The sequence below is a fragment of the Amblyraja radiata genome, chromosome 13 (genome assembly GCF_010909765.2).
Source record: "Amblyraja radiata isolate CabotCenter1 chromosome 13, sAmbRad1.1.pri, whole genome shotgun sequence".
In the NCBI taxonomy this organism is placed as follows: domain Eukaryota; kingdom Metazoa; phylum Chordata; class Chondrichthyes; order Rajiformes; family Rajidae; genus Amblyraja; species Amblyraja radiata.
This window is the reverse complement of record NC_045968.1, coordinates 24,330,803-24,474,981: the sequence shown is the minus strand read 5'-3', so window position 1 is coordinate 24,474,981 and position 144,179 is coordinate 24,330,803. Positions and strand designations below refer to the sequence as shown.

General features: G+C 42.6%; 3 protein-coding genes across 3 annotated transcripts; 2 read left to right on the top strand and 1 right to left on the bottom strand.

Annotated features, from left to right (window-relative positions):
* Positions 1 to 34,889: 34,889 nt before the first annotated feature.
* Positions 34,890 to 64,665, top strand: LOC116979716 (complement C1q and tumor necrosis factor-related protein 9-like). Its single transcript, XM_033031439.1, has 5 exons — positions 34,890 to 34,994; positions 36,977 to 37,243; positions 44,638 to 44,718; positions 49,160 to 49,240; positions 63,217 to 64,665. The coding sequence occupies exons 2-5, from the start codon at positions 36,997 to 36,999 to the stop codon at positions 64,245 to 64,247; spliced, it is 1,440 nt and encodes a 479-aa protein (XP_032887330.1). The 5' UTR covers positions 34,890 to 34,994; positions 36,977 to 36,996; the 3' UTR covers positions 64,248 to 64,665.
* A 10,638-nt stretch (positions 64,666 to 75,303) lies between these two features.
* On the top strand, positions 75,304 to 109,608 carry LOC116980144 (S-arrestin-like). Its single transcript, XM_033032255.1, has 16 exons — positions 75,304 to 75,406; positions 79,104 to 79,249; positions 80,386 to 80,446; positions 82,459 to 82,503; positions 83,448 to 83,647; positions 84,687 to 84,746; positions 85,320 to 85,393; positions 90,891 to 91,026; positions 92,970 to 93,054; positions 98,804 to 98,876; positions 99,483 to 99,620; positions 102,200 to 102,274; positions 103,062 to 103,085; positions 104,473 to 104,531; positions 107,029 to 107,035; positions 109,458 to 109,608. The coding sequence occupies exons 1-16, from the start codon at positions 75,304 to 75,306 to the stop codon at positions 109,552 to 109,554; spliced, it is 1,383 nt and encodes a 460-aa protein (XP_032888146.1). The 3' UTR covers positions 109,555 to 109,608.
* An 11,913-nt stretch (positions 109,609 to 121,521) lies between these two features.
* On the bottom strand, positions 121,522 to 144,152 carry LOC116980143 (S-arrestin-like). Its single transcript, XM_033032254.1, has 14 exons — positions 144,038 to 144,152; positions 141,096 to 141,169; positions 140,395 to 140,455; positions 138,309 to 138,353; positions 134,617 to 134,813; positions 134,459 to 134,518; positions 132,083 to 132,150; positions 129,887 to 130,022; positions 129,242 to 129,326; positions 128,157 to 128,229; positions 127,349 to 127,486; positions 123,727 to 123,804; positions 122,505 to 122,528; positions 121,522 to 121,618 (listed from the first exon to the last, which is right to left on the bottom strand). Exons 1-14 carry the CDS (start codon positions 144,150 to 144,152, stop codon positions 121,555 to 121,557), a joined length of 1,218 nt encoding a protein of 405 aa, XP_032888145.1. The 3' UTR covers positions 121,522 to 121,554.
* Positions 144,153 to 144,179: the final 27 nt, after the last annotated feature.

Here is a 144,179-nt window from a genome sequence, read left to right as displayed (position 1 = left end):
CTTGAAGTTGACGCAAGAAAAAATACAATGTCTAGCGCTGATTTTTTAGCAGTTTCTGAAGAAGGGTCTCGAAACGTCACCTATCCCTTTTCTCCAGACATGCTGCCTGGCATCGGAAATGTCCTCGTTCTTCAGGGAACGGGGATTCCCCTCCGCCACCATAGATGAGGCTCACACCAGGGTCTCATCCATACCCCGTAACACTGCTCTCTCTCCCCATCCCCGCACTCGCAACAAGGGCAGAGTCCCTCTGGTCCTCACCTTTCACCCCACCAGCCGGCAAATACAACACATAATCCTCCGCCATTTCCGCCACCTCCAACGTGACCCCACCACTCGCCACATCTTCCCATCTCCCCCCATGTCTGCCTTCCGCAAAGACCGCTCCCTCCGCAACTCCCTCGTCAATTCTTCCCTTCCCTCCCGCACCACCCCCTCCCCGGGCACTTTCCGTTGCAACTGCAAGAAATGCAACACCTGTCCCTTCGCCTCCCCCCTCGACTCCATTCAAGGACCCAAGCAGTCGTTCCAGGTGCGACAAAGGTTCACCTGTATCTCCTCCAACCTCATCTACTGCATCTGCTGCTCTAGATGTCAGCTGATTTACATCGGGGAGACTAAGCGTAGGTTGGGCGATCGATTCGCCGAACACCTCTGCTCAGTCCGCAATAACCTACCTGAACTCCCGGTGGCTCAGCACTTCAACTCCCCCTCCCATTCCCAATCCGACCTCTCTGTCCTGGGTCTCTTCCATTGCCAGAGTGAGCAACAGCGGAAATTGGAGGAACAGCACCTCATATTCCGTCTGGGGACCTTGCGTCCGGATGGCATTAACATTGAATTCTCCCAATTTTGCTAGCCCTTGCTGTCTCCCCTTCCTTAACCCTCTAGCTGTCTCCTCCCACCCTCCCATCCGCCCGCCCTCGGGTTCCTCCTCCTCCTCCCCTTTTCCTTCCTTCCCCCCCACCCCCCATCAGTCTGAAGAAGGGTTTTGGCCCGAAACGTCGCCTATTTCCTTCGCTCCATCGATGCTGCTGCACCCGCTGAGTTTCCCCAGCAATTTTGTGTACCTCGATATTCCAGCATCTGCAGTTCCTTTTTGAACAACATGCTGCCTGACTTACTGAGTTACTCCGGCATTTTGTGTCTTTCTTCAGAATGGACATGATTTGCCAGCTGCTGTGGGCATGCCATGCTGTTGAAAACATTTGCCTGTTCTACTAAATAGCCAAACGCCTTTACTATTGCAGCCACTCTAATACTTATTTTCGTGAAGTGAGGGATATATTTTTATCACGAGTGTCTTGAGATACCTCACGCCCTTTCAGTATTCAAACAGAAGCCTTCTTACATTGTGCAATAAAATACACATCATCTATAATGGAATAGAATACGCACAGCTGAGGACGATTGCACAGCGTAGGTGAATATTGTGCGATCTTCAGAGCGCCAGACTTTCCAGGAGAGCTGCATTCCCCCCCTTTAAACTGCTTATATGCGGAAGTTACGGTTGGCGAGGCAGCATCAGGCCGCAGTGTACGCAGTATCTTAGTCGCTCTGGCTCTCAGTGGACTGGGTGTGCGGGGGAATTCCCCGCCCACCCGCTCGCGGTCAAGCAGCGGACCGACTGGAAACCCCCCGCGCTTGCCCGCTGATAAACAGAGAGGCGCGGCAGCGGCGGCGCGCGCCCGTCCGTTTAAACTAACGGTCGGCGAGAGTTACGCGCGCCGGCTGAAGGGGAGGGTCGCGGGCTAGCGCTCGCGCCGGATGATGCGCGCACCGGCGGGAGTGCGAGCGCGAGACCGGACCTGCCCCCCCTCCCCCCCCCCCCCCGGGAGGGGCGCGGAGGTGCAGAATGCGAAGGGCATTGGGTGCCAACCGCCAGCGTTTCCCATCACTGGCCGACAGCAGCGGTCTCTCCGACACCCTCCCCAAGTCGTAGATCTCACACGCAATGTTTGCACTGGTGTGCGCCGTTAGTTCCGTGCGCCCGGTGAGGGGTTTGCCGACAGCGGTCTGGTAAAGGACACTGAGGGCACCGTGCCCGCGGGCGGACCCTGACCTCGCGCACCGTGCGACCTTTGACCCCGGCGAAGGAGGCGAGCCGCATCTCACTGCAATCGACAGAGACCTGTGGCAACCACTCGCCCCTGTAGGGTGAGGTTGCCCACCTCAGCAATGAGGACATGAAGCCTGAACCACCGTCACCTTCAAACTCACCTGTACAGAGTGGCAGCTGGCGGGACCTGTAGCCTCATTCAGTAGTGTAAGTCTCTATATTGCCCTTAGTGACTGTGCCAGCCGAATAAGAGTTATCCATCCTAATTCTATTCTCTATCTTTGCCCCCAGTGAGTGACAGTATATTTCACACACAATCACGTAGTTTTTATATATGAAGATAGACACAAAATGCTGGAGTAACTCAGGGAGACAGGCAGCATCTCTGGAGAGAAGGAATGGGTGATGTTTTAGGTCGAGACCCTTCTTCAGATTGTCAGGGGAGCGGGAGGTACCTGGATAAGGAAGTGTAAGGTGTGAAAACAGGACAAAGGGAATAAAGTTCAAGGAACATGTAGAATAGATCATTGGTACACAAAAATGCTGGAGAAACTCAGCGGGTGCAGCAGCATCTATGGAGCGAAGGAGATAGGCAACGTTTTGGGCCGAAACCCTCATTGTTAGTTGGGAGAAGATAACAGCAAAGCAAACAGATAAAATGTAATCGGAGACAGTAAGACTGGTCGGTGGACTGGGAAGGGGAAGGGATGAAGAGAGAGGGTAAGCAAGGGTTACTTGAAGTTAGAGATGTCAATGTTCATACCACTGGGGGTGTAAGCTGCCCAAGCGAAATAGTCCCTTTGTCCTGTTTTCACACATTTCCTTATCTATACACTCCATCCCTTCCTATATGTTCCTCCCTCTCCCCTGACATCAGTCTGAGGTAAGGTCTTGACCTGAAACATCACCCATTCCGTCCTTCCAGAGATGCTGCCTGCCTCTCTAAGTTACTCCAGCATTTTGTGTCTATCTTTGGTTTAAACCAACTTTTGCTGTTCCTTCCTACACTTTTTGTATACTGTATAATGTGAGTTTCTCCTCTACAGTACAGGGAATTCCAGGCCAGCTCCCCTCTAATTCTACGAATTCCTTTAAAATGGAAGATCCTTTAGTAATGATTCTTCTGTCATTGTCATACAGCATAGAAACAAGTCTTCTGACCCACAGTGGCCATGCTGACCACCTATCCATATAAATCGTATTCTCAGCATTTTGGTTTAAAGCTTACTATTTCATGGCTATTCAACTACTTGTCTAGATGTATCTTAAATGGTATGAGAAAATCTACCACTCCCTCAGGTAATGCATTTGGGATTGCAACCACCATCAAGGTGAAAATACTTTTCCTCATATCCCCTCAGTTGATTTTCCCTATCTGTTTCTCTCGGCATTCTTTACTTTTAACCTAAAAATCTTCCCCTTTGATGGAACTATTTGATGCCCACTACAAAGATGGTTTGACAGAAAAAATACTTATTGAGTTTATCAACGGTCGATAACTTGCTAATATTTCCACCAATATTCACACCACTGAATGTATTTTGAGATATTGGCACATTGTAGTCATCTCGTTATCTGTGTGATGACATTTATGCCATGGTCCAGATGAAAAGCTTGTTCTTTAAATAAACCAATACTTCAGGATTTCCTTTCCAGTTTGGGATAGGATAATCAATCAACTTTTCTGTTTGTTTTTGGATCACTGTAAGTTAAGCATTCTTGCTGCATGTATCTGATTACATGAGTAAATGCCATGTAATATCATTGTCAATAACATCTCCCGTCACTGTGCCGAAGATTGAGAGTAAATTGATGTTCTTTGCTTTGCCACATTGAATATGTCCTACCTATTTTTAAACTAATAATTCCAGTTTTTACCCTTACTCCTCATCTTAGACCCTTGCTTTCTGCTCTTTCATCTATGCTGTAATCAACTAATGTGTGCCATAGGAAAAGCTTCTTCCTGGGTCTCCTATCTACACCTCTCAAAAATGTGTGTACCTCTATCCTCTCATCCTCCACTCCTCCAAGGAAAACAAACCTGGTCCCTCTTCATAACTGAAACATTCCATCCCAGGCAACATCCTGATGCATATCCTCTACACCATCTTCAGTCCATGTAGTATGGTGACCAGCAATGCACATATTATTGTAGTATGGTGACCTGCAATGCACATATTATTGTAGTTGTAGCTTAACTGATACTTTAAAAAAATTGTACTAAGACTTACCTGCTCTGATACTCTTATGTACTGGCAAATAAAGGTGAGCATACCTGGCTAATACAGCATACATTCTTCACCAGTTTATCTATCTGTGGTACCAGTTTTAGGGATTTTGGTCTTGAACATAAGGTTTATGGATTTTGCATTTGGTCTTACCAGTTGAGGTAAAGATCATACTCTTAATAGATTTCCCATAATATATCATCTCACACTCATTAGGATTAAATTGCGTCTGGCATTACTGTGCTTAGCTTACCAAATGATCAATCTCATTCAGTAACCTAATAATGCCATTCCAACTATCAGCAATACCAATCATTGTTTTTGTCATCAGCAAACTTACTAATTAAATCTCTTAAATTCACATCCAAATTATTAGTATAAATAACAAACAGCAAAGGCCCCTGCACTGAACTCTGCAGCACATTACTGGTCACTGGCTTCCAAACAGAAATGCAAGCCACCATATCGGCTTTTGTCTTCCATTAGCGTGCCAATTTCAGATCTAATTTGCCAACTTGCCTCAGACCGCAAAGGTTCTAACATTTTGGACCAGTTATCTATGTGTGACCTTGTCAAAGGTTTTATTGAAGATCATGTGAATCACATTAACTGCACTTGCCATGTAGAATCATGCAGCATGGAAACAGTCCCTTCAGCCCAACTTATCCATGCTGACCAAGATGGCCCATTTATGTAAGTCCCACTTATCTCTCTTTGACATATATCCTTCCAAACCTTTCCTATCCATGTACTTGTCTAAATGTATTTTAAATGTTATTGTTCTGGAACCTATGTCCTGGGAAAAGAACCCTGTGCATTCACCCAATATATTCCCTTCATAATCTTATGCACCCTTCAGCCTCCAACATTCCAACAAATGAAGTCCTAGCCTGCACCACCTCTCCCTAAAGGCCTGGCAACATCCTCATAAATCTTTTCTGCATCTTTTTCCCCTTAATGGCATCTTTCCTATAGAAGGGTGACCAAAATTGAATACAATACTCCAAGTGTAGCCTCACCAACATTACATTTTCTATAAGCATTCCCTTACTGATGAAATCCAATGTGCCAAAAGCTTTCTTCACCACTTTCAGGAAACTATATACTTGCATTCCTAGATCCATCAGCTCTACAACACTACCCCAAGCCCAACTGCATACTGTGAAGGTCCTACCCCAATTTGACTTCACAAAATGCACCACCTTAAACTTATTTGAATTAAACCCTATTTGCCATTACTCAGCTCACTTGCCCATCTGATCAAGATTCTACTATAATTCTTGATATCCATCTCTACTGTCGATGATACCACCTATTTTAGTGTCATCTGCCAATTTACTAATCATGCTTTGTATATTCTAATCCAGATCGTTGATATAGATGACAAACAGCAATTGCCCCAGGACTGATTGCTGAGTCCTGGGGAAATTTACCCACACCACTTTAATGCCCCTGTCCCACTTAGGAAACCTGAAAGGAAACCTCTGTAGACTTTGCGCCCCACCCAAGGTTTCCTTGCGGTTCCTGGAGGTTTTGAAACCGGCCGCGACTAAAAATAGATTGCCGTTTTAAAAATCGGTAATTTCTTTAGTCGAAGCCGGTTGCGATGCTAGTTGAAGGTGGTTGCCGGAGATTGCAGGTGGTGGAAGGTCTTACCTTCCACTACCTGCAACTACCTGCAACCTCCGGCAACTACCTGCAACCTTCGACTAAAAAATTACCGATTTTTAAAATGGCAACCTATTTTTAGTCACGGACGGTTTTGAATTTTTTGAAATAATCGCCGGAATATAGAAGGGAGACTGACAAAAACCTCCGGGAACCGCACGGAAACCTTGGGTAGGGCGCAAAGTCTCCATAGATTTCCGTTCAGGTTTCCTAAGTGGGACAGGGGCATAACTCTCCTTCCCATTTCATTCTGATCTTTCTGCCTTGCCCTCCTCTATTGTGAGTGTTAAACCACATGCAAACTGGAGGAACAACACCTCATATTAACGCCCATGCAGAACCCATAGACTTTATTGACTTCAACACTTCACCCTGTCCTCAAATTCAAATGGACTATCTTGGACACCTCTCTCCCCTTTCTCGATCTCTCTGTCTCCATCACAGGAGACAGATTATCGACGGACATCGATTACAAAACTACCGACTCCTAAAGCTATCTGGGCTACTCTTCATTCCAATCCTGCCTCTTGCAAAGATGCTGTTCCCTACTCTCAATTCCTCGGTCTCTGCCGCATCTGCTTCCCAGATGAGGTGCTCCATACTAGGACATACAAGATTTCCTCATTCATCAGGGAACGTGGGTTCCCCCCTTCTATCAGAAATAAGGCCCTCATACATGTCCCCTCTGCGTCCCCTAGTTTTACTCTCATTCTTCCTCCCCCTTCCCCCAGACGCAACAAGGACAGAGTTCCCCTGGTCCTCACCTTTCACTCCACCAGCCTCTGCATCCAACTCATTATCTTCCAACATTTACGTCACCTCCTAAGGGATCACACCACTAATCACATCTTCTTATCTCCACCCCTTTCCGCCTTCCACAGGAACTACTCCTTCTGCAACTCCTTGTTCATTCATCCCTTCCCACCCAAACCACGGCATCCCAGGCACTTTCCCCTGCAACCACAGGAGATGCAACACCAGTCCTTATACGTCTACCTACGACTCCATTCAGGGACCCTGATTGTCCTTTCAGGTTAGACAGAGGTTCACATATACCTTCTCTAACTTCATCTACTACATCTGGTGTTCCGGTGTGGGCTCTTGTACATTGGCAAGACCAAATGTAGACCTGATGGTCATTATGCTGGACACTTACTCTTGGCCCACCTAGACCTACAGGTTCCTCCTGGTTGCCAACCATTTCACGTCCCCTTCTCATTCCCATACTGACCTTTCTGACCTTGGCCTCCTCCATTTCCAAAGGGAGGTCACATGGAAATTGGAAGAAAAGCACCTCATATTTCACTTGAGTAGCTGTCTAAACATTGAATTCGTCAATTTTAAGCAACTTCAAATTTTACTACCCCCTTGCCCTTTTCTTCCACCTTTGTCATTTTACCAGTTCTGCAATTCTCCACATTGTTTCCCTCTTGAGATCACATCTTCCCTAGCCAACAATGGGCCTACCAGGCATCACTCTGGCTGAGGTAATTTGTGGCCTGCCCTGATTGGTCCTGGTCTTTTCTCACCTCCAACTTTTCCCACCCCTCCCCATTCCATACTTTCAGTCTGAAGAAGGGTCCCGACCCAAAACATCCCTATGGTTTTGATTTTTTTTCTTCAACTGTCTACAGTATTAGCATTTGCCATCTAAAAATAAGTTTATTTTGCTTTGCTTTATTTCATCCTCTAGGAATCTTGTCATGCTAGGTGCTTTGGATTTGATAATTTGTGGGGATCCGAACCTTTTAAATTTCCTTCTTAAATATGTCCCATTGCTTTGACATTGATTTTTTTCTAATCAATTTTTGCTAATTAACTTCTCAGTCCACCAAAATATATCACCCCGTTTAGAATTTAAAAAAATTCTCCTTTGCCCTTTTCCATGACAATGCTAAATCTAACTTGGTTTCGGGTCAGGTAGTGCCATGGCTGACAACTTAAAAGACAAAATCTCAGTCGCCACAGTAATTGCTCCACTTCATACTGATAAACTGGTTTCAGGTAAATAATATTTTAGAGAAGATGGCTTCGAATTTAGCATCTTGCGATTCTGAGAGTATCGCAGATACCCTTCAAGGTTTTCAGAGGAAATGCGGAGCTTGCTGATTATCTGGGCTATGTGCTGATTTACAAACTACACCCAAAAAATACTCGAGATAGCTGTATAAATTACGTTTGCAGGTTTGAAAACATGTTGAAGTCTACAGTGTTAATTTTCAATCCTAATATTTGCTGGATTACCTATTTTTGTGGGTATTGCATAAATATTTCCTGATATTAGCAGCATAATTAATACATGTTTAGATAACATCTATAACAGATAAAAAATTCTATTGATTATTTTTTTGTTTTACATACCCAGAAATGCACCACATAGAGTACATATCCAACTTCTGGAAGAATGTGGTGTTATGGCTTCTTCATATTAATTTGTTTTATAATTGAAAGCTTTCAAAATATTGCTGAGAATCAATTAGTTTGCTAATGTGAGGTTTGTTTCACATGTAGATCAATCATGTGGGGATAATGGGTTCATGATAAAGAACTTTGGTGAAATACAGTACTTATATATATGAGAGCAGGCAGGTATTTTTCAGGCTCATTTTGTTCTGATGCCAGCAAAATTACCTCCCTACATCACTGCACCTTTGTAACTGCCTTATAAGATTAATGTATCATTTTGACTGAAATGCACATTCTTTTAATATTCCAGAGCATTTATAGCTTCTATTCCGATGAACTGAAATTAAGAATTTAAGAGGACTTACTGACATCAGTGCCTGATTTCTTAATTGGAGGCCAAAAATATATCAGATTTTGATAATTGAGCCAAACAAAATTAGTCTTGGAAACCCAGTAATTGAAAGCCGAATCTGGTAGGAAATAGAATTGTGACCGTGGTGCAGAAACTGAAGATGTGCAGCAGATGGCAGTAAAGAGTGTGTAAAGGTTATATAGGTTATATATTTGTTTTGTTTTTAAAGTGATTTTTCCTATAGTTCATGACATTTGGAGTAGGAACCTATGGGAACTTCATACTTTTCCACAGATTAACTCAACTATGATTTGAGACAACACAAACATGGGAGGTTATTTCCTGCTGGTGTGTATCTGGATTTTGTTTGGCCCATATCCCTCTAAACCTGTCCTATCCATGTACTAGTCCAAATTTTTCTTAAACGTTGCGATTGTACCTGCCTCAACTACCTTCGGGTTTTGGTCCGAAACGTTGCCTATTTCCTTCGCTCCATAGATACTGCTGCACCCGCTGAGTTTCTCCAGCTTTGTTGTGTACCTTTTCTGGCAGTTTGTTCCATACACCCATCACCCTTTGTGTGAAAAAGTTACCCCTCAGGTTCCTATTAAATCTCCCCTCCCCCTCCCTCACCTCTAATCCTGGTTCTCAATTCCCCACTCAGGGCGAGAGACTCTAAAACTCAGAAATTTTGTGAGTCTACTTATTTAGACATTTCCCTGGAAAAATCATACCAAATTGCTCTGAATTGAATCAGTTGACAATCACAACAAAAGCAAATTATTTGGAACCATTAATACTGGGAATAGTGAATAATGGGTGTCTAACAACATAACATCTATTTATCTATTACATGAATTTCTACCCCATCATTTTTTTTCACTTTAGGGGAGGATAGCAGTATGTTGTGATATTGAATGCCTGGTTTTGTTCCCCCTTTGGTTCTAGCCGTGGCTATAGTATGGTTTATTTGGGCAGAGGATGATAACTGAGAATTAACCATATACCATATAACCATATAACCATATAACAATTACAGCACGGAAATAGGCCATCTCGGCCCTTCTAGTCCGTGCCGAACACGTATCACGTATTCTCCCCTAGTCCCATCTACTTGCACTCAGACCATAACCCTCCATTCCTTTCCCGTCCATATAACTATCCAATTTATTTTTAAATGATAAAATCGAACCTGCCTCCACCACCTCCACTGGAAGCTCATTCCACACAGCTACCACTCTCTGAGTAAAGAAGTTCCCCCTCATGTTACCCCTAAACTTCTGTCCCTTAATTCTCAAGTCATGTCCTCTTGTTTGAATCTTCCCTACTCTCAGTGGGAAAAGCTTATCCACGTCAACTCTGTCTATCCCTCTCATCATTTTAAGGACCTCTATCAAGTCCCCCCCTTAACCTTCTGCGCTCCAAAGAATAAAGACCTAACTTGTTCAACCTTTCTCTGTAACTTAGTTGCTGAAACCCAGGCAACATTCTAGTAAATCTCCTCTGTACTCTCTCTATTTTGTTGACATCCTTCCTATAATTAGGCGACCAAAATTGTACACCATACTCCAGAATTGGCCTCACCAATGCCTTGTACAATTTTAACATTACATCCCAACTTCTATACTCAATGCTCTGATTTATAAAGGCCAGCACACCAAAAGCTGTCTTTACCACCCTATCTACATGAGATTCCACCTTCAGGGAACTGTGCACAGTTATTCCTAGATCCCTCTGTTCAACTGCATTCCTCAATTCACTACCATTTACCATGTACATCCTATTTTGATTTGTCCTGCCAAGATGTAGCACCTCACACTTATCAGCATTAAACTCCATCTGCCATCTTTCAGCCCATTCTTCCAACTGGCCTAAATCTCTCTGTAGATTTAGTGGTGCTGTCATTATCCACAACCCCACCTATCTTAGTATCATCTGCATACTTACTAATCCAATTTACCACACCATCATCCAGATCATTGATGTACATGACAAACAACAGTGAACCCAACACAGATCCCTGTGGCACCCCACTAGTCACTGGCCTCCAACCTGACAAACAGCCATCCATCATTACTCTCTGGAATCTCCCATTCAGCCACTGTTGAATACATCTTGCTACTCCACCATTAATACCCAACAATTGAACCTTCTTAACCAACCTTCCATGAGGAACCTTGTCAAAGGCCTTACTGAAGTCCATATATACAACATCCACTGCTTTACCCTCATCAATTTCCCGAGTAACCTGTTCAAAAAATTCAAGAAGATTAGTCAAACATGACCTTCCAGGCACAAATCCATGTTGACTGTTCCTAATCAGACCCTGTTTATCCAGATGTTTATATATATTATCTCTAAGTATCCTTTCCATTAATTTGCCCACCACTGACATCAAACTAACAGGTCTATAATTGCTAGGTTTACTCTTAGAACCCTTTTTAAACAATGGAACAACATGCGCAGTACGCCGATCCTCCGGCACTATTCCCGTTTCTAATGACATTTGAAATATTTCTGTCATAGCCCCTGCTATTTCTACACTAACTTCCCTCAATGTCCTAGGGAATATCCTGTCCGGACCTGGAGACTTATCCACTTTTATATTTTTCAAAAGTGTCAGTACTTCCTCTTCTTTGAATCTCATAGTTTCCATAGCTACTCTACTTGTTTCCCTTACCTCACATAATTCAATATCCTTCTCCTTGGTGAATACCGATGAAAAGAAATTGTTCAATATCTCTCCCATCTCTTTTGGCTCTGCAGATAGTTGTCCACTCTGACTCTCTAATGGAGCAATTTTATCCCTCTTTATCCTTTTGCTATTAATATAGCTGTAGAAACCCTTTGGATTTACTTTCACCTTACTTGCCAAAGCAACCTCATATCTTCTTTTAGCTTTTCTAATTTCTTTCTTAAGATTCTTTTTACATTCTTTATACTCCTCAAGCACCTCATTTACTCCATGCTGCCTATAATTATTGTAGATCTCTCTCCTTTTCCGAACCAAGTGTCCAATTTCCCTTGAAAACCATGGCTCTTTCCAATTTTTACTATTTCCTTTCAACCAGTCTCATTCATTGACATACAGTGGCTTGCAAAAGTTTTCATACCCCTTGAACTTTTCCACATTATGTCACGTTACAACCACAAACGTAAATGTATTTTATTGGGATTTTATGTGATAGACCAACACAAAGTGGTGCATAATTGTGAAGTGGAAGGAAAATGATACATGGTTTTCAAATTTTTTTACAAATAAAAAACTGAAAAGTGTGGCATGCAAAAGTATTCAGCCCCCCTGAGTCAATACTTTGTAGAACCACCTTTCGCTGCAATTACAGCTGCAAGTCTTTTGGGGTATGTCTCTACCAGCTTTGCACATCTGGAGACTGAAATGTTTGCCCATTCTTCTTTGCAAAATAGCTCAAGCTCAGTCAGATTGGATGGAGAGCGTCTGTGAACAGCAATTTTCAAGTCTTGCCAGAGATTCTCAATTGGATTTAGGTCTGGACTTTGACTGGGCCATTCTAACACATGAATATGCTTTGATCTAAACCATTCCATTGTAGCTCTGGCTGTATGTTTAGGGTCGTTGTCCTGCTGGAAGGTGAACCTCCACCCCAGTCTCAAGTCTTTTGCAGACTCTAACAGGTTTTCTTCCAAGATTGCCCTGTATTTGGCTCCATCCAACCTCCCATCAACTCTGACCAGCTTCCCTGTCCCTGCTGAAGAAAAGCATCCCCACAGCATGCTGCTGCCACCACCATGTTTCACAGTGGGGATGGTGTGTTCAGGGTGATGTGCAGTGTTAGTTTTCGGCCACACAGCGTTTTGCATTTAGGCCAAAAACTTCAATTTTGGTCTCATCTGACCAGAGCAGCTTCCTCCACATGTTTGCTGTGTCCCCCACATGGCTTGTGGCAAACTGCAAACGGGACTTCTTATGGCTTTTTTTCAACAATGGCTTTCTTCTTGCCACTCTTCCATAAAGGCCCGATTTGTGGAGTGCACGACTAATAGTTGTCCTGTGGACAGATTCTCCCATCTGAGCTGTGGATCGCTGCAGCTCCTCCAGAGTTACCATGGGCCTCTTGGCTGCTTCTCTGATCAATGCTCTCCTTGCCCGGCCTGTCAGTTTAGGTGGACGGCCATTTCTTGGTAGGTTTGCAGTTGTACCATACTCTTTCCATTTTCAGATGATGGATTGAACAGTGCCCCGTGAGATGTTCAAAGCTTGGGATATTTTTTTATAACCTAACCCTGCTTTAAACTTCTCCACAACTTTATCCCTGACCTGTCTGGTGTGTTCCTTGGGCTTCATGATGCTGTTTGTTCACTAATGTTCTCGAACAAACCTCTGAGGCCTTCACAGAACAGCTGTATTTATACTGAGATTAGATTACACACAAGTGGACTCTATTTACTAATTAGGTGACTTCTGAAGGCAATTGGTTGCACTGGATTTTATTTAGGGGTATCAGAGTAAAGGGGGCTGAATACTTTTGCACCCCACACTTTTCAGTTTATTATTTGTAAAAAAAATTGAAAACCATGTATCATTTTCCATCCACTTCACAATTATGCGCCACTTTGTGTTGGTCTATCACATAAAATCCCAATAAAATACATTTACGTTTGTGGTTGTAACGTGACAAAATGTGGAAAAGTGCAAGGGGTATGAATACTTTTGCAAGCCACTGTATCAAATGATTTTCATTATCATATTTTCAAAGCATATCTGATACATAGACATTAATAATGCGATGTACATATTATTTGTTCTTGGAAAGAAAAATACTAGGCAAAAGCGATTCTGTGCAGATGGTCCAAAAGAGTAAGTTTTTCCATTGAAAGGTCAGCCTATTAACAGATGGAACAGAGCCATAGAAATGTACATGATCAAAGAGGTGAACTTCTTATCCACTTTTGCAATTTGTAAACTCAGTAAGAAATGTTTAAAAGGACTATGAAATGGATAATCCATGGCATGTTTTCTGAAAGACTGCTGACAACCTTTAAGTGGCACCCATTAACAGTTGAACCTGAGCCCATGGATCTGGGTGGGGTTGCAATAGACACTTCAGTGCAGCTAGAAACCTTGCTTCAAGTGATATTTGGTGGATATCAAGTTGAAATAAAACAAAACACTTCAATCACAAGAAGAGATTTAGGATGCAAAATTTCATCAGGTGTAAACAGGATTAGTCATCCATCTAACATTGCATAACCCAACATTGGAGCTTCAAAATAAGAAGGATATCATTTTCACACCTTTATTCAATTTATGCAGAAAGGATGAATGATAACGGACACAAAGACTTAGCAGGAGGGGGGAATCATTAACAAAGAACAGAACAATGTAAATGGAATGGCATTATGGAGATGAACAATACATTATCTAAAAATGTAATATCAAATTAGTTTAACCTGCAAAATTGTATTGTGATCCATTTTATTGAGCAAGAAGTGAAGGGAGAGGCTGTAGCTAAATCTTTAGTACAAGTAGATAGAATTAAATGAAAGTAGGACACACTTTAGATGGCTTCAATGCACATGTTGAAAGTAGGTCTATTTACTAGTGTGAGTCTATGGCACTTTCGTCGGATCAATGATGCTGATTGGATCTAAGTGAATAACAGGCTTTAAAAAAAAATAAAGAACAAAGGCAACATTTCTGCCTTCTCTGAATTCCAAATTAAACGTATAAATGTAGCGAAGTCTGTAGAAGAAGAAATGGGGAAATGTGTCCTCAGATGCTAATTATTTCAGGTTCATATTTTTATAAATGGATTCATAAATCTTGAAAATAAACAAAATCAACTTTCATTCGCTTTTTAAAGAGCTTTCATGAACCACTTACTTGGAGGAATGAAAAATGGAGGGAATATAGATGTGAATTAACTAAAGGATGCTAACCAAAGGCAATAGGTAGTTTGATTCTGAAGACTACAGAATATAACTTAAGGACCTAGAAATTCAATCATATAACACTTGCTTCAACACAAATAATTGAAAATACACTTTGGATGAAGTGAGATAATCTGGGTTGTTTTGTGATAGTCCAGAAATTTGAATAGGCACTTCCTGATAAACATAGAAACATAGAAAATAGGTGCAGGAGTAGGCCATTCGGCCCTTCGAGCCTGCACCGCCATTCGATATGATCATGGCTGATCATCCAACTCAGTATCCCATCCCTGCCTTCTCTCCATACCCCTGATCCCTTTAGCCACAAGGGCCACATCTAACTCCCTCTTAAATATAGCCAATAAACTGGCCTCAACTACCTTCTGTGGCAGAGAATTCCACAGATTCACCACTCTCTGTGGAAAAATTGATTTAAAATGATGTTCTCATCTCGTGATGTGAGATATGCTTGCTTATCTGATACAATTTCAGCACCAATTATGTATCAAGTTACATAATTCCCTGTGGAACACTTCTCTTTTAGTGTTGCCAGAGGCTTAAGTATATGTTGTTACTGGAGTGACCTGTGACAGTCATCCTCGGGACAACTGTGTTTCTATAATACATTGTCAGACTGAGATATTTCCAAGATGAATCCAATTTTTACCTGCTAATAATTTACAACATAGTAGCATGATTAGGTCATATGGTCCTTCTTATCCTTTGCAGTTTATCACATGTACATGGACATGACAGAGTATATGAAATCTTATGGTTTAATGGCCGTAGTTACTGAAACAGTTACTGGTGGTTTCAAATAATAGCTTCAGTGGTTTGAAATGCCCCTTGTTATGAGAAGTAAAGGCAGGTCCAGCCAATTATCTGCTATGCTCCTAGAAAGTTGAGCAGATTTCACCTATATTTTTCAATATGTGCAGGCACCTAAACATACTGGTGAAAAGAGATTGTGCACGCAATACTCCAAATGTGGCTTAACCAATATCCTATGAAGCTGTACCATGATTTCCTGACTTTTATACTCAATACCCTGACCAATGGAGGCAAGCACACCATAATCAATCATTACCACTCTATCTACTTGTGTTGCCACTTTTATGGAGTTATAAACTTTGACCCCCAATATCCCAATGTTTATCAATGTTGTTAATGATCTTGCCATTAATTGTATATTTTCCTCAAACATTTTGTTAAATGCATTACTAAGATCAATGTAGACAACATCCACCACCCTACCCTCATCAACCCTCAAAAACGTAATCATTTTAAATTTCCGGCACTGTCCTTGCATTTTATTTTTTGATCCCATTCACTTCATAAAACTGATGTAAAAATATACCCTGTGTTCAAAAGGGAACTGCAGATGCTGGAATATCGAAGGTACACAAAATTGCTGGAGGAACTCAGCGGGTGCAGCAGCATCTATGGAGCGAAGGAAATAGGCGACGTTTCGGGCCGAAACCCTTCTTCAGACTGATGGGGGGTGGGGAAAGAAAGAAGGAAAAAGGGAGGAGGAGGAGCCCGAGGGCGGGCGGATGGGAGGGTGGGAGGAGACAGCTAGAGGGTGAAGGAAGGGGAGGGGACAGCACAGGCTAGCCAAATTGGGGGAATTCAATGTTGATGCCATAAGGGCGCAAGGACCCCAGACGGAATATGAGGTGCTGTTCCTCCAATTTCCGCTGTTGCTCACTCTGGCAATGACCTGGACGATTTCCGACACTTCCCTACCATTCCTTGACCTCACCATCTCCATCGCAGGGGACAGACTCCTGACCGACATACATTATAAACCCACTGACTCACATGGCTATCTGGACTACACGTCTTCCCACCCTGCCCCCTGTAAAGACTCCATCCCTTACTCCCAATTCCTCCGCCTACGCCGCATCTGTTCCCAGGATGAGACATTTCATACCAGGGCATCGGAAATGTCCTCGTTCTTCAGGGAACGGGGATTCCCCTCCGCCACCATAGATGAGGCTCACACCAGGGTCTCATCCATACCCCGCAACACTGCTCTCTCTCCCCATCCCCGCACACGCAACAAGGGCAGAGTCCCTCTGGTCCTCACCTTTCACCCCACCAGCCGGCAAATACAACACATAATCCTCTGCCACTTCCGCCACCTCCAACGTGACCCCACCACTCGCCACATCTTCCCATCTCCCCCCATGTCTGCCTTCCGCAAAGACCGCTCCCTCCGCAACTCCCTCGTCAATTCTTCCCTTCCCTCCCGCACCACCCCCTCCCCGGGCACTTTCCGTTGCAACCGCAAGAAATGCAACACCTGTCCCTTCACCTCCCCCCTCGACTCCATTCAAGGTCCCAAGCAGTCTTTCCAGGTGCGACAAAGGTTCACCTGTATCTCCTCCAACCTCATCTACTGCATCCGCTGCTCTAGATGTCAGCTAATTTACATCGGTGAGACCAAGCGTAGGTTGGGCGACCGTTTCGCCGAACACCTCCGCTCAGTCCGCCTTAACCTACATGACCTCCCGGTGGCTCAGCACTTCAACTCCCCCTCCCATTCCCAATCCGACCTCTCTGTCCTGGGTCTCCTCCATTGCCAGAGTGAGCAACAGCGGAAATTGGAGGAACAGCACCTCATATTCCGTCTGGGTCCTTGCGCCCTTATGGCATCAACATTGAATTCCCCCAATTTGGCTAGCCTGTGCTGTCCCCTCCCCTTCCTTCACCCTCTAGCTGTCTCCTCCCACCCTCCCATCCGCCCGCCCTCGGGCTCCTCCTCCTCCCTTTTTCCTTCTTTCTTTCCCCACCCCCCATCAGTCTGAAGAAGGGTTTCGGCCCGAAACGTCGCCTATTTCCTTCGCTCCATAGATGCTGCTGCGCCCGCTGAGTTCCTCCAGCAATTTTGTGTACCTTAAAAATATACCCTGTTAATCAAGTCTCAAACGTAAGGTCCATGGGTTTTACCTCAACCTCACATTTGGAGCACTGTCACTGTACACGTCAAAGTTTGTACACTCTGAGAGATGCAGCAGTCATGAATAAATATCAACTACACCAACAGAAGCACTGCCTATTTCTTACTGCAGAAGGTAACACAAAAGTAGGAGACAGCAGCCTTTATTGGAGGTGGGGAGTGATGCATCTACATGCTTTTTCTCCGAAGGATAAATAAGCTAAAATTAAAATGAGATTGAATAAAAATTGGTGAGAGTTAAAAGGAAAGAAGAATATGCAAAATTCTTGCCTGCACCATCAGCAAATAGTAAACCAGAAGAGGCGAACTTATTGAAAATGAAGATATAGTTATACTTAATATTCTATCTATTATTCCACTTTACATCCATTTCCAAACTTCTTCTGGTTTACGAGTACTAATGGCGGAGGCATGTGCTATGTATATCCTCCATTTAGAACAATGCAACTCATATTTTTTAAATTCAATCGAGAACATATCAGCTAAAGAAATTTCACACGAAGGTGGATGAAGGAAAACCAGCATTCGATTTCAATATCATAGGCATTACCATTGGCATTGATGTTGACACTGCGTAAAATGTATAGGATTGAGATGGGGTGGGTTGGTGGGTACCAATATGCTCTGGAAAGTGCAAGACAAGGCCAATTCTCAGTAAGGCAAAGTTTTAGTGATAATGCATGGAAACAGACTCTTCAGCCCAATAGTCCGTGTCAACCATCATGCATTCATTTTTATACTAATCCTGCCCTAACCTATTTTATTCTCCTCACATTCCCATCAATTCCCCCTCTGCCACCACACATAGATTCTACCACTCATCTACATACCAGAAACACATTTCAGTGACCACAAACCTACTAACCTGAACATTTTTGGGATGTGGCAGGAAACCAGAGACCCATTAGACACCCATGTGGGAGAACCATGCAAAGGCCACACAGGCCAGTGGTCAAGACCAGGTGCAGAATAATAATGCTGCCATCAAATTAGTATTACAAGCTGGATGTTGTCATGATTTCCCTATGAACGATTGTTCCATGTATGCACTCTAACCTAATTACAATGATGCCACTTTCCATCAAATGTGTGCATGAACATTGTAGGTCTCATTGTAATGTTTGGACACCCTGTGAAACGGAGACAGTGTGTAAAACTGAGGTTAGAATCATACAAGATGGAAGCAGGCCATTTGGCCCACCATCTCCATGCTGTCTTCTTCCCATCTACACTCATCCCATTTACTCACAATAAGTCCAGAATCTTCTCTGCCTTGGCGTTTCAAATACTTGTCTAGATACTTCTTAAATGGGGTGAGAGTTTGCCCCATCACATCTTCAAGACAGTAGATTCCATACTCCAACCACCCTCTGTGTTCACAAACTCCATCTGTAAACTTCCTACCTCTCAACTTAAACCAATGTACTTTTTGTCTTATCTACTCCTACCGTGGGAGAAATACATTTACTATCTACCCAACTCGACCCGTTCATAATTTTAGATATGTCTCTCAGATTACGTCTCTGCCTCCTCCACTCCAGTCTCTCTTTATAATTGTAATGCTCCAAATCAGCAATCTTAGTGAATCTCCTCTATATCCTGTGCAGTGCAATCAGATTATTTCTGAGGCAACCAGAACTGCACACAATATTCCATGTTTGGCCTGACCAATGTTTAAAAAAAAGCTGTAACATGGCCTCCTAGCCTTTTATTTTTATTTTATTAAAGCTTTATTTCAGACACAGGTCCATATAACACATCAAACAGTATAAGGAGATACAAAAATATATTAAAAATTGCATATTAGCCTATAAGATATACAAGCTATTGCACCAATGCCGTATTAGCCTAGAAGTGAATCTATAGCAGCTTTTCAGAGGGCTGACTAGGGCTTCAATTATGTGGTTCTCTGACTTGTCCAGGCGACACATATAACTAAACATCAGCTGTCTTAAGAGTGCCTCACAGGTTGGCACTCTAGTGGACACAAACAATTGACTGGCACTATGCCACCTAGGGACACGAAGTAGCAACCTCATTGCATCATTGTATGCTACCTTGAGCCTCTGCATACTCTTTTTCTTATAAGTAGACCACAATTGAGCAGTATATAACGGTGTGATGTAGGTTCTGAACAGGGAACACTTCACAGAGTCAGAGCACATAAGCATGTTAGCTTGAAGATAGATTTTACAGCGCAGTCGGTAGAGGTCTTTGTCATCCGTCCAGTCATCGGATATGACATGACCTAGGTATTTAATTTCCTCACACACAGCAAGAGGACTGTCTGACAAATAAAAGGTCGGAAAAGTTGATTTCCTGTCCTCAGCGCTTCTAACTATCATTATGCGGCTTTTCTTAGCGTTATACTTTATGTCATAATCAAGGCCATACTGAGAGCACACCTTCAGCATCTGCTGCAGCCCAGCACTATATGGACAGAGCAGGACCAGGTCGTCTGCATACATAAGATGATTAACAATAGTGTTGCCCACAAGACAGACAGTTTTTAACCTATTTAACTGATTTGACAATTCATCCATATAAACATTAAATAAAATAGGAGACAAAATTCCTCCTTGCCGCACTCCGTTACTAACATAGAATGGAGCAGATACAAAATTGTCCCATTTAACCTGAAACGTTTGATGGGCATACCAAAACACTAAAATTCTCACTAAGAATTTAGGGGCACCTCTATTTAGCAATTTTACAAACAATTGTTCATAATTAATTCTATCAAATGCCTTGGACGCATCAATAAAACATAGAAATACAGATTAATTCAGGCTTGTGTACCTGAACACAATCTCTTTAAGAGCATAGATACACAGGTCAGTTCCATGTTTTCTTTTGAACCCAAACTGATTGTCAGTAGTAAGGACATACATTTCTAGCTTTGTCAACAGTATTCTCTCCAGTACTTTAGATAAGATACTGGCTAATGCAATAGGTCGGTAATTATCAATACTGTTGAGCTTACCAGCCTTATCTTTAAGCACAGGCACTAACATTACAGACATAATAGCATTTGGCAGGACACCATGAACCAGACAACCATTAAAGCACATGGAAAACAAAGGGCAGAGCTTATAGCTGGCATATTTTAGATGTTCTGCAGTAATGCAGTCCATACCGCAGGCTTTGTTGTTATCCAACATGTTAATGGCATCATAGACATCTGCTGCCCTAACTACCATATCTACAGAGAGATCAATATGTTCATGATTGATTCTAACTGGGTTACTTTTAACACAGTTAAAAAGGTTATGGTAGTGCTCACGCCAACTCTCAGCTATTTTTTCTGGGCTACTAACACCTTCAATGTCAGACGGTAGGGGTGTTTTACTGTTATTCATTACTTTGACCTCTTTCCAGAAGTTAGTAAGGTTGTTATTCTGTAGCTTCCTGGCAAGCGAGTCTGCTCTCATTGTGTTTTCATTTTTCTTAATAAAACGAAGTGCATACTTAACTCTAGCATTTGTGCGTTTTTTCATATCTAGCAATACCCCCTGTCTAGGCCTACCTGCCTCTGACCAGAGTCTAAAGGCCTCTCTTGCCTCAGCGTACTGCTCAGCCACAAACTCATTCCACCCAGGTCTGATGTTGGGTACCTTACATTTACTTTTACAAAAGGGATCACTGGAAGCATTGAGACATTTCACAATAACATCATACATGGCACAGAGTTTTTCAGCATGTTGCACGTCCTTACAATTCATATCTGAGCACATTAGGGCCTCTTGAGGCAATGCAATATTATTTTAAAAACTGTCCGTTCGCAGTGAGTATCCAGCCACAACCTCTCTGCTCAGTTTTGACCAGTCCAGTTTACTTGAGGAAGCAGCATTATTATTACTGGACAGCAGGGGGACATTCTCAACATTTAACCGTGCAGCAATAGGTATGTGATCAGAGGTGGCAAGTTCATAACAAATCTCCACCTTTTCCAGTGAGGCATGAGCATCAGCTGTGGTCACAATATGGTCTAACCAAGATGTTGTGTGCCACGCTTCACTAACATAGGTAAAACTTGTGTCAGGCAACAGAGCTTTACTCGATAGAATTAATTTAGACTCATTACAAAACTGCTGCAGGTGTGCTGCAAATAAAGATTTGCTATCTGACATGTCAGCATTAAAATCACCCATGACGTAGACACAAGATGAGCTGTTGTCCTCTATAAAGGACTGAATAAAAGCTAACCTGTTCAGAAACTCGTCCTCATGCTCATATGATTCATACGGTGTATAAACATTTAAGACAGTAAATTTCTTTTCATTATAATTACACTCCAGCCCTATGGCCCAGTCAACATTTAGACGCACCACCTTCACCAGTGAGTCATATTTGATGTACCACAGTATAGCTACACCACCAGCTATCCTACCTCGAACCAGCCTCGTACTGAGGTCGGTAGTGGACTCTCCAGCCCCATGGAAGTTCATGTGTAGAGTGTTCAATTTATCCAGATCTTGTTTCGCCATCCAAGTTTCTTGCAGGCACAGAATGTCACATTGGTCTAGCAGTGTGTCCACCACCAAACGTCTTGATCTATCAGTAGCAGAATGTCCTACTCGCAAACCGTGAGTGTTGTATGAAACAACATGCATTTAATGTGTTTTATATTCTATACCACAGTTAATGAGGCAATATATCAGCGAGACCAAGCATAGACTTCGAAATTGTTTTGCTGAACATTACGCTCAGACTGCCTTGCCCCATGCAATATCCCGGTTGCCTTTCCCATTCCTGTACTGACATTTCTGTCCTGGGCCTCCTCCATCGTCAAAGTAAGGCCACATGCAAATTGGAGGAATAGCACCTTATATTTCGCTTGGGCAGCTTACAACCCAGCGTTATGAACGTTGATTTCTCTAACTTCAAGTAACACCTGTGTTCCCTCCCCCTCTCCCTCCATCCCCCCCCCATCTCCACCCTAATGCAACCTTTTATCCCTCTTGTCATCACATCCTCCCCAGCCAACAATGGGCCATTTATGAGCCCAACCCTTCCTGAGGCAATTTGTGGCGGCGCTGTTGCGGCTCGCCTGCAATCCATCTGTTTTTACTTTTTTGTTGTTTCTTTTGTCCTGTTTTAGTTAAATTTTAGTTTATTAGGTTGTGTATGTGTGTGGGGGGGGGGGTGTTAAACATGTTTTTTGACTCTTCCTTCGGGTATTTTGACTCTTCTTGTCGTATCCCCCGTCTCTGCCTCCGTCTGCGCTGAGGCCTAATGGCGGAGCTGGCGGCCTCCAACTGCGACCGACCTCGAGGCTCCGGAGGCAGAGCCAGCCAGGACTTATCAACGCGAGGCTGGCCGACTTCGGGGCTGAGGCGGCGGCGGCCCGACTCGAGGCTGAGGCGGCGTTCCGACGTTTGGCGGCAGCCCGACTCGGAACTGAGGCTGCGTTACGGCGGTGGCCCGACTCAGGGCTGAGGCGGCGGCGGCCCGACTCGGAGCTGAGGCGACGTTCCGGCTTTCGGCGGCGGCCCGACTCGGAGCTGAGGCGGCGGCGGCCCGACTCGGGGCTGAGGCGGCGGCGGCCCGACTCGGGGCTGAGGCGGCGGCGGCCTGACTCGGAGCTGAGGCGGCGGCGACCCGACCGGAGGTTCGACCACGGGCCCAGTGGACGACATCGTCGGGAGCTCGCAGGTCACAGGTTGGTGACCTGTTTTTCCGGAGCTCCCGCAACTACAACTGCGTCCGCTGGACTGGAGGGCGGTATCTTCGGCAGCTTCGACCACCCCGGGCCACGGAGCTTGAACCGGCCCGTTCCCGGAACACGGTTGAGCCGCGGGACTTACTTACCATCATCCGGCGGGGTCACAACAACGGAAGCCTGGATCGCCTCAGCGCAGAGGGAGAACAAGGAGGGAAGAGCCAGAGACTTTAAGACTTTTGCCTCCATCACAGTGAGGAGGTGCCTGGTGAACTCACTGTGGTGGATGTTAATTTGTGTTTATTGTGTGTTTTGTTATTTATTATTATATGTATGACTGCAGGCACGTAATTTTGTTCAGACCGAAAGGTCTGAATGACAATAAAGGAATCTAATCTAATCTAATCTAATCTAATTTGTTCTGGTCTTTTCTTACTCCCATTTTATTTCATCCCTCCACCCTCCCTTTCAGTCTGAAGAAAGTTTCCAACCCGAAACGTCAGTGATACTGCCGAACCCGCTGAGTTACTCCAGCATTTTGCGTCTACCATACCAATAACTCCGTTGTTCTTATGTCTTTTTGTGATTCAAATACATTTTTGTGCTCCCGCTAATGCTTGAAATTTAACATATGAGCACCATGTAAAACTAATTTGTGTTGACATCCAAATTTGGGACTATTCAATACTGGATATTTCCATTAGACAATAATTACTTTGATTGTTCTAGCTGCATGAAAAATCAGAAAAATTGTTTATGATTCCTTTCAGAACTCCAAAGTCCTAGAAGCAATCTTTTAAGTATGCTATCGCCCTGCTTCTATCATTCATATTATAGAACATAATTCTATTAAAAAAAAACAAAATCCAGTGACAAAGAAGCAAACATAAGTAGTAAGGTCTAACTTTTTTCTAACAAATCTAGGGCGAATCAAGTGTCATTCTTCGGAAAACCAACAATAAGTGTTCACATAAATCTGGGTGATTGGTGGGTGAGGTTTGAGGCAGCAAAACAAGGTCTGATTAGCTTAATACGGCGACTAAAGATCAGCAAAGTAAGATTAGATAGATTATAAATTCTTGACATGAGAATAACTGTCATGCAGCATGTGGAAATAGTAAAAAAAACAATTAACTAATTGCTTTGATCAGCATTTGTAAATTAGCATGGTCTTAATATGAAGACCATCAGAACATATATGAATCGCTGTCAAAAACATGTTATAAAATTAGTAACGGTAGATTGTAGAACAACATTGATGATACTTTTATAGGAATCTAAAGTTTGAATTTGCATTATGACATGTTTTAGCACATCGTAGAGCAAATATAAAAGAATGCAGCACAGGAACAGGCCATTGGGCCTACAATGTCTGTGCCGAACGTGATGCCAAGTTAAACTAATATCTCCTCTCTCTTCATTAATGAATGAAGAACAACTACAAAAAGAAAACATTTTGGAATTAGTTAGGTTTCTGTTATCTGCTATGGCATTGGTGAACTGCTGTAAAGTAAGGGAAATGTAAAAAATTCACCTGAATATTTTCATGTTCAGATGTCCATGAATCTGGTATTCGCCACTCGAGGAGGAAGCTGATGGACCAGGCTGAGAAGTGTGAACTGCTACATTTTAGTAGGAAAAATTAGACGAGTCAATATGAACGAGAGAGCACATTCTAAAAGGATACAAGAACAGAGCAATTTGGGATGTGTGTGAATTATTTGCCAAGAGTGGCAGAGCAGACCAAGAGATAACAAAAATAATTCCACATTTCCTACTCTAGTATTTTAAGAACAAAAAATTATGTTGAACCTTCAAATGATTTGGGCAGAAAGATCAATTTGTTATGGGGAATAGGGATATGGTTGAAGAATTAATCAAGTAGTGTGCAACTTGCTTCACAGAACTTAAAACATGCCAAACATATTACTGAAGCAACAGTCCAGTGGGAATGGTGGATCAAAAGATAGCACTAAAAAGGTGATAGGTTTGAAAACTGATAAATCATCACAATCAACACAGTGCTCTACATCAAACGTTTTGACAGAGGTGCTTTTTGAAATTACAAATGTTTTGGTTGCCATCTTTCAAAGTTCTATAAACACTGGAATTGTTCCTGTGAACTGGAGAGTACGTAATGAGGCCACACTAATTTGATAAGAAGGGAAAAAGAAAACACGGAACTGGCCTGATGCCAGTGGTAATGAAAATGGATTTTGTAATGTAGAATGTGATTTTTAAAAACTTAAGAAGAATGATAGGACTGAAGAGAGCCAATGTGTTTATGAAAAGACAACCACATTTAATTAATCTGCTAAAGTTCCTTGAGGATGTAATTAGTAGAATCAATAAAAAGGAACTTGTAGGTGTGGTGTTATCAGATTTTAAGAAGGTTTTTTGATAAGATACCATATAGGAGGTTGTTTAACAAGATTGGAGCACAACAAATTGAGAATTGATTGCCAACCAGAAAGTAAAATGTGTGAATAAATAGATTATTTAGCTTTTTTGGAGCATTTGTAAAAGAAAATTGGGATAAAGACTGGTAAGTGGATCCACATGGGGTTGGAATGAAGGGCAAGTGAAACCAGGTGGAGAAGGGGTAAAGGTGAACAAAAGGAGAAGAAAATGAGGTGAACAGGTAAGTGTATCCAGGAGAACCCCAGGAATGTGGGTATCTGAAATTGGAAATTTCTATGTTCATAGCATTTGTTTGATTGTTTGGGAGGTCTAACAAATTTGATTTAAGAAGGGGAAATGATGCTTGACTAATCTTCTGGAATTTTTTGAGGATGTAACTAGGAAAATGGACAAGGGAGAGCCAGTGGATGTACTGTACCTGGACTTTCAGAAAGCATTTGATAAGGTCCCACATAGGAGATTAGTGGGCAAAATGAGGGCACATGGTATTGGGAGTAGAGTTCTGACATTGATAGAAAATTGGTTAGTAGACAGAAACATCGAAACTTCGAAAATAGGTGCAAGAGTAGGCCATTTGGCCCTTTGAGTCAGCACCGCCATTCAATATGAGCCTGGCTGATCATCCACAAAGAGGAAACAAAGAGTAGGGATTAACAGGTCTCTTTCAGAATGGCAGGCAGTGAATAGTGCTGGGACTGCAGCTATTTACAATATATATTAATGATTTAGATGAAGGGATTACAAGTAACATTAGCAAATTTGCAGATGACACTAAGATGGGTGGCAGTGTGAACTGTGAGGAGGATGCTATGAGAATGCAGGGTGACTTGGGCAGGTTGGGTGAGTGGGCAGATGCATGGCAGATGCAGTTTAATGTGGATAAATGTAAGGTTATCCACTTTGATAGCAAAAACAGGAAGGCAGATTATTATCTAATGTTGTCAAGTTGGGAAAAGGGGAAGTACAACAGGATCTGGGGGTCCTTGTTCATCATTCAATGAAAATAAGCATGCAGGTACAGCAGGCAGTGAAGAAAGCGAATGGCATGTTGACCTTCATAACAAGAGGAGTTGAGTATAGGAGCAAAGAGGTCCTTCTTGCAGTTGTACAGAGCCTTAGTGAGACCACACCTGGAGTATAGTGTGCAGTTTTGATCTCCAAATTTGAGGAAGGACATTCTTGCTATTGAGGGAATGCAGCGTAGGTTCACAAGGTTAATTCCCGGGATGGTGGGACTGTCATATGCTGGGAGAATGGAGCGGCTGGGCTTGTATATTCTGGAATTTAGAAGTATGAGAGGGGATCTTATTGAAACATATAAGATTATTGTGAGTTTGGACACGCTAGAGGCAAGAAACATGTTTCCGATGTTGGGGGAGTCCAGAACCAGGGGCCGCAGTTTAAGAATAAGGGGTAAGCCATTTAGAACGGTGGAGGCCAGTTCTCTGGATACTTTCAAGAGAGCTAGATAGGGCTCTTAAAGATAGCGGAGTCAGGGGATATGGGGAGAAGGCGGGAACGGGTTACTAATTATGGATGATCAACCATGATCACATTGAATGGCGGTGCTGGTTTGAATGGCTGAATGGCCTACTGCACCTATTGTCTATTGTCTACTGTCTATTGTCTACCCAGGTGAGGTGCTGGAAGACTAGAAGTAGCTAATATTGTGCCTCTACTTAATAACTATCGACTGGTAAGGCTAACATATAGGAAGGTTACCATAGAGGATTCTAGGGAATAAGATATACATTAATTTGGAAAGACAGGGGTTGACAAGTTATAGTCAGCATGCATTTGCGCATGCGAGGTATAACAAATTTGATTGAGTTTTTTGAAAATGTAACCAAGAAGGTTGATGAGGACGGGGCTATAGACATAGTTGTTGTCCATATGGGCTTCTGTAAGGCTTTTGATAAAGTTCTGCATGATAGGCTACTCTGGAAGATTAGATTGCATGGGATCCAGCGATTCATAGCTAAATGAATACATAATTTGCTTAATGGTAGGTAGTAGAGGGTGGTGGTGCAGAATTGTGTTTTCGAACTGGAATCCTGAGGTGAGGTGCCGCTGGGATTGGTGACAGGCCCATTGCTTTTTTCCATCTATATCAATAATTTGGATGAGAATGCTCAAGGCATGATAGTTTGCAGATGACACTAAAATAGGTGGCATCATAGACAGTGAAGATAGTTATGAAGAATTACTGTGAGATCTTGACCAGCTGAGCAAGTGGGCCAAGGAATGGCAAATGGAGTTTAATTCAGACTTCCGTGAGGCTCACCGGCCTGTAATTCCCTGAATTCTCCCTACTTCCCTTCTTAAACAAAGGAACAGCATTAACGGCTCTCCAATCCTCCGGGTCATTGCCTGTGGTCATAGAAGATGCCAATATCTTCGTAAAGCCTGCTGCAATCTCCCCTCTTCTTTCTCTCAATAAACTGGGATAGATCCCATCAGGCCCTGGGGATTTATCCAATTTAATACTCTTCAAGAGCCCCAACACTTTCTCCTTCTTAATCTCAAACTCACTTTGCATATTAGCATTCTCTACATTGATCTCTATGTCCTTCTCCTTGGTGAAAACAGGTGCAAACTCATTTTTTAATACCTTGCCAACAGCCCCTCATTCCAAGCACAGATTTCCTCATTTTTCCTTAAGCAAGTCTCCCTTCTTCCCAGTTACCCTAGATTTATTATTTCACTTTCAAGTCTTCTAATTTTGGTGCACACCATGAGGTTTTATTACTAACTCTATAATTGAGCTCATTGTTTATAGACTATCTCCCAAGTACTCAATTTACAATATATAGTCAGTGCCTTTAACAAAGAGACAGTTTTCAGACATTCGTTTTGTTTGTATGCTTGGAAACACACCCTCCTTCTCCGATGACAGAACAATTCACCATTCATTATCACTCATCTGTGTAACTGTGAACATTTACCTTGGGAATTAACAGCAAATTTGGGGTTCCTGAGAAAATGCAGATGTCTAAAATTTGCATGAACTGTTTGTGATATTTTTTTCATCAGCACACTCTGACATTCATGCAGCCCATCTTGGAAATAAAAAGCTGCAGTGATTTTCCACTGCTTAAGTGGGGAAACACACACAAACAACAAGTTGAGACATTCTCTCTCTATTTCAGTGAAAGAGAACAGCCATAATAATTTTTTTATTTAGAAATGTTCATGTTATTTTATTTTATACTTAATATTTAAAATAAACCAACAGGTTTGAATATTTGTGACAGCTTTGATAGTTAAAGTATTGGTTTTAAAGCTTTTCAATTGTTTGTGGTGAGGCTTGTACTAACCTCCCTATTGTGATGGAATCTGTGTCACAGAAAGTCCTGCAAAAACAAAGTGTTCACCACAGCTTCTGTTGGTGGTTTCTCTTAGTAAATTCTCACTGAAAAAACTGTAAGGTAAGTGGAATTATCTTTTCCTGAGGCAACAAGTGACTACAAATGACTACAAACTTTAAGCCAGCATTTCAAAGACACTTTTCTTCTAAACAAGGAATATTGAGCATTATGTCTTTTTTAGGATTTGATTAAGATTTGGGTCTCTAATTGAACACTTAACCAGTGTAAGGTAAGGGATTTTAACTATGTTTACTCCAGTACATCATGCATACTTCCAGTACAGTTTAGTTTATTGTCACGTGTACTGAGGTACAGTGAAAAGCTATTGTTGCGTGCTAACCAGTCAGCAGAAAGATAATACATGATTACAAACAATCCTTTCTCAGTGTATAGATACGTGATAAGGGAAAAACGTTTAGTGCAAGGTAAAGCCAACAAAGTCCAATCAAGGAAAGTCCGAGGGTCATGAAAGAGGTAGATAATAGTTCAGCACTACTCTTTGGCTGTGGCAGGATGATTCTGCTGCCTGATAACAGCTGGGAAGAAATTGCCCCTGAATCAGGTGGTGTGCATTTTCACACTTCTATACCTTTTGCCTGATGGGAGAGGGGAGAAGGTCAAGGCCAAGGTATGACTCATCCTTGATTATGCTGCTGGCCTTGCCGAGGCAGCGTGAGGTGTAAATGAAGTCAATAGAAGGTTTGTGTTATAGTCTGGGCTGTGTCCACAATTCGCTGCAATTTCATGCGGGCAAAGTTTGAGCAAAGCATATATTAAGTATGTTTCTCCAGAGAATGTGGGAAATCAATAAATAAACATTTCCCAAGTTTAAGATAGTATCCTGTAACATTTGTAACTTCAATTATCATATTAAAATACCAAATGTTCTTGTTGATTCAAGTAATTTTGGTTATTAAAATCCAAACATGAAGACTGTTCAAATATATTTATAAAAAATCAACAAGCTGAATCTGAAAACAGCAGCAACTTTTTTTTTAAGGGAAATTTTCATGGGTGGAAACAGGGTGGTAATCCAATAAAAGAAATGGGGGAAAAGCTTAGCTTCCCACTCTTTCCTGTGTTATGGCTAGAAAAATACACATGGGAGTTAAAAGAGATTAAAGGGCCTGTCTCACTTGGGCGTCATTAGCGCACCATTTACACGACAGGCCGGTAGTGACTGACGCGCGACGGTCGTGCAACTGTCGCATGTAAATCACGTGTCATTATGCACCATCATGCGTCAGCACAGCCGTCTGGTGCGCGCGACGTCATTAGAATACCCTGCTTCCCTATTCTGCATCATGACCATCATGGAAGAACTACAGAATTTATTGCTACAGCAACAACAGTGACTTCTGTTAGCAGCAGCCCTCATACTTACAGATCAGCCAGGCAGGAATACAACAAGAAAGACTAGCAAGAATACAACACGAAAAGCTAGCAAGAAACCCAGGAAGAGGTCTGTGTGGACGAGGTTAGAGGTTACATGACGCATAAAAGGTGGGCCGACTGTGTATGCGTAAGTGATATGTCACGCAGGTGGTGCACGAGAGCTTCGGCACACTACAAAATCCTGGAGCGCCGCGAGATACCGCGCGCCACTACATGGGATTCCACGCCTCACCATGCGCTATGCACGCGTCACCCATGCGCCCCCAACACGTCACGACGCATCGGCCAATTTTCTACATGACGCGTAAATGAGGCGCAAATGACGCCCAAGTAGGACAGGCCCTTAAGTAGCTCCACAATGTTTATTTTTGTAGCTACTCTTCACTTGATACTAGACTTATTTCCAGCATCTTGGTGCTCTTTAAAGACAACCGTTTTTAATCTGATAAATATTAGGCAGACTAAATTATCCAGTTTGATCCCTATTCCTTACATAAAGTAGCAACCAAGACCATGAATGACTAATATGGAAAATGTAAAATAGCTGGCAGATAATATATAAAAAAATAGCACGGGCAGTGCTCTTTTGTACACAAAATGGTGAAGGAATGCATGATTAATAAACATATGTATCATGTGGCCGGAAAACAGAATAATGATGTTTAACTTTTTAGAGGTGCCTGTACACTGTACTGGTGTATACCGTCACAAAAAGAAGCACTGAGCATAGGTATCTAAATTAATGCTTGGAGAGGGTAGGGTCAATTAATGATGGAAGGAAATTTAAGACGTAGATAAAATTATGAGAAAAAAAATATTATATAATATATATAAAAAATAAATTATATTAAAAATATATAATTTATAAAACATATGATATAATATTTTTTACAAATTAATTGAGTATTGAATGAGATCTGTATGTAAATAGCATGAATTTAGAAAAACTCAGAAATACACAACTAAGATGAGCCTAGGACCAGATGAAGTATTTTCAAGATTTGTAGATAGGGAAGTGATGACAGATGATCCAATCACACTTTATGAATGATTCTCAGATTTAAATGTAGAATATTCAGTATTTATGTGTTTTGTTACTTGGATAAGTTATCAAAAGGTATCTGAAATGATTAATTGGATGAAAAAGTAATGAAAATGGCTATGTAGTTCAGCTCTATGACATACCTGTTTGATGTGGATTTTCTTGCCAAGGAAGAATGAATGCCTTTCTGAATGCAAAATGGCAAAATAAATCTCATGTTCCTGCAGGTTTCACCGACCTTTACTCAGCTATACACCTGAAGAGGACCAGAAATGGTAAGATTCAAATTATATTTATTGGGTCAGGAGGAAACCGTGATCTTGCCTACTCTGGAGCTCTATATAAATATGAAGTTGGGTCATGTTATAAGAACCTCAATATTGTATTGGCCCAGAACTGACAACTGCAGCACACGTAATAAAATGTATATTTTCTCTGTTTCTAATTAGAAGACTTTCATTTTATTTTTTAGTCTTGGACATTTTACAGTCCAGTCTCATCTCAATCCCCTCTTTTTTCAGAATGTTTTGCATGCCATTCACTTCAATGTCCTTTGCTAACTAATTGTGACTATTTCCTTCCTCATTAAGTTTGTTAGTTTTAATCTGTGCAAAGCTGTATAGGTAAAGGGACCTAAAATGATTAGCGTTAGTATGTCACAAAGCAATTTTACTACTGAAATTTCATAGGTAATCTGGATTTATCAGAGGTATCTGACTAAATATTCAATTCTGCTCAGCATTTGTCTGGATGACGCCACACTGAACAAAATCTTCAGTTAAGTGCAACCCTTTTTCATAAAGGACAACTCTGCCATTGTACTTAATGGTACAATGTGCCCATTCAAAATACTACATCCACGGGCACCAACAGAATTTTATCATAAATAATTTTAACCTTATCTGACAAATTTATTGGGACTGGAGGCATTGCCCAGTGCAGTTGGGATTGTTGAAGGGCTTATCTTAGATTGGGGTTAACTTTGACACCAGAACCAACCATCAATTGATATAAATTCTCCTATAACAAGTGAATGAAAGTGACACTGTCTGGCCCTCATACACTTGAGGCAGAGGAAAAATGACAGCAGCAAAATCAAGACCATATTTGACAAGCATGTCTTCAAGAAGTCCAGGGAAGCCAGCAAAAACCTAGGGACATTAATCGCCACGTGCATATTTCAAAGCCTGTGGTAAGCTCAGACATACTATTAAGGACCATTTAGCAGCACACATCATTCATTCTGTTTCTGCATTTTCTTCACCTTATTCAAAATCATGTAATATTGACAAATGATTTGAGAAATATTTGTGAAACAATTGTATAGATTCCATGCATTCAGAATTATTTACTTAAAATGTCTTGATATAAATTATTTCTGATCAATTTCGTACAATTATATACAGAGCCACTATGTATGTTAGTGATTTTCTTAATTCCTCAGAAGTCTATTTGCAAGGTTGATGATTGTCTTGCTCAACATGACGTTAAAAAATAACTAATTATAATGAAATCAATAAAAATTGTTTCAAATTGTCAAGTTGTGTTACTCTACACTCTTGAGCGTATAATTCAGTATGCTACATCAATGGAACATTTTCAGAAGTTGCACCTTTCAGATAAGAAGTTAAAGTGAATCACCAACTGCCCCTTTATTTGAACATTCAAGTTTCTAATAATGATATTAGAAGAAGAGCAGTGAAACATTCCTAGTGGCCTGGACAATATTCACTAACTTTCACTACCAAAAAGACTGATTATCATTTGTTGCTATTTGAACACATTGAATTCTCTGTTTTCTGTATCACAATGGTGACTTTACCTCAAAAATAATTGACTGATTGTGAAATGCTTTGAATTGGCTCAAAGCTTTGAAAGATGTTATACAAATGTAAGTTATTTCTTTAACTGTGCTGTATTTATGTGTTTCTCCCATTAGGTCACTCTGCTGCACTGTGTGTGCTCAGTCTCTTCTATGTTTGTACTCTTCCAGAGGTACAAGCAGACAAAGGCTGTCCATATTAAGGGAATGTGAACTGGGAATTGATAGATCATAAAGTGCCTTGGAGGTGAGAGATGGTGCTGAATAAGATTACGTTTTTCCTTATATCCTCTTTGAGAGTGAAAGGTTGTAGTAGATAGAGCCTTCTGAATGCAGAAATGTAAGTCTGACAGACTTTAAAGTTGAAGTTGCTAGGAGAAAAGGAAAGGATCTTGCATTGAACAGGAAAGAGGTTGTTTGAATCAATTTGGTGATGAGGGAGCTGTGGTAAGGTAGGTGCAGAAAAACAACCATATGGTTTATAATGTGCAGGAAGAAACTGCAGATGTTGGTGTAAACCGAAGATAGACACAAAAAGCTGGAGTAACTCAGCGGGTCAGACAGCATCTCTAGAGAAAATTAGCAGTTTCGGATCGAGACAATGTCTCCTGTTCATTTTCTCTAGAGATGCTATCTGACCCTCTGAGTTACTCCAGATTTTTGTGTCTATCATATGGTTTATAATGTTAGTCAATAATGGTTTATATATTTATACTGGAATCAAATCATTTTAACCCCATGTGAGTCAAACTAACAGCAAGATAAACTATTCTAGACCTAGGTGAGAAAAGCTAACTACCCAAACTCACTAAATTAACAGCCATCTTGATTAGTTAATTGCATGATGTACATGCAAAGCATGTTTAATAAGACTAATAAGATGTGTAGTGAGATGAACTATGGACCAATTGCCTTAATAATTGAGGTTTTATAGTTATTTTTCATTTTTAAATATAATCCATGACAAATTACTAATAATACTGCATGTTTTTACATGGAAAGTGCCACTGTTTAAATGAAGCTGCTTTCAACATTGACTTGCTTTCCCACAAACACCACCCACCAACCACCTTACACAAATACACACACTATCACACAGCAAATGTGCCAAATTCCTTCAATTGCTAAGGTAATTGTCCTTTTATTTAGGTCATATTGTACCATATCCACGCTTAGTATAATAGAGGAAATTAAATGTAACCACATTTTTTGCTTGTTTAACTATAAATCTTGCTACAGTTCCTGTGCTATGTTCCCAATTGTCTAGCAGTGAAAATGGGTGACAGAATCCCCTGTGGGAAATTATATTTTCCAAGGCTATGACCAGAAAGTGGTTTATGCAAAGCTTAATAATCTGTAATCTAACCCCCAAATGTGTAAACCAAACAAAACAAATGACCATATCAAATATTTGTAGCGATCTATTCTCTACCTTAGGCAAATGAATTTGGAGTAATGGAGAAATATGAACCCAATGGATATGATTATGAAGTATCCTCTTACTTCCTCGAGTAAGGACCTCAAACACCCTAATTCTATTTCATTGTTATATCTAGGCCATGCTGAATAATGCACTTGGGAACAATGACTAATTTGTGATGTTCACCTCGGAAAAAAGGTCTATAAAACCAAGCACTGTACAAACCGTTATCTCAGATCCAACGGAAAGTTTGAATTCAGGGGATCTGCACCTCAACAGGTGAGAAATGTTCCAATTAAGACACTTTTATACACAGAGGAAAGTTGAGTTTAAATAATATGTTGCAAATTTTGCAATGATGTTTTGTTTTGTATGTCTAAAAAAATGAGATTATAATTGATGTGAAATATAAATTCATATTGATATGTGTAATTTGAACATTTTCTCTATTTTATTTTAACCTCATTCTATTCATTATTTGAAATCAGTAAACACTGTTCCTTTTTTCAAAAGCTTAAGTTTGAGATGTTCTCCTACATGAATCAGGTTTTGAGAATGATTCCCTGTGATGTGAGGTATCACACGCATGCTCAAATTTTAAGATTCGATCACAATGCTAGAATCTATAATTAAGGATCTATAGAAGGAAAACCATATTTGAGGAATCTATTAAAACATTTTAGAAATGGTAACTGGCCAGATAGATAACGACGAATCAGTGGATGTGATTTATTTGATTTTCAGAAGGCGACACAAAAGGTTATTGAAAAAATGGAGGATAAAGGATTAAGCATGTGGGATTAAGGATAATTACTGGCATGGATTGAATATTGGTTAACAGTCAGAAAATTAATGGGATGGAATAAAAAAGTCACCATCAAGTTGGAAGGCTCTAGATGTTATAAGGATTAAAGCCTGGGTCCCAGCTGTTTAGTAAATTGGATGAGGAGTCCAAGTGTAATATGTCCAAGTTTGCTGATTAAACTAAAGGTTTATGCTCGAGTGCAAAGGATGCAGAGAGGCCTCGGTTTGATATAGGCAAATGAACGGTTCAGCCATTCAGATGAGATTTCTTCACTCAAAGTTAGGGAGTGTTTAGAAATTGTTGTTTCATATGGCTATGGAGGTCACTGAGTACGTTCAAGGCAAAGATCAATAGATTCTTAGATAGAAAGTGAATCGAGGGATCTGAGCTGAATGGTGGAGCAGACACTAAGGACAGAATAGATTTATTTTTGTTTTTTTGGTTCTGTTTAATAGTAACTGATTTTCATTCAGAATATTTTGACAATATTTCACAAATTTGTGATGCACTATTCTTAAAACTCATATGAATTATTGACTTCCTCCTCAGATTAGCTTCTTGGATAGTCCTGGGAATCACTGGGGGAAATGTAGAAATGTAGTATTGTACTATATCATTATCCTCGGCCAGAAATATGAAGTTAACAAAAATAACAATTCGATTTTTGGTGAATCCCACTGAAGCAGTCTACCACCGGGGACCCGCAAGTTCCCGGTGTCACCATCCACCGGAGTCGGGTCACAGCAGCTCCGAAGCTGGCCAGCTCCACGATGGTAGGTCCGCAGCTCCGCAGGCTCCGTGACTTGAGCTGTCGTTCCGGTTGGAGGCCGCTCCACGGTGCTAGGCCCCAACGGCAACGGAGACCCGACAGGGAAAAGGTCGGGTCCCCGTACAGGGAAGAAATCTAAAAGATCTGCATCATCAGAGGTGCTGTGAAGTAAATGGAGAGATATACTATTGTGTAAGATTTAAATTGAAACATAATTCTTGATGAAAAAGGGGAAAGATTTATTTGATTGGTCTGGTTCACTTTCTCCATTCAAAGAACCAAAGGAAAATCAATTGATCGTTTATTGTCAGTTGCTGTTTGTAGGACCTGGACTTTAATTGTAGTTACGTCCAAAAAACAGTGATACTTTCTTCAGATAGTAAAGCAAAACTATGCATTAGTTTAGTGGCTCATTTGAAAATGAATTCATATTTTCCATTGACAGCATGTACCCATTCATGAATAAATATAGAAGCTGATATATAGAAACTAGCAAATAAATATTTTGACTTTTGCCATTGCGATTATAGAAACTACATAATTTGAGATGCATTGCAATGAAACCTGCTAGATGTAGTTATGCTTTTGTAGAAAATTAACCTGTTCAATATGAATTGTATTTTTTGTAGCATGGGGCCCCTTCACGATGTACAAGTAAATTTCATTCTGCCTATCATCCACCCACAGGTTTTGGAGTCAGATTAAGAATGTTGAATGTATTTACGCTTTGGGCTCTGCTCACAATTGCGGAAGGTGCTCTTCTAAATGAAACTGGGCAGCCATCAAGTCGTGGACTACCTGATCCATCTGTTGAGTATAACATGTGTCCCATTCCAAACCAAGACTATCCTTTCAATGCAGATATGGTCCCAGCATACTGTGTCTGTATGCATTGTAAAGGGCCAAAAGGAGATCAAGGTCCTAGAGGAGACAGAGGAAACTTTGGAGCACCAGGTAGACTTTGAACGTTCTTAATTAATCTGCAATGTATGTGTTTACAAATGTTATTCATGAACAAAACATCATTCAAGCAACCACTTCATTAGTTATAACACTGAATCAGTCCTTATAAAACAAATCCAGTTTAGTTTAGAGATACAGCGTGGAAATAGGCCCTTCGGCCCAACTGGTCCGCACCGACCAGCGAATCCCGCACACGAACACTATCTTACACTAGGGATATTTTTCACATTTATACCAAGCCAATTAACCTACAAATCTGCATATCTTTGGAGTGTGGGAAGAAACCGAAGATCTCGGAGAAAACTCATGCGGTCATGGAGAGAAAGTACAAACCCTGTACACACAGCACACATAGATGCGATCGAACCCGGGTTTCTGGCACTGCAAGTTCTGTAAGGAAGCAACTCTACCATAGCGCAACTGTGCCACCCACTTAGCCCACTAATCTTAACATATTGTATAATTTCATATGTATACATTGCAAAATGCAAAGAAAAGACTATAAATCTCATGGCCCATTAGACATGATATTAATATCAAATCCTGTATAAGAGCCAGTATGGATATTTCTTTAATCCATATGGACATTAGATTTACATGTGAAACTGATCTAATATATGAAATTTTGTATGGTGAGTAACCGACGAGAATAAAATGCATAGTATGAATATAAAAAGCAAAAAAATAATTTGAATTTACATGATTTGAAATGGTAAAATAGCTTGTGTGTCAGAGAACTAATGATCAAATACTAATGATCAAATAAATATTACATAAATATATAAGCTGTACTCAAGTAACAATTGGGCTCAGTTTTGTGGGATATCCATGTCGATTTTGTCCTCAAATTGGAAAAAAAACATGTATAACACTTGAAATGGTAACCAAATCTCCACAGTACTGTAAAGATCGGCATCACAAGCATGTAAGATTGCTAAGAAAGAACAATTACAAAAAAGAGAGAGAGAGAGAGAGAGAAAGTATTTCTGCTGTGCATAGGAATGAACATACATTGGACTTCTGAATTCAATAATATTCTGAGAACCTATTTGTATGTCGGGTGTCCATAAGTCGAGTGTTCTTTGCCCATGGACAGCCTGTACTGAACATTTACTAGTAAAACAGCCTGATAAGTCCAGGCCAACATTTATATTGCTCTCAAACCTTATTCTAACCTTACTGTCATTTGCATTACCTTAATTAGCATTGCGTGGGTTTTCTCCAGGACCTTAGATTTCTTCCCACAGTCCAAAGACGTACAAGATTGTAAGTTAATTGGCATGGTATAAATGTACAACTGTCCCTAGTGTGTGGAGGGTAGTATTCATGTGCAGGGATCATTGGTCGGTGCAAGGATCATTGGTCGGTGCAGGGGTCTGTTTCCACGCTGTATCTCTAAACTAAACTAATCTTTAATGCCTTAAAGGGATGTCCGACTTTCACGACCTAATTCACGACCTCTGCCGAGTTTGCCCTTGACTCGTACTTGCAGCATGGTCGTCACGAGGTCGTAGGAGGTCGTAGGTAGGTCGTAGGTAGGTCATGATGCTAGTCATAGGTACTCGTGGCAACAAGTAGGTCGTGGGCGGTTTTTCAACATGACGGAAAATGCCCACAACAAGGTCGTGAATTAGGACGTGAAAGTGGGACAGGCCCTTTAATGTTCCTTACGAGCATCTACACTATACCTACAGTGGCCACCATAATGTTTGAGTGAAAGACCCATCATTTATTTATTTGCCTCTGTACTCCACAATTTGAGATTTGTAATAGAAAAAAAATCACGTGGTTTAAGTGCACATTGTCAGATTTTAATAAAGGCCATTTTTATACATTATGGTTTCACCATGTAGAAATTACAGCAGTGTTTATACATAGTCCCCCAATTTCAGGGCACCATAATGTTTGGGACATAGCAATGTCATGTAAATGAAGGTCATCATGTTTAGTATTTTGTTCACCACCTCCAGTTTAAATTCCATTTGGAATATTTTGGAGGACCAAGAAGAAACCAAGTTGCATATCCTTTACATGCAATGACTGCTTGAAGTCTGCGATTCATGGACATCACCAGTTGATGGGTGTCTTCTCTGGTGATGTTCTGCCAGGCCTGTATTGCACCCATCTTTAGCTTTTGCTTGTTTTGGGGGCTAGTCCCCTTCAGTTTTCTCTTCAGCATATAAAAGGCATGCTCAATTGGGTTCAGATCGGGTGATGGACTTGGCCACTCAAGAATTGACACATTTTTAGCTTTGAAAAACTCCTTTGTTGCTTTAGCAGTATGTTTTGGATCGTTGTCTTGCTGTAGAATGAACTGCCGGTCAATGAGTTTTGAGGCATTTGTTTGAACTTGAGCAGATAGGATGTGTCTACATACTTCAGAATTCATTATGCTATTTCCATCAGCAGTTGTATCATCAATGAAGATAAGTGAGCCAGTACCTTCAGCAGCCATACATGCCCAGGTCATAACACTGTGTTTCACAGATAAGGTGGTATGCTTTGGATCTTGGGCAGTTCCTTCTCTCCTCCATACTTTGCTCTTGCCATTACTCTGATATAAATTAATCTTCATCTCATTGTCCACAAGACCTTTTTCCAGAACTATGGTTGCTCTTTTAAGTACTTCTTGGCAAAGTGTAACCTGGCCATCTTATTTTTGCAGCTAACCAGTGCTTTGCATCTTGCAGTATACCCAGTATATTTGTTCATGAAGTCTTCAGCAGACAGTAGTCATTGATAAGTCCACACCTGACCCCTGAAGAGTGTTTCTGATCTGTCGGACAGGTGTTTGGGGATTTTACTTTATTCTAGAGATAATTCTTCTATCATCAGCTGTGGAGGTCTTCCTTGGCCTGCCAGTCCCTTTGCGATTAGTAAGCTCACCAGTGCTCTCTTCTTAATGATGTTCCAAACAGTTGATTTTGGTAAGCCTAAAGTTTGGCTGATGTCTTTAACAGTTTTATTCTTGTTTCTCACTCATAATGGCTTCTTTGAATTTCATTGGCACAACTTTAGTCGTCATGTTTATAAACAGCAATAAAAGTTTCCAAATGTGATGGAAAGACTGGAGGAAAGACTAGATGATGAGGGCTCTCTTATATCTGCAACAAAGAGGCAATTAAACACACATGAGCAATTACAAACGCCTGTGAAGCCATGTGTCCCAAACATTATGGTGCCCTAAAATGGGGGGACTATGTATAAACACAGCTGTAATTTCTTCATGATGGAACCAAAATGTATAAAAATGGCCTTTAATAAAATCTGACAATGTGCACTTTAACCACATGATTTTTTTCTATTACAAATCTCAAATTGTGGAGCACAGAGGCAAATAAATAAATGATGGGTCTTTCTCCAAAAATCATGGAAGGCACAGTATCTATTACTCACCATTTTTGGAAACAATGTTTCTGATGAATTTGTTGGGTTTTTTGGTACCCAAATAGAGAAGACAGCTGGTCAGCTCTAAGTAAGAGAGAGAGAGAGGGTTGTCCCAGGGTTCGTTATATATCCTAGGACACACCCCAGTACCCCGTGACAAATCCTCCCTGCCACTGCCCAGTCATGTGACAGACTGCTGAGGGTTTGTGTAGCTGGTGGCCCAACCACTGGGTGCTGCCACAGGAACCCCCCCAGAACCAGAGGCAGGAAAACGAGCAGGCCGACAAAATGCAGCAGTCTGACTCGTAAACTAACAGGCAGACCGTGAGGGCAGACGTCAAAGGGATGGAGCGCGCTCACCTTCTACCGGAAGGTGCGCGAGCATGGTCGGGGGCAGCTCTCGCTGTAGGTCAGGAGCACCTCAGCTATGGGTCGGGATGGTGGGGCCTACGGGCGCAGTCGACGCTGCGGCTGTGGGCCATCCAAGGAGACCAACGCAAAAGCTGCAGGATGAACGAGGTATAGACCAGTCACGTCGACCAGCAGGGGATCGTAACCCGAGAAAGTCGTCGGCAACAATGCAAATACAACAACAAGAAACTAATAGTAACATTAAGCTAGGTAATTACAGTGTACAGTGGGAAAAAAGCAAACTACAGTGAGCAAACAGCAAAGATACAGCAAAGTCCAAAGCGGTCGGATTACCTGTGTTTGAAACTGGAGGCTGTAGTAACACCAAGTGACCAGTGGTGGCTCTGTAGACGTCGGTCAGACTGCAGGGTCGCCACTCAACCAGAGGGGGTGCTGTTGACGGCGGTCAGCAGGTCGAACGTTGTTTTTTGTAGTCCCAGCGGTGGCCATTTTGGTGGCCGGCTGAGGCGACCTGAACAGGCGGCCAACCTAGGCGTTTCCAGATGCGTGAGGGGCGGCCAGCATCGATGGGCCTCATCCCACCGCTGCAGGTAGGGACTCCACCCACCGCCACTGGTGTCATCAGAGACCGGCTGCGCCTGCGACAGAGGCTGGAAGCTGCCGGGGAATTCGTCGCGGGACCATCGACTCACGATTGGCCTAGGCTCCACCCCGCTTTTGGGCCGGACGGGCAGCCAGCACCTAGGGATTTTCGGGATCCGCGCCAGTGAGGAGCAGATGGACGTCTTCGGGGAGCCGCCCCAGATAGGCCTGCCCTATTGAGTGGCTAGGCCTTGACCAGTGGCCGGCAGGGTAATGGGTGGGCTCGCTCTCTCCCCGTTCCCCGGGACCATCGGGCAGTGATGCTGGGGGAGGGGGGCTGCTACACTCGCGCCTCCTGCAGCAGCTGGTGGGGGAGCGACGGCTGGTGGGGGAGCAGCGGCAGCCGTGGTCTCTCAACTCCGGTGGGCAGCAGCTGGTGGGGGAGCGGCGGCAGCCACGGCCTCTCAACCCCAGTGATCGGCTCCGGGCAGGTCATGCAGGCGAGTTTGGCGGCTGTCTAACAAGGCCCGGACCGCGCCCAATGACCCGGGCGGCCTTCGGCATACCTAATGGTAGGGCCGGGTTGGCGGCAGCATCGTTGATCAGGGCTGCGCTGTCGGCTGCAGACATCAGGTCACCACGGTAGATGGTCGGCTGCGTGCATTGGGAAATCCAAAATATTCGTTTTGGTACGTCGGGGTCACCAATGTAGAGGCACCAAACGTGGTGAACGAATGGGTTACTTTATTCGGGCATTGTAGGTAGATATACATGCACGTTGGTCCTCTAACATAAAGTGTTTGTTGCTGCTGTTGCCTCGTGGGCTCGAGCTGAGCACCTGCTGAGGTGGAAGGACACTCACTCCTGGAGAGAAGAGAGCTGGTCAGCACGAAGTAAGAGAGAGAGAGAGAGAGGGTTGTCCCAGGGTATTGTTATATATCCCAGGACACACCCCTGTTACTCATTACAAGTACAAGTACACAAGTACACAATACAAGTATATTGTATATGGTTATATGGTTACATTTTGGCCTACTGACACCTTAGGAACCCCCAATCTCACAAAAATAATGTGAGATTGGGGGTTCCTGTCTTTAAGAAATAGTTATTGTGGGTCAGCCCTTATTAGAAACTTATTTTCAAGTCTGAAATTAGAGCTGCTGCAAGCGGCCAAAACGATGAAGTACGTCAGCTAAGTGAAAGTAATCCCTTTGCAGCAGACATATCGACTACCGTATAGATGGAGGAAAAAAACAAGGCATTAACATATAGTGGAGTTACGATGGGGATGAGGGGAGATTTAATGGCCTAGTTTGAACATACAGTCAAATTTTAATATAGTCTGACTGGGCCAAGTGTCAATATCAAGCTCCTCTGCAGCAGCGAGCCTGATGGTGCCCAATGCTTTGGGTGTCTCCAAGCCTTCACAGTGATGGGGCCACAGGCTGATACAGCTTTGAACTGTGCAGTCAATGTAGATATGTGTTGTTCCTTTACTTAGGGCTGCGGAAAGTGTGAATGTTTTATTCCATAGAATATCTCAATGGAGATAAAACATAAAAGTTAATAATATATCAATATAGTTTAGCAATGTTACAAAATTTTGAGATTTTAAAAATCAAGTCTGTAATTTATCCCATCAGATAAAGCATAAAAATAAGTTTAATTTGACACCTAATTCACTTTCATATCTCAAGTATTTAAAAAGTTATGGCCATTTTCATACTCGGAAATGAGCATCTTGTTCCCTATTGATTTTCTATGGACATAACAAAAAAGTTGTGATCGTGAACAGTCAAAAGCCCATAACTTTCTTAAAAATTAAGAGAACTGAATGAAATTTTCAGTTATCATAGATTGAAGCATTCTGAAACAAATATAAAATAATCTTACTTGGATGACCTGAAATTAAAGCATATAATTAGTTAGTTACCTAATTGTAGCTAATTTCAGACTTCAATTACTAGATCTAAACATCTATCCATTTCTTAATAAATGATTAACATTTTTAAATAGCCTAAATGTCCAAATAATATTCACAAATAATTCACAATAAAACATGATTTTTAAATCTCATTTACATTAATTTATAGGCCAAATGGAAGGAATTCAGTGTTCAATTGCTGTAAATAAATGCCCATTTAAATCAGCTTTCCAGTGGGTCCCTGTGGAACGCGCTGGTTTAGAACGTTCACATTGCGGTAGATTTGTGCCCTCAAATGCCCAGAAAAATACTGCGCGATTATAATGGGCCCAAAATGAGCTACTCGCAATATTAAACTTTGTATAACGGGATCTTTAGAAGCCCTTTTTAATGTAAAAATATACAACCTTCCTTCAGTTGTCTGCTTTATGAGACCCTGCGGTTGCTGGCAGTCGCGGGTTTAGAGATTGATTTTTAAACTACTATAACTATTATTCAAGGCCTTTAAACCTAATAATAGCTTTTGCGACGGGGTCTTCCAGCGATTTTTCGTTAATAATTAACTAGGCTGAACATCTTCGTTTTGAACAGCCTAGAGAAAATCGCGTTTTAAACCCGCCCCCTCTAAACGGCGGCAAAATCGCGCACACCCGTAGCGGCAGATTTTCAAAGACGCTTCAGGTAGGCTTTGCAACATACCTATATAGTTCTGACCATGTTTTTTAATTAAAAAGATTCACTACTTTCTGAAATATGCCATATGTGTTGAGTGTTAATTATGAACAACTTTTTGATCTAATTTCTCATGTTAATAGCTTAACAGGTGGTGTATGACAAAGTAAGAAATAAGATGGGAAAATGTGTCGTTGTTAGAGTGAATCATCATCTGGTCAAATTTCCTGATGAATGAAGCATCCACAAAAAATGGGTTTAAATACCTTAAATCATGCTCAACATTACACATAATAAGCTATTTCATGTAGAAAATAGGTACCCTTTTTCTAATTAAAATTCTCGGTTTGAGCAGTTTGGAATAGAATGTAATATGAGAAAGCCTGAGAATGTGCTTTTGTGTAATTTCATGGTTTGTGTTTTTACAACATTATCTTATGTGTGGCAGGAAGACCAGGCTCGAGTGGCATGAAAGGAATCAAAGGAGCAAGAGGACCGAGGGGTCCAGGAGGTTTTAGAGGGCTAAAAGGTTTGTGTTTATTTTCATTTGGTTTGAATTATTCATATGCATGATGAGGAAATGTTAATGAGGAAATGTTACAATAAAATTGCTGTAATATTTAGGATGAACTTCACTTTGGTCAGCAGTGCTCAACATACTGGTTGTGGATATATCTGCACATTCCATTTTATTATTTTCACATGAATTTATTTGCGAATGGCCATAAACAATTTTCTTCCCCATGTACATTATAAGTTACTTAAGAATTTAAAATAATTAATTAGTTAATATACCTGAACTAGTCTGAAGAAGGGTCTCGACCCGAAACAGAGTCTGAAGAAGGGTCTCGATCCAAAACGTCACCCATTCCTTCTCCAGAGATGCTGCCTGTCCCACTGAGTTACCCCATCATTTTGTGTCCACCTTTAATTAGTTAATATGTCAAGCACACATAACGTATTGTTCATTATTTTATAATTTAATTATGAAGTAAATTCCACCTTTTACAATATTACCGCATCTTCTTAAAATATATGTCTATGCAATCAACCTTACTGACTGAAATAAACAAACTTCAACTAACTAACATTCAACGCATCCCATTAAGGTCACAATATCTCACATATCAGATTATATCTAAATAGGTGTAATCTGATATCTAAACAGATATGCTAGTCTAAATAGATGATATTTCATATTAATTGGTTGATCATGGAGCAAATCAACTCCTACCTCAACAAAAACCTGGACCCACTGCAGTTCGCTTACTGCCACAACAAATCAACGGTGGATGCGATCTCGCTGGCCCTCCACTCCGCTCTGGACCACTTGGACAACAAAAACTCATATGTCAGGCTGTTATTCATCGATTACAGCTCGGCATTTAACACAATCATCCCCTCCAAGCTGGTTACCAAACTCGCAGAACTGGGTCTCTGCGCATCCCTCTGCAATTGGATCCTCGACATCCTCATTCACAGACCACAGTCTGTTCGTATTGGTGGAAATGTGTCAGCCTCGATAACAATCAGCACGGGGGCAACTCAAGGCTGCGTGCTCAGCCCCCTGCTGTACTCACTCTATACCCATGACTGCGTAGCCAATCACAGTGTGAACTCCATCATCAAGTTTGCTGACGACACCACTGTTGTGGGGTGTATCACTGATGGGGATGAGTCAGAGTATAGAAGAGAGATCGAGCAACTGTCCATATGGTGCCAGCGCAATAACCTGGCCCTCAACACCAGCAAAACCAAGGAACTGATTGTGGACTTTGGAAGGAGTAGGAGGGGGACCCACAGCCCCATTTATATCAATGGGTCGATGGTTGAAAAGGCCAAGAGCTTCAAATTCCTGGGCGTGCACATCTCTGAAGATCTTTCCTGGTCCAAGAACACTAATGCAAGACAAGAAAGCTCATCAGCGCCTCTACTTCCTGAGAAGATTACGGAGAGTCGGTTTGTCAAGGAAGACTCTCTCTAACTTCCACAGGTGCACAGTAGAGAGCATGCTGACCAGTTGCATCATGGCTTGGTTCGGCAATTTGAGCGCCCTGGAGAGGAAAAGACTACAAAAAATAGTAAACACTGCCCAGTCCATCATCGGCTCTGACCTTCCTTCCATCGAGGGGATTTATCGCAGTCGCTGCCTCAAAAAGGCTGGCAGTATCATCAAAGATCCACACCATCCTGGCCACACACTCATCTCCCTGCTCAGGTAGAAGGTACAGGAGCCTGAAGACTGCAACAACCAGGTTCAGGAACAGCTATCAGGCTATTAAACCTGGCTCGGACAAAACTCTGATTATTAATAACCCATTTTCTGTTATTTGCACTTCATCAGTTTATTTATTCATGTGTGTATATATTTATATCATGGTATATGGACACACTTATCTGTTCTGTAGTAAATGCCTACTATGTTCTGTGTGCTGAAGCAAAGCAAGAATTTCATTGTCCTATACAGGGACACATGACAATAAACTCACTTGAACTTGAACTTGAACTAATTGATTTCAATTAGTGTACTGCAATTGGTACATTTCCACTTCCAACATAATTTTTTAATTTATCAAATAGTCCACTCTTTCTTTGAGAGAGGCATTGTTTAACTGGTCTTCTAAAATAAAAGTTAGCAAGGAATGGGAAAGAACTTTTAACATGTTGCCGCTGGGAATATTGACCTATGTCAAAGGATTATCGCATAACAGAGTCCTCAAGTCGTATAACATGAAACAAGCCCTTAAGCCTTTTATGCCTTGGCCTTTTATGTACTTGAGTAGATGCTTCTTAAATGACCTTAATGCATCTGACTGCAGCTCCTCTTCAGGCACTGCATCCCACCTTGTATGTGAAAATAATATCCATTCAGATCCCCTCTGAGCTTCATACCTCTCCCTTAACATAGGGTTTCTTGTCTTTGACACCCACCACATGGGAACATTTTGTTTACGATCTATCCCATCTTTCTCCCTCATAATTGTATCTGTCCCTCAGTCTCGTCTGCCCCAAGGAAAATAAATCCAGCCTATTCAGTCTCTCATAACCTTAATGTTTCAATCCAGATAATATCCTGGTGCATCTCCTCTGTACATTCTCGGTACAATCACAATCTTTCTGTTTGTCTATTCTTTATGAAGCTGTATCATCATTTGTGAGAGATTTTCCATGAATAAAGCCGTGCTGACTCTCCTAATGCATCTCTGCCATTACAAGTGAAATGAGATCCTGCCCTGTATAATTCTGTTTTCCCATGGTTTACCTATCGTTATGTAAACCTTGTTGGTCTCTAGTTATCTGCCTTTCCCGTGCTGTTTCCTTTGAATAAATGAATTATATTTTCCATTCGTCAAAGATTCAGGACTTTACCCGTGGCTAACAAAGATGTCCATTAAGGCCTAGCAATCTCCTCCCTTGCCCCCAAAGCATCCCACAGTGCATCTCATCAGGTCCTAGAGATTTGTCCACATTTCTGCATCCCAAGACATATATCCTCATTCCTGATGCTGACATATCCAAAACAACCTTGTTCCTTGCTTGCACTTCCTTCTGCCATGTCTTTCACTTTGGTGAATGGAGATGAAAAGTATTTGTTTAGGACATCAACGACGTTCCTTGGCTTGACGCACAGTTTGTACTTATGGCCCAAAATGGGGCCTACCCTTTTGCTGGTTACTTTCTTCTTCCTAACACCCTGGGATCTACCTTAATCTTATCTGTCAATAATATTTATTGGCCCTTTTTTGCCCTCCTAACTTTTTAAGTACTTTCCTGCGATCTCTGTACTCATGAAATTCTGCCATTTTCATGTCCATATGCCTATCATATACTTCCTTTATTTTCATTCACTTCTCAGCATCTCTTGCCATCCAGGGTTCCCTAATCTTGCTATCTTAAAGGGACTGTCCCACTGCGGCAACCTAATCCGCGAGTTCAGGCGAGTTTGCCCTCGACTCATACTCGCAGCATGGTCGACACGAGGTCCAAGGAGGTCTTTGTAACTCTCCTTCATGTTTGAGAGTAGTCCCCGCGTACTCGAGGCTTCAGCTAGGTCGCGGCGTATTTTTCAACATGTTGAAAAATGCCCGTGAGTAAAAAAAGGTCGCCATGGAAAAAATATATATCTTTTTACTCGTAGGTTTAGTCGAAGTAGGTCGTAGTAGGTCGGCATGCTATTCGTAGGTAATGGAGGGTAGTTAAAGGTAATGGAGGGTAGTCGAAGGTAAAGCTTGTTGAGAAAAAAAAGATAAGTAAACCGACCGGTAATGTTAAATGTCCGCTAAACTTTATTAAAAGTTGTCCGGCATGTCTCCCCCCCATTGAGGCATTGAGGGATAAGAACATTAAAAATAAAGATATGGGACATTCAGCTACTCATACCTGCTCTATTATTCAATAAGATCCTGGCCATTTTACTTCTATGCTCCCTCAATCTTCCATGTCCTTTAAGATATATATATATATATAATATCAATCCCTCCTTTGAATATACTGTGAATATACTGAGTGATTAAGTAAGTTGCCTCTCCACTGAATGACCAGTCCATCATTTGAGATAATGATCCCTGGTTCTAGATACCCCAGCCAAGCGAAACATAAAACATGTATTCTGCTTCTGTTCTGTCAAGCAACAAACATTTTCATTCTTCAATATAATTTCCTCTTATTTTTATAAACTCAAGAGAATATATGCTCAGTTTGCTTAATCTCTTCTCACACAACATACCATCTTGGGTATTAATATGGTGATCCTTTGCTGCACTCCTTCTATCGTAGTAGATTTTGCCTTAAATAGGGAGCCTGGTTGTGTGTATAATCTTTCTGATATGATCCATTTATATATAATTCTGATTACAATTCCCATATTTACATTTGATTGCTTTTCAGGGATAAGCACCAAAAATTAAATTTAAGCTTTTGAAATATTGCTTTGTACTGTTTTGGTTTGAGTTTCGTGTTTTTAATTCCAGGACAGAAAGGAACTCGAGGTCCAAGAGGCATGATGGGACTCAAGGGAATTCGAGGACATCGTGGCTTTGAAGGCCGTAGAGGTATGTCACTGAAATGTCAAATGCATTTCCACTTTTCTATTGTTGCTTGTATTGTCATACAACAGTGAAACAAGCTCTTTGGTCCAGCTTGTCCATTCCGACCAAGATACCCCATCTAAGCTAGTCCCATTTGCCCATGTTTGGCCCATATTCCTTTCGATAGACAATAGGTGCAGGAGTAGGCCATTTGGCCCTTCGAGCCAGCACCGCCATTCAATGTGATCATGGCTGATCATTCACAATCAGTACCCCGTGCCTGCTTTCTCCCCATATCCCCTGACTCTGGTATCTTTAAGAGACCTATCTAGCTCTCTCTTGAAAGTATCCAGAGAACTGGCCTCCACCGCCCTCTGAGGCAGAGAATTCCACAGACTCACAACTCCCTGTGTGAAAAAGTGTTTCCTCATCTCTGTTCGAAATGGCTTACCCTTATTCTTAAACTGTGGCCCCTGGTTCTGGACTCCGCCTACATCGGGAACTTGTTTCCTGCCTCTAGCGTGTTCAAACCCTTAATAATCTTATATGTTTCAATAAGAAGCCCTCATCCTTCTAAATTCTAGAGTATACAAGTCTAGCCACTCCATTCTCTCAGCATATGACAGTCCCGCCATCCCGGGAATTAACCTTGTGAACCTATGCTGCACTCCCTCAATAGCAAGAATGTACTTCCTCAAATTTGGAGACCAAAACTGCACACAATACTCCAGGTGTGGTCTCACCGGGGCCCTGTACAACTACAGATGGACCTCTTTGCTCCTATACTCAACTCCTCTTGTTATGAAGGCAAACATGCCATTCACTTTCTTCAGTGCCTGTTGTACCTGCATGCTTACTTTTATTGACTGATGAACAAGGACCCCCAGATCCCGTTGTACTTCCCCTTTTCACAAATTGACACCATTTAGATAATAATCTGCCTTCCTGTTTTTGCTACCAAAGTGGATAACCTCACATTTGTCCACATTAAATTGCAGCTCCCATGCATCTGCTCACTCCCCCAACCTGTCCAAGTCACCCTGCATTCTCATAGCATCGTCCTCACAGTTCACACTGCCACCCAGCTTAGTGTCATCTGCAAATTTGCTAATGTTACTTTGAATCCCTTCATCTAAATCATTGATATATATTGTAAATAGCTGCGGTTCCAGCACCGAGCCTTGCGGAACCCCACTAGTCACTGCCTGCCATTCTGAAAGGGACCCGTTAATCCCTACTCTTTGTCTGTCTGCCAACCAATTTTCTATCCATGTCAGCACTCTAACCCCAATATCATGTGCTCTAATTCTGCCCACTAATCTCCTATGTGGGACCTTATCAAATGCGTTCTGAAAGTCCAGTTACACTAAATCCACTGGCTCTCCCTTGTCCATTTTCCTAGTTGCATCTGCAAGAAAAATTCAGAAAATTAGTCAAGCATGATTTCCCCTTCGTAAATCCATGCTGACTCGGACTGATCCTGTTAGTGCTATCCAAATGTGCTGCTATTTCATCTTATTTGATTGACTCCAGCATCTTTCCCACCACCTACAGTGCATTGAGAAAGTATTCAGACCCCTTCAGTTTTTCCACATTTTGTTACATTACAACCTTATTCTAAAATTGGTTACAGTCATTTTTTTAATCATCAATCTACGCACAATACCTCATAATATAAAAGCGAAAACAGGTGTTTAGTAATTATTGCAAAATAATTAAAAATAAATAACTGAAATATCACATTTACGTAAGTATTCAGACCCTTTGCTGTGACTCTCAAAATTGAGCTTTGGTGCATCGTGTTTCCATTGATTATCCTTGAGATGTTTCTACAACTTGATAGGAGTTTACAAGTGGTAAATTAAATTGATTGTACATGATTTGGAAAGGCACACACCTGTATATAAGGTCCCACAGTTGACAGTCAGAGCAAAAAACAAGCCATGAAGACGAAAGAATTGTCTGTAGACCTCCGAGACAGGATCGTGTTGAGACACAGATCTGGGGAAGGGTATAAAACATTTTTTGGAGCATTGCAGGTCCCGAAGAGCACAGTGGCCTCCGTCATTCTTAAATAAAACTTTGAAACCACCAGGACTCTTCATAGAGCCTGGCCAAATTGAGCAATCTGGGGAGAAGGGCCTTACTAACATATTCAGGGAGGTGACCAAGAACCCGATTGTCACTCTGACAGAGCTCCAGTTCCTCTGTGGAGATGGGAAAAACTTCGAGAAGAACAACTATATCTGCAGCACTCCACCAATCAGGCCTTTATTGTAGAGTGGCCAGACAGAAGCCACTCCTCAGTTAAAGGCACATGACAGCCCGCTTGGAGTTTGTCAAAAGGCACCTAAACAAAATTTCCTGGCCTGATGAAACCAAGAATGAACGCTTTGGCCTGAATGCCAAGTGTCACGTCTGGAGGAAAACAGGCACCGCTCATCACCTGGCCAATACCATATCTACGGTGAAGCATGGTGGTGGCAGCATCATGCTGTAGGGATGTTTTTCAGCGGTAGGAACTGGGAGACCAGTCAGGATCGAGGTAAAAATGAACGGAGCAAAGTATAGAGAGATCCTTGATGAAAACCTGCTCCAGAGCGTTCAGGACCTCGGACTGGGGCAGACGTTTACCTTCCAACAGGACAACGACCTAAAGCTCACGCCCAAGACAATGCAGGAGTGGCTTTGTGACAAGTCTGTGAATGTCCGTAAGTGGCCCGGCCAGAGCCCGGACTTGAACCCGATCGAACATCTCTGGAGGGACCTGAAAATAACTGTGCATCAACACTCCCCATCCAACCTGACAGAGCTTGAGAAGATCTGCAGAGAAGAATGGGATACATTACCCAAATACAGGTGTGCCAAGCTTGTAGCATGATACCCAAGAAGACTTGAGGTTGTAATCACTGCCAAAGGTGCCTCAATAAAGTACTGAGTAAAGGGTCTGAATACTTATGTAAATGTGATATTTCAGTTATTTATTTTTAATTAATTTGCAAAAATTTCTAAACACCTGTTTTTACTTATTTTATTGTGGGCTATTGTGTGTAGATTGCTGATAAAAAAAAAAGAATTTAATCCATTTTAGAATAAGACTGTAACGTAACAAAATGTGGAAAAAGTGAAGGGGTCTGAATACTTTCTGAATGCACTGTATGTCAGGTTAACTGGTCTATAATTCCCTGTTTTCTCTCTCCCGCCTTTCTAAAAAAGTGGGATAACATTAGCTACCCTCCAATCCACAGGAACTGATCCTGTATCTATAGAATGTTGGAAAATGATCACCAATGCGTCCACAATTTCTAGAGCCACTTCCATAAGTACCCTCGGATGCAGACCATCAGGCAATGGGGATTTATCAGCCTTCAGTCCCAACAGCCTACCCAACACCATTTCCTGCCTATTGTGGATTTATTTCAGTTCCTCCGTCACCCCAGATCCTCTGGCCACTAGTGCATCAGGAAAATTGTTTGTGTCCTCCTTCGTGAAGATGGATCCAAAGTATCTGTCCAACTCATCTGCCATTTCCTTGTTCCTTATAATAAATTCTCCTTTTTCAGTCTTCAATGTTCCAACTTTGGTCTTAACTAATTTTTTCCTCTTCACATACCTAAAGAAACTTTTACTATCCTCCTTTATATTCTTGGCTAGCTTACCTTCGTACCTCACCTTTTCTCCCCTTATTACCTTTTTAGTTATCTTCTGTTGCTCTTTAAATGTTACCCAATCCTCTGGCATTTTATACTGTCCCTGACTTCCCTTGTCAGCCACAGTCGCCTCATCACTCCCCTTGGAATCTTTCTTCCTCTTTGGAATTAACTGATCCTGCACCTTCTGTATTATTCCCAGAAATACCTGCCATTGTTGTTCCACTATCATCCCTGCTACGGTATCTTTCCAGTCAACTTTGGCTAGCTCCTCCCTCATAGCTCCATAGTCCCCTTTGTTCAACTGTAATACTGATACCTCTGATTTACCCTTCTCCCTCTCAAATTGTAGATTAAAACTAACCATATCATGGTCACTACCTCCGAATGGCTCCTTAACCTCAAGTTCCCTTATCAAATCCGGTTCATTGCACAACACTAAATCCAGAATTTTACTTCGGAGTCACGTGAGTGATTACGTGAAGACCCCGCCAGCACGCATGCGTGCCATAGCGTCTCACGCAGTGCAACAGCGACGGGCGGGGGAACGAGCTCCCCCGCAATAGAGTTTAAAATGGGACCTCCAGGTAAGTAAAACTTATTCTGAGGTCGTATTTGAGAAACCCTTGTTGTGCTCTGTTTTATAGAGAACATGGACAAGGGCAGAAATACAAAGAAGGCCGCACCCCGTCCGACTGTGATGGCCCAGGAGGGTTCCAGCAGTGGGGGGCGACCGGCAGCACCTGGACCGCACTCGCTGCGGTCCACAGTCACCGACGCAATTTCTGCTGAGCCGAGCCCAACCCAGCAAGCTGCTCAGCTCGAACCACCGCAGCGGGTTGGAGGCAAGGCAAAGCAGAAGTCGGTCCGGCCGGTAGACCCCGATGAGTCCGGCACGGAAGACACGCCGCCCGAGAGCGGCAAAGGTGACCGTTTGTCCCGCATGGAGCGGTTGATGGAGCAAATGCTCCAGCAGGACTTGCTCCGGGAGATGGGGCAAGCCCGCCAAGGGAGTGCATGCACACCCGCATCAGTGCAATTTCCAGCACTGACCATCGCATCTCCCTCAGCAGAGGGGAGCGTTGGTGACCAGGGCTAGGTTGGTCAAGAAGAGGGGTCTTTGGCTGAAGACGACAGCAGTATGCTGGGGGTGCAGGAACAGGAAGAGCTGCTGGGAGTGGTAAACTGCTACGCTGTAACACCGCGAGCGGGACAGCCGTTGCAGTCCAAACTTGCGGCCAGTATTGACTACCTGTCCTTCAACCCACTACAAGAACAGGTAGTAAATGAGACGTTGGAATTATACACGCCCCCGGAGAATTTCATTTCACTCAATGTACCGGTTGTCAACAGCCAAATCTGGGGGTACATTGGGTTGGGCATACGAACCCAAGAGGTAAAACTCCAAAAAATTCTGAAGCTCCTGACGTCAGCCATTACATCATACGCTCGTTCCGTGGATGGGGTCGAAATGACCAACAACCAGCAGGACACCCTGGCTCTACTGTGTAACACACAGTACGAGATAAATAGCCTGCGGAAAGAAGCCATAAGACCTGCCCTAAATCCCAAATTTGCAGGGTTGTGCAAATCTCAGACCACACAACCTCAAATCCTGCTATTTGGAAAGGACCTGTCGAAACAGGTAAAAGATCTGGATGAGGAGTCGAAAGCGCTTGGACTCATGAGGGCAGGCCTCGGAACGAGCAAGGCCACGCAACCCAGACGGCAGCACCCCTACGCATCCACCAGCAGTCGTCAACATCATGGTGCTGGTGAAAGCATGGGGCCCGCATATCATCCCCGGAGGTCTTTTTTAGGCCAGGGCCCAGAGTGGACCCCATGGAAGATGCGCCAACCCCACACAGCAACACCTCGACCGATGAAGAACCGGAAACCCAAGAAATGAACATTCTACCGGTAACCATGGTGGGTCTGGTTCCTTCCAGAACATAAAAGGTGCAGGGCCTATACTAACGGGGAAGGTTACACCTGTTTTTGGAAGCATGGAGGGCTATCACTCTTGATAATTATATACTACAAAGTATTCAGGGATACAAAATTGAATTCATTCAAAAAAGTATGCCACCAGTTCAGCATGCACCCCACAGGGAGTTTACCCTCTCACAAAAAGAAAAATGCGAGGGACAGGCATAACTGGTGAGATTACATACAAAAGGAGTCATAGAGAAATCGGAACATGACCCTTTGGAATTTGTATCAAAAGTCTTTACAAAAACCAAGAGAGATGGTGGATGTCGCATCATCATTGACTTGACGACACTGAATACTTTTGTCCAGTATATACATTTCAAAATGGAAACATTTGTTACTGCCAAACAATTGATTTCCAGAGGATACTTCATGGCATGCGTCGATCTAAAAGATGCATACTATTCAGTACCCATTCATAAAGATCATCATAGATACCTAAAGTCTAACTGGATGGGGCAACTATGGCAGTATAAAGTGTTGCCAAATGGGCTAACATCAGCCCCAAGATTATTTACAAAGATATTAAAACCAGCCTTGGCAATACTAAGAAAACAAAAACATATTGTCATGGCATATCTTGATGACATTTTAATAGTGGGCAAAACCCTGGAATTAGCTAAGATCTGTTGGTCCACCCTGTCACAGGCGAGAGTCATCCGTGCCATGACAGAATAAATCTGTTGGATTGCAGAATTTAACAAGACCATTATTGGACCTGGGACTATCAAACAGGACCATGGACATGATGACAGCATCTCACCGACAATCCACCAAGAAACAGTACCTCTCCAGCATCAGGAAGTGGGAAGCGTACTGTTCAAGAACTGGGGCGACATATAGAACAGCAACAATAATGAACGTGCTGGAGTTCCTGTCCAGCCTTCACTACGATGAAGGTCTGAGTTACAGCACAATAAATTGTGCTAGGAGTGCGCTGTCAGCCTATCTATGGCAGGCACCAGGACAACAGTCCATATAGGATCACATCCGCTGGTGGCCAAACTAATGAAAGGTATTTTTAATACCAACCCCCCTAGACCAAGGTACACCCAGATATGGGACGTCAGTGTCGTCCTGTCATTTCTAAGGGGTTGGTCACCAGCCAGATCCCTGACTCTGGAACAGCTCACCCTGAAAACGGTAATGCTGATGGCTTTAGTCTCAGCCCAAAGGGTCCAGTCTCTACACTATCTAATACTGGACAATATGGTCACATCAGCTGACCAAATTACATTCACAATCTGGGAGCTGGTCAAGCAGAGCAGACCGGGAACTTCAGGACTTACGATGGAATTTCGGGCGTACCCACCTGACCCCCGTTTATGTGTCATGACACATCTGCTGCTATACCTTAGCACAATCAAAGCATTCCGAGGGAGAGAAAAGGCACTATGGGTCAGCTTCAAAAAGCAACATGGTCAGGTGTCGGTACAAACCATCTCAAGGTGGCTCAGACAGGTATTGGGAGCTGCTGGGTTGGATACTGACATTTTAAAATCTCACTCCACCAGGGCAGCAGCAACATCGGCGGCCAGCAATATGGAGGTGCCAATGGACCATATCCTGGCAACAGCGGGGTGGTCCACTGAAAGAACTTTCCAAACGTTCTATAACAAGCCGATTGCCAAACCTGCATTGTTTGCAGAAAGGATTTTAAATTCTGCAAATATATAATTTAAGCCCGGGGGAGCGTTATTTTCTTTGTTTAAAATAAATATAGTTATTGTTTTTAAAAACTGATTCATGTTTAATTACGATAACATACTTCCTCCCTCGATGTCGGCAGTGAGTGAAGCATGGACTGTTACACGGCTTGAAATCACAGAGCTTTAAAATCTTCACGTCACTCACGTGACTCCGAAGTAAAATAGTAAGATTAAACGAGAACTTACCAGTTTGAAGTTTGATCTTTATTTTATGAGGAGTTACGATGAGGGATTACGTGCCCTCCGCTCCCGCCCTCAATTATAAAGGTCAACTGGTATCCTAGTTCTTCTTATCTTTACTATGTTTATTTCAATTACTGTTCTGTGATTCCACACTGCTGCTTTGAAGAATGTCGCGCATGCGTGCTGGCGGGGTCTTCACGTAATCCCTCATCGTAACCCCTCATAAAATAAAGATCAAACTTCAAACTGGTAAGTTCTCCTTTAATCTTACTATTGCCTTCTCCCTGCTAGGCTCCAGTACAAGCTGCTCTAAGAATCTATCACAGAGGCACACCACAATTTCCCTTTCTTGGGGGCCAGTAGCAACCTGATTTTCCCAGTCTACCTGCATGTTGAAATCTCCCTTAACAATTGTAGCATTACCTTTACGACATGCCAATTTAAAATTTTGATTCAACTTGCACCCTATAATAATAATAATAATAATAATAATAAACTTTATTACGGACTCGAGGTCCAGACAAGGGGCAACATTACATTAAAAAATGCATTGCATATTAAAAAATATCATAAAGTACATATAAAATCTTAGTATATCACTTATAAAAGCATCATAAATTATATATTTTTAAAAACACAATACATAAATTAAAAATCCAGATTAAAAGAATGATCATTGTCCTACAACGAGACAACGATATATCCAGGCTACTGTTTGGGAGCCTGTAGATAAGTTCCATTGGGGTCTTTTTACCCTTACAATTCCTTAGTTCTATCCAAGGTACACAAAATTGCTGGGGAAACTCAGCGGGTGCAGCAGCATCTATGGAGCGAAGGAAATAGGCGACGTTTCGGGCCGAAACCCTTCTTCAGACCCATATTGACTCCACATCTCCTGTTTCAATGTCACCCTTGCAATGTACTGAATTTCATTCCTCACCAACAGAGCTACCCCACCCCCTCTTCCCACCTGTGTGACTTTTCGATAGGATGTATCGCCTTGAATATTCAGTTCCCAACCCTGGCCCTCTTGCAGCCATGTCTCTGTAATTCTCACAACATCATACTAACTGAGCCTCAAGCTCGTCCACTTCATTTCTTATACTTACATTTCAACCTTCCCTACACATGTACCTGTCCAAGTGGCTTTTAAATGCTGTTTTAGTATTAGCTTCAATTTGCTCTCTGGCAGCTCATTCTATATACGCTCTGAATGAAAAAGTTGTCTGTCAGGTTCATGTTAAATCTTGCCCCTCTCACCTTTAAACATATGTTCTCTTGTTTTTGATTCCCCTACCCTGGGTAAAAGACGGTGCATTTAACCTATCAAATCCCCTCATGATTTTAGACACCTCTATAAGATCACCTTTCAGCCTCCTGTGCTCAAAGGAATAAGGTCATAGCCTGCCCAAACTCTCCCTATAATAAATCCCCTCAAGTCCTAGCAACATCCTCGTACATCTTCTCCGCACTCTTTCCTGCTCAATGGCATCATTCCTATAGCAGGGTGACCAAAACTGAAAATGGTGCTTCAAGTGTGGCCTCACTAACTTCTGTAACATAACATCCCAACCTCTCTGCTCGATACCCTGACTTAAGGGCCTATCCCACTTAGGAGACCTCCACTGCGACTTTTGGTGACCTAAAGCGACTTTAAAAAAAAAATCAAGGTTGCGGTGACCTACGACCTCCTACGACCTTCCATGGCTATGTGTACGACCTCCTACGACTATGAAGATGACCTCCTTCGACTGTTGAAGACTGGCTTTGACCACGTACGTTTTACTCGAGGATGGTCTCTGGCAAATCATTCTGAACCATGCAAGCAAGGAAGGAACTAGTTTGGAGGATGTTAGTAAAAACACAACTACTATTGTTTGCAGTAGCCCTTTTGCTTCAGCAGCCTTTTAAGAAAAGCAGAAGGGGAAGAGCAAGGGTGAAGAGGAAGCACAAGAAGAGGTCTCAATGGGTGAATGGAGATGATGTGATGGACTGTCCCAGTACACCAGATGACTGGAAGAGAGTGCCGCTGGACTTTGACAAAAGATGGAACTTTAAGCACACATGTGGGGCAGTGGATGGCAAACATGCCATTCTTGTCCATGTACCCCTCATTTTCTTTTTCGTACAGGATGGCATTCTGCTGGAACCATTCCTCAAGGTCCCCCTCCTGCTGCCTGGTGAAGGTGTAGGGCATAACCTTCCTCCAGCCCTCCCTCACCACCAATGGGGCATCTGCCTCTGATGTTGTGTCAGACACAGGAGAAAGGGCTGCTTTGCTGCCTTCAAATGAGGCAGTGAAGGATGGGGTGGTGGTGGGGACATATACTACCACCCTGGTCTCCTCCTCCAGGGGTCTCTCATGCAGGTCTACCTCCTCCTACACTATCACCTCCTGTGGCATCACCTCCTGCCACTCCTCCTCCTGGGTGGGCAACTCCTGCATGGCAGGTTTTTAGGGTTGTGCCCTCCCCCTGCACTGCTGCCTTTTTGGTGCCATTTCTAAAACACAAGTCTCCTCTCCAAAAAACTCTCCAGCTATGAATGAACATGCCTTGGAGTGACTGAGATGACGTTCTGCTGTTTAAATAACCTTTTTTTTCTACTGACCTTTTTTTCACCCCGGAGCTATTATCTTCGACCACCTTTGACTACCTACGACTAGCGTCACAACCTAGTACGACCGACTTCGACTAGACCTAGGACTAATAAAATATTGATTTTTCCCACGGCGACCTATTTTTAGTCGTGGCCAATTTTTAACATCTTGAAAGATACGCCGTGACCTAGCTGAAGCCTCGACTACGCGGAGACCATTCTCGACCATGAAGGAGAGTGACGAAAACCTCCTACGACCTTGTGGCGACCTTCCTGTGACTGGGTCGCGGGCAAGGCCGCCAGAGGTCACGGTGGAGGTCTCCCAAGTGGGATGCCCTTTATGAAGGCCAATGTACCAAAAGGCTTCTTGGCCACTGTACCTGCCTGTGATGCCACTTTCAGGGAACTATGTATATGTACTCCTAAATCCATCTGCTCTGCAACACACCCCTGGGTCCTAACATTCACTGTGGTCCTGCCATGAGTTGACTTCTCAAAATGTAACACCTCGCACTTAGCCATTAGCCAACTTCATTAGCCATTCCTCAACCCACTTGCCCAGCTGATCAAGAGCCTGCTGTAATTATTGATAACCATCTTCACTATTCACAATACCACCTACTGTAATGTCAAACTTACTAATCATGCCTTATACATTCTCATCCAAATCATTAATGAAAATAATGAACAGCAATGTTTTGTACATGGGAGACGTGACCTCCCATGTACAAAACCATGTTGACTATTTCTAATCAGACCCTGTCTATCTAAATGCATATCTTATCCCTGTCTTCAAGAAGGAACTGCAGATGCTGGAAAATCGGAGGTACACAAAAATGCTGGAGAAACTCAGCGGGTGCAGCAGCATCTATGGAGCGAAGGAAATGGGTAACGTTTCGGCCCAAAACGTTACCTATTTCCTTCGCTCCATAGATGCTGCTGCACCCGCTGAGTTTCTCCAGCATTTTTGTGTACCTTCTTATCCCTGTCTTATCCCTCAGAAACTTCTCCATTAACTTACCTACCGCAGCTATTAGGCTTACTGGTCAATAGTCCCTGAGGCACACCTCTCATCACAGGCCTACAGTCTGAAAAGCAACCTTCCTATGCTTCCTACCATGAAGCCAAATTTCTATCCAGTCGGCTAGCTCTCCCTGGATCCAGTGTGATCTAACCTTCCAGAGCAGCCTACCATGTGGAACCTCATCATAGGCCTTGCTGAAGTCCATATAGATAACATTTACAACTTTGCCTTCATCAACCATTTTGGTTACCTCTTCAAAAGAAACAATCAATTTGTGAGACATGATCTCCCACATAAAAAACCATGCTGACTATACCTAATCAGACCCTGTCTATTCAAATGCAAATATATCTTATCCCTCAGAATCTTCTCCATTAACTTACCTACCACAGGCTCATTAGCCACAACATTAGCCATCCTCCAGTCGTCCGGGACCTCACCCGTGTCTGATGATGATTTATGTCTCTCAACCAGGGCTTCTGCAATTTCTTCTCTAGCTTCTCACAGGGGCCTTGGATATATCTGATCAGGCCTGGTGGGTTTATTTACCTTCATACCCCGTAGGACGTCCAGTACCTACTCGACCATAATAAGGATTGTCCTCAAGACATCTTCATTAACTGTCCTAAGTTTCCTAATGTTTACGTTTTTCTCTACAGTAAAAATAAAGGTAAGATACTCATTGATGACCTTGCCCATCACCTGCGGTTCCACACGTAGATGACTGCTTTGGTTTCTGTGGTTATTCTCTCTCTAGTTCTCCTCTTTCCCTTAATCTCTTTGGATTTCTCTTAATATTATCAGCCAGATCTACCTCCTACCCCCTTTTAGACTCCTGGTTTCCTTCTTAAATATGCTCCTCAGTTCCCTAAACTCTTCTAGGGTCTATGGTCACTCGAACAATAGGCTCGCCCACTGACACTTCATTCACTTGGCCTTTCCAATTTCCTAAGAGTAGGTTATGTTTTGCCCTCTCCCTAGTAGGGCCCTCCACATACTGCCTAAGGAATCTTTCCTGAACATATTTAACACATTCCATCCCATTCAAGTCTTTGGCCCTATAATTCCCGTAAACTTTTAGGGGGCCCATAGTACACTCCCAACAAGGCGATCATCTCGTTTTTTTTCTCAGCTCCATCCATATAGCCTCACTGGACAAACCATCAGTTATGATAGCTTAGACTACTATTGCAACATTCTCCTTAATAAAGCAACTTTTACCCCCACCACTGTCTCGCCTGCAGCACCTTTCTATGGAACATTAATCTGACAGATGGATCCCTCACTTAGCCCAGTTTCTGTAATAGCTATAATGTGCATGTACCTAACCATACTCCGAGTTTATCCACATTTCCTGTCAAGCCTCTCGCATTGAAATAGACACAACTTAAACCAACAGTCCTACCTCACTTCCTTCTGTGCTCCTGCCTATCATGTCTACTGCTTTCATTGCCTTCCGTACTGCCCCAGAAAACGTTCCCAATAGTAAAACAATCTGAATCCTGCACCAACAAATTTACCTATTCTATCTTCCTGTTCTTATCCTCATTAGCACGTGGCTCCAGGGGCAATACGGAGAAAACTGTCCTCGAGGTCCTGCTTTTTAACCTTTCGCCTAGCTCCCTGTATTCACTCTGCAGGACTGCATCCCTTTTCCTACCAATGTCATTTGTACCAACTTACATAATGACCTCCGGCTGCTTGCCCTCTCTCTTGAGAATATTGTGCAACCACTCTGAGATATCCTGAGTCCTAGCTCCAGGGAGGAAACAAACCATCCTGGAGTCTCTTGCTGTCACAGAAACACTTGTCTTCTTCCCTAACTAAGAGGTCTCCTATCACTATGGCTCTGCTTGTCTTCACCTTTCCATGCATTACCTCAGTGTTGGCCCCAATGCCATAGACCTGACCTCTGCTACTCTCCTCTGACAAGTCATAGCCCCCAACAGTATCCAAAGGCACATACCTGTGGTCAAGGGGGAAATGCCACAGGGGATTCTGTACTCGGCCTGCTTCCTTTCCTGGTGGTCACCCATCTACTTCCTGCCCGTACCCTAGGCATGACCACCTCACTGTACCACCTATCATTGATCTCAGTCTCCCAGATAATCCACAGGTCATCCAGCCGCTGCGCCGGTTCCCTAAAACGGTCCATAAGCAGCTCACGCAGGTGTAGCCCTCAGGGATACTGGAAGAAAATATACGAAGGGAAAATAACATAGACTGGATTTTATCCCACCATCTGCTGAATACAGACTACGCTGAAGTCTCTCGAGCCAAAGCTTCACAACTTGCCCTCCACCCGGCTCTTGAATCTTAACACAACTGTTCCACTAGTGTCTATCTTCCTTTTTATACGCCCAGTAGTAGCAGTCACCCTTAGATGCTTACTGCTTTCAGCAGCAAAACTGATGATTTAGCCAAACCATCATCACATAAAATGTTTACGCACCAATAAGGTACACCTTAATTCTATTGTATGTGAGCTATGAGAAAGTACAGCCATGTCTGCCGAGAAAGAGACCTAAAGCACATTAGATCTGCCACTCACAGCACTTTGTGTGAGTTTTAGTTCTCAATTTGCTGGTCAATTTCTTTTGCTTGCTCATGTCCTCTATCAGTCTTTACAATTTTTCCTGTTCTCTTTAAAGTTTAAATTTGCAGGTTGGAGACAATTGAAAATTATTTGAATACATTTGTCATCCAAATGACAATTAAGCAAAAGCTTCAGCAAAATAATTTATATTTCTTTAGAAAATTATAGAGTAATTAAATTAATTCAATTTCTGATTATTTATTTTGGCAAATGCCTTTTGTATTAATCTTTTCCAATTTTGATTTTAGGTCTAAGGGGTAACCCAGGTGCTAATGGACTCCCAGGTGTTAAGGGAAGTTCAGGTGTTCCTGGTCAATGTCCCGCTGAATGCCAGAGCATAAAAGGAGATCCAGGACAGAAAGGAGATACAAGTTCCAGTGGTCCAAAGGGAGATATGGGTGAAGTTGGCTTGTCGGGACAACCTGGCCTCAAAGGTGAAACAGGAAGCACTGGCTTTAAAGGAGACAGTGGTGTTGAAGGAGTGAAAGGTAGCAAAGGGGAACTAGGTTCATGTGACTGTGTAGATGGAGAAAAAGGCGAACCTGGCAGTACTGGACCAACTGGACCTGGAGGAATCAAAGGAGATCAAGGGCCAGCGGGTGAGGAGGGAAAAACTGGCGAAAAAGGAGCCACAGGTGAACAGGGCAATGAGGGTGAAGAAGGACCTCCTGGCCCATGTGCTCCTACCACCCAATCAGCTTTTTCTGCTGGACGAAATGTCGAAGATGGGTTACCAAATCCGTTTTTCCCCATACCATTCACAGTAATTTTCTACAACAGACAGGGACACTTTAATCCTACAGTTGGAGTTTACATAGCCCCAGTCAATGGGACATATGAATTTAGTTACCATTTGTCAATACTAACAAATCCAATTAAACTCGGATTATTTAAAAATCGTAAATTAGTTATCAAGACATCTAGCAAAGCTACCGAGGGTCAAGCTTCCCAAACTGTGATATTACATCTTACTGCAGGGGACAAGATATGGTTACAAGTGAAGGATTCTAGTTTCAATGGTGTCTCCGCAGATCAGGATACTGACAGCACGTTCAGCGGCTTTCTCCTTTATCCTGATTCCTGTTTTCCAGTAATTTCCAGGGCGTTAATCCCAGCTATGGATCAAACTGGTTACTACAATCCCTATTTTGATGATGAACCCCCAACACCTCCTGCAGATGATGGCTCAGGTTCTGGTACTGGCTCTGGCTCCAACTACGTTCCTGATTCTGGTTCTTCATTTGAGCCCAGTCCTACTGCCAGTGAAGCCCCATCATAGAGGCAAAAAACATTTAAAATTCCACTGAATCCAAAGTGAATACATATGCCCACCAGCTTTAAGCCTGACTATTTTCAGCTGTAATCACCAATCAGGCTAACTAGTTCATAAAGGAAGCATCCAAAATATTGATTTAAATATGCTGTAAAATCATGAGCCAAGGCTTGTAGTTTTTTTTTTTGTTATGCTATACTTCTAACAAACCGTTATTACTGTTTGATAACTAGGAATGAAAATAGCAATTCTTTCTTGTACCTCTGAATTTTGGCAACTATAATTTTTCTTTTATATTCATAAATTTGAGAATCTAAAGACAAGTCACATTTCAGGTATGTTGAGTGATGCTTTAATGGTTGGTTCTTTTTTATGATTGCACTCACATACCTATTGGAGAAACATTTTCTTCACCAACAGTGTGCGTTTAGCTGTTAGGTGAAGGTGTCTGGGTGAAAGTCATAAACTGGACCAAATGCACCATCAAAATGTACCAGCTGCCATATGTAGGTAGGAAGTGGTTCAGACACTGCTCATCCTACCTAGGACATGTTTCTTTAAGAAAATGTACCAATTAGAATAAAATTCTGAAAATATGAGTTTGTGTCATTTTGTTTCTTGAGGGCACACTAGCTCAATTATTCATTTGTTAATAATATTAGCTTGAAACTTGCAATGCCATCAGATATGTTCAAATCAAATTCTCCTGTCCACTTCAAATTCTTTGTTTCAATTCAGATTAATCTTTTCCTCCATTCTAACAGAGGGGTTGGAACACAGGACTATGCTAGACCAGAAGAAAATTCAGCATTTAATTTATCAAAGTCGATTTCAATGCAAATCTTGTTGTTTAGTATCAATACCCTACAGTTGTTTTTGTCACAAATAGCTGATTTTATCATTTGATTATTAACTTTTTAGACAATAGACAATAGGTGCAGGAGCAGGCCATTTGGCCCTTCAAGCCAGCACTGCCATTCAATGTGATCATGGCTGATCATCCCCAATCAGTACCCCGTTCCTGCCTTCTCCCATATCCCCTGACTCCGCTATTTTTAAGAGCCCTATCTAGCACTCTCTTGAAAGCATCCAGAGAACCTGCCTCTGAGGCAGAGAATGCCACAGACTCACCACTCTCTGTGAGAAAAAGTGTTTCCTCGTCTCCGTTCTAAATGACTTACTCCTTATTCTTAAACTGTGGCCCCTGGTTCTGGACTTCCCCAACATCGGGAACATGTTTCCTGCCTCTAGTGCGTCCAAGCCCTTAACAATCTTATATGTTTCCATGAGATTGCCTCTCATCCTTCTAAACTCCAGAGTGCACAAGCCCAGCTGCTCCATTCTCTCAGCATATGACAGTCCTGCCATCCCGGGAATTAACCTTGAAAACCTACGCTGCACACCCTCAATAGCAAGAATGTCCTTCCTCAAATTAGGGGACCAAAACTGTACACAATACTCCAGGTGTGGTCTCACTAGGGCTCTGTACAACTACAGAAGGACCTCTTTGCTCCTATATTTTTGATCTATCCAAATTACCGTTTGACATTTCTGGAATCTTTTTTGGTAAATCTCTTCTGAAGTATCACCAAGGACTTTACATCTTTCCTAAACTGGATTCAATTTTCCAGTTGGGGGATGACCTAGCTTTTTTTCCCTTAAAATTCATTGTGCTACATGGTTGTAGTTCCTTGCTACATGCATCTGTTTATAAAAACACAGAATCTCATTTGTACATTAACTATTTTCTCAACTGCCACTTCCAATGTACTGTGCACACGTATCCTCAGGTGTCCCTATTATTGTGGTGATTTTACAACTGTATCCTCTAATGTATCTAATGTTTCCCTCTCTTAACATTCTTATCAAATTGTAACACTTTGAATTTCTCAGACATAGAAGGCACCGAATTCCAAAATTACATTCAGAAGAACTTATTGGCCAGTATGTAGGAAGACCAACAAGAAGTTGTGACTGGGGGAAATTCGGCAATTTGTTTTATGGAATAAAACTGAGCATATACAAGAGTGTCAGAGCAAGTATTTTTGCAGTGATCATCATGATTTAATAAGTTTTTATGAAAAAAAAAAGATAAAATTAGAGAAAATATTCTGAATTGGGAGAAGCAAATGTAATGAAACTGAAAAGTGATATAGCAAATGTGGATTGCAAACAGCTATTTAAAAGTAAATCTGTTGTAAAAGTAAAAAGTAAGAGTAATTGAATGAGATCCAAAGTGTTTGGGGTAAATAAGATACCTCAAAGGGCTGAATATCAATTCTGGAGTTTTGTTTACATGGATAGGAAACGTTCGGATGGTTATGGGCCAAACATGGACAAATGGGCCGAGCTTATAAGGGGCATCTTGGTCAGCATGGATGAGTTAGGCCAAAAAACTTGTTTTTGTGCTGTGTGACTCGATAACTCTGTGAAGCCCCTGGATGATAAGATGTTGTAAGAGCTCAATATTGCAGGAAGTCCAGAAGCATATAACAAGTGCCATGGTGAAATGAAAAGGAACATTAGTTTAGTTTAGAGATATATTGCGGAAACATGCCGTTTGGTCCACCGGGTCCGCACCGACCAGCGATCCCTGCACATTAACACTGCCCTATATACACTAGGAACTATTTTATATTTATACCAAGCCAATGATGCTACAAATCTGTACATCTTTGGAGTTTGGGAGGAAACCAAAGATCTCGGAGAAAACCCAAGCGGATCACGATGCGAATGTACAAACTCTGTACAGACAAGCATCCGTAGTCAGGATCGAACCCAGGTCTCTGGCGCGGTAACGCAGTAACACTACCGCTATACCACCATGTAAAATGAAACATGAAAAAATAGAGGTAATCTAAGGATGCGAAGAGCAATGGGCAACTAAGAAAAGAGAGAGGGGCTTATTGTCTCTGTTTTGGTCTCCTAATTTGAGGAAGGACATCCTTGTGATTGAGGCAGTGCAGCATAAGTTCACGAGATTGATCCCTGGAATGGCGGGACTGTCATATGAGGAAAGATTGAAAAGACTAGGCTTGTATTCACCAGAGTTTAGAAGGATGAGGGGAATCTTATAGAAACATATAAAATTTGAAAGGACTGGACAAGCTAGATGCAGGGAAAATGGTCCCAATGTTGGGCGAGTCCAGAACCAGGGGCCACAGTCTATGAATAAAGGGAAGGCCATTTAAGACTGAGGTGAGAAAAAACTGTTACACCCAGAGAGTTGTGAATTTGTGGAATTCCCTGCCACAGGGCAGTGGAGGCCAAATCACTGGATGGATTTAAGAGAGTTAGATAGAGCTCTAGGGGCTGGTGGAATCAAGGGATATGGGGAGAAGGCAGGCACGGGTTATTGATTGGGGACGATCAGCCATGATCACAATGAATGGCGGTGCTGGCTCGAAGGGCCGAATGGCCTCCTCCTGCACCTATTTTCTATGTTTCTATTGGGGATCAAGTTTAACTTGCATATAAGGCAGAGGATCTAGCAACATTAATGATTATTTCAAGTGTACAAAAAAAGGGTACATTATAGTTTGATCACACAAACCAACCAAATCCCCATTGACTTTATCAACGCTACACACTGCCTTGGGAATGCAGCCAACATAATTAAAGACCATTCCCTCTTCCCAATTCTGCCTTCGAGCAGGAGATACAAAAGATTAAAAGCACATGCCCGCCAAATTCAAGAAATGCTTTTTATACTACCAGACTACAGATCTATCCTCCTATAAACTAAGAATGCAGCCATGATCTCCCAACCTATCTCATTGTGGTCCTTGTGCTTTTTTTGTTCTTAGCACTTTCTCTGTAACTGTAACACTGTCACACTGCAACACCATGTTTTGCAATCTTGTATTTTTCTCCTTGCGCTAGCTGTTGCAATAGCACTTGATTTGACACCTATAATATGATATGACCAGATAGCTTGCAAAAGATTTTTTCAATGTATCTCAGTACATGTGACAATAATAAAACAACAGCAGTTAACTACTAATTTATTAAGAATTAAGAATTAGATTAAGAATTAGACTGGCGGAGAGGCCCAAAGAGGATACTCTGAAGCCTTGGGCTTCAGGTTTAGTCAGAGATACAGCGTGGAAGCAGGCCCTTCGGCCCACCATGTCTGCGCCGACCAGCAGTCCCCGTACACTACCAGTATCCTACACACTAGGGACAATTTACCATTTACAGAAGACAATTCTCCTTTAGGAAGGAGATGAGGAGAAATGGCTTTAGTCAGAGGGTTTGAATCTGTGGAATTCTTTGCCACAGAAGGCTGTGGAGGCCAAGCCAATTGATATTTTTAAGGCAGAGATAGATAGATTCCTGATTAGTACATGTGTTAGAGGTTATGGGGAGAAGGCAGGAGAATGGGGCTAGGAGGGAGTGATAGATCATCATAATCAAATGGCGGAGTAGACTTGATGGGCTGAATGGCTTAATTCTACTACCACATGACTGTGAACTGAATTTTCGCCGGGAGCAATAATTCAAATACTAGATGGCCCCCGTGCAGCCTAGAGCAAAATAAATCATAACAATGAGCCAAAAAACATTCATATTTAAATATATTTATAGACAAAAAATATTTAAAGCCGAAGGAATGAGCACTAGGTGCAAAGCCTTCCATGTAATAATGTGAGTGCTCATTGGAGAGATTCCCAATGTCTAAATGTTGTTTGAACTGTAGGCTGTTCTATAGCTGACTTCAATGTTGCCATGTTCAAACATAGGCTGCAGGTAAGTTGTGCTTTTATACATCAATGTATGGTTGTAGCTGAAGGACCCTGTCACACACATTAATATTTAGCATGGTGAAATAGTCACTGCACAGTAAAACTCTAATAATCCAGCACATTGGGGACTTTGGTGTTGCTGGACAGATAGATTTTATAGATTGTTGAATGTTATTTCTATTACTAGTTTAACACCACTTTTAATTTGTCTTCTTTAAAATAATAAGTTTTCAAGTGAACCCAGAAAGTCAAAATGAATCACAGAACAGTTTTAGCACTGGAACAAGGCATTTGGTCCACAATGTCTCTGCCGAAAATGATGCCTGCTTAAACTAATTCCTTCTGCCTGCAAGTGATCCATATCCCTCTATACCCTGCATATTCATGTGGCTATCTAACAGGATCTTAAACATCACTATCATATCTGCCTCCACCATAGAAACATAGAAAATAGGTGCAGGAGGAGGCCATTCGGCCCTTTGAGCCAGCACCGCCATTCATTGTGATCATGGCTGATCATCCCCAATCAATAACCCGTGCCTGCCTTCTCCCCATATCCCTTGACTCCACTAGCCCCTAGAGCTCTATCTAACTCTCTCTTAAATCCATCCAATGATTTGGCCTCCACTGCCCTCTGTGGCAGGGAATTCCATAAATTCACAAATCTCTGGGTGAAAACGTTTTTTCTCACGTCTTAAATGACCTTCCATTTACTCTAAGACTGTGGCCCCCTGGTTCTGGACTCGCCCAACATTGGGAACATTTTTCCTGCATCTAGCTTGTCCAGTCCTTTTATAATTTTATATGTTTCTATAAGAACCCCCTCATCCTTCTAAACTCCAGTGAATACAAGCCTAGTCTTTTCAATCTTTCCTCATATGACAGTCCCCCCATCCCAGGGATCAATCTCGTGAACCTACGCTGCACTGCCTCAATCAAAAGGATGTCCTTCCTCATATTAGGAGACCAAAACTGCACACAATACTCCAGATGTGGTCTCACCAGAGCCCTATACAACTGCAGAAGAACCCCTTTATTCCTATACTGAAATCCTCTTGTTATGAAGGCCAACATTCCATTAGCTTTCTTCACTGCCTGCTGTACCTGCACGCCAACTTTCAGTGACCGGTGTACAAGGACACCCAGGTCTCGCTGTACCTCCCCCTTACCTAACCTAAACCTATTGAGATAATAATCTGCCCCCTTGATTTTGCTGCCATCATCTGGCAGCTCGTTCCAGGCACCCACGACCCTCTAAAACATTGCCATACACATCTCCTTTAAATAGTCTTCATCTGACCTGAAAGCCAATCCCTCTAGTCTGACATTTCCACCCTGGGAAATAGACTATCCTATCTACACTTTACATAATTTTATGAACATCTATTAGTTCACCCATCAGCCTCCCATGCTCCAGATAAAACAATCCAAATTTGTTCAATCCCTTATAGTGAATATCCTCGCTCAGTTTTACTTCTTTTCAATGCCAGCTGTATAAGGTCTGAAGCTTACACTCTAAACTCAAAGGAATTTGTCAGCCCTTCTGTTTAATAGCTTTCAGAACTCGACAGGTGCTGTTGTTTACTGGAGCTTGCTTGAGCTACATAACTTTACTAGTGCATCCTAGTAGTCTCCCTCCCAGCTTCCTACCAAAAGCACCCATGATGCCGTCTTGGCGGTTCTCTGTGGCATCCATGAGCAAGGAGCAGGTCTTCTAGGGGGTTCCGTTCTCCACTTTCTCACCCATTGGGAGCACTGAGCAATCTCCAAGCTACCACGGATTTTTAAACAATTTTATTCAGGTGTTTCAGGGATAGCAGCCAGTGATATCAACAAGAACTGGACTTCAAACTAGGACAAGGACAGCTGCATGATAAACACCACTGTCTATGACAAGAACAGCCTACTTCAGATATAGAGTATGGAAACTAGCATGACCATGCTAGCATTGACCAAACTAGCATTGACCAAACATGCACACAAATAGTGCCATGTTAATAGGCCTATGTCAAACCAGGCATCTTCAGCTCAGATATTTTGCACTATTGTGACAGATCGAGGAATGTCGCAGATTGCTCACTTTACCACTTACATATCAAACATGGTTATAGACATATTTGTTCCATCAATCAATATTTAGTTTTATGCAACCAGTCAGCTTCTCAACATAATTATGAATGTCTGGGCTTTTAGAATATTGATGTGAACTATGTTGTCTCAACAAAGGTACTTGATGGTTTTGTCAGTTAAGATGTGCTCTCATTTTAAATAGGTAATTCTATGGAACCATTTGCCTACACTCAAATTATTTAATACAACTATATAATTTTAATTGTAATTATAAAAATTGTATTCAATCACCTGCCGTTATCATTATTCTTGAAGAGTATAGATTCTCCCAGGAGATTCTTCCACCAGTTCTCCTTTTGAATGTCTGCTTGGGCTAAATAAAGTCTCTGTGAAGCTCATTCAAAATCACAACACTATCCAATTTCCATTAATACAGCACCCATCCATTTGTTCTGATGCAGATTCAATTCTGCAGTACCCTTCTGCAGCAGTGGAATGGCATGTGACAATTTGCCATCAATAGGGACAACAGCACTGACACCAGCAACTGGAGTTTCACTATGTTTTTAACAGGAAAAAATTGAGAACATTATTCAGTGAACCTTGTAATTTAAGTTCTCTCTCTATATGAACTTTTACAAGTTACATCAAAGAAACTGACATGCTGTTTTAGCACCAAGAAAAAACCATGGGTCAATCTGTATACAATTGTTTTTTGGAGGAGACATTAAACCATCTTGGCCTCCCAAGCAAAGTGATTTTGAGGATATTTATCCAAAAACCAACATTACAAAACAATATTGTATTAAGGTGGTTACATTGGTCTTTTCATGAGCTCACTGTAAAGAAGTTGCTTCATATGTTTTCTAAATTACAACAATAATACGTCAGACTTTTGGAATAACTGAGACAATGAAAAAAATTCAGATCTTTCACAGAGGGAGAAATAGAATGTAGGGATTGGATTCTCAGTCAAAGGGAGACAAAGGAATGGGATGTAAGGAGAAAGGAAAACTGGGTAGTGCATTGAACTGTAATGTTCCTATGTGTGGAATTTTGAGCAGAGACAACCGTTTGGTTTTCAGTTTGCAAATGTAATTGACCTGTTGATTGTACTTTGCCGAACCTTCCTTTCAAAATTGGAAAAGTAGGTGAAATTTAGAATCGCAGTTTATTTGATATTGACTTGTACTCCATCAACAAAATCAAAGTCTGTCTCCTTCTCCCACTAATATCTCACCCCTCTGCTCTTAAATTCTAATGGGATCAGTCTGAGTATCGTTGGGAATACTGACCAAATGCAAGGCATCTGATTTGGGTTTTGACAACTAAATCCATGAAATTATGAATTCATTGGTAAAATGTAGAAATAACAAGTGCCTTGATTGATCATGCAAGTGACAGTGTTACTTTCTTTATTGGATATAATAATAATAATAATATAATAAACTTTATTACGGACTCGAGGTCCAGACAAGGGGCAACATTACATTTTTTTTTTAAAAGCATTGCATATTAAATATCATAAAGTACATATAAAATCTTAGTATATCACTTATAAAAGCATCATAAATTATATATATTTTTTAAAACCACAATACATAAGTTAAAAATCCAGATTAAAAGAATGATCATTGTCCTACAATGAGACAACGATACCAGTGTCTCCACAGCTGGGATTCGTAGCGTGTAGTGCTAACCCTTATGTTTGACAAGGCCACAATAATCACATTTTTAGAGTCATTCATCCTGCAAATGAATTTATACATGTGATGTCTTAGGATAGCTTCTAAAGTACTGACTCCTGCAGCCACAAACATATTACTGGCACTACACCATCTAGGTTTCCTTAGCAGTGTTCTTAGCGTTATATGCCACCTTTAGTCTCTGCATACTTGTCTTTCCATAGTTCGACCACAGGTGCGCAGTGTAGAGTGGTGTGCAGTATGCTCTAAATAGCGACATCTTCACCACATCTGCACACGCACCAAATTTACGCAAGAGAATATTCGCCTGTACACACAGCATGCGTCGTTGCGTATAAATATCCTCATCATCTGTCATTTGTTCTGTAATAATATGCCCTAGATATTTTACCTTATTACAGACACTAAGATTATTGTCAGACAATTTAAAATCAGGAAATTTTAGACATTTATCCTCTTTGGTTCTACAGATCATAACAGCACTCTTACTAGCATTATATTTAATGTCATGTTCCACACCATACACAGAACATATAGTAAGGAGCTGCTGGAGACCAGCGCTAGATGGACTAAAGACCACAAGATCATCTGCATACATAATATGGTTCACTAAAATATTACCAATCACGCACCCAGTGTTACAGGCTTTCAATTGTTTAGACAGATCATCAATATAGAGATTAAAAAGGACTGGGGGCAAAATTCCCCCTTATCTAACACCATTGCTAACCCCAAATGGGGCTGAGACCCTATTGTCCCATTTTATTTGCATAGTCTGGTGGGCATACCAGTAGGCCAGAATTCTAACAATGTATTTAGGCACCCCTCTTTGACACATTTTACCAAACAGCTTTCTGTGATTAAAGTGGCAATATCTAATATTGAGTATTATTACTGACACTCATAACTTGGACACGCAGTAACGCAAACCATTTCAATTTTGAGGACAAAATGTTGGACCTGAAGAAGGGTCTGGACTCGAAATGTCGCCCATTCCTTCTCTTCAGAGATGCTGCCTGAATTACTCCAGCATTTTCCTCTATCTTTGATTTAAACCAGCATCTGCAGCTCCTTCCTACACATGTTGAACAGAGAAGTCTTGTCTATCAATGTTCAAGCGTTTCTCACTGACTTATCACAGATATGGGGGATTGCTGGAGAAAATCTTATTTATGAGCCTAAACAACCGGGTGGATAATGACCAAAGTTGCCCATTATGCACTGACTAATAGTCCTCCAGAATTGACCAAAGGGTTCACAATAACAAGTGTACATGCGCAGTCAAGGTAAATTGCAAAAGACTACACAGATATTCAAACAAATTTCTGATACATGGACCGATCTGGTTGAATCATGAAGGGTTGCGAAGATGGGACAGTATCCTGAAAAGTCCTCAAAAATGTGCCATACCAGTTGGCATAGGGAAAGGTTGAAATTCAGAACAAAACAAATTGGTGACAGCTGGCTGGGCACATCCACTACCCAACTCATTTATATCCACCCACTGGAATTGTGTCAGGAGTATTTATGTGTTTATTGTGGAATTTCTATTTTAATGTCCTGAGGCGCTGATTTGAGGCCCTTGACAGGACATCTCCCCACCACAAACCCTCACATATTAATCAATAATGCTGTTTTGGTGTGGATAATTGCCCTGGTGAAGCATTTTTACTGGTAGCCAAGATTCAACCAGTGTAATTTCAATTCAATGTTTAAAAAATATTTAAAAACATTTAAATTAAATAAATGTAGACAGAGATATTTGTCACAAAAGCTCACCATCTTGATATAATTACAGCAGTAATGAAGATCAGGAGTAACTTGGAATGGCCTCTCTCTACCCTTACACCCAGTTGGTAGACAGAGCTCTGAGATCATCAAGGCTCTGCAATAATTTAAATAAACAGATTATTAAAAGAGGCTTTATAATGTAGGGTTGTAACCTTGGACAGGATTTTCTTGTATTACATTACATTACTCCTCATCACAGCTAGTAATCCGCTCAGATACTGATTCCTGGCAGATACAATTTTGTCCAATTGCTGTCCTATTGCAGTCAGTGTAGTACAAGACAAAGGCTCATCCTCTGACTTACCTAAATACCTAAAGAAGAAAACAGATTGCCAAGGGATTCTTCTTCAAGCATTTATTGGTTTTCCTCCCCAAGCTGTGGTCGACTGTCTAAGGTACCTTATCAAAAACTATCCAATTTTATTTAAACTATTTTTTAAACAAACTAGTAAATAGGTATCGTGCATAGGATTAAAAAAAACTATATTTGTATAACTGCTTAATTATTAGCAAGTTCAAAAAATAGTGGAAAAATTATAAAAGGTTGAAAGATCTAAACTGGGTTCTGTCAGAAAATGAAAGCTTAGTTATGATGTGTGTTTTGCCTACTCCTTGCAGAGAAGAATCATACCTCCATCTCGTTATCACAATGCTGTTGTTCAGCCAGCAAGAAAGTATCATTTATTGCCTTGTGGTGTATCAACAAGGACTCATTTTACTGGCTGATTTTATCTGGTGCTGTCAGAAGACATGCTACAGCTCTCATTGGAGAAGTACAGATCTCCCGCTGGTGGAAATCATGAAGGAGCATACATGAAGCAGGCACTGTTTTTAAATTTGGTTTTGGATTTTGGTGAACAAGACTTACAGCACCAGAAACCTTAGTTCAATCCTGACTCTGGGTGCTGTCTGTATGGAATTTGTACATTCTCCATGTGAACGTGTGGGTTTTCTACAGGTGCGCTTGTTTTCTCCCACATTCCAAAGATGTGTAGGTTTGTTGATTAATTTGTTTCTGTCAATTGTCCTTAGTGTGTAGGGAACTAGTGTACGGGGATCGCTGGTCAGAGAGGACTCGATAGGTCAAAGTCATTCATTCACTGTTGTGCAAGCCAGTTGCCAGATCGTGTAAATGGCTGTAAAGCTGTATCTCTAAAAAAGATGTAAATGAGGAGAGATATCCACTAACTGCAGTGGTCCAGGATGTCCTCCATATAGGGGATTAAGTTGCAGTGGAAAGAATTGTGAGGTGAACATCAAGATTGTAGCAGCAGGAATCTGGTTGCAGTGCGGCAAAATAAGTTTAAAAGACCTAACTCGTGTAGTTAAGGTCAATTGCATCTCTACCTCAGCTCCCAATATCTGTTCTACCAGTTTGCACACTGTGCCATGGAATGCCGACTTTTTACTGATGTAAACACAATCTCCATCGTCCATTACTGTTCCCTAACATTCATATATACCCACCTCATATTTTTTCCTGTCCTTTAGAATTTTCATGACAATACTCTAAGCTTCATACTCACATCTCACAACATAGTTAAAGGGCTTTTGCTCATGAATCATTAACATGTAGGATCAGCGGGAATGCGATGTCTTATTTAGCAGATCCAGTGTCAATCAGTATTGCACAATGAATGATCTCACCAATGAAATCTCCTGTCTGTGTACCAAATGAAATGTCTTTTAAATGTTGTTGATGGAGTAAATCAAGAACCAGAGACTGTAAGTTTAAGGTGAGTTGGGCAAGATTTAATACTAACTTGAGGGGCAACTTTTTCACCCAGAGGGTGATGTGTATATGGGATGAGCTGTCAGAGGAGGCAGTTGAAGCAGGTACTATAACAATACTTAGAAGACACTCAGACAGGTTCACAGATTGGCAAGATTTAGGATATTTGGTAAACATGTGAAAATGGGACTAGCTCAGATGGGACCATATGACCATATAACAATTTCAGCACGGAAACAGGCCATCTCGGCCCTACAAGTCCGTGCCGAACAATTATTTTCCCTTAGTCCCACCTGCCTGCACTCATACCATAACCCTCCATTCCCTTCTCATCCATATGCCTATCCAATTTATTTTTAAATGATACCATCGAACCTGCCTCCACCACTTCCACTGGAAGCTCATTCCACACCGCTACCACTCTGAGTAAAGAAGTTCCCCCTCATGTTACCCCTAAACTTCTGTCCCTTAATTCTGAAGTCATGTCCTCTTGTTTGAATCTTCCCTATTCTCAAAGGGAAAAGCTTGTCCACATCAACTCTGTCTATCCCTCTCATCATTTTAAAGACCTCTATCAAGTCCCCCCTTAACCTTCTGCGCTCCAGAGAATAAAGACCTAACTTATTCAACCTTTCTCTGTAACTTAATTGTTGAAACCCAGGCAACATTCTAGTAAATCTCCTCTGTACTCTCTCTATTTTGTTGACATCCTTCCTATAATTGGGCGACCAAAATTGTACACCATACTCCAGATTTGGTCTCACCAATGCCTTGTACAATTTTAACATTACATCCCAGCTTCTATACTCAATGCTCTGATTTATAAAGGCTAGCATACCAAAAGCTTTCTTTACCACCCTATATATATATATGAGATTCCACCTTCAAGGAACTATGCACGGTCATTCCCAGATCCCTCTGTTCAACTGTATTCTTCAATTCCCTACCATTTACCATGTACGTCCTATTTTGATTTGTCCTGCCAAGGTGTAGCACCTCACATTTATCAGCATTAAACTCCATCTGCCATCTTTCAGCCCATTCTTCCAAATGGCCTAAATCACTCTGTAGACTTTGGAAATCCTCTTTCATTATCCACAACACCCCCTATCTTGGTATCATCTGCATACTTACTAATCCAATTTACCACACCTTCGTCCAGATCATTGATGTACATGACAAACAACAAAGGACCCATCACAGATCCCTGAGGCACCCCACTAGTCACCTGCCTCCAACCCGACAAACAGCCATCCACCATTACCCTCTGGCGTCTCCCATTCAGCCACTGTTGAATCCATCTTGCTACTCCTGTATTTATACCCAACAGTTGAACCTTCTTAATCAACCTTCCATGAGGAACCTTGTCAAAGGCCTTACTAAAGTCCATATAGACAACATCCACTGCTTTACCCTCGTCAATTTCCCGAGTAACCTCTTCAAAAAATTCAAGAAGATTAGTCAAACATGACCTTCCAGGCACAAATCCATGTTGACTGTTCCTAATCAGACCCTGTTTATCCAGATGCTTATATATATTATCTCTAAGTATCTTTTCCATTAATTTGCCCACCACTGAAGTCAAACTAACAGGTCTATAATTGCTAGGTTTACTCTTAGAACCCTTTTTAAACAATGGAACAACATGCGCAGTACGCCAATCCTCGGGGACTATTCCCGTTTCTAATGACATTTGAAATATTTCTGTCATAGCCCCGGCTATTTCTACACTAACTTCCCTCAATGTCCTAGGGAATATCCTGTCAGGACCTGGAGACTTATCCACTTTTATATTTTTCAAAAGTGTCAGTACTTCTTTTACTTTGAAACTCATAGTATCCATAGCTACTCTAATAGTTTCCCTTACCTCACATAATTCAATATCCTTCTCCTTGGTGAATACCGAAGAAAAGAAATTGTTCAATATCTCCCCCATCTCTTTTGGCTCCGCAGATAGCTGTCCACTCTGTCTCTCCAATGGACCAATTTTATCCCTTGTTATCCTTTTGCTATTAATATAGCTGTAGAAACCCTTTGGATTTACTTTCACCTTACTTGCCAAAGCAACCTCATATCTTCTTTTAGCTTTTCTAATTTCCTTCTTAAAATTCTTTTTACATTCCTTATACTCCTCAAGCACCTCATTTACTTCATGCTGCCTATAATTATTGTAGATCTCCCTCTTTTTCCGAACAAGATGTCCAATTTCCCTTGAAAACCAGGGCACTTTCCAATTTTTACTGTTTCCTTTCAACCGAACAGGAACATAAAGATTTTGTACTCTTAACATTTCCCCTTTAAATGTCCTCCATTTCTCTTCTACATCCTACCCATAAAACAAAATGTCCCAGGTCACTCCTTTTAAATCATTTCGCATCTCATCAAAGTTAGCCTTTCTCCAATCAAAAATCTCAACCCTAGATCCAGTTCTGACCCTCTCCATAATTATATTGAAACTAATGGTATTGTGATCACTGGACCCGATACATCTTGGTTGGCATGAACAAGTTCGGTTTCCATGCTTTATTACTCTATGACTCTAGGCAAGTCAAAGAAAACTGCAAATCCAAGTGGCCACACATTCTGACAGGCCTGATTGGTACCAAAGTTGACATGGTAGACGGTCGTGGAAGGCAAGCTGTCCTTGTAACAAATTACAAGATTATCCAGCTGCCTGGTAGAATATTGGAAGGATCCAAAACAATTATAACATGTGGTGGTGGGAAGGCGTGTTTGAAAAATGTTGTACTGCTATGTTAAACTTTGAGCAAAGTTTGTGAACTTCACTTATCAATGTTTTACAATTTTTGCTTTTCAGCTTCTTTACATAATATCACACCAGGAAGGATGAGCAATCCCGAGCCTCAGAAGAACCCCGCTCCCAGTGTGGTTGTTGCAAAAATGATGCCCCCACCTCCTGGCCCCAAAAACATCGTCTTCAAGAAGACTACCCGTGATAACGCGGTGCGTGACATCCCTTACCTTCCGAGGGTTTTACTTGTTTTTATCTCTTCCTCACAGATGTCATAAGACATTGTCGCATCAATGTCCTGGTTGTGTGGAAGATTTGGGTTGGCTGAAATTAGAGAATAGGTCTATCCATGAAAGATAAATAGCAGTGTCGGGCCAGTGAATGTGGGGCGTAACTGATAGGGTTGCACCCTCATAACTCCAGCCACCCAGGTCCAATCTTGACCTCTGGCACGCTCAGTTTGAAGTTTGCTTCTTCTTCCTGTGATCGCATGAGTTTTTCCCGTGTTCTCCAGTTCTCACTAATATTCTGAGGACATGCAGGTTGGTAGGTTAATTGGTGTTTATGAATTGCCACTATTATGGAGGTGGGTGGTAGAATCATGTTGTGAGTCTTGAGTTCAAAATCTCATGATTATTTAATAGGAGAATATTAAACAACCTCATTTGCTGCACTGAGACTCATTGATAACTATAGGGAGCTACAGTAGGTTAAGGCAATCTGTGTACCTTAACCAACACTGACCCAACAGATTACCCGGTTGTTTTGCTTTGATCAAAGTGGTGGCCAAAATTCTCTACATTACAATGAAGATTATAATACTGAAAAGGAACATACTTCATTATAGTACAGCATTTTGGTTATTCAAGGCACCATATAAGCATAATAAAAACAGGAAATGCTAGAAACACTCAGATACCAGCTGGTAGAGGTGCTGCCTCACAGCGCCGCAAACCCGGGTTTGATCCTGAACTCTGGCGCTGTCCGTGTGGTATTTGCTACGTTCTCCTTGTGGCCATGTGGGTTTCAGTGGTCCAATGGTGCTTATTGTCACATGAGCACTTCACAGAAATAATTTTTGGGCAGCATGGTGGCGCAAGTTTGATCTACACTATCACTGCAATTCCCTCTGTTCGTTTCACCCCTCTCCCTCTCTAGAACTTTCCACATGTTTCCAGGTCTGATGCAAACCGCTTTACCAGAAATGTCAACTCTGTCTAGTTCTCAGGGTTACTGGCCAACCTCTGTATATCGCCAGCCTTTGATTTTTTTACATGTAGTTACGGCCGCGAGATATAATTGGCAGTGCCCATCTCCATCATTCAGCATCGTACTTCTGTTTTTACAGATTGCAGTCTACTTCGGCAAGAGAGACTTTGTGGATCACGTCAGCCATACAGACCCAGTAGGTACAGTATGTATGCTCTGTGAGGGATAACAGAGGAGGATTCTATTCTCTGGCTCTTTTACTGCAAGAGGGATAATGTTTCCAGCTGTTTAGCAACCATTAAACTGGAGCAATCATGCTAACAAATTGTAGTCCCACATAAAATTGCTTTACATTTGATCAATTGCTTTACATTTGATCAATACCTGATATTAGCATGCACACTTACACTGATTTTTCCAAAGGTCTTTAATGAAAAATTAGCTTTTATTTTGGGATAGGACATAAAGGGCTAGAGTAACTCAATTGGCCAGACAACATTAAAGGTGACCTTCCGGGTTGGGACCCATCTTCAGACTAATTAATGGGAATTGGGATATTGAATTCCGATAAAGTACCGAGAAACAGACAGCTCCGGAAAGCATAAACTGCCTTGCTGGAGGCTGCGTGGATTTAAAACCCTTTAGATCGATCACTATGGCCTGGAAATTTCTTCATTCAGTACAAGTGGAGGTAATTTGATTGTGATCACTGAACAGGATTAGGGACTTTATATACTGGCAACTGAATCCTGAATCTGAGTCCTTCTGAGAATGCTACATCTCTGCAAGGATGTGCAAGGTTCTCGCATTTCTCATATTTCCTCATGACATAAAAAAAAGCCTTTCAGCCCATTGAGTCAATGCTGGTTCTCAGAGCAATCCCATTGCCTCGCATATTCCCCTGTAACATTTTTGCTGTTCTATGCCCATCAACTCCCCTCTGTCAATTCCTCTGACATCCACCTGTAACGGGGGGCTCAGTTGCAGTAATAATTAACCCAACAACCAGCAGGTCTTTGGGATGTGGGAGGAAGCCGGAGCGCCCAGAGGAAGCACACGCAGTCACAGGGAGAACATGCAATCTCTACAGATTGAACCTGTTTCATCTGCTGCCTCCTGCCTACCTGTTTAGCACAAGCACTGATGCCAAATAGTGTAAGATGCTCATTCCATCATCCCTTTAGAGATACTCTAAACCACCCAGAGAGTTGTGAATCTGTGGAATCCTCTGCCACAGAAGGCAGTGGAGGCCAATTCAATGGATGTTTTCAAGAGAGAGTTAGATTTAGCTCTTAGGACTAAGGGAATCAAGTGATATGGGGAAAAAGCCAGAACGGGTTACTGATTTTGGATGATCAGCCATGAACATATTGAATGGCGGTGCTGGCTCAAAGGGCCAAATGACCTACTCCTGCACCTATTTTCTGTGTTTCTATGAAGGCCTTCAAACATTACGAGTCTTGAAGACTTGTGGAAAGTAACAAGATACCAAGCCTATTTTGGGATTAATTATAGGGACCAATCTTAACTGGTTCATGCCACTGCCTTGGGGTTTGAGGCACTATTCTTTCTTGGTAGGATCCTTCTTTAATTTATAATTACTGATTCCAATGCCCAAACCTAGCTATTGCCCTTGAGTCTCGTAATCATCTCCTTGAACCCTATCGAGCATCTTCTCACACTCTCTAATCACCCCCTAACAGTTTTTCGATTCCCTGCTGCAAGATCCTTTGTGCTGAATAAGTAAATAATTAGAGATAGAACTTTTAACAGAGCACCCTTTACTGAAGGCAGTGTATCTCAGCGGAACCTTTAGATTGTTCAGGAGGTCGGCATGTCCACGCAGCAGCTCAGGCCTGGTGGATGGCAGGATTGACATTGATTGCAGCCCAACCTACCCAGAGCTAATACAAAGCTGGATGAACCCCACAGTGTCCTGAAGCTAGATGATGGGAAATCCAGGGCCTCTAATAATGTTGGATGAACACTATAATTTCCTGGGGTTTAGTTGATGGGAGATTTGGGGTTGATGTTGCTGCTGAATAAACTACACAGTGTTCCTGCAATGGACCATTAACGTTCTCGGCTGCTACAGGGGATGAATGATACCACAGTATCCATGAACTTCTTAATTAGAAGCACAGTGATGGACATATCATGCAAGGCAGCCAGAGCTGATTTCTATGACTGATTTTATTTGATTACTTTTCAGACGGTGTGCTTGTATTGGACACAGGCTACATAAAGGATAGAAAAGGTGAGAAATCCAGCACAGTTATTAAACGTTACACACAAGCAAACTGCCTATTTACTTTCTGGTACAGTTGCCTTAAGAGGTTTGTTCTACCTAGAGGTGAGATGAATTGGTTTTATTTAGTACAGACATTCTCAGCCTCCCAAACACAGCCTCACACATGGTCTAGCTTACACACATGCAGTTTGACATGCAGTGCATACAGTGGCCTACTTACAGTATTACAATGCATCGTTGCAAATCTAGCCACAGGTGCACAATCTTCCACACTCAGCACCACACACACTCAGCTCGCACATTCAGTCTCTTTCAGCCCCAGCACCAACTCCACATTCACTCAGCCTCACACTTTTAGCCTACCCCTAGGGACGACAGATGGCACAATGGGCTAAGTGTTCGTCTGGCAACCGGAAGGTAGCCGGTTCGAATCCCGCTTGGAGTGCATACTGTTGTTGTGTCCTTGGGCAAGACACTTCACCCACCTTTGCCTGTGTGTGAATGTGTGTGAGTGATTGGTGGTGGTCGGAGGGGCCGTAGGCGCAGATTGGCAGCCACGCTTCCGTCAGTCTGCCCCAGGGCAGCTGTGGCTACAGAAGTAGCTTACCACCACCGAGTGTGACTGAGGAGTGAATGAATAATGCGATGTAAAGCGCCTTGAGTATTAGAAAGGCGCTATATAAATCCCATCCATTATTATTATTATTACCCCTATTGTCACCTACACCCTGAGGATGAAAATAAGAACTGAAATCATTAACTCAGTGCACAGGAGACTACAGATGTATTGACTTGATATGTTGAGTCACCAAGCCCACCAAAGAAACCCTGATTTGTTTTGAATTCAGATCTGGTCACGTGCAAAGCCAAGCAGGTGATCGAGCCCAAGTTTCTTGAGCAGAAGTTCCAGAATAGAAACTCTCAATTATTATTTCTGATCTTCATTTCAGTTTTTTGCAGACTGCTCTCATCATTCCGTTACGGACGGGAGGACATTGATGTTTGTGGGTTGACGTTCAGAAGGGATCTGTATATGGCCACAATCCAAGTATATCCACCCCCTTCAGGCCAAAAGCCTAAACCACTGACCAAGTTGCAAGAACGTTTAGCAATAAAATTTGGAGACAGTGCTTATCCTTTCTGCTTTCAGGTATCTCTCTCGCTCTATCTCTCTCTTTGTGTTATGGAGTAATTCATATACTTGTCACCAGGATGAGCTAAGGAATCATTCAACCATTTTCATACCTTGTTTCAACCAGGCACCGTTGCTTTTCAGCATTGCACCAATCTTTAGTTGGCTGCCTCTGAATGCAATTCAAACCCGTGGTCCATTTAAAATAGAAGTGTTATTAGAGCCTAATCACTCTTGCCTGCCTGTGATATTGCTAAGCTGGCTTGAAAGTGAAGGGTACAAAAATGTGATTCATTTCGGTAAGATAATACAGGCAAAATATCTCATTCCTGCCAGTGAATGCCTTACTACAAAGCTCCTTCATTTCATGATGACTCCTCAGGAGGCACTTTTCTGGTGCTCATTTAAGTGGAAATCAATTGGACACTTTGAAAAATTAGAGTTATTATTATATCAAAGGCAATTTATGGGTAGCAAAGCAGAGGATTTAATAAGCCCTTATCACATCTTGAAAAGCAACTAACTAGTTTGGTGGGGCACAGTGATAAACTTATTTGAGTGCAGATCTTATTTGAGTCCAGATATGGGTTTAAATCCAACCACAGGAGCGGAGAAATTTAAAATCATGTTATTAAATGAGTTGGGAATAAGAAAAATATTATTGTCAGTCATAATAACCACAAAGTCACTGAATTCCTATTTTAACCGATCCAATGGTCTTCAGGGAAAGGAGTCTGCCATCCTCACCCAATCTAGCCTATATGTGACTGGGCTGAACAAGGCTAAATCTTATGGGTGTCAGCATTCGCCATTCCCTTGACCTCTATCCCAATTCTTCTAGATCCTGTTGTAACCTTAGACAATTTACTTCACTCTCCATTGCACCAAGAATGTTGGTATCATCTGCAAATTTGCTAATCATGCCACCTACATTCTCTTGCAAAGCATTAGTATATATGATAAACATCAAAGGACCCAGCATTGAAGCCTGTGTTGAAAACTATGGAAATAACGAATCTTCTCAATGTATTAACATTCCTTTTTTCACCCTTGACAGTTCCCAGACTATCTACCCTGCTCTATAACCTTGCAACTGGGTCCCAAGGAAGTCGACAAGGTGAGATATTTTACGTGTTGTTATAGGAATCAGGTCTTCAATTGCTGCAGACATTTTACACACTTGTTTCCATCTTTTTAATTAATAATTCCATTAGTTATAATGGTAAAGCTGAATACTGCTGGAAAGCCTTGTAAAGATATAATGCAGGAATGGAGGCCATAAGGCGCTGGATGCTGGCCAAGGGCAGCACATTGTGTATTGTATTCAAATAGAACGCAATGCACCATCTGTCCATATGGTTTCAGCTGGAAAACGCTATGGATCATGATGACCTTTTGGCAGCAACATAATCTGTCATTGCAGTAGGACTTGGAGTTAATTCTGCTTCAATGCTAACAGGTGTCCCCCACAGTGGAAGAACTAAGGGGCAAAATCAGATCCGGACTTCTCCTAAGCTGCTTGATGGGAAGGCTTTTTGTCAGGGCATTCGCGATAGACTTCTGGTCATCCATCAGCAGTCTCTCATTTTAGGGCTTGGTCATGAATTATTCCAGTGGGTGTTTCCAGAGTGTGCTGACCTTTCATCCGTTATGTGTACGATTGAGGAAAGATTTTCTGCTTTCTCCGTAGTGTTGCGGCGTGGACTTCCAGATCAGTGCGTTCTGTGCAAAATCTTCCCGCTTTGACGCAAAAATCCCCAAAAGGTACATTTAGCTTCATCCAAACGCGGAAAATGATCGACATTGCTTTCTTTCTCTGCAGAGCAATAAACACAACACGTACAAAAATGCAGGAAGTAACAGTTCTCAGGGTTTGATTAGCAAGCCAAGCTGGTTCACAGTGCTGGCAGTGGATCAGTGTTGAGCATTAGTTCTGTTAATGCAGACACAGCTAATCCCTTGTCCTTTTAAAAATGGATTTGCTTATGCAGGCACTCTCTGGATCCAAACAATTGAATCATATGCAGTTGGCAAAATATGTTGGCTTTCAATACACATTGATGTAAGATTATTTTGTACTTTTAGCATGTTAAATTTCTCAGCATTGTTTTGTGAATGAGACAGTTAAAAATTGTTGATGCGCAGAAATCTTTTGTGGGCAAAACAATTGTGTGGTATAAGTTGGATAATGTAGGTACGGGCAGAACGTGTAGGGCTCGTGTCTTTTGGCTTGATTTCATAGGCACATTGTGAAATAGTTGACCAAATTCAGATCAAAGAGTGAATCTCTGTTGGCCTGAAAGGACGTATTTTTCACAATTAGATTTGTTTTTTATTTATCTAGGGAAGTGTCAGTCACTGAACAAGGTCAACATTTATTGTCCATTCCCCTTTGAAAAAGTGATGGAAAATCACCTTCTGGACTGTTGCATTGCCTTCATGATGGTACTCCCATCACATGATGTTCTGTAGGCTGCACCTTCATCAACCAAACTAGATAATTCCACTGTCTTTCCTATTGTCACCTATCCATGTTCTCCAGAGATGCTGCCTGACCCGCTGAGTTACTCCAGCATTTTGTGCCTTGCTTTGTTTGGTGTAAAGCAGCATCATCAGATCATTATTATTAGATAATCTGGTTATTAGCTGGTTAGTCAGTTCATGGATTATTTGTGGGATCTTGCTGCAGGCAACTTGGAAAACACATATTTGTGCATAAAAACATCTTGAAAAGTAAGAATTTTTGTTTAGTTTAGCTTAGTGTAGAGATACAGCGCAGAAGTAGGCCCTTCGGCCCATTGAGTCTGCACCGACCAGCAATCTCCGTACACTGACATTATCCTACACACACTAGAGACAATTTACAATTATACCAAGCCAATTAACCTACAAACCTGTATGTCTTTGGAGTGTGGGAAGAAACCGGAGCACCCGGAGGAAACCCATGCAGGTCAAGGGGAGAACGTACAAACTCCTTATAGACAGCACCCGTAGTCAGGATGAAACCTGGTTCTCTGGCGCTGTAAGGCAGCAACTCTACTGCTGTGCCACTGTGCCACTGTGCCACTGTGCCACTGTGCCACTGTGCCACTGTGCCACTGTGCCACTGTGTCACTGTGCCATTGTGCCACTGTGCTGCCCCAAATGTCAAGGTTTCAAGGTCAAGGTCAGTTTATTGTCACATACCAATTAAGGTACAGTGAAATTCCAATTCGAGGTTTGGATGTTAAGAAACATTTGTTGGTGTTTGGGAGATGCTGTTAGAATACCTCAGGCAAGGAACTGCGGTGCATTCTGTTGACAGTGTGCATCTCACCCACTGTGCATTAGCGATGGAGGAAGGGAATATTTAAGGTGGTAATTGGGTACCAGTCATGATCATACTTTATTAGCCGTATGTTTTGCAACATATGAGGAATTTGATTTACCATACAGTCTGTGGAATTCTCTGCCTCAGAGGGCAGTGGAGGCAGGTTCTCTGGATGCTTTCAAGAGAGAGCTAGATTGGGCTCTTAAAAATAGCAGAGTCAGGGGATATGGCGAGCAGGCAGGAACGTGGTACTGATTGGGGATGATCAGCCATGATCACATTGAATGGCGGTGCTGGCTCGATCGTCTATTGCCTATTGTCATACTAATAAAAAGCAACAGAACACACAAAATACATTTTAACATAAACATCCACCACAGTGATTCCTCCACATTCCTCACTGTGATGGAAGGTGAAAAAAATGCAATCTCTTCCCTTCTTTGTTCTCCCGTGGTCGGGGGCCTCGAGCCTTCCGTTGACGGGACAATCTTGACTCCCGTAGCCGGCGGCGTTTGGGCCCTCCGCATCAGGGCGATCAAGCTCTGCAACGGGGGGATCGCAGCTCTCCCTGCCGGGCAATCGAATCCCAGGTCAGGGCTGGTCGAAACCTTCTGCGACTTCGGAGCTCCTGACTCGGTCTCTGCCTGAGACTGCGAGCTCCTCGATGGTCAAATCCACAGGCCGCGGTTGGAGCGTCTATCCCAGGCAAGGGATCGACCCCAATGGTGTCCACGCCCTGCGATGGAGCTCAAAGTCAGTCTCCAGCTCCATGATGTTAGGCCGCTGAGATACAACTTGGAAAACAATCGCTTCTCCGGCAAGGTAAGAGATTGAAAAAAAGTTTCCCAGACCCCATCCCTCACACCCCCACATCAAACTAACCAGAGAACATTAACACAAACTTTTAAAACACACAAAAAATAACAAAATAAAAATGAAAGGACAGACAGACTGTTGGTGAGGCTGCCATCATGATGCCATCCGGTGGTAAGATGGCTGCTTTATCCTGGATGGTGTTGAGGTGCTTGAGTAGTGTCATGTGGTAATTAATGACAGAGTTTATGAGGAGCAGATTATAGCGTTCCTAAGTTTTCTTGGAGAGTGTGTCAAAGATTTTCTATGACCAAAGGAAGGCCACACAGATCAAAGATAATGCAAGCATCAGGATGAGGGAGTTAGATGTGGCCCTGGTGGCTAAGGGGATCAGAGGGTATGGAGAGAAGGCAGGTACGGGATACTGAGTTGGATGATCAGCCATGATCATATTGAATGGCGATGCAGGCTCGAAGGGCCGAATGGCCTACTCCTGCACCTAATTTCTATGTTTCTATGTTTCTATGTTTGTTCTATTACAAATAAATGTTCTACTCTATTTGGTGATAGAAACAAAAATGATACAAAATGACACATATAACCATATAACCATATAACAATTACAGCACGGAAACAGGCCATCTCGGCCTTCTAGTCCGTGCCGAACACGTATTCTCCCCTAGTCCCATATACCTGCGCTCAGACCATAACCATCCATTCCTTTCCCGTCCATATAACTATCCAATTTATTTTTAAATGATAAAAACTAACCTGCCTCCACCACCTTCACTGGAAGCTCATTCCACACAGCTACCACTCTCTGAGTAAAGAAGTTCCCCCTCATGTTATCCGGTAGGCGGCGCGACTCTCGTCTGCAGCGGCCTCTGCAGTCCGTCTGCGTTTTTATTATTTTATGTCTTATGTTTTTATGTAGTTTTTGTTATTTTTGTTGGGGTATGTGTGTGGGGGGGTGGGGGTGGTGTGGGGGGGTTGGGGGTAACTTTTAAATCTCTCCCTGCACGGGAGACCCGACCTTTTCTTTGTCGGGTCTCCGTTGTCGTTGGGGCTGCAACGAGGAGCGGCCTCCAACAGGAAGACCGGGGACTCTGGTGCCGACTACTCACCTCACCGTCGCGGAGCTGGCCGAGTCCAGAGCGGGTGGAGCTGTGGTGGACGCTGCTGCGACCCGACCCCCGGAGATTCGGAGGCTGCAACTGCGGGTTTGGCGGACGGCACCGGGAGCCCGCGGGTCCCTGGAGGGAGTCCGCTTTTCGGGGCTTCCGCAGCGGCGACTTCTCCCGCCCGAGTTGCGGGGTTGAAGAGCTCCTGGAGCGGGGCCTTACAGCACCGCCCCGCGCGGCTTGGAATGGCCGCGGGTCTCTGCGAGCGCACGCCGGGGGCTCTAACACCAAGACCCGGTGTGCGACCTTGCATTACCCGGCGTGGCAATAATGGCCACGGGACAATCGCCATCGCCCGCCGGGGGCTTGACTTTGACTCTGACATCGGGGGGGGGGAGAGTGCAGTGGAGAGAGAAGTTTTTTTGGCCTTCCATCACAGCAATGTGATGGATGTTTATGTAAATTATGTTGTGTCTTGGGTCTATTTGTTTGTAATGTATGGCTGCAGAAACGGCATTTCGTTTGGACCTCAAGGGGTCCAAATGACAATAAATTGAATTGTATTGTATTAATTCTCAAGTCATGTCCCCTTGTTTGAATCTTCCCTACTCTCAGTGGGAAAAGCTTATCCACGTCAACTCTGTCTATCCCTCTCATCATTTTAAAGACCTCTATCAAGTCCCCCCTTAACCTTCTGCGCTCCAAAGAATAAAGCCCTAACTTGTTCAACCTTTCTCTGTAACTTAGTTGCTGAAACCCAGGCAACATTCTAGTAAATCTCCTCTGTACTCTCTCTATTTTGTTGACATCCTTCCTATAATTAGGCGACCAAAATTGTACACCATACTCCAGAATTGGCCTCACCAATGCCTTGTACAATTTTAACATTACATCCCAACTTCTATACTCAATGCTCTGATTTATAAAAGCCAGCACACCAAAAGCTTTCTTTACCACCCTATCTACATGAGATTCCACTTTCAGGGAACTGTGCACAGTTATTCCAAGATCCCTCTGTTCACCTGCATTCTTCAATTCCCTACCATTTACCATGTACGTCCTATTTTGATTTGTCCTGCCAAGATGTAGCACCTCACACTTATCAGCATTAAACTCCATCTGCCATCTTTCAGCCCACTCTTCCAACCGGCATAAATCTCTCTGTAGACTTTGAAAATCTACTTCATTATCCACAACCCCACCTATCTTAGTATCATCTGCATACTTACTAATCCAATTTACCACACCATCATCCAGATCATTGATGTACATGACAAACAACAGTGGACCCAACACAGATCCCTGTGGCACCCCACTAGTCACTGGCCTCCAACCTGACAAACAACCATCCACCATTACTCTCTGGCATCTCCCATTCAGCCACTGTTGAATCCATCTTACTATTCCACCATTAATACCCAACCATTGAACCATCTTAACCAACCTTCCGTGAGGAACCTTGTCAAAGGCCTTACTGAAGTCTATATATACAACATCCACTGCTTTACCCTCATCAATTTCCCGAGTAACCTCTTCAAAAAATTCAAGAAGAATAGTCAAACATGACCTTCCAGGCACAAATCCATGTTGACTGTTCCTAATCAGACCCTGTTTATCCAGTTGCTTATATATATTATCTCTAAGTATCCTTTCCATTAATTTGCCCACCACTGACGTCAAACTAACAGGTCTATAATTGCTAGGTTTACTCTTAGACCCCTTTTTAAACAATGAAGCACAAAGTTAAACTTTTTATCCAAATGTTCAATATATTCATACATACATACATACATACATACATACATACATACATACATACATACATACATACATACATACATACATACATACATACATACATACATACATAGTGGATTGACATGTACACTCAATGCTTTTATTGAAATATGATGCAAATAATGGTTGTCTAGTTTCAACACCATTGAACTACCAACATTCCTCCACTTGCAATTGGTTGTCCTGGATGGTCCATTTACTGAATCATTTTTTCTCCCAGGAGTTCCGTGTCTATGGTTATCCGTAAGGTGCAGTATGCTCCTGATAAACCGATTTTCCAGCCAGTGGCGAAAACATGCAGACTGTTCCTCATGTCAGACAAATCTCTTCACCTGGAAGCATCACTCAACAAAGAGGTGAGTGTTTGGTCAGTCATAACTCATCCTGGCAATGCGAGAGAGGAGGCTGAGATCAGAATTGCCAAACAGGCTTTGCCAACTTTTTAACAGGTTCTTTCTTCCTGCTCAGGTGGAGGTAAAGCATTTGCTATAATAGCAGGAAACCTCCCAGTGTTCTGCCCACCACTGGATAAAAGTATACTCAGGAAAGAAAGAATAGCTATTTGGATTTAATAGCTCCCCTGAGTTGAAACAAAGTCGCCCTTTTGATTTTGAAACATCAAGAACTGAAATACCATTCTAAAATCCTAGCATTCAATTCAAGAAGTATAATGTGGATAAATGTGAGGTTATCCACTTTGGTGGCAAAAACAAGAAACAGGATTATCTGAATGGTGGCCGATTATAAAAGGGGGAGATGCAACGAGACCTGGGTGTCATGGTACACCAGTCATTAAAAGTAGGCATGCAGGTGCAGCAGGCAGTGAAGAAGGCGAATGGTATGTTAGCATTCATAGCAAAAGGATTTGAGTATAGGAGCAGGGAGGTTCTACTGCAGGTACACACAATTGCTGGGGAAACTCAGCGGGTGCAGCAGCATCTATGGAGCGAAGGAAATAGGCGACGTTTGGGGCCGAACCCCTTCTTCCGACGGAGGGGGGGTGGGGAAAGAAAGAGGGAAAAGGGGAGGAGGAGGAGGAGCCCGAGGGCGGGCGGATGGGAGGGTGGGAGGAGACAGCTAGAGGGTTAAGGAAGGGGAGGAGACAGCACGGGCTAGCCAAATTGGGAGAATTCAATGTTAATGCCATAAGGACGCAAGGACCCCAGACGGAATATGAGGTGCTGTTCCTCCAATTCCGCTGTTGCTCACTCTGGCAATGGAGGAGACCCAGGACAGAGAGGTCGGATTGGGAATGGGAGGGGGAGTTGAAGTGCTGAACCACCGGGAGGTCAGGTAGGATTCTACTGCAGTTGTACATGGTCTTGGTGAGACCACACCTGGAGTATTGCGTACAGTTTTGGTCTCCTAATCTGAGGAAAGACATTCTTGCCATAGAGGGAGTACAGAGAAGGTTCACCAGACTGATTCCTGGGATGTCAGGACTTTCATATGAAGAAAGACTGGATAGACTCGGTTTGTACTCGCTAGAATTTAGAAGATTGAGGGGGGATCTTATAGAAACTTACAAAATTCTTAAGGGGTTGGACAGGCTAGATGCAGGAAGATTGTTTCCGATGTTGGGGAAGTCCAGAACAAGGGGTCACAGTTTAAGGATAAGGGGGAAATCTTTTAGGACCGAGATGAGGAAAAAAATTTTCACACAGAGAGTGGTGAATCTCTGGAATTCTCTGCCACAGAAGGTAGTTGAGGCCAGTTCGTTGGCTATATTTAAGAGGGAGTTAGATGTGGCCCTTGTGGCTAAAGGGATCAGGGGGTATGGAGAGAGGGCAGGTACAGGATACTGAGTTGGATGATCAGCCATGATCATATTGAATGGCGGTGCAGGCTCGAAGGGCCGAATGGCCTACTCCTGCACCTATTTTCTATGTTTCTATGTTTCTAAGAAGAGAATAGCATTTACTTCCAATGAAATTAGCATCACAAGGTTCAAACCTGGAGATCCTGGATTTTCTGCAGATGCTCCTGTTTTCTCCCACTTCCCCAAAATACAGCATTGTTCGACCTGGAGTGTTTCCTGGAATGTAGGTGAGTGGCAGAATTTAGGGGAGAGTTTTATGCAAAATGGGGCGAATAAAATGGGCACAAAATGCTGGAGTAACTCAGCGGCTCAGGCATCATCTCTGGAGAAAATGGATAGGTGATGTTTTGGATCGGGACACTTCTTCAGACTAAATAAATAAACAGAGAGTAAAATGGGTTGGAGTAGGATCGGTATAAGTATGGAAAGTATTGCTGATTTGGAACAGGAAATGCTGATTTGAAATGCACTTTTTGATAGATTTATTATCATGGTGAACCAATTGAAGTGAGTGTTGAGGTGATCAACCATTCCAACAAGACAGTGAAGAAGGTCAAAGTAACAGGTATGGTAACAAATTCAGACTTTGGAACCCAGATTTATATCAAAGCAAACCCTGTTTGTAAATTAACAAAATGCAAAATGCTTCCGGTGTATTGGAATTTGAATCCAAAAGGGATTAGATAAAGACACATTACAATGGGATCACTGGCCTAGGCTGGCTTCCAACTAACTCTGTGGCCCTGAGTCCCACAGGGCATTGCTATGTGGTAGGAGACTTAGGCAAAATGTAGAAACAAGGAACTGCGGCTGCTGGTTGGTACCAAAGGTGCTGGAGTTTCTTAGCGGGTCAGGGAGCATCTCTGGAGAAAAAGGCTGGGTGACGTTTCTGGTCGGTACCGGTTCTCACATTTAACTATATCTGCCATGCATCTGTCCACTCACCCAACCTGCCCAAGTCACCCTGCATTCTCATAGCACCCTCCTCACAGTTTTCACACTGCCACTCAGCTTTGTGTCATCTGCAAATTTGCTAATGTTACTTTGAATCCCTTCATCTAAATCATTGATGTATGTTGTAATTAGCTGAGGTCCCAGCACCGAGCCTTGCGGTACCCCACTAGTCACTGCCTGCCATTCTGAAAGGGACCCGTTAATCCCTACTCTTTCTTTCCTGTCTGCACACCAATTTTCTATCCATGTCAGCACTCTACCCCCAATACCATGTGCCCTAGTTTTGCCCACTAATCTCCTATGTGGGACCTTATCAAATGCTTTCTGAAAGTCCAGGTACACTACATCCACTGGCTCTCCCTTGTCCATTTTCCTAGTTACATCCACAAACAATTGCAGAAGATTAGTCAAGAGTGATTTCTCCGTCGTAAATCCATGCTGACTCGGACCGATCCTGTTACTGCTATCAAAATGTGCCACTATTTCATATTTTATAAATGACTCCAGCATCTTCCCTACCACTGATGTCAGGCTAACTGGTCTATAATTCCTTGTTTTCTCTCTCCCTCCATTCTTAAAAAGTGTGATAACATTAGCTACCCTCCAATCCACAGGAACTGATCCTGTATCTATAGAATGTTGGAAAATGATCACCAATGCGTCCACGATTTCTAGAGCCACTTCTTTAAGTACCCTGGGATGCAGACCATCAGGCCCTGGGGATTTATCAGCCTTCAGTCGCATCAGTCTACCCAACACCATTTCCTGCCTAATGTGGATTTCCTTCAGTTCCTCCATCACCCCAGATCCTCTGGCCACTAATATATCAGGAAGATTGTTTGTGTCCTCATTAGTGAAGACGGATCCAAAGTACCTGTTCAACTCATCTGCCATTTCCTTGTTCTCCATAATAAATTCACCTTTTTCAGTCTTCAAGGGTCCAACTTTGGACTTAACAATTTTTTTCCTTTTTGTAAACCTAAAGAAGCTTTTACTATCCTTCTTTATATTCATGGCTAACTTACCTTCGGACATATAACAATTACAGCACGGAAACAGGCCATCTCGACCCCTCTAGTCCGTGCCGAACACATAATCTCCCCTAGTCCCATATACCTGCGCTCAGACCATAACCCTCCATTCCTTTCCCATCCATATAACTATCCAATTTATTTTTAAATGATAAAAACGAACCTGCCTCCACCACCTTCACTGGAAGCTCATTCCACACAGCTACCACTCTCTGAGTAAAGAAGTTCCCCCTCATGTTACCCCTAAACTTCAGTCCCTTAATTCTCAAGTCATGTCCCCTTGTTTGAATCTTCCCTACTCTCAGTGGGAAAAGCTTTTCCACGTCAACTCTGTCTATCCCTCTCATCATTTTAAAAACCTCTATCAAGTCCCCCCTTAACCTTCTGCGCTCCAAAGAATAAAGCCCTAACTTGTTCAACCTTTCTCTGTAACTTAGTTGCTGAAACCCAGGCAACATTCTAGTAAATCTCCTCTGTACTCTCTCTATTTTGTTGACATCCTTCCTATAATTAGGCGACCAAAATTGTACACCATACTCCAGAATTGGCCTCACCAATGCCTTGTACAATTTTAACATTACATCCCAACTTCTATACTCAATGCTCTGATTTATAAAGGCCAGCACACCAAAAGCTTTCTTTACCACCCTATCTACATGAGATTCCACTTTCATGGAACTGTGCACAGTTATTCCCAGATCCCTCTGTTCACCTACATTCTTCAATTTCCTACCATTTACCATGTACGTCCTATTTTGATTTGTCCTGCCAAGATGTAGCACCTCACACTTATCAGCATTAAACTCCATCTGCCATCTTTCAGCCCACTCTTCCAACTGGCATAAATCTCTCTGTAGACTTTGAAACTCTTCTTCATTACCCGCAACCCCACCTATCTTAGTATCATCTGCATACTTACTAATCCAATTTACCACACCATCGTCCAGATCATTGATGTACATGACAAACAACAGTGGACCCAACACAGATCCCTGTGGCACCCCACTCGTCACTGGCCTCCAACCTGACAAACAACCATCCACCATTACTCTCTGGCATCTCCCATTCAGCCACTGTTGAATCCATCTTGCTACTCCACCATTAATACCCAACCATTGAACCTTCTTAACCAACCTTCCATGAGGAACCTTGTCAAAGGCCTTACTGAAGTCCATATACACAACATCCACTGCTTTACCCTCATCAATTTCCCGAGTAACATCTTCAAAGAAATTCAAGAAGATTAGTTAAACATGACCTTCCAGGCACAAATCCATGTTGACTGTTCCTAATCAGACCCTGTTTATCCAGATGCTTATATATATTATCTCTAAGTATTCTTTCCATTAATTTGCCCACCGCTGACGTCAAACTAATAGGTCTATAATTGCTAGGTTTACTCTTAGACCCCTTTTTAAACAATGGAACAACATGCGCAGTACGCCAATCCTCCGGCACTATTCCCGTTTCTAATGACATTTGAAATATTTCTGCCATAGCCCCTGCTATTTCTACACTAACTTCCCTCAATGTCCTAGGGAATATCCTGTCCGGACCTGGAGACTTATCCACTTTTATATTTCTCAAAAGTGTCAGTACTTCCTCTTCTTTGATCCTCATAGAAGAGGAAGTACTGACACTTTTGAGAAATATAAAAGTGGATAAGTCTCCAGGTCCGGACAGGATATTCCCTAGGACATTGAGGGAAGTTAGTGTAGAAATAGCAGGGGCTATGGCATCAGACCTCATCTTTTCTCCCAGTATTGCCTTTTTAGTTACCTTCTGTTGCTCTTTAAACGTTACCCAATCCTCTTGCTACCCGCTCATCTTTGCTACGTTGTACATCTTCTCTTTTATTTTTATACTGTCCCTGACGTCCCTTGTCAGCCACGGTCGCCCCTTACTCCCCTTAGGATCTTTCTTCCTCTTTGGAATGAACTAATCCTGCACCTTCTGTATTATTCCCAGAAATATCTGCAATTGTCGACCCACTGACATCCCTGCTAGGGTATCTTTCCAGTCAACTTTGGCCAGCTCCTCCCTCAAGGCAGATTCAGCAGGTTCTACATGCAGGTTCAGCAGGCAGTGAAGAAAGCAAATGGCATGTTGGCCTTCATAGCAAGTAGATTTGAGTATAGGAGCAAGGATTGCAGTTGTACAGGGCCCTGGTGAGACCACACCTAGAGTATTGTGTGCAATTTTGGTCTAATTTGAGGAAGGACATTATTGCTATTGAGGGAGTGCAGCGTAGATTCACCTGGTTAATTCCCACGATGGTGGGACGGACATATGATGAAAGAATGGATCAACTGGGCTTGTATTCACCGTAATTTAGAGGGATGAGAGAGGATCTTATAGAAACATATACGACTCTTAAGGGATTGGACAGACTAGATGCAGGAAACATGGTCCCTATGTTGGGGGATCCAGAACCAGAGGTCGCAGTTTATGAATAAGGGGTAGGCCATTTAGAACTGAGATTTAAAAAAAATCAATCAGAAAGTTGTGAATTTGTGGGTTTTGCCACAAAAGGCAGTGGAGGCCAATTCACTGGATGCTTTGAAGAGAGAGTTAGATATAACTTAGGGCTAACGGAATCAAGAGTTATGGGGAGAAAACAGGAACGGGGTACTGATTTTGGATGATCATCCATGATCATATTGAATAGCTGTGCTGGCTCGAAGGGGCGCATGGCCTCCACCTGCTCCTATTTTCTATGTTTCTGTGTCAATGAAAGTTTTCCTGGTGTTCCAGCACTTTGCTCGTATCTTTCTGCACCTAATTGTTATGTTTGGAAGTTCAAGGCTGCAGCTATATTGGTGAAATAAAAATGCATTAAAAAGCATTTTCTTCTTTGGCAGTCCTATGGAATCAAGGATGACTTTTTCTAGTTCATGCTCGTGTTTTGTGTGTTTTGAGGTGGCCAATGTAACAACTGTGGGATCTTCCACAGATGGGGCAGATGAGAGCCACTGTGGTAGGACAGATGGGTAGTTTGTGACGTACTGAACTCTTCCCACTATGAAGCTTCTGTGCGCTCCTGATGGACGGACCCCAGCTTTTAAATATCATCCCAAAGCTGCTCCCCGTTACGTGGCCATAGGTCAGCGATTCCCAGGCATCTGTGAGAATGTTGTAATTATTCAAGATTGCTTTGAGAACATCCATTAATGTTTTACTCTTTCAATCCAGTAGTGATGTTGAGAATGTGTGGACCTCTTTGTGGAAATATTACAAATTAATTACAAGAACAAATGAACACCAATGCTTTCCATATTCATCAGTAACTAACTACACTTATGACTTCAGTAGCCTAAGACAACTTTGTAGAGTCATGGAGTCATAGAGTCATAGAAGTGATACAGTGTGGAAACAGGCCCTTCGGCCCAACTTGCCCACACTGGCCAACATGTCCCAGCTACACCAGTCCCACCTGAATGCACTTGGTCCATATCCCTCCAAACCTGTCCTATCCATGCACCTGTCCAACTGTTTCTTAAATGTTGGGATAGTCCCAGCCTCAACTACCTCATCTGGCAGCTTGTTCCATACACCCACCACCCTTTGTGCGAAGATGTTACCCCTCAGATTTCTATTAAATCTTTTCCCCTTCACCTAGAACCGATGTCCTCTGGTCCTCAATTCCCCTTCTCTTGGGAAGAGACTGTACCTCTACCCAATCTATTCCTCTCATGATTTTGTACACCTCTATAAGATCACCCCTCATCCTCCTGCACTCCAAGGAATAGAGACCCAGCCTACTCAACCTCCCCTATATCTCACACCCTCTAGTCCTGGCAACATCCTCGTAAATCTTTTCTGAACCCTTTCAAGCTTGATAACATATTTCCTATAACATATGGTGTCCAGAACTGAACACAATATTCTAAATGCGTTGTCCCCAATGTCTTATACAACTGCAACATGACCACCCAACGTCTATACTCTATATTCTGACTGATGAAGGCCAAAGTGCCAAAAGTCTTTTTGACCACTTTATCTACCTGCGACTCGACCTTCAAGGAACCATGCACCTGCACTCCTCAACCCCTCTGCTCTACAACACTCCCCAGAGGCCTACCATTCACTGTGTAGTTCCTGCCCTTGTTCGACGTCCAAAAATGCAACATCTCACACCTCTCTGGATTAAATTCCATCAACCATTCCTCAGCCCACCTGACCAATCGATCCAGATTCTGCTGCAAACGTTCACAACCACCTTGTAATGATGTGAATCTGTGATTGTTTGTCTGTCGTTGTTTATCCATAAAGTGAACCACGTCTGCCTTTGACCACGATGAAGACTAACTGCATTGTCTATGTCCCCAGCTGATCAGATTTTGACCGTGTTCCTGTATTCACATGACACATACCGCTACAGAGTGGCCGAGCAGGAGGTGATGTAAGTGATCGTCTTTCCGGTCGGTTCAGTTTTTAGTACAGCTTCCTGATGTAGCAGGCAGTCCGATGCAAAGTCGTGGCTTCATCCCCTTTCTTTAATGTTGATAACTGATAAAGAATTTTCAAGGCCCAGGCCAGAACCTCTTCACTTCCAAAAAAGAAAAATTCAACATGCTGGAGAGTGAAGTGGTTCGATATCCATCCATGTCATAGGCTTTTGGTCTGGGTATATTTCCTTGACATTTTATTAACCAATCCTTTGCAAAATTTTAGTTGGTCTGTACATATTTCATAGCCAGTATGTGGAAAATTTAGGTTCAAATATCTTTCTGAATTGTATTTTTTTGCACATTAAATTGCAATGAGCTTTAGATGTTTCAAAAATCGCGACAGAAGCCTCTGCAGTTTAAGTGTTACTGGGAGTATTGACATGCAAAGCTTGCAGGAAACATTTGCAATGTTTATTATTTGTTTGCTATTTTAATGGGTTGGCACTGTGCATGTTGGTTGCAGGACTGCAGGCGATGTCTGCTGGGATATGCACCCTTGGATAATGGTTTGCTCTTCTTTGCATTTCACTTGTATTGATATGTGCATTCTTGTTTAGTGAACAAGTCAATCCAGGTTCTACTCTGAAGAAGGTCTACTCACTCTATCCCATAGTTGCCAACAACCGTGGGAAGCATGGCTTGGCGTTGGATGGAAAAATGAGAGATAAGGACACAAACTTAGCTTCTACTACCATGTAAGCTGTGCAGGCTTTACAAGAGAAGTGGTTACTTCATGGCCAATGGCTTAATATTTTCAAAGATTAATTTCTTTATAAATAAAATTGTCTTGTGTTTAGTTTTAATTTAGTTTAGAGATACAGTGCGGAAACAGACTCTTCGGCCCACCAAGTCCACACCAACCAACATTCCCTGCACATTAACACTATCCTACACATACTAGGGATAATTTACATTTATACCAGGCCAATTCACCTACAACCCTGTACGTCTTTGGAGAGTGGGAGGAAGCCGAAGATCTCGGTTCTGCCACCTGCCACCACAGAAACCCACTCCACCCCCATATGCATTAATATCCAGAAATCTATGGATTTCACCTTTGAATAAAATTAAGGATTAATGTTCGACGACCTTCCAGGGCAGAGAATTACAACAATTTTCTATTCTCTGAGTGAAGAAATTTCTCCTCATCTCAATCCTGAATGGTCTGCCCCTGTAGACCATGATCCCCGACTCTTCCACCAAGGCAAACATCCTCCTGGCATTCACCTTGATGAGCCTTGTAAGAATTTTGTGAGCTTCAGTGAGATTGCCTCTCAATTCCAGAGAATAAAGACCTGGCACACTCAATATTTCCTCAAAGACAAACCTGCCACCACAGAAATCAGTCTACTCAGTCTTCATAGCACTCTCCCTATGGAAATTTTCCTTTTACTCGGTGAGGATACCAAAAGTGTCTAGAAGTGTGTGGCTTTTCAAGTTGATAACAGCCAAAACACTACTGTGAAATGTCTATGCTTGATACAGGTATTCTGCCTTTTATATCTCTGGTAGAAGTCCAAGATTTGCTTGGTATTTCTATTGTTTGTTTATTTGATATTAATATTTTTTTTATTATTGTGCTGTTTGTACCAACATGTATGAAAAGCTTTGTTTGTGTGCTATTCAGTCAAATCGTGCCATACATGAATACAATCAAAGCACACACAAGTACAACATGTGGTGCAAAGAGAAAATTACCAAAGTGTAGAATATATTGTAACAGTATTATAGTGTTTTGGTTACAGAGAAAGTGCAGGGTCTGCAATGACGTGGGCTGGAAGATTGGGGCTACACTTTAGCTTATGGTGGGAGGACCTTTCAGTAACCTGTTAACAGTGGGGAAGAAGCTGTTCCTGAATTTGGTTGTATGTACTTTCAAGCATTTTATCTTCTGCTCAATGGGAGAGGGATTGAACGAGCTACTTTGCCGAGGCACCATGAAGTGTAGATCGCGTCAATTATGGAGGCTGGTTTGTGTGATGGACTGGGCTACATCCACAACCATCTGTAATTTGGGACAAGGTCCTCTCTGCAATTCAGGCTAACAAGTGGTACTCAGTATAAATAGATCTGTACAGCTGTAATGTTCCTGTACATACGTAATCTTTTTTCTACAGATATTGCTGTGATATTCATGTTTAAGAGTAGTGGTGGGGAAAATCTAATTTAAAGAGTGTGAGCTTGTGATTGTGCCAGGGGCGTGTGATGCGAGATGTATTTTCAGTTGCCTGTGAAATGAAATCTTACAGCATTCTAGTACGCAGGCTAAGCCCAGAGTGATGATGGCCAACTCTGATAACCCTCACCTTTTAAGGCTCTCTGATTCAGTAACTTTTTTACACAAAGGGTGGTGGGTGTATGGAACAAACTGCCGGAGGAGGTAGTTGAGGCAGGTACTATCGCAATGTTTAAGGAAAAATTTAGACAGGTACATGGATAGGATAGGTTTAGAATGAAATGGGTCAAATGCTGGCAGGTGGGACTAGTGTAGATGGCACATGTTGGTCGGTGTGGGTAGGTTGAGCCAACGGCCCTGTTTCCACGCTGTATGACTCTATAACTATGACTTACTTAAATTGATGATTTATTTGTGTTTTCTACTGTCATGTCTTATGGGATACTGGCATTGCCTTACAGTAATTCAAAGCTCAAAGTGTAGACTAGATACGGCCCATGCATCAACTGTCACAATGTCTATTTCACTGGAAGTAGATGCTTTGACCTGCCATGGCTCATTCTTTGACAACCTCATAGAACAGTACAGCACAAGAACAGGCCCTTTGCCTGACAATGTCTGTGCCAAACATGATGCCAAGATAAACCAATCTCACTTGCCTGTACATTATCCCATATTCCTCCATTCCATGCATATCCATGTGCCTGTTTAAAAGCTTCTGTCATACCTGTCTCCACCAACACATCTGGCAGCGTTCCAGGTACTCATCACTATTTATGAAAACAACTTGCCCCGCGTATCTCCTTTAAACTTTGCCTCTTGTTACAAACACTCGGTTATTCTTCACAGGTTCTGACAACTGGTTGGAAAATCAGTAATATCAGATCCTTTTTCCTTCCCCTTGTCCTTTCCCTGTTGCTGTAGTTACATTCTAATTATGGTTATCGACCTGAAACTTTAACCCACTCTCCTTCAATCACTTCAGTTTTTCCAATATGTTATATTTTCACTTATGATAGTCTTTTCCCACATAAATAATGTCTGGTTTTAATATCTCCATTCCTCTAATCAGCTAACACAGTCATTTTCTGTTTCCAGCATAAAGGAAGGAATAAATCGGGTTTGGGGAATTCTTGTCTCCTATAAAGTTCAAGTGCAGTTGCTTGTTTCTGGGTAAGTGTTACACACCAGTTGTGATTTCCTCTCTTGATCTAAGTTCCATAAGGTTTTCAGATAAGGGGAGGATGAAGGGATGAGGTTGTTGGTTTCACAGTGTTAAGTCTAGCCTTCCCATTCGGTGGTGAAGGTCCTGAGGTTGGAACAGCTGAAGCCAAAGCCCAAAGCGGGGAAATACTTTAATAAGAAATTCTCTTCCAGTGCCTTGGTGGGTGAGTGCTCTACCTTGGGTGAAACTGAGCCATGCAGACTCTTATATTTTGATGACCTTCAGTAGAATAAAATTTCTCCCCAGTTGTAGAATAGGTAACCATCGGACAAACTGTCTGCAAATTCAGTGCCCAGGGTGCAACCAGGAGAGTGTGCCTTGCTCTTCAAGTCATTGGTTTGGCTGATGGCCAGCACTGTGCTGTTACAGGAAAGCACAGATCCAACCCTTAGGTTGCAGGAAGAATGCCAAACACAAGTTTGCATTGCGGGAAGAACGCCAAACACGTTTGCCCAGGAAAAATAGTAAGAAGTGGTGATCTCAGTTAGATCTAGCACGGCTTTGGTTCCTATTTCTGCTTTGCATTGATTTCTTCCTAACTGAAGGTCCCATTACAAAGGAGAGGCAGTATCAGAGTACACTTAGCTTGAATTTGATCTTCATCCTCAGGGTAGTGTGTTGGTAGAGACATGTGTAACCACCTGATGGAAGATGCACTAACATTATTTTACAGCAGTCATTCAGTAATGTCACAAACACTATTACTATTTATATTGACCCTATTTTATCTTTCAGATTGCTGGGGGTTGTTTTGTTCAGGTAATAACATATTAAATAATTGAAGTTTGAGATAGATTGTCTACTTCACTGTAGACAATGAGTCTGGTCACGCTGCAGTTTTTTGAAGGTCACATTCATAAGTCTGATTTTCATCTGTTGCTTGGGCATAAAATAAGAATAGCGACTATCATAGAAACCATTAAATCCCAATTTAATTGTTGGAAAATCTGCCAGTCCTGTTACTATAGTGACTGGTAACATTAAAAACAATCCTCAATACCTCAAACCCACATAGACTAGAGTCATGTTCCTGTGTTCAATTCATTAACAAGGAATTTGATTGGATTTACATAAATACATATACAATTCAGATGAAAAAACTGAATTGTGATGTTTTTCTTAGCCGATTAGAATGTTGCTGTCTCCTGCGTTATCCAACTCATGAAGAAAGATTAGCAGTTTAGTGAAAGTTAAATATTATCACTGTATACGCCAGAGATAATCGTCCCCTCAGGGGGAGATTTAGAACAAGTGGCACATCATTGCAGCAATGTAAAGCAACACCAGCATCTTCCCAGGGTCACAATGACACGATGGTAGAACAATCCTGAACCAGGATTAAACCTGGGTCTCCGCTGCTGCTGTGAGGCAGTAGCTGTACCAGCCGCTATTCTTCTATACCCCTCACACCCACTCAGCCATTCCCCCATTCCCCAGCCCGCATTTCCCATTCCTTCATAGCCCCATTCCCATAGCCCCCATTTCCCAACAACTAGTCATTAACCCATTTCTCCAGCCCCTGGCTCTTGAATCCTGGACCCCAACCTCTATTCCCCTATGTCCCCATTACCCTGTTACACCAGCATCTATTCCCCAGCCACATTCTGCCATTCCACTGACGCCCAGCATCTGGCCCGCATTCAACCAGACCCCCTGGTGCTGCTTATTCTCCTGACCCTGTTCCTGAACATTTAACTTTCACCAATTAAAATGATTCCCCTTGATCCTATTTTCCTTGTTATGAAGTTAACACTTATTCTTCTCAGCATTTTGTGCTTTTTTCAAGTCAGGATGTAGATCACAGTATCTACCTCAGAGATTGGAGAAGCTAGGTTAAAAGTTTAAGGGAGGCGATAGATAATTTTTTTGAAGATCAGAGAATTGAGGGCGAGGTGGAGTTAATCACATTGAAGTCTAAAGTCGGAAGAAGGGTCTCGGCCTGGAACATCACTCATTCCTTCTCTCCAGAGTTGCTGCCTGTCCCACTGAGTTGTTTTGTGTCTAATCAGATTGAACATGGGAGTGGCTTGAAGACCCAGGTGCCCACACCGGCTCCTACTTCTATCTGATCTTTTCTTGACCTGGTGTAGATTCTCAAACATTTCTGGGACATTTGTGATCTGTTTACTTTGTTTTTCCTTTACAGTGATGCCGCTGTGGAGTTACCTTTCTTGCTCATGAATCCCCCAATAGAGGTCGCAGCTGGTGAGCACCAAATATATCCTGAATTAACATAAAGACCAGCTGACTGAATGACACAGGGGTCCTGATAGATTTATGTTTTATCTAATAAGTGAGAATAAAAAGTGGTTAGGATCGAGAGCAAAGTGATACACTACAGTACTTCATAATAAGTTCATGTGATAGGAGCAGAATTACATCATTCGGCCCATCAAGTCTACTCTACCATTCAATCATGGCTGATCTATCTCTCCTTTCTAATCCAATTCTCCTGCCTTCTCCTCATAACCCCTGGCACCATACTAATTTAGAATCTTTCTACCTCTGCCTTAAAAATATCCATTGACTTGGCTTCCATGGCCTTCTGTGGCAAAGAATTCCACAGAGTCACCACCCTCTGACTAAAGAAATTCCTCCTCATCTTCTTCCTAAAGGAATGTCTTTCAATTCGGCTATGACTTCTGGTCCTAGACTCTTCCACTAGTGGAAACATGCTCAGTAAAGAAAGGATAGGAGTCCAGACCACATTAGGAGTGAATCATTTAAATGTGCAAAGAAGATGGAGTTCGGGCCATTGAAAATCGCTGCAATTGAACTTCTGCAAAATAATTTAGTCTGTGGAATTGAATTGGAGAGAGGCAAACTATTACAAATCAGCATTGTGAAATTTAATTTCCAGCCAATTAAAATTTATTTTAATTCTGGTCTTGTCCTAGGTTATGATGTAAGAATACAAGGAATGGAAGTAGGAAAAGGACTACTGGCTGCTTGCACCAGTTCCACCATTCACTGTGATCATCACAGCTGATACCTCAGCACCACTTTCCTGTATTCACCCCATATCCTATGATCACATGAATATTCAAAGTCTATCAATTCCTGCCCTGAACATACCCAGCAGCTGAGCTTCCCTATGCAAGTAGTGATTTCCAAAGATTCCCCACTGGGAGACATCATTCCTGTATTTACCCTGTCAAGATCCCTTACGACTGTCAAGAGTCAAGAGTGTTTTATTGTCATATGTCCTGGACGGGGCAATGAAATTCTTACTTGCTGCAGCACAACAGAATATGTGAATATGCAAACATTGTACATAATGGAGGGAAAAAAAAGAAAAAGTTCAATAAATATCAAATATAGTGCAAATAACAAATAATAATATAGTCCGGCACCAGTCATAGTCGCAGCAGGTAGCTGAAAATTTACAAATTTTTGAAAATCCAGCAGTGACCAGAAAAAGGTGCAACTCTTTGGGCGACTACTCACGACCAAACAAGCATCACCCCGCGACATGTCATCTGTTTGGTCGTGAGAAGTCGCCCAAAGAGTCGTACCTTTTTCTGGTCGCTGCTGAATTTTCAACATTTTGAACATTTTCGGCCACCTGCTGCGGCTATGACGGGTGCCAGCAAGTTGCCGAAAAAATTGAGTAAGTGGGACTGGCCCTTAAAAGGGCAGCAAATTTGGGGAAGCAGAGAGAAAATATGTCTATCGCTTGGCGCAGACTCGGTGGGCCAAGTCAAGAGCAGACCATCCTAATATAGACATTACCTTTCAAGTCTTTCAAGAGTGAAGTGAGGTTGGAAAACACTTCCAAAAGGTGGGAGAAGTTTAGAACGCACTCCTAAAAAATTGATTAACCTTAATCAATTGTTATTTTAAATCCGTGATTGGTGGGTTTTCGTTAACAAAATGCATCAGGAACATTGGGAAAAGGCAGTGTTGGTCAAAGATCAGCCATGATCTCATAGAATGGACGAACAGCATTTATGGGCCACATTCAACAGAATGGATGCAGAAAGAGATTCCAGTCAATCGGTTTGATTGTATTTCACCTTTTGTAACACAAGCAATGAGAAGCTTTTGAAGTCCTGTACAATGGAAGTGAATGGGAAAATAGGTAGATCATTGTTATTCTGTGCAAATGAAATGATTTAGAGAGCTAGGATTCCACAATGGAGTTGAGTGAGATGGAGTTTAGCCTATTGAAATTTTTATGATTATTGTGAGACAAAATAATAGAATTCTATATAAACATATCGTAAAAGATTTAGGACCATTAGAATTCAAAAAGGGGCAAATAAGATGGGATACTTGTATTTTAAAATTGTGGTCTGATTATTTGTGCAAGGAATTGTTAGTTATCATGTTACTTTGTTCTGTGGGAATGTGTAAGATGATGAAAGGTGTGGAGATTTAAATGCCATTTCTGAGGTTGGGCAGCTAACAGATCTGTAACAATGATCTATTCAACATTTTCCTTGATCACCATTCCCTTTGTCCTGCTTTCACACCTTTACCTTCCTTATCTATGTATCTCCCTCTCCCCTGACGTCAGTCTGAAGAAGGGTCTTGACCCGAAATGTCACCCATTCCTTCTGCCCAGAGATGGACTTTACTTTCACATGGTGCCAAGCTAGGGTTTTCCATGTATATCTTAATAGTTTAATTGAATTTTAATAATGAATCATACACCTTTCCATATTTTCTTTCCTTCTGCTTCCTGGCATCTGCAACTCAGAAAACATGTAAGTACCCATGTTTATACTTTGCATTGTTAGTTAATGGGCAATCTTGAAATGTAACACTTTTGCTGTGTTTATTTTATTCCAGACACAGAATTCAAAAATTAAAAATGCACATAAAACAATGACATTCTTTTCTAAAAAGACACAACTGAAGAACAAAGAACTTACGTTAGACTTGGATAGGACCATGCTTTGTATTACCTCTTGAATAAAATTAATTGCAGTTGGAGTCCTATAAACAGTGCTGGTCATGGCACTATATAAAGAGTCTAATGGCCCTGGAGAAGCTGTGAAAGCACTTTAGTTTAGTTTAGTCCAATTTGCCCTGGACCTCACTTTGACAACGGAGGAGGCCCAGGACAGAAAGGTCAGTGTGGGAGTTGGACGGGGCCTCCTCCATTGTCAGAGTGAGGCCCTGAGTGAGGCCCAGCGCAAATTGGAGGAAAAGCACTTTAACTCCCCATCCCATTCCCACACTGACCTTTCTGTCCTGGGCCTCCTCCAATGTCAGTGAGGCCCAGCACAAATTGGATGAACAACACCTCATATTTTGCTCGGGGCAGCTTACACTCCAGCAGTATGAACATTGACTTCTCAAACTTCAAGTAACCCTTGCTTTCCCTCTCTCTCCATCCCTCCCCCTTCCTAGTTCTCTGATCAGTCCTCCATCTACTGTTTCCATCTACATTTTATCTCTGTTTGCTTTGTTGTCACCTTCTCCCAGCTAATAATGATCTATTCTACATTTTCCTCGATCAGCATTCCCTTTTCCATGCTTTCACACCTTCACCTTCCTTATTTATGTATCTCCCACTCCCCTGACATCAGTCTGAAGAATGGTCTCGACCCGAAATGTCACCCATTCCTTCTGTCCAGAGATGTTGCCTGTCCCGCTGAGTAACTCCAGCTTTCTGTGTCCATCTTCGGTTTAAACCAAGATCTGCAGTTCCTTCATATACATATGATGCTCAAAGTGCTTGTTAGGGTTGATGTCGCTGTTTGTACGAGTGAAAACATTTCTAATGAGGGGACATGGTTTCAAGGTCAAGGTACAGTCATTGAAAGGTGAGTTGTGTAGGAACTTCTCACATAGGTTGGTGAATCTCTGGAATTCTCTATCCCAGATGGCTGTGGAGGTGGACGTGGGTTTTTAACAAGGAACTAGCGCAATTATATAAAGATCAGTGCAGGGCAATGGAGAACTGGCAAAGAAGAGGAGATGAAGCCTGGGCAGATCAGTCGTGAATGGTGAAGCAAGTAAGGAGCCAAGTGGTCCACCCTTTCTCCCAGTTCCTTACGTTCAAACATGTTGCACTCTGCTGAAGAAGCCTTATCTGGGATGTTATCTGTCCTTTGCACTGCACCAGTGCAGACATTACAAAGAAACATGTAAATACAGGCCCATTATTGGGCCTGGGCATCACAGGGAGTTGGGGTAGAAGATTGTGGATTAGAAAATGGCGGTCAGGTCAAGGGTCAGCCAGTAAAAAGCAGATAGGCAAGAGGCACAAGCTTGGAAGGTGGGTGAAGGCACAAAGTTACCAGGAAAATTAAAAAAAAAGTTACATAAAGGGAGCATACCTGAGTGGAATACCCAGCTTGGGCTCAGAACCTCATAATGGAAGTTCACATTAAGTAGCGTTAACAGGTTGAGATTTAATTAATGCATCAAGAGTCTGTTTCTGCCGGGGTGACTAACAAGCTACATGCTGATTGAGAATCCCAGAGTGGCATCGTGGCATCGTGGCATCGTGGCATCGTGGCATCGTGGCATCGTGGCATCGTGGCATCGTGGCATCGTGGCATCGTGGCATGCTGTGTGGCATCGTGGCATCGTGGCACGCTGTGTGGCGTTGAAACCCACCGTATTGCCCAAGGTTTCCTGTGGATTTAGCGGCAGACACAATGGGGAACCTGGAATATGATTTATTTAATCTGCTTGGATAGCATGCAGAGCAAAGGCTTTCACTGTACCTCTGTACATGTGACAATAATATCCATAAACCTAAAAACCCTGTTCCACATGAATTTATACTCTAAAGCCCCAAATTTATTAATAATTATTTGCCCAAAATGGATTATGTGATACCAGAAAATGTGGCACTGCACATATTTTGCCCACCAGAAGCTTCTGACAAACAGTTTATCAGACCTTTACCTGTCATTTTGGCAGCAAATCTTTGCCCATTTTATTCTAAGTCCCCACATTCATCATGACCCCAAAATGTCACCCATCCTTTTTCTCCAAATATGCTGCTTGTCCCACTGAGTTACTCCAGCACTTTGTGTTTAGTATGGATTATATCATGTTCATCATCAGTAGTTATGCTGCTGTTTATGACACGACCAATGAATTTCCATTACATTCCTCATACTAACGTGATTAAACTTATTTTGTATTTTTCTCCTGCATTGTCCTCAGTGCTAATGATGATGACATTGACTTTGAAGACTTTGATCATGGTGGCCCAATGGCAGTAACTGAAGATCTCAAGGATGGGAAGGAATTAAACTCTTGATGTGATTTTCAACCCCCACTAGAATCCAGCTATTTGTGTGTCAATGTAAAAAATGCATGCAAATTATCTCAATATTTAATGTAATTGCTTTAGTTCTTATGTTTTTAATAAACTTGTAGGTTAACTCAGCACTCTTGGGAGAAGTTGGGCAGCTTAGGACTTTATTACTTGGAGTGTAGAAGACTGAAGGGTGATCTTGTAGAGGCTTTTAAAATCATGAAAGGCACATATATGGTGAATGCTCAGTCTTTTATCCATTTGGGAATCACGAACTAGAGGGTAGAGGTTTAAGGTGAGCGGGGAAAGATTTAATTGGAACCTGAGCAGTAACTTTTAACAAAGGGTGGTATGAATATGGAAACAAATTGCCGGAGCAATTGATTGCGGTAGGTATGATAACATTTAAAAGAATTTGGACAGGTACATTAATGGAAAAAGGTTTAGTATGGATCAAATCTTTATATCACCGGTTTTGGACCTGCTCTGATTATTGATTAGATGTCCACAATGTACTGACTGGAATGTGTATTAAATGTTGAATATAACATTGCTATTCGATTGTTTTAATAAAGGTTCCAATGAGATAGATTACAATCTAATTAAGAACTATGGATTTTTAAAAATTATTTGTGACAATGAAGGCTGCAAATTTAAATGAAAACCCACAGAAATTGGCATCTTATAAAATAAATGCTTTATATGTGTACGTACAGGTTGTCACTAGGTACAAACATCTGACTTGTTGGTGAGATTATATATATATATATAAATGAGAACCCGTAATAATAAATTCAAAAATTCAACATCCGTACGTATGCTCTTTCCTACAAATGGCAAAACAAATTTCTTCTCCCTCTCTCCACTTTCGGTAATTTATCATTTATATTCTTCTGATGTGCTTTTGATGCCACTCATTACAATACTGAAGGTATATTTATCAGTATATCGAGTGATTTAATGTATTTTTCGACTTACAGACAAAATCAAACTTATGAATGTCCATAACAGAAACATGTTCGTTACCTGAGGACACTCTGTATATGCATGCACAGGGCACCTTGAGTTAAACCAAGGAAGTGATGTTGAACTGCTGAAACTACCGCTTTGCTTTTTTTCTGTAGTTGTGAGCATCCTGTGGTATAAAAGGATATCCTGCCATGGATAGGCTACATTTAGCATTTATAGAGTTATACCTGTGATGAGATGACACAAGCCTGAAATATACAGAAGGCTGAGCAAGAATTAATTCAGTTCAGAACCACATACTGAGAGGATTATGTAAACCTCCGCATGTTTATAAATATTCTGTGAGGCCTGCAGTTGACATTACTGAATGAGGGCACACTGGCACAACGGCAGAGTTACTGCCTTGCACTGCAAGGGACCCAGGTTCGATCCTGACTATGGGTGTTGTCGGTATGGAATTTGTACGTTATCCCAGTGACCATGTGGGTTTTCTCTGGGTGCTCCCGTTCCCTCCCACACTCCAAAAATGTAGAGGTTTAAGGTTAATTGGCTTTGGTAGCATTTTAAAATTATTCCACGTCTGTACGATATTGTTAGTGTAGGGGATCGCTGGTCCGCAGACTCGGTGAGCTGAAGGGCCTGTTTCCGTGCTGTATCTCTATACTAAAGTGCTTTCACCGCTTCTCCAGGGCCATACCCTCCACTGATGGCAAATAGGATTAGTGTAGATGGGTAATTGATAGCTAGCATGGACATTGTAGATGGGTTATGCATGCAACCTATAATGTAGTTACCTCATCACCACTAACCACGCCCCATCATATTAGTATAACTGTAGTATCCTCCCTTTGTTCCTCCCACTAGGTCCCAGTACGCCTGAAGGCTGGATGCAGTCAGTGCTGGGACGTGTGTGCCATGTGCTATAATAAACTACCAGTAAAGGTTACAGTGTGTCAGCTATCACTCCTTTACATGGCGTCAGATGTTTAAAACTCGCGTTTCCCGTTTACCGGTTTTCATTTATTTTGTCCCCGTTAGTGCCCAGTGTTGGGTTTCCCTTGACATGGCATCCTCATGCCGAAAGCCATCTCCCCTTGTCTTCGACGCTGACATTGCAGAGCGATGGTCGACTTTTGTGATGGACTACACTCACTACGTCAATATTGCGCACCGGAACGACCCAGCCGCGGTCAAAGCATCACTCTTGCTCAACCTGGCCGGTCCCGACGCAATGAAGAGAGCTCAAGCCTTTGTCTACGAACCAGCAGTCCTGGATGACAACGAGCAGCCGGTCGAGCCAGCTGAATCGGCCGACGACCCGGTATGTCTTTTGCGCAAATTCGCGGAGATATGTGACCTGCCCTCCAACCGTATACTGGAGCGGGCCAGGTTCTTCTCACGCAAGCAACAGCCGGATGAACCTGTTGAGTGCTTCATCGCCGACCTGCGGCACCTTGCCCAGCAGTGCCGATTTGAAACCATGCGCGACCAGCTCACCAGAGACATTCTCGTCACTGGCATGATTGATCAGAAGCAACGTGCCGACCTGCTGCAACGGCCTGACCTAACCCTGACTCAGGCAATGCATGCGTGCCGCATTGCCGAAGTAGTCACCCCTCCTCATGGACAGAGGGGGTCCGACACCCGAGCCATAAATCTAACTGGTGTTGCTGGACAACGTCGTATGAGGGACAACTTTCGCGCTCCACCGCGGCCCGTTCGTACATCCCGGGACCCGAGATCTAAAAAGTGTCCAAACTGCAATTACGTGCACTCCACAGAATCACAGTGCCCAGCCCTTGGGAAGACCTGCAATTTCTGCGGGAGAAGGAACCATTTTGCAGCTGCCTGCCGGTCCCGTGGGAAAGTGCCCTCAGCTCCCAGACAACTCCTAAACAACCTTCTGCAAGTTGATAGCGAGATGGATTCTCAGTCCTCTGTTAACGCTGCCCCCGACTCTGAGCTCAGCTTTTCCACGGGAGATGTAAGTATTTACACTCTCCTCCACAGCCGATCTCGCCTCCCTGATCCTTCTGTGAATATAACTGTAAACAACAAGTCCTTCTCTGCTAAGCTGGACACGGGAGCGAAAGTGAACGTAATATCAACAAAGCTGTTCCACCAGATAAGGAAGACTGAGCTGCTGATTGCAGATCGCTCTTCGTGCTCTATGGGGGAGAGGAACTAACACCTGTGGGGAGGGCGACCTTCCACTGCGTGCTGCAGAAATCTTCCCAGGACCTGTCTTTCTTTATTCTGGACAGTGACTGCGTGACGTTGCTGAGCAACCAGGCATGCCAGGATCTTGGTCTGGTGTCGTTTGACCGTACGGTCCACGAGGTGCAAGCTGTGATGGATCCACTATCCGAGTACCCAGACTTGTTTGACGACAAGTTGGGGAAGCTGCCGTTGGTGTACAAGATCGTGACTGACCCATCTGTGGTGCCTGTGATCCGTCCACCCCATAGAGTGTCGTTCGCCATGAAGGGCAAGGTGGAGAGTATGCTGAAAGACATGGTCAACATGGGAGTGCTGGAGGCTGTCAGCGATCCAACCGAATGGGTCTCCACCATGGTCGCCACGTTGAAGAAAGGAAAAAATGAGATACGGGTATGCATCAACCCCAATTACTTGAATATGGCGATTAAACGGCCCCACTACCCCATGAGGACTGTCGAAGATGTTGCCACCCAGGTGGGACAAGCCACAGTGTTCTCCGTCCTCGATGCCAGAAGTTCGTTCTGGCAGATACCCCTGGACAAACGCTCCACGGACCTGACCACGTTCAGCACGCCCTTCGGCAGGTTTAAGTTTTTGCGGATGCCGTTCGGCATCAACTCCGCCAGCGAGGTATTTCAGCTTTCTATGGAACAATTGTTTGCAGGTCTGCCCTGCGCGATCATTGTGGACGACATACTGGTCTATGGGAGGGATGTGGCCGAACATGACCGCAACCTCCGACGGATTTTGGACCGTGCTCGGCAGATAAATTTGAAGCTTAATCGGTCAAAGTGCAAGTTCCGGGTGCCTGAGGTCACATACGTCGGCCACATTTTCACGGCCCAAGGGTTAAAGCCAGACCCGCAAAAGACCAGCGCCATCTCAGAGCTGCCCGCCCCGACAGACGTTGTCAGTCTGCAGCGTTTCCTGGGTATGGTGAATTACCTGGGGAAGTTTATCCCCGACCTCAGTGAATTGAGCGCACCCCTGAGACAGCTCACAAAGAAGGACATTGCCTGGGCATGGTTTCCACACCACCAGCAGGCGTTCGACCTGTAAAGAAGAGGCTGGTCAGCACACCTACCCTGAAGTTCTTTGATCTACTGCGCCCGATCGTGGTCACTTGCGACGCCTCTCGATTTGGACTGGGTGCTGCCTGCCTGCAACCCCACGCTGATGACTCGCTGCTGCCCATCTCCTATGCCTCTAGGACCATGACGGACACAGAGCAGCGCTATGCTCAGATAGAGAAGGAGCTGCTGGCGGTGGTTTTCGCGTGTTCGAAGTTTAAGGACTTCCTATTTGGCACCAGGTTCACCGTTGAGACGGATCACCAGCCACTGGTAACGATACTGAACAAGCCTATACACTGCGCTCCTGCCAGGCTACAGCGGATGATGCTGCAGCTACAGCGCTTTGACTTTAAAATCATATATAAGAGGGGCACCGAGATGCATGTGGCTGATGCACTGTCCCGGGCCCCCCGGGCCTCCTGCGACCGGCACCCCTTCGAGCAGTCGGACTTACAGGTACTGAACGTTAACTTCGTCCCTTCTCAGCAACTACAGTGCTTGGTTGCACATACCGCAAACGACCCCGACCTGCAGCAGCTTGCTGCTGTCATCAAGCGCGGGTGGCCCACCAAACGGAATTCGTTGCCTGCCAGCGTCCACCCCTATTTTTTAGTCCGCGATGAGTTGGTCCTCCGGGACGGCATTATTATCAAAGGACACAAAGTTGTAGTCCCTGCTTCGCTGCATGGCTTGTATTTCGACGCCGCCCACATGGGGCATCCCGGGGCAGATGCCACTATCTCACATGCCCAGGAACAGTACTACTGGCCGGCCATGGCTAAGTACATCCAGGCCAGGGTGGATTCCTGTCCGGACTGTAACTCTCTTGCCCCGCATCAGCAAAGACAGCCGCTTTTGCAGCAGCCTGCCCCTGACATGCCCTGGTCCTCTCTGGCTGCCGATATTTTCGACTGGCGCGGGAGGCAATACCTTGTGCTAGTAGACTCTTACTCGAATTGGTTCGAGGTGGATCTCCTCCCTGCCATCACCTCCGAGATGGTGATCAGCAAGCTTCGCCGTCACTTTGCCACGTTTGGTTCCCCTGTCCAGCTGCAGACAGACAACGGACGCCAGTTCACCAGCGCCGAGTTTCGAGCGTTTGCTGCAAAGTGGAACTTTAATCATTTCACCAGCAGCCCGGAGTACCCTCAGAGCAACGGTCTAGCTGAACGGGCGGTCCGCAGCGCAAAGCACCTGCTTGAACAGACCCGCCTCTCGAACGGGGATTTCTATCAGGGTCTCCTGAATCTTCGGAACATTTCCAGAGACAGTACCATGGGGTCCCCTGCCCAGCGTCTCATGTCCCGTGTTGCCCGCCCTCCGATGCCTATTGCCCAGCAGTCCCTGATGCCCAAAGTCCTGCAGCCTGCTGATGTCAAACAACGTATTGCCCAGAAGCACGAGATCCAGCGCCGCTCGCACGACAAATCCTGCCGCCCTCTTTCGCCACTGATGCCTGGACAGGTCGTCCGTTTGCAGACGCCCACCGGCTATTCCCGACTTGCCACCGTTGTCGGGTTTGACAGCGCGCCACGGTCCTACCTCGTGGATTTCGAAGGGACTGTATACCGACGCAGCCGCCAGCACCTGTTGGCGGTTAATGAGCCCAAACCACCTCCTGCGATTCCGTATACCCCTCCATCGCGTGTCGAGCCTTCCTCCACTAACGTACCCTCTGCTCCCTGCATGTCACGGTCGATCCTTTTGCCTCGGGTACCCCCCCCTGCTCCTCCCGGGTTTGCTCCCCAGGCTCTGTTGTCCCCTGCAAGGTCTTCTCTCTCACCCACTTCCACTCATTCTACCCCTACTGTTTCACCTGGCTCACCTGTGCCTCTCCGTTCCCCCTCCAAGCTGGGTTCTCCACCCACCTTCTCTCCCCCTCCTGTTTCTGTTCCTGTCCCTCCTCCTATTCTTTCAGGTGGGGAGGGTGAAGGTGCTGTGCGCAATCGCTCGGGTCGGATTGTAAAACCTCCGGCTCGCTACGGAGAGTATGCTTAGCTTTGCAGGTTCTGTATAATAAACCTGCCACTGTTGTAACTTGTTTAAATTGTAAGGGGAAGGATGTAGATGGGTTATGCATGCAACCTATAATGTAGTTACCTCATCACCACTAACCACGCCCCATCATATTAGTATAACTGTAGTATCCTCCCTTTGTTCCTCCCACTAGGTCCCAGTACGCCTGAAGGCTGGATGCAGTCAGTGCTGGGACGTGTGTGCCATGTGCTATAATAAACTACCAGTAAAGGTTACAGTGTGTCAGCTATCACTCCTTTACAGACATTATATGCTGTTATGCACTGTTTCTGTGCTGTGTGACTATGACTTGAGGCAGACAATATCATTAGGTTAGCCAGCACCATACTCCCAAAACAGACAAACTCTTCTGAGCTGTCAAGGGAAGAGATTACCAGGTGGATTAAGGAAGAGATTCAAGAATATGCTCAAATCTTTCCTGCAGAAATGTAATCAACCCAACTCCTTCCTCATCCTCCTTCACCCCCACTGACTCCTGGGTCATGACCACTCCAAGTAGAATAGGAACATTTGGACAGCATTGAGCATTTCAAGCACTCAGAGGCCCTGTGTAAATGGCAGAAGCAACACACAACACCGGTAGCATTACTGCCTTGCAGCGCCAGATTCACGTTTCGATCCTGAGTACGGGTGCTGTCTGTACAGAGTTTGTTCGTTCTCCATGTGACCGCGTGGGTTTTCTCCAGGAGCTCCGGTTTCCTCCCACCCGCCAAAGATATAGTGATAGTGTATGGGGATCGCTGGTCGGCATGGACTCAGTAGGCTGAAGGGACTGTTTCCATGCTGTACCTAGAAACTAAACTAAAGTCAAAGATACCCAGCTGCTTTTGCCCCATCAGCCACCTCCATCCTAACTATGGAAACACTATAGTTCCCCTTTTAATCATTTTAGAGGCTCAGAACTCAGAAAACAGAGAGCAGAAGGAAATTATTCTTAATCCTGACAAGCTTCCTAAGAACAATAAGAAAGCACATGTTTCAGTCCTCCTGTTGTAAGTGTTGGTGCACTTTTCCCGGATTGGCAATCATGAAATAATTAGCATTATTCAGAAAATTTACATATCAAAAGATTACAAAAAGAGTGAACAATTATCTTGAATGCATTTTATTTTAGACTACTTGTTGCAAATATGAAATAATACCTCTACCAAACTATTCATCCCATTCATAAATCAGAATGGTTAATATATGCCCCATTCACAACAATGCCCAAAGACACCCAAGAATTAGTTGGCGAAATAGTATCATAGTTTCTTCAAGAGGATGTCATATTTCTGAGCGTTATTCTATCTGAAGGAAGGGCAGGCTGGAATCTGAGTGTCCGAGTAATTTATCTAATGCATAACCGACATCCCAGCGCAAGCTGGTGGAAAGAACATCGTATGTACTGCATGTATGGTTTATATCTGTTGCACTATGTATCTTTGATTGAGTTACAAAATGGAATATATTCTAAGACGTCAAGTGTCTTTAGGAAGCAAATACAGAACTCGAATGATATTATTGGCTGAGTTAATGGTTTGCAAATAATTCACTGAATCTCAAAATATATTTCAGATTTTGACATGGGCACATTCTTTTTTTAAATGCGCTTCATTACTTTGTGGGAATGCTTTTACTCCATTATATCATCCTTTGTTTCACTGTGGCTGATTTCATGGTCTGTGCACTTTGCCTTTTATATCTACTACTATACCTGATAGGACAGTTTTGGAGGGAAATGGACCAAGCGCAGGCAAGTGGGACTAGTGTAGCTGGGACATTGTTGGCCGGTGTGGGCGTGTTGGGCTGAAGGACCTGTTTCCACACAGTATCACTCTAACTCCACTGTCCATTTCTCTGAAAGTGTTATGATCCAAGTATAATCAATGCTAATTTATCTAGTGATAATTCACAGTTCAAAACCATGAAATAACAATAAAGTTCTATCACCACCAATCCAGGTCAATGAACTCCCTTACAAAAGGTTTAATCAATCTTTCTGTGCACCGTCTTCCCATAAACATTTTCTTTCCACACACGATCTAACATCCCTGAAACTGAAGTAGGGTTTCATAGGATATAATCTTCCCATGATCCAGCTGCCCCACAATCTGAACTTTTCTCACTCCTTCCCGGGTCTGCGGAAGAAATCAGAATCCTACCCACTAACAGGTAAACAATTCTCAGTCATACTATATTGAGCTACAAGCAACAGTCTACATGGCTCTTCGGGGTGTGGTCGATGTCACTCATCGTCTTCCACGTCCACTGTCCCCTGAGGTGACAGTCCTCCAGCTTCTTCAATGGCAATGTCATCATCTTCTGGATTTCTGAAGGTAAAATCAGCAGAGCTTAATATTACATTCACAGCCTAACTCCACACGTCCAACAAACAACATGTAGCCTATCCCAATTATCCAACAAATTCTATTCCATGCTGGAATAATCATGATGAGGGGTCAATCAATGTTTATTTATGAGTTTATTACAACTGTAATAAATACCGGGATCGTTTTACTTGTCCAGCCAAGTAACTTTTCAATCAATACCTTGCTGTCAGAAGTAATTTACTCCAGTACATTCTTGCTAACAGCTTACCAGCATTGGAAAATAAATATTAAAAATGAGAAATATAATTACGTGCCCCACAGTTTTCCATTGCTGAGACCTAGCTCTAACATATCAGGCCCAAAGCAAACTTCCTCAAACCATGTTTTTTTTAATATAGCCTGTCAAAAAAAGATATTAAAAAAAGCAAAATAAATATTCTTACTTGTTACATTCTGTGGAAAGGAATTCCATGGTGAATGATCCAGAGGCAAAATGGAAATAAAAATAAAATTAACCCAGTTATCACTTCACATGTGAGTCATTCACATGTATATACAGAAATGTATAGATAGAGATAAACATAGATTTTCAAAATCGCACAGATAAAGACAAGAACAGATACACATATTTCATGTACAGAATCAAAGGCACTCTTATGAACACAGACACTCAGATGCACAAATGTATAGATCCAAAGCAAATAATGTTATTTATATAGTATCTTTAAATATCAAAATGTTGCAGGAACCAGTTGAGGAGATATTAGAGCAAGTGGCCAAATGACTGACAGTTTATTAAAGCAGTCAGTATGATGAAGGAAATATAAGGTTGCAAGACAAGAAGCTTTAGGAATTCCAAAGGGCTTTCACTGGACAAGGTAGTGTTACCATCGGGAGAAGATTAGATCTGGAGATAGCTCTAATCATTTGCATTGAACTAATAATGCCCATGGATAAAGCAGTTTGTGTAATTTTAAAGGCTTGCTGATTCAATTCCTGACATCTAGCAAAGTCAAAATCATGCTTTCCCCTAACTTGGGTCTCGGATTCTTTCTGACAAGTCATTTCCTGAAAATAATTACTACAGCGAGGACCTGAACTAAATGTTCTCTAGCTTGTCCACCCAGCCAAGGGTGACAGATTTAACCATCCATCACTGATAACTACCTTTATTAGCTAAAACCTAAACACTGGAATTGCCTTCCTAGAACTGTCTCTCTCAATTTTTGATCTACCTCTTTGATCACTCTTTCCCAGAGTTGATCTTGTATCTATTCTATAAATGCCTCCATCATGGACATCTAATCGCACCTCTATGAGCAATCACAACTTTCAACTCCACCAGGTATCAATTCTTGTCTATGTTTATATTAGTTATCCCCTCGCACGCCTTCCTTTCCATTCCTCATACAACCTTTAAATTGTGAGGCATCAGGCGAGGACCTCCTTTTAATACTTTTGCATAACAGTCTAACTTCCCAGTCTGAAGAAGGATTTCGACCCGAAACGTCACCCACTCCTTCTCTCCAGAGATGCTGCCTGTCCCGCTGAGTTACTCCAGCATTTTGTGTCTATCCTCAATGATAATTCAAGATGAATCACGTTGGGATTCCATTCTCTCACACTGAGGAAAACTGTGCTTGCAGAACCAATGAATGGATGGCCAGGAGTTACAATACTAATGCTTGACTTTCCTACCAGTGAATTCTGTAAGCATGACACGTTAAACAGAAATGCAAGATTGCAGAGTCACCCAAGGGTTTCTGTTGATTAGATTAGCACAAGATCTACTAATTCTCTCATACTCCCATTACAGAATTCTTATTCACCCATTTCAAATCTCTTACAGTCTGTACTGACCAGTAGAATGCTTGATGCTGCCACAAAATACTAAAATGTCTTTTGGCAATATTTTGATTTAGCTGTTCAGGTTTTGTTTTAGTCGCTCAAACCGCGGCTTGTGGACTTACCGTCAAGAGCTTGCAGTCGGGAGAGGCTAGACGGGAGCTCCGACGAACGCAGAGGCTTGACCAGCCCCAACACGGGGTTTGATCGCCCAGCGCGGGGGGTCTGACATCCCCCCGATGCAGGAGCTGGATCGCCCCGATGTGGAGGGCTCAAAACACTGCCGGCTATGGGAGTCAAGATCGTCCCGTCAATGGAGGGCTTGAGGCTCCAGACCTCGGGAGAGCAAAGAGAAGAGATTGAACTTTTTTTCACCTTCCATCACAGTGAAGTATGTGGAGGAATCACTGTGCTGGATGTTTATGTTAAAATGTATTTTGTGTGTTCTTTTGCTTTTTATTTGTATGACTGACTTGGCAAATGAAATTCCTTGTATGTTGCAAAACATACTTGGCTAATAAAGTATTATTGTAATTGCGATTGATGGGTATTTGATGGTTAGTATGGTCAGGGTGTTTCTGCGTTTTAAGACCATGACCAAATGAAGCCTTTAAACTGCTGGCTATTGTCTTGGGGTTTATAGGCACCTTAGAGCCAGATTTATTGATCTGTTAAATAGGCCCAGTCATTACAATTCTTAGGCCCCCTTCGGTCATGGCTGACCATGGGTGTCTCCAGGGTTGGAGGACGCCAGTGCGTGACTTTGTTTAACATGGGGAGACTGGTGCACAGACAGCCACCACAGATCTGGGTCAGGATCCAGTGGCATGGAGTCCAAGACGACCGGAGACCCTGCAGCCTTCATCCGCCTTCCCAGCCGTTGTGACGCTCCGCTAAGGTCAGCCATCATCCTCCGCCTGTTCCACCGTTGAGGTCTTGGTCATTACAACGGGGTGGAAGATTGCAACCTTCACGTGGTCCGCCAAGTTTCGACGATGCAATCAACCCGGCATGCACAATCAAATGAGATCAAATAGAACAAGTTATCCTACAACTTTAGGCTGTGCACGCCATATGCAAGAAGAAGAAGGTCATTACAAAAACAGACGGATAATCCCCACGGAAGTTTCAAGGTAAATTCCCATTCATTTCTGATTCAAAACCAGCGGTTCAAGAGTAAATTTTCAAGCATTTCCGTCATTGTGTTTAGGACAAGATTCAGATGATTGTGTTACGCTTTGGGGAAAAGAGGTGGCTGTGGGTATTGAGGTGTCAGACCAGATAGCAAACGAGGTTGTTGGCAGCAGGTAAGTGTTGCTTCCCCACTCCTAAAGCTCACTGCAGCTCTTTACTATCACCAAACTCCAGGGACATCAGGCCAATGCAGCACAGTATTTATTGGGTGGGGGGGCGGTATCATGAGGCCATCACTCGTGCTACATTTGTGACGCTATTCCCTGTGAAAGTTCTCGCCAAATATGAAGTTGCACACCATGGTAACAAATCACAAATACATCAGCCCAAAGAAGATTCCACAATAATCCTATTCATAATTGATACCCACCAGGTTTGGCGTGCATGAGCAGAAAGGGTATTTCCACAGTGGCATCACTGCAAACAAAGAAAAGGCATCTCAAGTTGAGACTTAAACATTTCATGGTGTAAGAATGCTGCCATTGAGTCAGCAGTACACTGCATCAAATCCAAACAGTTTTCCTGATCTCTAGCTATTAAAAGTAAAAATTTGCGTAGATATGAAACCTTTCATTCCCTTTAAGGGAATGCCTGCTGCCATTTTTTTACAGAGAGCTCTCACAATGGGAATGAAATAGAAGACCAAATTATCTGCATTTGTGATGGAGAGAAGGAAAATCTGTTGGCCAGGACATTGGGTAATCTCCTCTGATCTACAGATAATGTCTTGGGATTTGTGGAGTTTACATGGAAGTGCAGCATTCTTTCTGCCAACCAAATTTCTATTCTCGAGGGTAAATGTTTAGCTTCACTGCCTGGACAGAACAGATGACAATGGGGATGAAAATCAGGCATGTCCAGCAAGTGATGCATAATCCTGGGTGATTAAAGTGCAAATTCCTCTGTCTGGTGAATGGAGTTTTAACCCATAGTCTTTTGATTCAGAGAAAAGAAAGCATTCACTGCCTCATATGGCTTGGTCATTTACTGCACAAGGCATCTGATGATGATGCATGCAATGTATTATGTAATACACCAAGTGCCTTGGAAATTGAACGAGACATAATACAATGCGTGCATACCTTATACATTCTGCCCATTTTCTGTTCTTCCTCAGCTACATCATGCACATAATTTGTCAGATACTTTATATGGTACGCCTGCAGACCTTGGGACTGTTTTATGTGCAGAATAAGAGAGGATACTCGTTCTGCATTTATCACCGATTCAGAAAGATGTTAAAAGCTTAGCGAGAGGCTTTAATTAAGGTAGGATACTGGCAATTTCATATAACATTACTCACCTGGAAGAAATGTCACCCAACATGCTGCAAGAGTGAACAGATGAAATGTCAATGTTAATATCATGCATGATTGATGAATGTATTGCAATTCCAGACAGCTTACATTTAAATATCTTCCCAGAAAGAATATGGAGTATACACTGGGTAGCGACACAACACAATCATCTGAGTCTAACTGTATCTAATTCATATATAGCAAGTTACCAGCAACTACAATGACCGGCTAATACGCTATCAGTGATGTTGATTGAAGTCTTATTAAATGGTATCTTGATACTTTTATATCCACCTGAAAGGGCCGACAGAGCCCTTTAACGTCATCCTGCATTACACTGTGAACCAAAGTGGAGCTTAAAGCCACAAGTTTCTGACCCAGATTTAACAGTGCAACCATCAAGTCAAGCCTGACTGTAATGAAGCAGAGACCATAATTTAAATAGATTTATGCTTCAACTTTAAGGATCCGGGACTGCTTGCAGGAGAGATTCAGACTACCTGTGTTTCAGATGTTATACTTAGATGAATACCGAGGCTCCCTGGCTTAGAAAGCCAATCATACAGCTCATATATGACTAAATGGTGATATAAAAATTGATCACTAAAGTTAGCATTTTCAAACATGCAAGGTGCAGATTAGGAGATTGAACTGGGTGATTCCATGTGCATGATGCTTCATTGCATTGGCAGCTGGGCATGCATCATCAATGTCAATTTGCATGCAAGGCATGCCTGATGTTGCTGCTGCAATACTTGAGTGTCCATGGGCAACTGAACATGACAGTGTGCCTTAACAGCAGGAGGACAGGTCAGCTACGTGCCATTGAAAGGGATAGTGAGCATTTTGGGGAAGTGTGAGTTAGTTTCAGACCCCACACTAGACAGGGATAGATTATTTTCCAATGTACCTCACAACTGATTCTGCAGGAAGGGGCTAAATCATGTAATGGTCATGTTTCCCAATTCCTAACTGCCAGAAAGTGTGAGTGAGAATTGGAAGTCTGAGTGTTCATTTCTATGACCACACCAACCTTCCTATCATTAGGTGAACCACATTCACCTTACCACTTGTAGTGGTGGTTCCAAAGAAAATAACTCCCCCACTGTCTCAGAGGAAATGTGGGAGTTATTCAGCTAGTCCACTGAACAGTGCCTGTACACCATTTTTTTGAGTGTTAGATGTGTGAATTTGTTACTAGTTAAACCCAATTTGTGCACCACTCACCCTGGGATCAGCAAGCTGACTTTCATGGAGTAGGACACCAACATCCCTTGAACTTCTCGATCACTTCCTTCCTTTAAGCTGCAATGAAGGAAGGAATGGCATTACACTGCACAGACCAAGTCATAGAGGTCCTCAAACATATTTGATCACGTCATTGCCTCCAGTCTCCCCTTTCTGCTCCAGTCTATTTAAAACAAGCTTCCTAGCACCTCTCTTTAAATCAAAGCTGAGACAACAATCTGGCTGCTCAACACCCGGCTTGAGATCTAACTATTCCTTTGGTTTATTTATGTTTCATTCGCAAGAAGAAGAAGATAGAATTTTGGTCATTCAATCAAGAATCTACACCCAGACTTCCAACCTAGAGAAAATGCTCGTTCAGGCTTGTAGTTCTGATAGAAACAAAATGCTGGAGTAACTCAGCATGTCAGGCAGCATCTCTGGAGAAATGGAATAGGTGATGTTTCGGGTCGAGACCCTTCTTCAGACTGAGAGTCCTTCCCTTGCTTCACTAGTTTTAGCATGTTATTAATGAACTCTCAGATGCCTACGACTCCCACACTCAGCACACATCTCTGAACCAGAGATATACACCTGCAAGATCCATGACTTTCTTCTGTAGATGTCTACCCTCCCTTCCTTGTTGTTGCTCTTCCTGGAACAAGACTCAACTTGGTTCCCATGTACATCTATCTCACCCTTACATCAGGCCAACATATGGCGGTTATTTACTTCCATTTTTCTTGATTTCATTGCCTTGTATGCTGACATTGTGCGCACACACACACACACACATACGCACACGCACACGCCAGGGCAAGCGGGGGGGAGCATTGTCTGAAATTCACACGGTGCAAAGCCAAGGTGATACAGACACACTGTAATTAAGACGGCTAACACAGTGTACGCTAAGTTCTTTAACTTAAGAGGGGGGGGGGGGGAAGAAGGGGGGAGAAGAAGGGAAAAGGAGTGGAAACAACTGTTACGAAGCCAGACAACATTTAAGAAGCCAGAGATACACGGCTGTGAAGCTCGGCGGACATTTAACATTACCGGTCGGTTATCCTTGGTTCTGAAAACTACTGTTTACGTTTTGTTTCCCCAATGAGCCAATGAAATTCACCAGTCAGCACCGGCTACAGCCTACAAGAACCTAAGAGAACCTTTGACCTCCCGGCAACCCACTAGGACCTCCTTGCGACCCACCTACGTCTCGAGAATTCTCGCTACTCTCCGTGGCGGCTTCATTCTAGTCGCCGCTCATTTTTTAGCATGTTGAAAAATTCTCGGCAACCATAATGAGGCCGTGACTAGTTCCCAGAATGTGACAACTCTTCACGACCATGAAGGCGACTCCCCGGCAACCACCCGCGAATATGTGGCGGCCGCAAAGTCTCCTGCAGTCGCCTAAGTGGGACAGGCCCATTAGAATAATGAATGATTCCTAGATTTTTCAATGTCCTAACCCTTCACTTTGTGACCAGCACAATGGACCTTCAGCCTTTCACCACTGAACTTGTCCCTTCACCCAGTGACCTATACTGTGGACCTTGACCTTTCATCTGGTCACCTGAACTGCGGGCCCAGTGCCTTCAATGGTGAGAATTCTGGCTCTTTGCTTACTGCTTTGTTGCTTTGCCTTGCTGCTAGTTAACTCATTTCACTTTGTGCTATTTAAACATTCAATTTGAAAACTATCACCTTCAGTTTTAGAGAAGGAGTAGTTGTTTGAAATGAATTGTCTAAGTTGTAGTTAGGCACTCCAAATAACAATATTTTAATTGCATAAGTTCCATAAGAACAATTTTTTAATGCCACAGATTGAGCATTCCAAAACTTTGCAGTGGTTGAATTCTGTGGCTGGTACTGCACCATCATGCTACGCAGTGGCCTTCACCCACAGTACAACATCAAGAATCTGGTCCCTACCAGTAGCTTGCATTCATGATTCATTCTACTCCAATTCCATCAACTCCCTTCAAATCTCATGTATTGCAGATTTATAGAACTAAAAATAAAATCAGATTTTTATCATTATTATATCATTATTTTATCATTATTTGATGAAAACTCTTCCGAATAAGGTAAGTTCATTGATCCAAAGAAACTTACAAAATTCTTAACGGGTTGGACAGGCTAGATGCAGGAAGATTGTTCCCGATGTTGGGGAAGTCCAGAACAAGGGGGTCACAGTTTAAGGATAAGGGGGAAATCTTTTAGGACCGAGATGAGAAAAACATTTTTCACACAGAGAGTGGTGAATCTTTGGAATTCTCTGCCACAGAAGGTAGTTGAGGCCAGTTCATTGGCTATATTTAAGAGGGAGTTAGATGTGGCCCTTGTAGCTAAAGGTATCAGGGGGTATGGAGAGAAGGCAGGTACAGGATACTGAGTTGGATGATCAGCCATGATCATATTGAATGGCGGTGCAGGCTCAAAGGGCAGAATGGCCTACTCCTGCACCTATTTTCTATGTTTCTATGGTAAAACTCTCCCTCTCTCTCGCTAGCATCACCTCTCCTTAAGGCCTCTTCCATGTTCAGCAAGAAGGTCAACAACAGGAGCATCAAAGCTGAGCCCAATTCTCCATGCACTTTGAGAAAGTGAGAGGAGGAAGAAAGATTGAGGGGAAAATACAAGGTGGGAGAGGAAAGAAGATAACCTTGTGAACAAGAGAGACTGGAGAGCAAGAGTAAGATACAGATGAATTGGAGGAGGAAGGGAAACAAACATTTTACAGCAAGATTTATTGGCTTATGATCTGGAGTTGTAATCACAACTGAATTTATTATCTGCCAATCCCTGGAGCATTTTGGTGGCACACTGGTGTAAATGGTAGAGTTGCTTCCTCATAGCTCCAATGGCACAAATTTAATCCTAACCCCTGGCACTGTCTCTGTGGAGCTTGAGTGTACTCGCTGAGACTATGTGGGTTTCTCCTGGATGCCTCAGTTACCTCTCAGATCCCAGAGATTGTAGGTTAACACTCCACTGTAAATTAACCTCATTGTATACTGTCGGTGAATGTGTAAATTAAGGGGTAGTTGATGGGAATGTGAAGAGTCCCCTGTATCTCAGTCTGAAGAAGGGTCTTGACCCGATACGTCACCCATTCCTTCTCTCCAGAGAAGCTACCTGTCCAGCTGAGTTACTCCAGCATTTTTGTGTCTATCCTCGATGTAAATCAGCATCTGCAGTTCATTCCTACACAATCCTTTCACTCACTCAGCCTTCAAAATGAAGTACTGTGTGTACGTGTGCGTTCACCAGATGGAAATCCAACTGACTTATGAAACATTTAAACTGATTGAACAGGCAAGACCTAAATACGAGACACACGATTTAATCTGGAATCCTAGATTGGCAATAGGGTGTTAACAGCTCTTTAAATCCTCTTCCCTTTATATTAATCCCCATCTTGCCCTTTTCTGACAGTCTGTCTGTTTCTTTTATATTTGCACATTTCCCTTAAGTCTCATTTCCCTCCAAACCCCATTCCATTTCTTTCTCTTTGCCCAACCTCCCTCCTCACCCATCCTTGTTCATCCTTGCACCTCACAGTCTCCCCGGCATGCACTCCTCTATACGACGTCATCATCCAATTCAAGTCCAAATTCCTTACATGGTGGAAGAAGCCAGGTTACTGTCCTCCAGTTTGGTTTTCCCATCCAGCGCGATTCCATGTTTGCCTCGGTTGCTGGCCATTGTGGGCAAAAGCACATAGGTCTTTGAGAATGTGGAGCCTGCGGCAACCTGATCACTGTGTATTTAAAACAAAAACTAATATTCAGATGCACAATCTTATTTGATGGAAGCATATTTCCTCTCATTAAAGCACATTCAATCATCACATTCCTGAATCCCATCTAACTCCAGACAGCAAGAGGTTTTATACTAAAAATGGTGTTATTCCATCAAGGGATGTAATAAATGTATCACATTTCTTATGTAACTTATTTCTATCGGTCCTACATCTACAAGAACTTTTGAGGTCTGGACAAAGAAACCTCACAAAGTACCCGTGTAACGTAGCGGGCCTTGCAGTATCTCTGGAAGACAAGGATAGGCGACGCTTCATGTGAAGAAAATACACTCTATCGTACCAGAAAGAATATTTGGGGAAATTGATGGGAATGTGGGGGAAAACAATTGGATTAGTGAAAATGGGTGTTTGAAGGTTAATATAGACTGGCTGTGCCTGCGGGCCTGTTTGCTGAAGGACATGATGTATGATTGAATCTATTTAAAAGTGAAAGTGATGAGACGCAGAGATTACATTTTTTACAAAAAATAACAGAGAACCAACGCAACTTGGAGTATAAGGATCCCAAATTATCTAAGACAGTCATACAGACGTCAGGATGTTTTATAGCTTTTTTTAGCCTTGGTAGTCCAATGGAATTATTGAATTTATACAACAATGTACTTACTTTGCATCCTCCTCAGCAACCACCTCTGTGTATTTATCATTCGAGTACAGCACCACAGTGGTTGTTTGTTCAACTGAAAATGAAAAAAAAGGTATTTCGATCATGCGGTATTTATAGGTGAAAAAAATCTGATTTTCTGAGACAAAGTATCAACATTTCCACCATGACAAATTATGAAATATGGTTAATAAAATGTGAAGAACCAAGACAATTTAGAAGGCAACATTATAAAAAAACGTTCAGAATGACAAATAAATATACTTTCGACTCTCTCGAACTAGGGATCATTGTTTAAAATTCACGGTTATTCATTTATGACATCTATGGGATGTTTTATTTTCTCTGAGGTTTAGAATCTTTGCCATAGTTCCTCAAAGAGCAGGTATAGATTCTTGATAAGGTTAAGAGGGGAAAATATTATTAATAGATAGAAATGTGATGTTTGGGTTACAGTCAATCTGAGTAAATGGTGAATACGCTGACAGACCTACTCCTGCTCTTAATCCATCTGCTTGTTCATGCCTCCTCTGTCAGAGAGTTGGAGTGACATTGACACTCACTCATGCAGCTTTGTCTACCCAGAAACCAAGGCAGGCACTTACTCAGAAACCCACAAGGCAATCACTGGCTGAGACAGAAGCATGAGCTTTATAGGATTAAATCTTGATCAACTTTTATGTACAAAAACTTCAAAGCCGTCCAATGGGTAGAAGGCGTAGGGAAAATAGATCAGCCACGATTAAATGGCGGTGTAGTCTCGATGGGCCGAATGTCCTCATTCTGCTCCTTTGCCATATGGTCTTGCAATCACCATTTTGTCTCCTTCCTACCTCAAGCTGCCGCTTATTCCACTCACCTGACAATCACCCCCCCCCCCCACCTGTATCCACCTATCACCCACTAAACTTTCTTCCTTCCCCACCTCTATTTTCCAGCTCTCTCCACCCAACTCCAATTCGACACAAAACATTATCTGTCCATTCCTTCCACAAATGCTGCCTGGCCTGTGGAGTTCCTCCAGCACCTTGTGTTTTGCTCAATATTCTGGCATCTGCAGTTTCTTGTGTCACCAGGTGTACTCATACCTGTAACTTTGATGCTCTTCACATGTTTGCTGGTGTTATTTGTCACTTGAACATTGATGCTGATGGGATCCCCGTGGTAATATATCTGAGGAGTGAAAATAACCATCAGCTTAAATATTGTCCTTTTCTGGCTCCACTAAAACCAGTCACTCTTTCTGGTGCCTCATTCAATTGCCAAAGTTCATTCACAAAATGACTGAGAAAAATTCAGCATGGAAACAGGCCCTTTCTCCCACTGAGTCCGCGTTGACCATTGATCACTCGTTCACTCTAGTTCTATGTTATCACACTCTCACATCCAGCCCCACACATTAGGAGCAATTTACGGAGGCCAATTAGCCTAAATAAAATTCACGTCTTTGGGATGAGGCAGAAAATTGTAGCACCCGGAGGAAACCCACACGGTCACAGGGAGAATGAACAAACTCAACGCAGTCAGCACCTGAGGTCAGGATCAAAACCAGGTCTCTGGCAAGATGTGGAAGCAGCTGTGATAGTGGACTCTTTTTATAAAAGTTCAGATTTGGGCATTGTTGGCAATGACAGCATTTATCGCCTATCGTTCAAAGATATTGATTGGTAGATTAGCCTTCAGCATTCAAGGAGTGAAGTATTTACTTGGGGCTTCTATTGTGCAGCCCTCACCTCTTTATTCAGTGATGCCATCAGCTGAAGAGGGTGGTCGGACATAATGAAATGCTTGCTGATGTGAGCACTTGGCAGTGGGCCGGCGTGATCTGGAGCATACTGCACTTTACGGATAGTCATACGCACAGAACTTCTAGATAAGGAAATAAGACATTTATCAGTCAGAAACCAGCTAAAGTAAATAAAAAATAAAATATGATCATGAAAGTTGATTTCAGTAATATGTCACAGAAAGGAACGTTTCACCTTTTCATGCCTGCCAGACATAGAATGTAGAACAGTACAGAGGAACAAGCCCTTCGGCTCCTGATTTCTGTGTTGAACGTGATACTATAAAGGGCCTGTCCCAATTACGTGTCCTTGGCACGCAAATTACGCGACCTCATGCTAGCGTTGAGGCACACGGGCATCGTATGGCCGCCCGGGGCCGGTCCCACTTAGAAGTGCGGAAGGGTATGTAGTTGTGCGCGACATCGCGCGGGGCTCAGAAATTTTTGTAGTGAACAAAATCTTCGCGCACCAATGGCCTGTCGCGTAACTGACGGCCAAAGTGGGACAGGCCCAAGATCCTGGCGCGACGCAACGTCTCACCTTCAACAGCAGCAGTAGAAGCAGGCAACCGATCGCCGAACTCGGCCTGGGGCTCATGGCCGTTGCGGTCCGGATCCGCCCCCGCTTCTACTCCCAGAGCGGGGACAAGAAAATTGAAGATGGACACAAAATGCAGGAGTAACTAAGCGGGACCGGCAGCATCTCTGGAGAGAAGCAATGGGTGACGTTACGGGTCAAGACCCTTCTTTTCAGACTGAAAAAGAGTCTCGACATGAACCATCACCCATTGCTTCTCTCCAGAGATGCTGCCGGTCCCGCTGAGTTACTCCAGCTTTGTGTCCATCTTCAAATGACGTCACGCACTCCAGATAGCTGAGCGTACGCATGAAGTCGCGCCCGACCTTCGCGGGACCATCGCGGCTCAACGCGACCACGAGGTCGTGTAATTTGCGTGCCAAGGACACGTAAGCGGGACAGGCCCTTAAATTTTCCTGCTGTACATGATCAAAATCTTTCCATTCCCTGTCTATCCATGTGCCGATCAAAAAACCTCTTAAATGTCACTATTGTGTATCTGCTTCCACCACCACTCCTGATAGCATGTCCAGCTGAGGAAGCTGTGTAAAAAAAACTTGCCCCATGCATCTCCTTTAAACTTTGCTCCTTCAAGATATAATAATACTTGTCTGATTTTTAAATCCCTAAAGGGACTTCCTGATTAGAAATAATAACTGAATCACAAATTCTTCCTGCATTCAAAGAGTTTTTTTTTTTTAATCTCACAATTTAGATACACAGCAAAACTACCTTTATTCTGCTCACCAGCCACTCACAGGGCAGATAAAGGTTAGATGTAAAAATGTAAAAATTCTTATACAGCACAATATCATTATTTAACATGGATATCGCTGGTAAAGCCAGTATTATTGTACATTCCAAATTATCTTCAATAAGCTGGTGCAGGGTTGACGTTTTCATGTCCGCTACCTTTATCCCTCATGGCTGCAGTGATTAAGGGTTTTTAAGAGGTATTTGGAGGTACTGTTGTGGTGTTAGACAAGTAACTGCAAAGTGCTTTGTAGATGGTGCAGCTACCATGCATGGCGGGAGGAGAGAATTAATGTTTAAGGTGATGAATGGGTACTAATCAAGTGGGCACCTTTGGATAATGTTAAACTTTCTGAGTGTGTTGGAGCTGCATTCATCCAGACAAATGGACATCCATCATCACGTTTCTGATTTGTGCCATGTAGAGAGTGGAAAAGCTTTGGGATAATTCACCCACTATTGGGTACCCAGCCTCTAACTTGTTCTTGCACCCACATATCTGTGTGTTTGGTCTAGTTGTGCCTCTGTTTAGTGGAGACCCCCAAGGAGTTGGATGATGAATTATGAAATGATAAATTAACTAAAACTAACTAAACTAGCAAATAGTTTGCACCAATGATTCATTAATGACCCATTGACAATTCACAAATCTTTGCGTCCTTGTTTCACTCATCTAATTTCAGCCGGTAATGATCAAACTTTTAATTATACCGAGGCAATCAAATATGTGTGTGCACCGAACCCGACAGGTAGAGGTATGTCATGTGTCTCCTATTACAGAACATTAGTTTAGTTTAGTTTATTGTCACGTACCTTTTATGGATCTTTTCCTCCAGATTGTTCACGCAGAACGCTATTATCTCAAAATCTACGGAACAAAACTGCAGAGAAATCAGAAACACCAGAAGTTGTAGTTATCCAGCAGGGGAGGGGAGGTAATAAAGAGATCAGGTCTAGGCTGTTAGTTCATGAACACTGTCAGGTTACAAATCAACGGAAGAATATTCATTGTAAGTTATCAGTCCATTGGGCACGGACCATTTCCAATTCATGTATTCACTGGAGTGGACCCATGCTAGGTTACAGGACCATGAATGATGATTCATTATGAATGAATGGTCTGTGGAGCATTGACACATTGTAGATTATAATCATGTGCACTGATTAATGGATGATAACTTGTTCTAAATTGCAGATTCAGGGTCTCATTCTAGATTATAAATTCATGCACTAAATTTCTCATTTTCAAGTACTTGCTCACTATCTTTCAGTCACATAGAATGAGCTTGTGACATTTTTTCAGGTGGAATATGCCAGATTCCAACAACTCCAAGTCAGACTGCCTCACCGCTCACTTAGATTTCTTGCCAATTATAATGAATCAGCGGGCAGTCATTAATACTACTGTTCAAAAATAAAGATTCACCGCTTTAAGGCAGAGGCAAAAATATTTATTTTCTCTCAAAATCACCATCTTTTGCAACTCTCTTCCTCAAAGATCTTGGAATACATGTTGGAAGGATTCTAGATAAGGGGGCTTAAAGTGAACATGGGTACCTTGGAATGCAGTTCAAATCAGCCACAATCATAAATGGCAGAGCAGGTTCCAGAATTCAAGTGGCCAACACCAACTACTAACTTGTATATTCTATGAGATTACTCCTTGACCATCCCTTTTCAAAGAAGAAAAGTCCTAATGCAAGACTCATCATGTAATGATCCTCATTCATGGTAAACTTCTTTTCAACAGTTTCTAAGGACATTCCTGGCTCGGTGTACCGAGAATTGCTTACTATACTTTGACTAAGTAATTAATATTTAACCTATCCACTTAAACTCATATTCTATGCCTTCAGAAATGCAAATAACCAATATGCTTTATAAGCCACATCATCAACCTCTTCTGTTTAAGAAGGAACTGCAGATGCTGGAACAATCAAAGGTAGAAAAAATGCTGGAGAAACTCAGCGGCTGAGGCAGCATCTGTGGAGCGAAGGAATGGGTGACGTTTCAGGTTGAGACCCTTCTTCAGACCCATCATCAACCTCTTCTGTCACTTTGAAGCATTTCTTTGAGGGACACTCATGTTTCTTCTCATCCACACTTTGAAAAATAGTGCCATTTGTACTAAACTGTATTTCAACACTGTCCTTCCATAACTGATATACTTCATAATTTTCAAATTTGAACTACTACTGACATATCACATCCTATGTTATCATCTTGCAGCAAGAACATTTATCCTCACCAAAACACTGTAAAGTTTTGGGTTGTCTTCAAATTTTGTATCCAAGCATCCAAGTTTATAAAATTGAAGAGTATTGGCCCCAACAGTTCACATCCGAGAAACATTGCACAACAGCCCACACCTGAATAGCACCATTGCTGCTATCCTCAGTTTCCTGTCTCTTCATTCCTTCACATACAGACTGCCAATTTCCCCTTAATTTATCTTCGGTCTTCTCAACAAGCCACCTTGTGGCTCTTCATTGAACTGCTTCACTCTGTTACCTTCAGCGGATTCAATTATTTTGTCCCTGATAATGGCTTCTAATCTTTACTTCACCGGTGATGTTAACCTGACTGGCAGTTTTCTCCTGCTTTCCCCTTTCCTTTCTATTACCAGTGTTCATATTCTTAACTGTAACATTCCTGGCTACTGCATAATTTCTGTATTCATCAAGAATGTAAGGGTGTTGATGGCTGCTGTCTCTACTAGTTTATTTCTCTCAGTCTATAGACCAAGTGATTTATTTACCTTAAATGCAATAATTTTCTTAACATGTCATCCCTAGTGGTACCTCGAACATGCTTCCGTTGTGTGACATGTTCAGCGCTCTTTGTGACTCAAAGATTGGCATTCCCAATCTCACTCCGTGTTATTCGATATATTAATTACCAGAATTATAGTACATTGGTTTGGATGCTACTCTGTAAATCATTCTGCATGTGGACCAGGTACATTTGGCCTATTCTACAAAACCAAAATACATTAAAAAATGTAAATTAGCATTAAGGCAAATCTAGAAATTAAAATTTAAAACAGCATTCAAATTTGGACCAGCTTCAATTTCATTAGGCGATCTTCATTTGAGTGATTTTGGTGGCATTAATAAGGAGCGGTTTAAGACTGTTATAGAACATTCAGCCACTATACCATTGAATCATGATTGTCATTAGAGACTGTACCTTGTCTGGATCATTGGCACCAGGCTGAAGATAAACAGAGCAGGGCAGATAATTTGGGAACTGTTAAAAGAAATGACAAAAATACATATTACGGCAGGTCATAAATAACACGTAAAAATAAAAACACCTGGTTCTTGTGGTGCAAGATTATTAACAACCTGAAAAATGAAAGGCAAAGCTTCGTCTCCAATCTTCTTCATCAAGCGTTCCTGCAGCTTGGTTAGTGATTTCAATTCCTCGCCTGTTTGAGGGTACACCTGGACTGTAGACACATACAGGTCCCTATTGAAAGCCTGTCCGATCACCCCAGTGTCCTCTGGTCCATAATGGAAAGTACATTTCAGTCTGCAATAAACTGGGGAGGCAATAATAGTGAAGATTAGAGAGTTAGAGAATAATTTAAATTACACTGGATATACTGGGCAAGTCAGCTGGTTCCATAAAGGATCAAAGATGCTGCTAATTGCTGGATCGTTCAGATGTGGGAATCTGATCAGAGGGAACTAACAATTCATTGTGATCTTTCCACAGATTTATTGGATGCTATTTAGGATTATTATTATGGAGATGAGCTTTGAAGCAATTCCTGATAATCAAATTCATTGATCTTATATTGGTAAAAGACACAAAGTGGGTCTTTTGTCTATGGCTGGTTTATTCCTTCTTTCTTTAGGCACCATTTTCATTTTCCACTGCCAAGGAAGGTGGTAATCTGAGGAAACGGGTTTATAATTTAATACCAAGAACAATGGGAAGATGAGGTTTCTATGTTATTAGCGTTATGCACAGGACTGCACTGTCTGGTGGGGTGATGGTATTTAATCCCGAAACAACTTTCAAACGAGGACTGATTAAATTCTTGATATGGAAATAAATTGTGGGAATAGAGTTGGGGACTAAATCTGATTGAATGCAGTGTTCAAACACAGGGCATTGCTTAGTTGTCTGCTTGGGTACACAATTAAACCCAGAGCAACTAGGTATCTCAGGGCAACTAGGTTTCAGTAATAAACATTGGCCTTCACACATTGATTGATTGATTATACCTTTAATAATCCTTTACAGGAAATTACAGTGCCACGACAGCTTCAAGACAGACATAACACCACACATTTCCTCAAATAGCTTCCATACTTAACAAGTTAAAATACAAGTTAAAATACAAGTTAAAATACAATTAATTTTAAAAAGTGCAGTTATTTATGCGCATTATATAACCTTATAGCAGCTGGTAAACAGGACTTCCTATGTCTCTCAGTTTTGCACATTGGTGCAATCAGTCTCTGACTGAGGATGCTGCTCTTGATCACCTTCAGGGCATGGAGTGGGTGAGTGTGGTTGGTCATTATTGAACCCAGTTTGTTCAGAGTTCTGGCCTCTGCCACCTGCTGGACCGTTCGTTGCTCAGCCCCGACCACTGAGCCGGCCTTCCTGATCAGCTTGTCCAGTCTGTTTTTGTCCACTATGCGGGCGCCATCTCCCCAACAGGCCACAGCAAAAAACAGAGCACTGGCCACCACTGAATGGTAGACACTGCACAGTAGGGGTTGGCAGATGTTAAATGACCTCAGCCTCCTTAAAAAATACAGTCGGCTTTGTCCCTTCCTGTACACCGCCTCCATATGACACTTCCAGTCCAGCTCACTGTCAAGCTGCACCCCAAGGTACCTGTGGTTAGCGACCACCTCCACCTCAGTGCCCTTAATGGTGATTGGTGTTGCTTGAGTCCTCCTCCTCCCCCTCCTGAAGTCCACAACTATCTCCTTGTTTTTTTTGGTGTTAAGATGGAGGTTATTGTGTGCACTCCACTCCACAAAGTTACTTATTATGTCTCTATACTCCTCCTCATTGCCCCCTTTAATGAGGCCGACAACAGCTGTGTCATCCGAAAACCTCTGCAAAAAGCAGCTGTTGGTGTTATATTGGAGATCCGCTGTGTAGATGGTAAACAGGAATGGAGCCAGCACAGTTCCTTGTGGAGCCCCTGTGCTGCTCAAGATGGTGCCCGAGACACTGTTCTGTAGGCGCACGTACTGTGGTCTGAGGGAAAGGTAATCCAAACACCACAGTACCAGTGATGGATCCACTTTCATCTTCTCCATCTTCTCCCCTAGCAGTCGGGGCTGAATTGTGTTGAAGGCGCTTGAGAAGTCAAAAAATGTAATCCTTACAGATGCATCAGTAGTGTCCAAATGTGTGTACACCCTCTGCAGCATGTAAATGAGGGCATCATCGACACTGATGTTAGGCTGATATGCAAACTGTAAAGGATCCATTTGATTTGACACACTAGTCCTGATGTAGGAAAGGACAAGTCTCTCAAATGTCTTCATTATATGTGAAGTGAGCGCTACTGGTCTGTAGTCATTGTGGAGAGTGGGATGGGTCTTCTTTGGGACAGGTACCAGGCAAGATGTTTTCCACAGCCTTGGAACCTTCTGTAGACGCAAGCTCAGGTTGAACAGGTGTGTTAGAATACCACACAGCTCTGAAGAGCAAGTCTTCAGTAGCCTTGGGCTGGTGTCATCAGGCCCCACTGCTTTCCCTGGCTTCAGTCTGTCCAGCATCACCTTGACCTGAGCAGTATGAAGAGTCATAGGTGGGGCTGCCGGTGGAGTGGGAGGTGGAAAGAGGGGACTCCGTACAGGTGACATCTCAGGAGTGGTGGAGATGATGGAGAGAGGGAGGGGAGGTGGAGAGGAAGCAGCAATGGTCAGCAGACCAGGTGGGGGAGGCTGGGGTGGTGTGGGGCAGTCAAATCTGTTGAAAAATCTGTTCAGATCATCAGCCAGACTCTGTTCACCATCAGGCAGTGTACCACCTTTCTGCTTCATGCCCGTGATCTTTCGCATTCCAGCCCATACCTGCTTCACACCATCTTGCTGCAGCTGTCGTTCTAATTTGAACCTATATGCTTCTTTCCCCTCCTTAATCCTCACCTTCAGTTCCTTTTGAAGTTCTTTGATTTTATTCCTGTCGCCCTCCCTGAAAGCCTTTTTCTTCTCATTTAGTAAGGCCTTCAGGCTGCTGGTAATCCAAGGTTTGTTATTAGGGTAGCAACGAATTACCCTGGATGGCATGATGTCATCATAACAGAAATTGATGTAATGGGTAATGCATTCTGTTAGTCCGTCAATGTCTTCCCCATACTCCTCACAGAACACATCCCAATCTGTTGTCTCAAAACAATACCTCAGGGCTTCATCTGCCTCAGGATACCAGTCTCTTGATGTTCTGGTGGTGACAGGCAGCCTCTTGGCAGCTGGGGTGTAGGAGGGAGAGAGATGTAGCATGTCGTGGTCTGATCGACCAAGAGGGGGCAGTGCAGTACATTTGTATGCATTTTTCACATTTGCATACAAAAGATCCAGCATTTTATCACCTCTGGTTGTACAGTCAATAAACTGTTTAAAAGTGGGCAAAGTCTTAGAGAGACAGACATGGTTGTAATCTCCAGACACAACAATGAACGCCTCTGGGTACTTGGACTGGAGTCCCGCTATAGTGGTGTGCAGCACGTCACACGCGACTTCCGTAGAACATAGGTCCTCATGTTCAGAATGAATTTAAAAATAAATTACATTGAACAGATCAACATCTCCACAAAAACAGGAATGAAAAGAAGCTGTGTAAGTGAGTAAAATATTTGTCTCCTAACATCAGACGCAGGGGCTCCATGGTCTCATTTTTTAATGTTGTGCAAGAACTCTAACCAAATCTGGTCATTCCGCTTTCACAGATAGCCAAATATTATTGGCTTCAAAATGTAATCTTGAGAGGTTTTTGTTAAAGACTTTGTACAATTGATAATGCCAGGAAATTTTAATCCTGCCGATGGTAAAGATCTCACCTTTTCGTTCCCTTACGTAACCGGTGTCCACCAACAGCACGCCATCTACAGAGGGAAGCAGAATATTTGGTTACTCCGAATCTTCGTTCAAACCATATTACCCATAACAAGTTATAATTGGCTCAGATTCTTGGAATTAATTGATCATAACCAATACAGTCAGTGCTCATAACTTTCAGTAACTCATTCCAAGCTGCCTGGTATTGTTGAAAAAATAATTTTAAAATATCCATCTGCAAAATAACCTATGCATTTTAGAGGACATTTTCCAAATTCTGTCAACAAAATACCTGTTGGTATATAGAACGGTAATAGATAGTCATAGAGATTTAGAATGAAACATGCGCAAAGGTTTGACCTCTCTTGTTCTATGACAATCCTAGGATATATGTATGTTTGAGTGTGTGAGATCTGCACTATTATGGTTTGGTTACCTAACATTACTGATGTATTGTATTATTATTGTTGTGTTGTATTATTGTGCATGTAAAGTGCTAGCAAGAAAGAATTTCATTGTTTAATTCCTCGTGCATTTGACAATTAAATATTCTTAACTCTCGTTTACTGACCTTTCTAGTAGTAAAGGTTTCTCCCCATCCACTGACAGAAAATAACTAGAAAGACCTCTTTAATCTCATATTACTCTTTCTGCTCTAAACAGAATAACGTTTGCCTGGCCAGGGTACTAAATGTTCTCAGCCCTGTCATTGTTCTTAAAATTATGTCTCTGCTCTCTCCAAAGTCTCACTTTCCTCACAGAGAGTTGTCAGTGCAAAGCAACACCAAAGACGGGTCATTAAGGTAGAACCATAATTCCAGAGGTAGCCCTGCCAAACTGAGAGATACTTCCCCCTCTAGTAATTTAGGGGGGGGGGGGGAGGGGGGGGGGGGGAGAGAGAGAGGGGGGAGAGAGAGGGGATAGAGAGAGGAGAGAGAGGGGGAGAGAGAGGTGGGGAGAGAGAGAGATGGGATAGAGGGGGGTAGTTGAGAGAGGGTGGGAGTGGAGAGAGGGGGGAGGGGGAGAGAGGGGGGGGGAGGGGAGGAGGGGGAGAGAGGGGGGAGAGAGAGGGGGAGAGGAGAGAGAGGAGAGAGAGGAGAGGGGGAGGAGGAGAGAGGAGAGGGAGGAGAGGGGGGAGAGGGGGGGGGGAGGGGGAGAGAGGAGAGAGGAGAGAAGGGGGGGAGGGGGAGGGGGGGATGAGCAGGAGAGAGTGGTGGAGAGGGGAAGGAGAGGGGAGAGGGGAGAGAGGGAGAGAGAGAGGGGAGAGAGGGGGGAGAGGGGGGGAGAGAGGTGGGGAGCAGAGGGGGGAGAGGGGGGAGAGGGGGGAGAGGGGGAGAGGGAGAGAGGAGAGAGGGGAGAGAGGGGGGAGAGGGGAGAGAGGGGGAGAGAGGAGAGAGAGGAGAGAGAGGAGAGAGAGGGAGAGAGTGGGGAGAGAGGGGGGAGAGAGGAGAAAGGGGGGAGAGAGGGGGAGAGATAGGGGAAAGGGGAGGGAGAGAGGGGGAGAGATGAGAGAGGGGGGAGAGAGAGGGGAAAGAGAGAGAGGGGGGAGAGAGGGGGGAGAGAGGAGAAAGGGGGGAGAGAGGGGGGAGAGAGGGGGGAGAGAGGAGAAAGGGGGGAGAGAGGGGGGAGAGAGGAGAAAGGGGGGAGAGAGGGGGAGAGAGGAGAAAGGGGGGGAGAGAGGGGGGAGAGAGGAGAAAGGGGGGAGAGGGAGGGGGAGAGGGAGGTGGAGAGGGAGAGGGAGAGGGAGGGGAGGATGAGGGAGAGAGGAAGGGGAAGAGGGAGGGGGAGAGGGAGGGAGGGGGAGAGGGAGGGGGAGGGGTGAGGGAGGGGGAGAGGGAGGGGGAGAGGGAGAGGGAGAGGGAGCTGCCCAAGTGAAATATGAGATGCTGTTCCTCCAATTTGCATTTAGCCTCACTCTGACAATGGAGGAGAAAGGTCTGTGTGGGAATGGGAAGTAGAATTCCATATTAACAGAGATGATAATGAAAGCTAAGGAAGAAAACAAATTACTGAGTTATTGTGGGAATAAATAAAGTTATTTTTAAGATTTACTGGGCGAGTAGTTGATTGTTAGTGATTCACACTTACCCACAGGGTCAATATGGCTGCCATGGTCCACAAAATCTCTTCTGCTCAAGTAGGCAGCAACCTATTAAAGATCAGAAGTGGAATCATTGGCAGAAGAGGATGATAATTACTCTTTATTCATCAATTAAATGGCCATAGACAACTTATGGATTAAAATAACAAAGGAAACATTGTTTAAGGTTGAAACAAAAATCCTGTAAATTTAAACTGATAAGAACGTAGAGATAGGTCCAGTTTAAACATTAAACATATGAGAATAGAGACGGGGTTTGAATGGAGTTTGATCTGCTCGTAGTATGGAGATAGGACCGGACAAATGGTAAACAGTAATATGATGAGGCAATATAGACGCTCACCTGATGAGCTAAAGGAAAGAGGATTAGTGAAGAGGATGAAGTTGACTTTAGTCAGATGTGTGGTGATTATGCTGATGTACAATGACAGGCACAATATAGTGATTATGATTTAGATATGGAAACAGAAGTGATCTAGGGCTTACTCTGATAAGAATACAGCTGACAGTGTAGAGGTGTGCCGATCATAGTGGAGACACAAGGGTGGTGCGGAGTTCAAATTAACTGGCCAAGGACATGGGATCAACATGCTTAAATTAACCATCATACAGAAATTGGGAAGAAGGTCAAGCTTAAATTGGAATGTACAAAGATAAATTTATCAGGATGTGGATATGAAGGTGATGCAGAGTTTCGAGACAGTTTCGAGAAGGTAACCCTTCTTGTGCAGGAAATCAAGAATCTTATATTTAAGAAGCCCTCTAGGATGGAGAATTTCAAAAGACATCTCAATTTATCTCTGTCTTCACTGATTGGTCATAGAACAAAAATAGACAAACGACCAATCAGCACCTAGAGCAGGAGAGTGTAGAACAGGTTGGGGGCTGGACACAGGGGATTCGGATCCAGGGTAAGGCCCATTCAGCATTTAAATTGATCAACAAATAAAGCCAACATTTATAAAGATAAGACAGGTTTATTTATACAATCTGTTTTATAATCTGATCAGACTAAAAAGTATAGTGTTTGAACTGAATGGACAAGTAGACTTTCAACTGATTGGATTACAGGGACAGGACCAGTAAAGAGTTAAATAACTGCAATGTAACAAACACAGCAGTATGAGTGCAACGGTAAAGGTGAGAGTTGCATTGGGGAGAAACAGGGTCTGATGGAGCCTCATACAAGCCTATAATCTACAATTTTCTGAAAAGATGGGGTAATCATGGAGAGTAAAAGGTATCTGTGTTAACAAGTAATTTAAATCATAAACATACGAAGGCCAATTAAAATGCCTTACGAGTTTCCAATTATATATCGTAGATAGGATATAAAAGGGAGTAAGATATATTCTGAATGCACTTGGCCTTCAGGAGTTTTGGCGATGCAACCTCAGGAGAGATATACACAGGTATTAGCCTTGAAGACGGTGTAGCAGAGATTCACGCAAATGATTCTGAAATTTAACCCATTAGATTATGAGGATAATTTATACAAACTTGATTTGCATTCTCAGAGAATCATATAGCACAGAAATAGGACCTTTGGCCCAACATATTCACAGCAACCATTTTGTCCAGCGTTCCTGAATTCATTTGTCCACATTATGTCCATATCTTCTGTGCCTTGCCTATTTAAATATGCATCTAAATGTCGCTTAAATGTAATTATTGTTTCTGATTCCACTACATCCTTTGGCAGCAAGTTCCATAGTTTGACCACTGCTTTAACAAAACCTTACTCTCAAATTCTCTTTAAAACTCTTTATTTTTAATTTAAACCTATACCCTCTTGTTTTTGATACTCCTCACGGGGGAAAATGATTCTGACTATCTATCTAATCAATGCCTTATACGTTTTGTTTAATCACCCGCAGCCTCCTTCACTACAGAGAAAAAAACAAACCAGCCTAGCTAATTTTTCGCCATAATTAAAATCCTCCTTCTTATAGTGTGGCAACCAGAATATCACACAATATTCCAAGTTCAATAAAACCAGCATTTAAAAAAGTTTAAGTATAATGTCCCAAATTTTATATTCTATGCCCCAATGTATAAAAGCATGCAACATGACCTATTTTAACCACCTTTCCACCAGTGTTGTCACTTTCAAGGATATATGGACTTGAACCCCAATGTCACTTTGTTCATCAACATTCCATAGTGTGCTAGTATTTAGTTTAGTTTATTATTATCACATGTACAGTGAAGAGCTTTGGTTACACGCTAACCAGACAAAGAAAATATTATAGATGATTTGCCACGTGCCTTTCTTAAACCACCTTTCCACCAGTGTTGTCACTTTCAAGGCACTTTCACTTGAACCCAAAGGTCACCCAGTTCATCAAGATTCCTTAGTGTGCTACAATTTATTGTATATGTCCTACTCGTACAATTTTACATCTGATCCATACCCTGCTGTAGCTTTAGAAAACCTTCTTCGTCATCCACCACTTACTAATCATGCCTCCTACATTCACATGCCGTTTTAAAGTGTTTGGGAATCAGGAAAAAAAATCAGGATAGAACTTTCAATGAATGGTAGGGCCCTGGAGTGTTGTAGAGCAGAGGGATCTAGGAGTACAAATACATACATCCCTGAAAGTGGCAGTAAAAAAGCTTTTAGCACATTGACCATAAGTCAGGGAATTGAGTATCGAAGTTGAGACATTATGTTACAGTTGTACAAGATGTTGGTGATGCTGCACTTGGAATATTTTTTGGTCACCCTGCTATAGGAAAGACTCGGTAAAGTTCGAAAAGGTGCAGAAATTTACAAGGATGTTGCCAGCGCTAATGGGCCTGAACTATAGGGAGAGGTTGGGCAGGATAGAACTTTATATCTCGGAATGCAAGAGACTGAGGCGTGATCTTACAGAGGTGCATAAAATCATGAAGGAAATGGGGTGAATGCACCGAGTCCTTTTTCTCTGGGTAGAGGGATTCAAGAACTAGAGAGCATAGGTGAGAGGGATAAAAATTAATAGGAACCTTGCAAACAAGGATCTCAACCCCAACCCCTGTGGTACTCCACTGGTCAGACTTCCAATCGGAAAAGGAACTTTCCACCACTACCCTCTGCCTCCCAACACTAAAACAGCTTTGGATCAAATGAGATAACTCACTTGGATTCCACATGCCTTAGCCTGCTGCAGCAGACAACTCTGTGATACCTTGTCAAAAGCCTTACTGAAGTCCAGGCGGCCAACACATTCTGCCCTGACTTCTTCATTCCACCCAGTTATCTCCTCAGAAAAATCTATCAAATTAGTGCTGCAGGATTTACCCCGCGCAACGTCATGAGAACTATCCCTGATCAGCCCGTGCTTTTCCAAATGTACATAAATCCCATTCCTTGGAATTTTCTCCAATAATTTACCTACCATGACATACGGCTTACTGGCCTGTAGTTACCTAGCTTATCCCTGCTGCCTTTCTTATATTAGCTATCCTCCAGTCTTCTCGAACCTCACATGCGGCTAACAAAAAAGTACATTTTTCCACAAGCGCCCCAGTTATCTCTTCCCTTGCTTCCCATAACAATCTGGAATAAATCTCACCCAGCCCTGAAGAGTTACTTATCCATCCCAGAACATCGAACATCTCCTCCTTCTTAATACACGACCTCACTGTGTTTCACATCCTTCTCCTTGGTGAACACAGATGAGACATAATCAGTTAGAGCCTTGCCCACATCCCATGGCACCAAACACAAATTACCTCTTAGGTCCTTAAAGGGACACATTTGTACCCTGGCTACCAACTTGATCCT

What these genes read in the sequence shown, in the direction of transcription:
- LOC116980144 (XM_033032255.1), top strand. Translation starts at nt 75,304, where the DNA reads ATGCTACAGCTCTCATTGGAGAAGTACAGATCTCCCGCTGGTGGAAAT. An exon ending in AGACTACCCGTGATAACGCG is followed by an intron (nt 79,250 to 80,385) that starts GTGCGTGACATC and finishes CTGTTTTTACAG; the next exon opens with ATTGCAGTCTACTTCGGCAA. An exon ending in AAGCATCACTCAACAAAGAG is followed by an intron (nt 91,027 to 92,969) that starts GTGAGTGTTTGG and finishes ACTTTTTGATAG; the next exon opens with ATTTATTATCATGGTGAACC.
- LOC116979716 (XM_033031439.1), top strand. Translation starts at nt 36,997, where the DNA reads ATGTTGAATGTATTTACGCTTTGGGCTCTGCTCACAATTGCGGAAGGT. An exon ending in AGGAAACTTTGGAGCACCAG is followed by an intron (nt 37,244 to 44,637) that starts GTAGACTTTGAA and finishes TATGTGTGGCAG; the next exon opens with GAAGACCAGGCTCGAGTGGC. An exon ending in AGGTTTTAGAGGGCTAAAAG is followed by an intron (nt 44,719 to 49,159) that starts GTTTGTGTTTAT and finishes TTTTAATTCCAG; the next exon opens with GACAGAAAGGAACTCGAGGT.
- LOC116980143 (XM_033032254.1), bottom strand. Translation starts at nt 144,152, where the DNA reads ATGTGTCCCTTTAAGGACCTAAGAGGTAATTTGTGTTTGGTGCCATGG. An exon ending in CGAAACTGTCTCGAAACTCT is followed by an intron (nt 140,456 to 141,095) that starts GCATCACCTTCA and finishes GATCTTTAATAG; the next exon opens with GTTGCTGCCTACTTGAGCAG. An exon ending in GTCAGCTTGCTGATCCCAGG is followed by an intron (nt 122,529 to 123,726) that starts GTGAGTGGTGCA and finishes TCACTCTTGCAG; the next exon opens with CATGTTGGGTGACATTTCTT.